At 38.7% G+C, this 144,179-nt stretch overlaps 2 protein-coding genes and 1 long non-coding RNA gene across 6 annotated transcripts; 1 reads left to right on the top strand and 2 right to left on the bottom strand.

Moving 5' to 3' along the window:
- Nucleotides 1–15,194: 15,194 nt before the first annotated feature.
- LOC116996188 lies at nt 15,195–25,883 on the bottom strand. The gene is made up of 3 exons (XR_004417900.1): nt 25,772–25,883; nt 24,832–24,869; nt 15,195–15,324 (listed from the first exon to the last, which is right to left on the bottom strand). It is a non-coding gene; the product is annotated as an uncharacterized LOC116996188 (long non-coding RNA).
- Nucleotides 25,884–49,767: 23,884 nt separating this feature from the next.
- On the top strand, nt 49,768–109,662 carry RBPJ (recombination signal binding protein for immunoglobulin kappa J region). 4 transcript variants are annotated; one of them, XM_033060641.2, is made up of 11 exons: nt 49,768–49,833; nt 82,029–82,067; nt 85,362–85,457; nt 92,639–92,804; nt 94,613–94,787; nt 96,271–96,408; nt 96,630–96,742; nt 98,748–98,888; nt 103,209–103,364; nt 104,092–104,195; nt 104,970–109,662. In XM_033060641.2, the coding sequence occupies exons 1-11, from the start codon at nt 49,814–49,816 to the stop codon at nt 105,283–105,285; spliced, it is 1,464 nt and encodes a 487-aa protein (XP_032916532.1). In that variant the 5' UTR covers nt 49,768–49,813; the 3' UTR covers nt 105,286–109,662. The 4 variants fall into 4 exon arrangements, with proteins under 4 accessions (XP_032916532.1, XP_032916530.1, XP_032916533.1 ...); XM_033060639.2 differs by lacking the exon at nt 49,768–49,833 and adding an exon at nt 58,878–58,898; XM_033060642.2 differs by lacking the exon at nt 49,768–49,833 and adding an exon at nt 64,318–64,503.
- A 13,857-nt stretch (nt 109,663–123,519) lies between these two features.
- On the bottom strand, nt 123,520–130,643 carry CCKAR (cholecystokinin A receptor). The gene is made up of 5 exons (XM_033060519.1): nt 130,236–130,643; nt 129,250–129,501; nt 126,974–127,235; nt 125,257–125,384; nt 123,520–124,644 (listed from the first exon to the last, which is right to left on the bottom strand). The coding sequence occupies exons 1-5, from the start codon at nt 130,357–130,359 to the stop codon at nt 124,118–124,120; spliced, it is 1,293 nt and encodes a 430-aa protein (XP_032916410.1). The 5' UTR covers nt 130,360–130,643; the 3' UTR covers nt 123,520–124,117.
- Nucleotides 130,644–144,179: the final 13,536 nt, after the last annotated feature.

The raw sequence follows: 144,179 nt of genomic DNA, 5'->3' as shown, positions 1-144,179 counted from the left end.
ATGCAGATGTTTGAAGATTGGTCCAAGACAACACAGCAGGGATGAGTGTGAGAATACAGATGTAACTGCCACAGGGTTTGGGTTCTAACCAGAGGATCATAGGGAGATGCTGTAACCCCTTTAGACTGTGATATTAATTTATTTCTATATCAGAAAGGTTACTATCATAATACACACTGGGACTGCTGCAATAGTACTGTAGTGGTAACTGTTATATTACAGTCAATTAATAAAAAAGACAGCATTCTAGAGATATGAATGGCAGCCTTCGTTGTCACACAGTTTGGGTGACAGTGGTTGAGAATTGGCAGTGTCAGACCTAGAAAGTTTTCAAAGCTGAATGCCTGAACTGGCAGTAAGTGCACATAACAAGAAGAAGAAACAAGAAGAAATCTTTTTGCAATGAGAGAATGTAATTATTCCCGTGAGATCTTTTAAAAAAATTCTCACTGTAAGCACATTCAAAGGAAATAACTGGTAGCAACATTCAGCATAAAGTCATTCACTATTTATTAACAACAATTCTGACTAATCTAAACGCAGATCAATCTAAATAAAAAATTATATGCAATCAGTCTTTGAAGTATTCTGGAGCATATGGTAGACTCTCCCTTCTGAAATATTCATACCTGATTATGAGGCTAGAAAACCATGTTTTCTATAATGACAGATCAATAAGCATAGAAACTTACAATATGACATGAGAAGACTGAGAAGTAGTATGAAATATTTCCTTCCTGAACCCTGATGTGTAATCAATAAATCAAGGAAAATGTAAAAGACGTGCAAGAGGGATGAAATGGTGTCTTTATGGTGATTCTTTATATAAGGAGTGTAAGCTCAAGCAACCTCAGTGAGGTGGGGTTAGTGGGCTGGGATTCTGTGAACCCAGGGGCATGATGCTACTCATTGGGAAGTCAGAAGTAACTAGAAGAACTAGTGCTGGAAGTGGTTTCATTCACGTTCAACTGGCCTATTTATGTGCAATAAGGAAGATGTATCAGGAGTATTTCAACCTAAGAACTGATTCCCAGTGGAGAAAGGAAGCTCTTACCTAGGTATTGTAGAAAAGGCTGGGTAGAAAAAACTTGGATCTCAAACTGCCCAGCACTGATGCAGGATCAGGTATCCATCCACATTCCTGGCAGGTAATTTTTAACTTGTCATTATAGACCTCGTATGAAGGAGACTTACATTTTTTCAAGGATCTTTCGGGAGTCTTTCACATCTTCAGCTGAAAGCCATGTTAACATCTTCAACTCAACTGCATTCAAATGCAGAACTACTTTGGGGATCCAAAGTGGTAATTGTCCAGACCTGGCCCCACTAGCTCAACTCTTCCCTGGACCACACTGCATTGTTCCCTGTATTGTAGTCATATGGCCCAGGACAGGCAGAGGAAGAGGCTGGATCTGACCTGCTAGCCTTTCCCCAGAGGCTAAATGGAGCAGATATCTGACAGCAGAGCAGATCTCAAACAGCTGCACACTTACGGTGCCTGTGAACCCTGTGCAGTGAGCCGCAGTTCTGCAGGGGTTTGTGCAGCCAGTGGAAAGGGCAGGATGGGAAGGTGCCTCTCCACATGTGCCTGGCACGGTGCTGTAGGCACACATCCCAACCCTGCAGAGCAGAGCAAAACCGGGACCTACCCCTGCTACTGCACAGAATACCAGTGCCTCAGGTGAAAGCAAGGTAAATCCGCCAAATCGGCCAAGTTTTCCAAAATATTTGAAAGTTCAAAAAAGCTCATTTGATTACAATGAAGTTCATTCAGCTTGGAAATTATCTCAGTGTGGTAATTTAAAAAACCCAGTGGAAAATTAAAGACCCCACTTAACAATGGTCTCTTCCCCCCACCCTCTCCTGGTGAGAGGGACACTAAAAGCAGAGATTCTGAATTGAGATAAGAACCATTTGCTTGAAAAAACTGGGCCCTGCAGTACTTGGGAAGCTGCTTAGTCTGGACAGGAGTCGTGCTGCTGGGAAAAGGTGACTTTACTGGCTGCAGTGGTATTCCTCGTGCAGGGGCTTCCCTTCCCCCGGACAGCAGCAGCACAGTCACCCCTCCATGGCTTCAGCAGCAGTTACAGCTTGTGTGTGTTCAAGGGACCAGTCTGTCTTTCCCCACCACCAAGGTAAGACTGACTCCACTCCCTGCTTCCAGCAGCTCAGCATTTTCTGCTGAAACTGCACTCCCCCACCATGACATGGGTGGTATGGAATTTAACAGTGCTAGCAAACTCCATCCCTCTTTTTCTTCTGTACCCGGGACACTCAGTTTTCCTCTGCAAATGATCCCAGAATGCACAAATATGGAGGGTAGGAGACTGAGAGAGTACCATATCTTATGTGAACAAAATTGTGACTCTTTCTTAGACAATGTTGATGTTGGCCAATGCATCTTTCTCAGAAAGCATGAAATATGTACAGTTCTTCCTCAGCTTGACCAATTATGAGGAAATTTATTGTAAAACTGCTACTGGAGAGAGTCCAGTGAAGGACTATGGTTTTGATGTAGGGACTGGAGCATGTATCCTATGAGGAAAAGCTGAGAGAGCTGGGACTGTTCAGCCTGAAGACAAGGCATTTGGGGTTCTCATCAGTGTATATAAATATATGATGGGAGGGTGCTGAGAATATGACACCAGGCTCTTTTCAATGCTGCTTACTGACAGGACTAGAGACAGCTGGCCCAAACCCTCTGAATTTTGGGAAATGCTGTGTCACTGGCATAGTTTGCCTTGAGGTTGTGGAGTCTCAATCCTTGGAGATATTCAAATGCCATCTGGACACAGTCCTGGACAACTGGCCCAGACAGGTTGGACCAGATGACCTCTGGAGAATCCTTCCAACCTCAAATATTGTGTGACCTTAACAAATACATAAAGTCTGTATTCCATACGGGTGGATCTACAGCACTGAGATGAAGCATAACAATGTTTTTTGTTGTTTGATGTGCTGTCTTGTACCTGTTTATTCAGGATTCCATTTGTCTTGGTATCTAGTAAAAAAACTGTACTGAGTCCTACAATGAAAACCTCAAATCCCAGTGTTGTGCCAGGGTATAACCCTTGGTATCACATCTCAGTTTAAATCAAAATTAAAAAAAAAAAAAAAAAAAGAGGAAAAAAAAAAAGAAAAAAAAAAAAGAAGCTGCTACATTAAGTAGAAAACAAGTTTCTTGCATGGCTACTCAGAACTGACTCAGCATCCTACATGTGGGACTGCCACCCTCTGGAAAGAACCTTCTGAACCATTTTGAAATAGGGGCTGGCCTGAAGTGACATAAAGGCCTTTAGACTTAATTTGAGATGGATCACCCTGGGAATCTCTTTTATTTTCATGCTGTCATTTTACTATCTCCTGAAGCATTTTATCAAATGTAGCTGTGATACATTGTAGTTGTATCATATTGTATCTGTGATTGTGATAGGTCCATGTCAACTTCCTCTCTCTATAAGTAACTGGTTAGAAAGGGACCTTTAGTAAACTTACTGCCTTTAGCTACATGGCTTTCTTTGTTATTTCTTTATCATAGAAAAATCTCTTGCCCTGCCTAAATGAAATATTTTCTTAAGTGGAAACTTATTGTGCCAGAATATAATATTACTCCTGACTGTGACCTATTTATACTCGTGATGCATAAACCCACACATATCTTTTTATTGTAAATAATGATTTTCCCTGTTCTCTGGTCTTTCATTTTCTGTGGAATTAACAATAAATATTTTCTCTCACTGTGTATCACTACAGAGGATACTTCAACTAGACAATAACTACATGGAGTCTTGCCTTTGGGAACTCCTCCTTACCTAGAACTGAGAGGAGTGTGGAAATTAAAAGCATGATTTATGCCACTGATGGCTCCTAGTCTTCCTTGTGTGAGCATGCTTGTTTTAAAGGACTCGTGTAGAAAGTTTACTGCACTCAAAAACAACAAAGATGGGCCAGAGTGTATTTTTCCAATGCTATTTTAAACATGTGGTTACGGCTCTGAGAGACAGGGTTTCACCAGCCACACCCTTCTCCATTTCCCAGCTTCCTCAAATGGTTCCTCAGTGCTAGGGCAGATTTACTCCACGTGGAACAATTGTGCAATCTTACATCATTCCTCACTCTTCGCCTCTCCATTTCCCTTATCTGTCATGAAAAGTGTTGCTTCAATACACTCAAGACTTAATCAGAGCATTTTTAATGAAAGGTCCTAAAGTAGGCATTTGCTGTAATCCATTTACAGGTTTCCTACCTATTAAGTGACTGATAGTTTCATCTGTAACATATCTAAATTTCACATTGGACAAATCAAATGTTCAGCAATACATTCATCACTGGCAAAGATTGCTGAAGGATAGAAAGTTTTGTGGGTTTATTTCCTTATATGATACTTCATTTCTTATATAAATAGTGCTTGATGATCCTGTACTTTGATTTATTTTTTAATTTTTTAGCCACAACATGTTGAAAGAAATAGTAAAAATATTATTCTGATAAAAGACTATCTAGACAAATACAGTGGTTTTTGCAACGTTGTCTTGAGAATTAAGCAGAAAATGAAAAAGTTTACCTGTGGGGTATTAGCATAGGTCTGCAGAAAATGTGGAGGGGCCTGAAGTTAGGAATAAATTACAAATATGAATGCAGAGAGCTTTCACTGTGACATTTTCCTAATGGCCATTTTGCAGTTTTTATTGCCACTGTACCTACTCATTAATACATGTGTTTTAATAGACATTCCTGTGCAACAAGGAAATAATTCTCTTTCATGGATGAGGAGTTAAGAAACAGAGATTAAACAATTTATAAGAAGTCACACAGGAAGCATATGGCTATCCCTACATCTCTTGACTGGCAGTCTGTTGGTGCAACTACAGCAGCAGCTCTCAACTCACAAAAAACAAATTCAGTATGAGTTGTGTTACAGCCCTACATTTGATATTGTATAAGATCAAGATGATTATTAACTTTTAATATATTAATAATTATTCAACGCATAGCTATTTATCTAGTATCTATGAAGCCTGATTTATCTATGAATAGTGATCCTCCTTCTACTATTTATTACAAAAATTGCTGCTGCTCCAAACACAGGATTTTATAAGAAGGTCTATGAACACTGACACATCATTATGGAAAGAAGTGAATGGATGATACTTGTTCTACCGTGTGATTAAAATTATTTCCTTCCTACCATTGTAAAATGCAATCCTGTAGAAAATTGCTTAACTCTAACTTACCTCCAGTCCCCAACTGTGGGTACTGTGTGTTTGTAAACACCCACTGGTCCACAGACTCCAGATTACCTCTACCCACAATACCTCATATTTCTCTAACACCCTTGAATGTGTCGCAGAAACATGCTGATAGAACAGAAAATGATTGCTATTAAAAGATTATTTTCAATGGCTTTAGACAGATTGTGTTGCTAAATTCAATTCAGAAACTACAGTTGCCCATGCAGCTTTTTTAGATTGAGCATGTATCTTTGATATTATATGAAAATGCTTCTATAATGACACAGGTTACTTTGAAATTTGTGTGGGTCCTTTCTGTGGTAGCTGGAAGACCACAATGTTTAAGGAAATTGAGTTCTCCAGGTGGCAGTCCCTCTTAAAGCTCCTTCAAAACATCTTAATCAGGTTTTGGGTTCAGTTTTCTCCTTGTCTTTTTATTTACATGCTTCAACCCAAGATCAATCAAGGTTTAGGATACATTGCCATTGGTTTCCTCTGCTGTTTCAGTTGCTCTGTCACTGCCTCAGGAGCGGATACCTCATGGGGATAGTGTGCACCTGAGAAAACCTACACCTTCAATCTAAGTGGAAAAAGCAGAACAGCAAAGACAGAATTGAAAGTTAATTTTTCTTTTTATCTTTTTGCTAAATTCTTAAAATTTATTGATGGAAGAATCCAAAGACTAGGGTCTTGTTGACTAAGAAGAAAGAGACCAAAGTCTAGTCCCAGATTAAAATCCTTTGGATGTTGGAGTAATTTGAATTTTTCATTACCTGTGACTGGGCTGAGATAAACCAGTTGAGGCTTAATCTGGCATAAAGGGGCAGGAGTGGTAAACTGATGGGCCTTGATTTGTTCATTTGTTTAATAAAATGCTAAATAGGCATTGCAAAGATACATCAGATCCAGGACTTACTGATTCTTATTTTCCACTGGAGAGTCCTTACTTTGGAGGTGATTCTTATGGAGCTGCCAGCTCAGAATGATCCTGCATCTAATGGAGGAGGAATGAGAAGAGCCAAAATGGATAGCTAAAGCAAAGACATGTAGAAATGAGTTTGGTACAGTAGACTAAGTATTAATATTTTTTGTCCAGAAGAAGAATACATTTTAAATTGTGAGAGTTCCATGAAGTCCTCTGGAAAATTGATGAAAAAGTTACGAGGCTAATCATACGTGTTGTGAGAAGAAAATTCTGCAGTTTATCAAAACCTCAGGAGACTCTGGCAAATTTACTTGTTTCTTGCTCCTACAAGACCAAATAAATCTACAGTATGATGTCAAGTCCTTGAAATCTATCCTTTCCACTGAAAATGGAAATAATTAGCCCTGAGTGAAAGCCTAGTGATTGGTCAAGGACTTAAAATATGTCTTCTCAGATTGGCTGGATCAAGCAGGTTCTCTATTTCATCACAGGGGAAGGGCACAGTTAAAAAACGGTTGCCCTTGAAGTACTGCAAGCAAGCCTGAATAACAGTAGTTAATGAACATACAGCATGATAAGGGGTACTATTTACATTTTCCACTCTAAAATATGGAGGAAAAAAAAGAAGGGTGGTGGCTGGAGAAAGCAATTCAGTGCTTGTAAAATTCATCCATGTGATTAAAATATGTAGCTAGTACTCTAGTTGCTGCTATAATAATTGATGACTTTAAGTGGTGCTATATTATTATATAGCTAATTTCTAAATTAACTAGCTTATTCAGACAAATCTTTTCAAAATATATCAATTAGATTAGCTCAGCACATCAATCAGCAGCATTCAAAATTGTGCTGACTTCAGTTTTTGTGGTGTCTTCTTCACAGTATTGTTGCCCTTATAAAACTTGTGTCTGTGGTCCTTTCAGATTTCCAAAGTTGGCTGCCTCTAAATTCTTTTAGCAGTGGACATTTTGGGTAGTGATGGATAACTATTTCCAAAACCACATTTAATTTATTTATTACCTCATCCCAGAACTTATTTTACCCTAGGGCACAACCAAAACATATGTAACCAATTATCCTGAGAATGTCCACAGCTCCAGTAAGTATGATTTTTTATTTTTTTTTAATCTTGCTATTTTTCATTTTTCCTGATGTCCGTAAAATCCTACCAAGACATTTCTGCTGGATAAATTCAGCTTTGAGTTCATGTGCAAATTTGTTTATATTTCAGAATATGTTTCATCTTCTGCTGTTCAAATAATAATCTAAATCTTGGCCCACAAACCTTTAAATCTCTGTCAAACGCTTTGGGGATATCAAAAAAGAAAGTCACAAAATGAAAGCACAAGGGCCCAGATTTATTTGGTTAAATTCAACTAACATCCCCATGGCTGGTGATCCCTCTTGGCTACACGCAGCTGAAGATGCAGGGCTAGCCAGAAGGAAACATCAGGCAAGAGAAATAAATTGGAATTTAGCCAATACAAATCAGATTTTGTGTATCAGATTTTGATTTAAAAAAAAACCAAAAACAACAAACCATAAAAAATCCAAAATCTTCAGGATAGAAAGATGTCTTATGAGCCTGAAGCTCATTTAAATGCAGATTTTTTCACTGTCTTCCTTCCAAAAGAGGGAAAGAATAAATAGTTATTGAACTGCAGTGGACTAGTAGGAGGAATAAATTCAGGCCATTCTGATTAGGACTCTGATACAAAGTGTTTAAAAGATAAAAAACAAACCCAAAAGTCTATAGCAGAGTTTGGAAAAACTTTCAGGCAGATGGCTGCTAAATCCCTCTCAGGTATACAGATTTTCTTCATTGCCACAGAACAGACTCTTCCAGCTTGCTCATGGGAGTCAGGAGAGTTGCACATTAAAGAGTATGCTGGCCCCAGTTCAATGCAGTGTGAAAAACCAAACCTGTTCAGTCTAAATATTAGAAGCAGCTTAATTCTCACAGAGAGGAATTCCACCTATGCTAATTCATCTCACCAGGAAGCCTGGTAAATTAGCCTGAAGCAGCCATCACACACTGCCTAAAAATTGACTGTGCATAATAATATAGAGGAGGTACTTTGGGGTATCGTTTTCTTTGCTGAAGATGTGGGAGCTCAACACATTTAATATTCAGGCTCTTGACTAAAGGTAAAATTCCTGCCTCAGTGAAGGTAATGGCACAACTTCCCTGAGTTCAGTGAGGCAAGATCAGCCTAATTGGGCTAATAAAGGACAGGTACTTCTTTAACACAGGAACTGTTTGACTTCAGCTCTTGGTGTACCTGACAACAGAAAATGACTCTACAGCTGAAACACAGCTGGTAGCCTTGCCATGGGGGAGTGATTTCTCATTGGAACTGTTTGGTTTTAATCCTGAAATCAAGGGGATTTAATATCTGCTGCTCTACATTTATAAACTCCCTCATAGGTTTGTTGGTTTTTTCAATTACTATTACAAGAAATAATGTAGATGCCTGCTTTTTTTTATTAGCCAAATCATAACAGTATGCCTGGTTCCATAGTAGACTTACATGTCAGTGTGCCCTTTGAAATATTAATCTTTCTGACAAACATAGCGAAAGCAGGTTTAATGGAAGACATAGAAAAATAAGAACTGTTCCACATTTCTTAACTGATTTTGATGCTGAGCTTTTATTTATTCTGTTTACTGGACTTTTGAGGGACAATTTTCTTTGGAATGTGAACTACAGTTGAGAGTTTTATACAGAATCATGTCCTGCATGGTCTCACTCTGCCTGTGCATGTGTAACGTGTTTTTCTTGTTGCCCATTGAAGCTAATGAGCCTATCCACAAGAGTAAACATAAGATGATAAAAATTTCCCCATTCAGACCCTAACTCACATCTCAAGATGTGTGACCAAATGTCGGACATTCCACTCAGAAGTCCAGATGAGCTCATCTCAGATAACTCACTGTGTTTCCATCTGGTTCAAATTTGAAGAAAACTATTTAGTTGGAAGAAGAAAAATACATTTTGTATCATTTTAATGCTGAACAGATTTAGTGACATACTTGCTTATTTAATCTACGGCTTTGGAGAGTCTAATGAACTGAGTAAGATACATATCTTGGCTCCAGTTCTGTTCTAGGATACACCAGAGAAGCCCCAATTGACTTAAATGGAATAATATCTTTGTTAATGAGTGCAAAATATATTCCAGTAAAAAAAGTCTGCAAGCATGCTATGAATATAAGTATTTCAAACTATTGCAAATTAGTTAACAGTTCATCTGCATTTTTGTCTTTATTTATGTCTTGTATGGTTTTTTAGTGGAACAATATGTTTAGTCAATAAAAGTCTATTTTTTTATCTGAGGAATTTAAGCATGTAAATCCCACTCCCAATAGCTGAAGAAATAATAGGTATATGTATTGCCTGAATTCTGATGGGAGAGTGAAATCCAGTGTTGTGCTGCACATCCCATTCTGCAGTGTGTGTGCCAGAGGTTACCTTTGATAAATATAGCCCAGCCTGGGGGGTGCCAAGCATCTATTAAAGAGTTCAGGGCCATCTGCTCCATTTCAGGAAGATAAGTGTTCTCAGGATGGTTCAAAAATTCTTCCTTTTTGTTGTAGTGAAAATACAGAGAGGCAATTGGCATGAAAACCAGATCTCCCCATAACCCAAATTTTATAGGGAAATGCATGGCTCCTGGTGACCTTACCTGGAGAAACTACCAGGTAGCAGTAAATGTTGTAATTCTGCTTAAAATGACATCACCATTGCAATAAAAGATACTGTTCTGTCCATCTCCAGCTGCTTACTCATTCCCAGTTCTGATCCATCCATTTTTCCTATCACACGTAATGAGACAGATGAAGGGAGAAGAACAGCTAAAGCTACCCTGTTCTTCGTGTGGGAAGGTGTCATATAGAAAAGAGAAGGTGGGAAGGATACAGTGCATCGAGTGTGAGATCCATGTTTTCAGTGGCAGTTCCATTTTATGCTGATTAAAGCATGACACAGTACACTTGAAGGCACATTTTCTGCTCTCAGAGGTGGACAGACCATATTGCCAGTTCAACAACAGTAAGATCTCATTTTACTGTCTCTGCACTGAGCATGACTTACAGCTCAGTTGTTTACATTTTTTTCCATGCTAAATTATGTATATGAAACCCAAGTGTTCTGCAAGTATCACTGCAGAAAAATAAATAAAAAAGGTCAGAAAAAAAGTAAGTCTAAGTTTTAATTTTGTTTATAAGTTAGGCTTGTTGTAGAGTTCAGTTTTCTTAAATGCTGACAATTTGTTTTTCTACATTTGTATTGTCATCAAAGTTGTCACATAAAGGACTTGGTTCTTAAGATTCAAGACAGGAGTGCTGTTTTCAGTGCAACTGATGAGAGAAAAGTTTAGAGGGCTGCCTCTTTTCTGAAAAGATTATACAGTAATGAATTGTAGAGAGAACATTTTTGGGCACCCAGCTATAAAACATTAAGAGTCTTTTGACAGTTCTTTTTTTTTGTCCAAAAATGTCATTTTGTTGCGGCAGTCAAACATTGAAATGTCAGTTCACCAAAATTTGGCAAAATATCTTCTCCAGATGATATACAGAGGGAAGGAGAGACAGGCTAAGAGAAAGGCCTTGGCTTTCTCCCAGCTATGGAAAACCAAGTTTCCAACCCCAGTCTGGTTAGTGAAAGCTCTCTAGAGGAGTCTCATCCTTTCCTGGGGAGTGCAGCCACTGTGAAACTTCTGGGGGCTTTGTCACAGAGTACTGCTTTGTTTTCAGTGGAAAGGTCACAGATTGCATTCACATGAATACAGAAACAAATTTTGAAACTAGAAGCAGTTTAATGAAACAGAATTCCAATTTTCCAGTCAGCCTTCCTTGCTTTGTTTTGTCATCAGCAGAACTCGATGAAAAAGTAAGTAAAATGAAGTGTTTGCTAAAAGGAAACAGACTCAAGGGAACATATTTGAAACAGGTATAAATGCCAAATTTCCATAGCCATAAAATGCCACTCAGTGGTTGAGAAGTTCTGTCCCCTTCATCATGGACAATCTGAGGGTGAGAAATTTTCTTGTGGAGATGCCAGAGCATTTAACTGCCCTTTAAAATATAATATTGAGGCAGAAGTATGCATTCTGCCATGTGCAGAATGGTTGCATCAATAACAGCCAGTCAATTAAGGAGGCAGAAGCAGAGGAGGAACGTTTGTTCTGAGTTCTTTTCAATGAAGTGCTTGGCACAGAGATTCACAGGTGTTAACATGATCTTCTCTTTTATGATGTGATGACAAACAGTACCCCTAATAATCACTCAGACATTTTTGCAGACCTGAGCAAAGAAGGAAATGGAGTTAACTCTCCTTCTTTTTTCCTTTCCATTTAGCTGCAGTAAGTTCTTGTGAACATTCCTTTACTCCCTTATCCTGAATTTTTATGGCGTTAACTGTGCCTTTGGTAGGACAGAGAAGAGATGATTTTTTGACTCTTACTTAAAACTGACTCCTAATTTCTTGAGGAAAACACAAGACAAAAAAAAATCCTATGAAGAGAGGGATAATAGGACAGCAAAACAGTAACAGGGTGCTTTTCTTATACTTCTTCCTCCAAGCTTGTTGCTAGACAAAGAAAAAATGTAGCAGAAAGCTTTATCAGCCACTCTGAGACCTGGCAAATTTACACTAGTTTTGCGCTGCCAAAGGCAGCTCTTGGTTATCTTGCTGGTTGCAGGATTGCAGCAGTTTTGCAAAAGAAACAGTTTAGGACAGACTAACTAAACAGATGGCAAGAATAGAGAAAGATTAACTGAATTAAAGAAGGAAAAGGAGATAGCAGGGAGAGCCTGGGAACAGTAACCCGAGCCCGACATGCTGGATATCACTCAGAAGTGAACAGAAACTAGAAGAAATGGGGTTATCTTTTAGATCCTTCCCATCAGCTCTGTCTGCCCACATCATCTCTTAGCATTAAGAGAATTAAGGTTCAACAATGCCATAAAGAACCCTCAAGTCCCCACATATAGTGGGCATTTTGTGCTACAAAGGTACATCTCATTCCTTTCAGCTTTTTTGGAATCAAATTATGGACACAGAAGTGCAATAAGCAAAATAAGATTATTCTTTGGTGTTTGTTAAATAAGCCAAATTTTCTGTTCATCAGTTTTGGAACATTTCTCTATTTTTTTAAAATGTAATCTTACTAGCATTTCACTCAGCAAGCATTTTTCTCTGAACTTTTGAAGTCCTTTTGTCTATAATCTTTCCTGACTTTAAAAGGTCTTACATTACAAGGAGTAGGAGACTTTTGTTATTTGGACATTGATATGTCCATGCAATATATCTTGTAAGTTTTGGATTAGTGGTTTTGTCCAATGACTTAGTTACTATTAGTTTCCCTGAAAAAGACATAGCCTATTATTTTACAAAGAGTTTTTCATTGTCTTCTAAAACATCTAACATTGTCCACTATCAGGATGGGCCACTGAATGCTGATATACCAGCAACCCTACAGCTTCTGGGATAGTGATCTGTCAGTTTTTAAAGGCCTATTCCTCTCAAAAATATGCCTTGCAAAATATCTTGAGGCCATCTGATGGAAGTGGTGTCACTGTGGAAATGTTCCTGTGTTATGTGCCTCTCTCAAAGATTTGTGATAAGCAGAAATAACTTAAGGATATATTCATACAGTAGTCTCAACAGAATCCATTTTACAACTCTACCTATGCCCTCAGCAATGTATCCAGTACTCACAAAAGTGAATATGTGGGCATCATCCTGGGCACTAGCAACTACCTGGAGCCCTGGCTAAAAATTGCAATTGTGTCCTCAGCCTCCAGGATGCTCTTCTCTCTGCAAAAAAGCAAGCATGGCCACACCAAGTTTTTTTGCAACCAGTTTTTTCTGCCATCATGTAAAAAAAAGGAATAAGAAATGAGAACGTTATGCAAAGAACACTACAGGGAACACTAAGCAAAAATTGTTCTTCAGTTGGAAAAATGTCATCAGCAGATTTCCTCTTTTTGCTTCTGTAAATTGCAGCACTAGGAGAAGGAGGGGAGGGAGAAGGAGGGAAGCGGGCTTATGGCCAAAATTTTATTGGCCATTTAAATGGTAGTTCAAACATATACTAGGAAGTCTTCTGTTAAGAATCTGTTTTTTTCAGAGTTGTCTCAAGTTTATCAAAGTTTAATGCTGATTTTATTACACTGTTTACCTCAATAACAAAATTTTGAAATTAAAATAGCCACCATCTAGTGCATATTACCCCTTCATGGTGCAAAGGACAACCCTGATCCAAGAAAACATCTATTTGTCAGTATTAAGAAGAAAAAAAAAAAATCTCTTGTGACTTCAGTTTGGATTTGCAAGGTATCTAATGCTGAACTCTAGAGAGAATCTAGAAGTAAGAACCAGCATTTAAAAACAGAAAGCCTTGCCGCCAGGAGCAGTGACTTGAAATAGTATTTCTATTTAAAATCTTACAGAGGAGGAGAAAGGCTCTACGACTTCCTTACCTTATGCAATCAGAATACTGCATGAAATTATTAAAGAAAAGAGTGAGCCAATTCTCTAAACCCTAAGTAAGTAGACATAGTTACTTAGGAACAGAAACTTGAGAACTGTTAATGAAAATTGGGGACTGTTCAAGGACCTACTGCTGCTTTGTCTATGCACAGCATAAAGGAGAAGTAAAAGGAAACGAGACCAAGCTAAAATTCAACATATACAGGTGACAAATGCAAGTCAAAAGCATAAACAGCCTGTTTCAAGACAAGACTGTTCTGTATTTGCAATGGAGCAGGGACACATTCTTTTGGCTGTGCAGCAAATAGTGCCACACTGTAGAATCAGCTGCCTGTGCTCAGATACGTGAGTGCCTTCAGCACAGCGTGTCAGTCACAGGGACTGAGGCAGGAGTATGGCATGTGCTGAGTTTATGGGAGGAAATCTGAAAACTACATTTCAAATCAACAGGCCTGATTAACTTAAGTCATTTACAGCCCTGTCACTGCAAGATATCTACCTATGTAGCTAGCTAGCTAGATTACTCACCACCTTTCTACTCTCTTCTCTCCCACCAGTAAAGGTGAAATGGAAGGAAAGCAAGGGGAAAAAAACACAAACCAGAAAAAACTTGAGAATCCAAAAACTGTAGCAGAAAGATTATTTTGAAGTGTTTTCTATGAAAATATTAACACTTTTCCCTGGCTCTAGTGAGTGCATGAAACAGAACTGCTGTGTTCTGGTGCTTCCTACTCCATGCAGCTTGCAGCCAAGGACAAGTATAGGTAGCTTTTTCTACTTATGGATTTTTTGACAGGTTCCGTCTTCATCTTTTATTTCCATTAGAAATTCACACAGAGCAAACCTCAGAATTTCCAAGTGCCTCCTTAGTAACTGTCACTTAAAACACAAAAATTTCAATACTAAACTCATTACTTGCTCTCTGTCCTCCCAAACTCCCAATGATACAGAGGATTCTAAGAAAAGGAAGTGGAATGTGCTAGGTATAGTCCAAGAGAGGGATCAGCTCCATGAAGACCTAAATTTTGGAAAGAAGCTGAGGAATATCTAGCAGAGGAGTTGTCTCTCAGCTGCTGTTGCCATGCTGTTGTGAACGCCACTTTTTCTCTCATTGCAACAAAGCTCCAATAACAGTACTATCTAACTTCCACTTTTTGTGTTTTTATTGGAGAAAAGAAAATGCCAAAAGGAAATTCTTTTGCCTATGGCCAAGTAGTGTTACTCAAAAATCCTGAGTTAGAAGAGGGTTGCTAAAATCCTTTTGGAATCTCCCTTGTGCAGTGTTTCTGTACAAACACAGCACGGCATTATGTTAAATCACCACAGCTGAATGATCTCTGCAATCCATGACAGAAGGAAAACAGATTAATCATATGGGTTGAATCGCAATAGATAGGAAAGACTAATACAGAATATATCTTCTTTAATTAGGAAATCTTTCTGTCTCAGGTACTCAAAAAATCAAATTAATTCATGTAAATATTTTACATCTGGGCAGACTTTAAAATATATCAGTACAGAATATTTTAAAGTTACAGCTTCCTAGGGGGAAATTCAATAATTTTTAAAGGCCAAAACACTGAAGCCAGTAGGATTTTCCACTGTAGAATCAGGATCAAACAAAAGAGCCCCCCAGCGCTCTCCTTGACTATTGATGACAGGCACCAGGGCTCTGCAAAGGAAAATAGAAAAAGAGCACTAATGAATTTTGAAGTGAACTTGCCAAGTTGCAATACTGTCTTCATTTAAGTCTCTTCTAAGAATTTTTCCAAGGTATTAACAGGAAATAAATAGCTTATGAAAACAGTAGTATAATTTCAGTGGAGCCATTGACATACCCAGGAGCCCAAGTCAAAGCTTTTTCATGTGAGTGAGAGTCTCCATAGCCACTGGCAGAAGAGCAGACATTTCATTGCTTTAGGGGTTAGTTTGGCAAACACAAGTGGCTACAGTTGCTTTCTCTGCCCTGGCTTCCTCTGAAAGTCTTCACTACTTTTTTGGATGATCCTTTCAGTTCCTCTGGGTACCTTTCCATGCAGCGATGACCAAGCCAGCTCTAAACCTTTTCATACCAAGACAACTTCTAAAGCCAAATTTCAGATATTGAAAGAGAGTCCCTTAATGAGAAATCCTGGTTTCTGGAAGCAGGATAATCTCATTAGCAAAGCATAGGTTGCTTTCCAGCAGGGCTGACTAGCTAAGCAAGCATGGCTGTTCTTTTCCCAGTGTCTATTTTGCTGCTACATGACTGAACTGGGTTGATTTGTGTGTCCCTGCACTGGGCTGCTTAGTTATAAGTGCTGAGTCTCAGTTCTTTATGTGTAAAACGAAAGCAGTAATAGCTTCCTCCTGCCATGCATGCACGTAAAGGAGAAAATGTTAGAAGATGGAAGAGCATGTGGGTGTTTCTTGTAAAGGTTATTAGACCTGTCTAGTATCTCAGATCCCTCTCTCTGACAACTTCGTGATTTTTGAACCTGATCAGTGCCAAATGGCCATGTGATTTCATAATTTTATCCCCAGTCCTGCTTTTATCCTGTTTCCCTCCTATTAGTCACATCCTTGCTTGGAAAGCACAACAGCTCTGAGGGATGATGAGAAATGAGAGACACAGGTTATCACAGAGCTGATGCTGGGGCTCTGTGAGTTACAGAATGCCTCAAATACAGTGGAAAGCTGACTGGGTCAGAAGCTTTCCACCCACTTCCTTTTTCTGCTGCTAACACAGCAGGGTGTGAGGTGGGATATGTTAAGATCTATCCTGAAACTAAAATGAGCTCGACTATTTCATATATTTCTACTGTTAGATTGTACTGTCAGTGTCACTCAAAGTAGTGACACTTGACTGGAGGACGTAATTGAGTTGCTTGCTAAGTTAGGAGGTGGGATACACATAATGACTGGTTCTGTATATGAACAAAGAAATTACAGTCCTGAAAAGCAAGGGGGGAAAAAGCTTTTGAAAATTGTTACAAGTGCAGGCAAAACTCTTCTCTGTATCCCCTCTCCCCTTGCTTGGGTAAGATGTCTCATACATAATATGCGTTCCACATGCTACTGACTCATTTTCCTTCTCTTAATAAGATCACTTTTAAAGCAAAATTTCAGTCTTTGAAAGCAAGTCCCTGCCCTTTTATATTTAGCAAAAGTAAAGTACTTCTCTAAAATATGTCTGAATTTCTCTGCAGTGGGTTTGTGGAGGTTATATGACAGCCCTGACAGTCATAGTGAAAGAGGAATATGACCTGCTCCATACATGAACGAGGAAGTCTCCTCTTTAGGTAGCTGGTGAATTTCAGATGAAAGAGCTGAATAAGTTCCTTTTTCCAATTCAAGCTAAAAAACCCCAAAGTTCAGACCAAAAGCTAAGGAGTACAGAGGAATGAGGATTAAGTAGGAGACTATCAGTTCTGTGGCTCAGGAGGTCAAAGCCCTGCAAACTGATACTGTAAATCAGATCCAACAGAAGTCTTGCAAGTGCTTATCATACAATTTAAACATAATCTTTAACAGTTTTGTACTTACTGTGCTTCAGACCCATTTTGTAATAGCTATTTCAGCAATACATTTTCTAAAGAAGAGGTTTTTATATAAGAATTGTTAATTTAACAACCCCAGTCTGGTGCTATAAAAAAGCAGAACTATGTAATTTTACATTTTCCCTGCCCTTCATGCCTAGTTTTGAGAAATCTCATATCAGAAGGTGAAAACACTATGTATGTACTTTCTATTTCTAGCTTTTTTTGCTCTGTGGACATATGGCTTCTAAAGAGAGTCTGAATGTTTCTGTGGTTATGTTTACATGGTACAGGAGGTACATGCTGCATGTACATGTACATGGTACATGTGAAGCACCTCAAGGCAGCTGTTTTCTAGTTCTTCACTCCAAGTGTGTGGCTGAAGCATGTGTTGGCTCCCACCTGCCCATGAGTCTCTTCAAGGAGCTGGGTGGGGAGACAGTGAGCATCAGAATCTCTCTGAACTGTGACCTGGCATGTATGTGTGCTGGCTAACGTGTCTTCAGGATGGCTGGGGAAACAATGTCTCATATTTGTGGGCCTTTGATGAAGATCTTATGGTTGAACGATAATCTCATTGATTATTCTGGCCTTTTAGCAGGGGGATGGAGGTAAGTGGTGGAATTCAGTATGTCAAACACCAAACTGAGAAGACAAGTAATTGAGTTGGTTAGGAGTTTTTGCAGCTGGCATTGCTTCAACAGCTTCTACAACAGGGCAGTTCTTGTTTTCACCTTTCAAGACTGATCAAAAAAATTGGAGGGAACTCAAAGAGGACCCAAAACAATGGTTGAAGACCTGGAGGATGTACAAAGACTCAAAGGAGCTCAACCTATGTATTAGGCATGTAATAAATTTAGGAGAGAGTCTGCAAGTTGTGCTCATTGAAGAAGAAAGAATTTGGTGATAAAGCACTTCCTGACCCAATAGACACAAGTGCAAGACCTAGATGTGATCTGAGGCCTCCCCTGAAAGTCCAACAGAAAAGAAAGATTTTCCCACCATTTGGTGCAACTGAGGTTGTAGAGGGAGCTGTTGCTTCTGCTGAATGCAGTTCAGGCAATGCCTCCAGCAAGACGGGCTCTGGACAAAGCCCTGTTCTAGCCTCGGTGACAATGACACTGTTGCATCAAATGCACTGTGCATTAGAGAAGAAGCCAGACAAGACACTACATAGCTGACAAGTCTACCTGTGAATTCCTGGGGTATTCTTAAGAAGTCTGGATTGATTTTAGCATCATGAACTAGGCCTGATAAATAATTTTTTTAAACATGCATTAGGATTGAGTAAACAGGGCCTAAAGAAGCAAGGTCTGAAAAGGAAAACATTTAATTTTTGCCCTTGGAGAAAGAATTTCTTTTTTGTTTCCATTTCTGGGTGCTCTGAGAGTTGAATTTGGCAACCTAGAATCAGAGACCCAGAAATCCCATGGAACAGCTTGTTCCTAGAGGTGTCTGGCAAATTCTAGAGAAACGAGGAGATTATTTCTGTTCTCATCATAATTTAGAAGCACCATTTCAGGTAAAAACGGTGAGAGAATTTTATGTCTTTGGCCAAACTTAGAATTAAATGCTAAAGAATCTTCTGTCACATTCCACTTCAAACTGATAACAGATCCATCAAAACAAGCATTGATCAAACTTCAGACTGCACTCTGAATGACTTCAGCAACAGCTGAACTTATAGAAGTCTGAAATGACTGAAGAATGAAATTTTTCTTGCAAAGTGAAAAAAACAGCCACTTACTTGTAGAATATTTTCTTGCCTTCTCTTGAAATTATTAGATCTGGCAATGCATAAGATACATTTAACTGAGTGTACACTATAGAGGATTTCTGGCATAATGAAGGAACTTACAGGAAAATGTTATCACAAAATCCTTAAAGGAACTCAGTAACAGAAGCTCTAGTGATGCATCATTTTACTCTCCTTATCCTAATGTATGTCAATGCCGAGTTAAGTTTTGTCTCTTTTATTACCTCAAGAAATAACTCATTTGGATGTTAAAAATAAGAAAATATCTTTGGTTCTGTGGAGGCGGGAGTAAGGGATGATTCTCAGACAAGACAGATAAATTAATTATAATTTTTAATACCTATAAAATCAAGGGCCAAAAGTAATGACCAGAGAAAACTACAGACAATGTATTTAGTCATTATTAGATGAAAATGAGAAATAAGGAAATAATTAAGAAAATCTAGAAATGTTCAGTTAGTGGTTTTGTTCTTTTCTAGGGGATGGGGAATGCAACACTATATTCACATAATCTGTTGATGAAATACTACGCAGTATAGCAGTGCTCAGGGCATTTGTATTCAACACATAGAAGTAGGAGCTTTCTACTGCTCATTTATCCCACCTGTTTTGGGCTCCTCTCAGAACAGACTAAATCATTTTCTGAAAGTCCCTGAAGATAGAGGAGATGAACTCCATCCTCTGGGTCAAAGAACATAAATTTCTGTTGTAAAGTGGCATTCCTCATGAGGGCACAATAAAAAAACCCACAAATGAAAAGGTTAATCAGCCACAGGATGCAGTCAGAGGAACAAGGCAACCTGAATGCAAAAAGGGATAAGTAATCTCAGGAGGAATCAGGTGAGGAAAGTTTTTTCTTAAAATTGGGAATATATTAGTGCTATTTGCCAAGAATATTGGTAAGATACTATCTGGAAAATCTGTTCACTCATGTTTGAGAATTTAAACTTGTGCATGAGTAAAGCAGGCACCTGGATGAAATGGAGAAAATTGCTCTGGTGGAGCAGGCATGAAGGAGCTTGTCTTATTTATCATAGCAAAAAAAAAGCCTGGGATGTGATATGATTGCTTTTTGGAAATACATCAGAGGGCTAAGCACCACGAGAGGAGAAAGATATGTGAACTAACAGCATCTACAGGAAATGGAAGATCGGTAAGTAGATGGATAGATATATAAATAGATAGTCACTTTCAACGTGACTCTTTCCTGTAGCACTCATATCAGAGACTCAAAGAGTTGGAAGCTGAAACTAGAAAAACTGAATTCAGAACCAGATGAAAGTTTTAGCTGAGACGATAATTGTAGCAATTTATCAGTTTGCAGTGGATTCTGTCTCAGTGGAAGCTCTGAAATGAAAATGGCACAATTTCTCTAACAGATACCTTTCTTTTCATTCCTGGTGCTGCCCTTGAATAAGAACTGATTCATGTGCATCCTATAGCTCTTATTTTGCTGTGTGTCAACTAGGTAATTCTCAGAGTACCTAAAATCTTGTTGCTATTACTCTACGTTTTTAATTTAGAGCTCCTTTTAAATTGCAAGAATAATGTAGATCAGATTAATTGGAAATAAAAACGGGGTTCTATGCTTTAACACTTCCCGGAAACAGATTTTTTTTTTCCTGTATTTAAGCTGCCTTCTTGAATGGTTTTATTTCATACATGCTGATAGCTCAGCAGAAGGCTGTTGTTAGCTCACAATAATAGATAGCCTCTAGGTTAACTTCTGGAAGTAACTTTGGAAACTATTTTTCAGGCAAGGCTCCAAGAAAAAGAGGCACATGTTGAGGAACTGACATAACTTTTTAACACCACAACCAGCATATTTCTTCATGCAAACCCAGCCAAAACAAGTTGCCAAAATCAATATTGATCTAGTCCTTCATCCAATCAACAAATGCCATTGTTTATAAGATATAACTTTTCTTGGTTAAAGTTTAAAGCAAAATGCCAAGGATTTGAAAAACTATTAAAATGAGAGGATTTAGGTTTCCAGAAACTCTGGCTCGCTTTCAATGTCAGTGGGTATTCTGAGCCATCAGAAACTATCCAAAGAACGTCTGCAGTTTTTATATAGAACTGAATGGTGAAATGACAGCAAAGAGAACGTGAGTGCATGCACATGTGCATATGTGTGTGATATACACACCCAAAATGTACTTTACAAATATTATACTAAAAAATTGTACTTTGAATTTTTCTGCATCACTGAAATTTAGTTTGAGACTAAGGAAAAGTAATTATGCAGTATGATTAAAAGAAATTTGGAGGTTCTCCTGTTTGTTGGTAAAATGTCTGGTCTTCCAATCCATCAAAATAAAAATTGCGTTGGGTTCAGAATTCCATAAATGTGGGTTTTATAATTATAAATGCATTGAAATATTGCATAGGCATGGGATTTATTTAACCTTTTCCTTAAGATGTTTCTTTAACAGAACCTGTCAAATACTCCTAAATTTTCCATGGTAATAATATGTCCAGAACTACACAAACCCAGAGCAGGAAATGCAAATTTTTATTTCTCTTAAGAAAATATTTTAACAATTCCAGTATCTAGACTTCATTTTGTGAGATGCCCTATAAGATATTTAGATAATAGACAGGTAGACCACAGGGCAAAAAGCCAAGTTTTCAACTAAACTTCAGTCACCTCAGCAAATGAGGCCTTCATATTTCAAAGTTTTCAGTAATAATCTATGTTCTAATATCACTGTCAAGTTGCTATTTAAATATTACTGCATGCTGCTATCTGGCTTTGGCTGGCCATTTGGTAATGGTGAAGCCTCTTACTATATTGAATAGTAAAATTTGTTGATTTTCATAGTCTTTAAATGCTTGGAGACATAGTGTAGTCTGATTTTTAACAGTGTAGGCTGATTTTATTTATTTAATATTCTGAGTCTGCTGCTTTGCTTTTTCCTTTAGGATTTTTGGTTTCCTAGCTTGAGGGTGAAGTGGTTGGAACCAATTATGATTTCCAGTGTTAATTCCTGAAAAACACCACATGTGCCTATTTGCTAAGAATTCCCGTTGTTCATTGCACTGAGTGGAGCTAGTGCTGCCATGTCCCCACGTTTTACCACTTCAGTGGCCCAAGACAGTCTCTAAAGCACTCTAGCAGTTCCTCTTTGTGCCTCCACATGCTTTATCTTGTGGCACAACAGAGGGCAGTGGCTAAAATCCCCTTTTGTGCCATTTTCTTGTGGTCTTCTTGAAATTTAAAACCCCTTGTTCTGTAAACAGGCATGGCTCTGATCATGACAAAACTGATGCAAATTGCGTAAGTTTCATTTATGTTTATTTTGAAGTAGTCTCAAGGATGTAATCCAGTATCTAGCAATCAGGTTGTGAGAGTAAAGACTCAGTTCATTTGAGAGTGGGAATTTAGTACAAAAATACAAAAAAGTTACTGTCTTTTTTAGGTATTCTGAGAGTCCTTCAGGTCTTCTATGCAGAAAAAATATGAATTCATACTATTTACTGATGAACACTCAGAGAAAGATAGGTCTAGCTCTTTGAGACATTGTGCCTTCTTGCGGTCACAGTTTTGAGTTTCATCACAATTCCAGCATAGACTCTGTGGCAGGATATACATTTTAGGCAGCTAGTGTCACGATTTACAAAATACCGCAGACATTTTCTCAAAGAGGTACCCTTGTCAACCTAACTATTTTTGTGTATCTCCAAAATGAGCATTCCACTCAGACCCTGGTAAGCAGAAAAATACCTACTTATTCCTAGTCTTTACCTGCAGGCCAATCATTTTTTCCTTACTAGAAGTAATTTGGTTTGGGTTTAGAGCAAGCAAAGGTAAGTTCCCTTCCTCCATCCTGCCAGCAGAGCCAGACCTCTGTCATACGAGCTTTCTATCAACCCCAGCCCAGAACTCTGCCTGATCCTACAAATAAGGAGTGTAGTACCTTGAAGAGCCCCCAGCAGCACCTTGGATACAGCAGCACCACCAAGCTTTCAGAGGGGAAGGGACAGAGTGGAGCACAGGCTCTCCCTCTGGACTGGTCAGAAAGGGAGTGTGGCAGCAGGAGGGGCTCCTGCAGCCAGATGGGCTGGTAGGGGGCAGTCAGCCTTCTGCTGGGGCTGCTCGAGCTGTCTTGCAGACTGAGTGGTTTGCACTGTGGGGGCCTCATCTCAAAGATGAGCTGCTGCTGTCATTTTCCAGCCCTTACAGGAACAAGGTGCTATAAGCCACTAGGAGCTGTGGGACCTGGGAAGCAATGTTGGATTGGGTACACGCCAGAGCATTGCTACACTCACAGGGGAGGAATTTCATGTTTATCTGCAAATAGCCTGTTATGAGTTTGTCTACCTGTTCATGATTCACTTTTTAAATAAAATTATTTCACTGTGCTGATTGTCACTGTGACTTACAAGACTGCATTGGGTTCATTTTTTTCAGCATTTTAGGTTCAACTATGTCCATACAGCAAAACCAGAAAACCCCACTCTCCTCAATCATTGTTTATATTTCTGTATCTTGCTTAAAAGTAGGTGTTATTGTTCACACTTTTTCTTCTCTCAGATACAGAAGACCATTTTGGAGTGGACATCCAATAATATATTTTGTTTTCAGGGAGATGTTTAAAAATATTTGAAATTAATTGCCAGTAAATATTCATACTATTCCCTGCAGAAAAACTTGTTCCCAAAAGTTGCCATAGGTGACATGGAAGTTCAGGAATGATAAATGTTTCTTTTTGCTGATGATTTCACATTTTCTTCTTGCTGCTGACATTTAGACAAAGTTTTCTGCTGACATTAGAAAAAAATTATTTTCCCTTTCCAGACATTCCTGGCCAAAACATTACTTTTGTGCTTGCTTTAACATTCTTAGGTTCCCAGTTGTCCTAAACAAATTCCTTTTTATTGATCTAATGCTTACTAGGTTCAAATTCTCCCTGATTATTCTTTCACTTTATGCCTTATATCTGTAGCTGTAATAGGAAAGTTGAATTGCTTCATTTTAATACTTTTAGTAATCTTCCTTTCTGTCTGCCTAGATGCACAATAACTTTCACTTGACTTTAGGCAAGTGGCTGCACAAATTCATATGGGTTTTTTTCCAGCCCTTGTGCAAGCCAAATGAGCAATACTTTCTTCGTATGATTCTCAAAAGTAGACCAACCCCATTCGTTTGGTGCCTTTGTTTATGTGTTGTCTTACAGCAATATGGTTACAGTTTTCTCACATCTCTTACATTATCAGGCATCTTTATTTCCCTCATCACATCTAGTATTGTCCATTCTTTTGAGTTCTGGGCTTGGTTTCTCTTAACATCATTCATAATTTCTTCAGTTCTGTACAAAGTCAATTCAGGCCAAAATCAAGGCTGCAATGGCCACAAATGAATGTATTTTGACATGGTCTTAACTTCTAGAATGAACATTCAGTACAAGCCTTATGAGTTCCAGATTTGCACAGATTTTTAAACATTGCTAATTCAAAACTTTTGAATTTACTTTTATAACACCCAGACAATTAAAAGCAGGCTGGACATCAATGAACAAATCTGGGACTTGTTATGACACCATTGTTGTTAAAACAGTTCTGGCTGTTTGTATTTTGAAGCGAGAAAATTGAAAGTTATTCTGAACAAAACCAATGCCTGTGAATGCTAAACTTTTAAACTCAATTTCACTGCCTTTGGTTTTTCTACCATGGAAAAAACATTCCTAAAAAAACATGACAAAAAAGTCTTACTGAGTGTCATTATCTGGCTGCCAATCAGTAAGTAAGCAAGAAGGGAACACTCTGCAATAACACAGGAAAAGGAAAACAAAACATGCGGGCCAAATCCTAGCAGATCTGAAAAATTAAACCACTTTTAACTCAAAAGCCAAAACAGTTGGGAAGGGGCAACAGAAACGTTCAGCAGAAAAGCCTACTGCACCTTGGTAAGTTGGAAAGATTTGTTCCATCAATTGCTGCCTAGGAAGAGAAGAAAGGACACAGTTTAGCAGGAAACATACTTGTGCAAGACTTTTGACTTGTGCAAGACTCTTCTTCTTGTTTATCCCTTAAATTGATAAGAACTTTTACACAGCTGTTCCCCATGAGCAAATCTTTTATGATGGTAATACAGACCAAGAAAAATACCTTGGTTTGTGTTCATACCTTTATTCTCCAAATAAAAGCCACAGCACTGATACCTGCTAGTTGCTGTTTTCTGGAGTTCTGGATTTCTTGGATCTGCACCAGTAAAATAACAGTTTGACTTTGGAGCCAGATTTCCCATTCCCACGCTTGTACCTTTACACATTCAGATGCAGTTGGTACCACGAAAAATTGTTTGCAGCAATAGAACCTACACTAAACTTTTTCTCATGCTACTCCAAACACTCTTTAATAGCCTTTATCCTACTAACAATACAGGGATGGACACATTAGCCAAGAAAACTAAAATATTAAAGAATAACACAGTCTCCTAATTTTCGGCCCCATTGTCTCACAGTGCCAAATACCATTCTGCCATACCACATTGAGCTTTTCTACCTTAACAATCAAAAGCAATAACACAGTAATGCTCTACCATATCTTGTTTAAAGCCTTGAAGTTTCAAATAGCTGCAGGTTAAAGGCCTTATTCCTGAGTGCTTGGCTGGAGGCAAAATAGACAGCTGAAAACATGTGCAGTGTGATGAAGGTACATTACATAAGAGACTCTCCCACTTCTTCCACTCCAAAATTCATTTTAATACAAGAACAAGAATTTGTAGCAGAAGACAGTCATCCAAAAACTTCCTCATTTTGCTTTTCTGTTCATGCCACTCTTATTACCCATGAGAACGAAGCAATGGAAATAATTTAAATGCATTTCATATAACACCTTACCTTAGGGGACAGAGAGGACTATATAAATAACAGGAAGTTTCCTGGTAAAGCAGGAAGCTATTTTTAATTCTTTTCAGAAGCCCTGCAGAGAGATATGGTAGCAGTGATGCTGTGCTCTATTTTTCCTACTCATACGACCCAGCACAGTGGCTGCAGGGGCTTCCTTGTTTGGTAACCATAGCACCGCAGAATCATCTAAACCAATACACTGCTAAATGCAGAAGGTAGATAAACCAGCACTGAAACCAAGGCAATGCTAGATGCTCAGACAAACGGCAGCTTTGGAACCTTCTAAAACTAGATTGAGGTGTATCTTTAAATGGTGGTGTAATCCTTAAAATTCTGGGGACTGGGAGCCTGGAAACCCTGGCACTCACAGCCCAGGTCAACCTGAATTAGCAGTGCAGCCCCCTCTTTGGTTGGATATCTGGCAGGCAGGCAAATTTTGGCATGAGCTGGGGTTCTAGCTGACTGCTATAATGATGGAGGCCAAAATAAATTTAAAAGTCAGAGCTTTCAAAGCTTCCTTGCTCTTGGCTGGAGTAGGATCCCAAATACCCCCTGGCCCCAGGGACAGTGTGGACAGTGGGTTGTTTTGAAACTGTGGGCTCTAGGACTACAGGCTCCTAGACAGAAACCTCACAGCAATTTCTCTGCAGCCTACCAAGACCAGGACTGACAGATGTCACAGAATCACAGAAAGGTTTGAGCTGGAAGGGACCTTAATGATCATCAAGTTCTAGCCCCTTTGCCATCAGCATGGACACTTTCCCCTACACTGGGGTTGCTCCAAGCTCGATCCAACCCAGCCTTGAACATTTCCAGGGATGGGACATCCACGTCCACAACCTGGTTCCAAGACCAGCCTGTTCTCTGGGCAACCTAGTCCAGTGCTCACTCCCTACTCTCATAGTATCCAATCTAAACCTACCTCTTTCAGTAGGCATTACCCCTTGACCTACCACTACATGCCCTTGCAGAGAGTCCCTCTTCAGATTTCTCATAAGCTCTCTTCAGTTACTGGAAGGTGTTATGAGGTGTCTCCAGAGTCTTCTCTTCTCCAGGCTGAACAACCCCAGCTCTCTTGTCTGTCTTCCTAGGAGAAGTGCTCCAGACCTCTGATCATCTTCATGGCCTCCTCTGAGGCTCCAACAGGACCATGTCCTTCTGTTAGGGCCCCAGAGCTGGATGCAGTACTCCAGACTCTGTTTCATAAAAGCAGAGTAGAAAAAATTCTAGACAAGTTTTCTTTCTTTTTAAAAAAAACAAAACAAAACAAAACAAAACAAAACAGAACAAAACAAATAAAACAAAACCTAACTAGCTGACCTCTGAATGAATCTTTTCATCCTGACCAGATGGATGCATTACGCAAGAGGAAAATATAAATTCTTCAGACTATATAATAATTTCATTGGGTTAGTAAATGTGTCCCTAAAATTCCAGGAAAGTAATTTGCTGTGATGCCATCAATCTTGACTTTTAATGCTACAAAATAAGATAAAAACTCTTCCTACTCATCTAAATGATCTTGCTATGGACAAGACAGAGATTTTCTTTCTAATCACACATTAACAACTATTTATATATCATGTGTCAGCTAGAAGTGAACTAATAGAAGGACAACAGTGTAAGAACTTGCCTGAACCAGAAACCTCAATGGGCCATTTTGCCTTTGACTTTACTACAATAATATTTAGTTCTTTTTCCATGTCACTGTTCAAAGGACCCAAGTAAAACAGTCCATCGTGGGAACTGAATACAAACTGAGAATGCTTGTACTCCTGAATCTAAACTGCAAAGTGAGTTGAAACACAAAATGTCTAGTTTTTAAAGATGATACAGTTGTATCCATACACTGACACAATAAAGTATGTGTATTAAAAACATTACGAAACATCACACGGAAACACAGTGATTCAATTTAAGACACAGATTGGTGGAAAAAGAGGGCAGATGTTGAAACTGCATTCTTGTAGGTATTGCTTGAAGACCAAGGCAATACCCTTATCTCTGAAAGAAGCCAGTGTAAGTTTCTCTGAAGGTATAATACTCCACTGGTTCTAATTTCCTACCTCTGTAAATTCTGTCTTCACCAAGCTAGCAATCAGCCTATGAAGAAGGACTGATGCTTCTAAAGTCTCTCCCCTCTGCATCAGTAGAAGCAGATGCAAAACATTACAGAACATAGCATCCATCGGTTCAGTGACTCATCTTCATTCCTTTGATGCAAAAATGAAAAGCTATGCAAGCAGCATTGCCCTAACAAATAGGACAAATAATCAATAGACGGGAGGAAAACTGAAGTTCAGCCATAGCCCCTTCTTTTCTCTTTCCACAAGATACTTTTTTAAAAACATGGAACAAGCTCATCATTCACATGCATCATGAACCCCACACTCTTCCCCTTCCTCCATCTGCCTATAAAGCATGAAAGTGGTGGGAAAATACTGTAACTGCTTCTTACTTATTACAGTACATTTTTGTGATAAAATGGTTTGGGGGACCATCAGGATGAACTCCAGCTAACTGCCTTCAGTCCAGCAATATTCCATATAGTCAGGAACTGACTCTTGAAGCATTTCCTTCTTTCCTTAAGCTCTGCAGTGAGAAACACTGCCTAGTTATCTGTACATCTTGAGTTCTTCTCTGTATTTCTCTAAAGCAAGACAAAGAGGCATTCAAGAGGAATTTGCCTTTATTGTACAGCTTCTACTTCTGTTTCCGCCATTACTGTGTATCAGCTCTGTTTTTGTTCCCCAGCCAATTCTTTTCATATTCTCCAGACCATTCAAGTGCCTGTGCCCAGCGCCACAACGCAGCTTAATGAGTAAGTCAGTATTACTTCTTAAGCAAGCAATTAGTTTTGATTCATCACTTTTCAGATCTGTAAGGGAAACGGTCAATTAAAGAAACCAGTGGAAAGAAGTTGCTGTCACTGCCATGTGCTGGCTCTGAGCCACAGGCTATCTGACATTTGCAGGAGTCATGAGTGTGAAATCAAGGTGGATGAAGGTTTTTCTGTAAAAACAATGTTGGCCCACTTTCACTCTCCTGGAAAGAAGTCAGACAGTTCTTTCAGAAGAGCTAAACTCAAAAATATTCCAAGTCAGACTACCTTGGGGAACCAGGGTAACCTCAACCAAAATTAACTCATCCAACCTTTCACCCTACTCCGAAATCTGTAAAAAGGGGTATGTCTGGGAGTCTGGCACCAATGACTGCTGCTGTCTGAAGTAGCTCAGATTAGGATTAGGTCTTTTGGATAGAGATTTGGACATGAAAGTCCATTTATTTCAAAGTGGTTTTCTTTTCCACTTCTGTTGGTCTGAAGTACAAAAGTACAATGCCCTACCATTGCCAGCCTTTAGGAGAAAACATCTTCGTCCCTCTCAGAAGAAAAGCACAGCAGAAGATGATAGCTTCCACTAAGTTCTGACTGCATAGCATCTTTTTTTCCTTTTCAGCTGTGGTTTTCCTTTGATATCTCAGCTGACAAGTATTACTCTGTTTTTCCTTGTATCATTGACAACTTCCTATGCCTTGCATTTTTGTATTGGAGTATGTGACCTAAAAACCAGAACCTCTGACATGATACTATGACATATGACTTCCAAGTGTTGGGCAGAGGGAAGGAGTGCACGCTGTAACCTGCAGGCTACTTCAGCATCTGATAGTTGATATTTGGTCTTCCCTTCTCTAGGGAAGGGAAAGTAAAACCTAGTAAAATTAGGGTGCTAACTTTAGTCCTCAGTGTGTGTCATTTAGATGTCAAAAGCAGATAGCGTTTGTCACTTTTCTACATGCGTACAGAAAATAATCCTTCTGTTTTGGTTTCACACCTGGAATCTGATGCTGGATGTGAAGTGATTTTATCCTGCCCTTCTTCCTCTGGAGCATTCATTGCCATCTTTGTACTTCTGATGACTAAAATGCCAGAAGAAATGCTGATGCCAATAACACTTCATCTTCTCACATGGACTGTGTACTAGAGGTCTTTTTATCTGTGACTGCTTGTATTCGAACTTCCTTTTTTTTCCTCACTGGATGATGCTAATATGAATGTCTAATACTTACGTTGATATAAAAGTTTACATTTTATTTTTGTTCATGTTGTATGTCTTCAGGCAGATACAATATTAAGACCGAGAAAATATTTTCCAAAACTGCAGTTTTCAGTCCACAAATGCTTAATGCTATGAGAACAGTTTTTGTATCAATATGACAGGACTTTCAAGGCTTGGACCTGGACTAGCTGGGATTGTAGTACTTGAGATGCTCATGTAAGTTTGCAACTTCCATTTTAGCCTAAAAAAGTTTCCAGTATCGCACGTATATATGAATGGGTGCAGAACAGTTGAAAGAAGACAGATTTATACACACTTAGTTAGACATTGATTAAACTTGCTTTGGTATCCACTCCCTCTAGTATTTTGTTTCAGAGAAGCAGTAAGCTCTCCTGGCTTAGCGGGCTAAGGAATCATTCTCTCCGCTACAGGCAATTCTTAGACACAGGCAGCTGGAGTGCCAGTCCTCCAGTGCTCATATTTTTTAGTCCCATTATGAAGCTTGACCTGAAGATGAGAAATATGCCCAGGTTCCAAAATTTTTCTTCTTTGGCATCGATTCTATTTGCATCACAAGTCCCTGACTTCAGTATCATTAAAAGACCTTTGTCATACAGAACCATAATCACAGCTCCAAGCAGTGTTGCGTATTTTGAACTTGTATAAAGCACATTCTCTTACCACATCTTCCACCTTCTCTCTGGAAACATCTTCTGATGTTGCCTGCTTTGGTTGTAAGGACAGGAGCCATTGAAGGTGTTCCTCTGAACTGACTGCAGCAGAGTAAAAAGAACAGCGCAGCAACTTTCTAGGAAGGGTTTTTTTAAAAATGAAAACAAAGCCTATTGACTGGAAATGATCTAAATGTGATTATAGCCACTGCCAGGTCTCTTGGCAGTGCAAGCTGCCAGCTTTCCTTTCCTGTTTTTTTTTTCTCCTCTGATAACATATGTAAACAATTGGTAGTACACATCAGAAGGTTTGTCTTAGGCTTACGTAGGACCTGCATACACACAATACGGGATGGCGAAATCTCCATCAGGCATAGGACTCATTCTGTCATAGGGCAAATTTGCATTTGCAGGACATAAAACAGCGTGATGGTAATGGAACTATTTGCAATTCGGGGAAACAGATGCTGAGGACAGGGTCAGATGACTGGAAGCTTCTGCCCAAGGCACAGCGTGACATTAAAATCGCGTGGTCCTGGCTTCTCACACCCATCTCATGGTTCATTCCTATTTGCCCCTCAGAGGCTGACAGAGGCAAAGAGATCATTACTACAAAAGCCAAGGTTTTGGAGGCTTTAATAAGATCTTCATGTTTTTCTCATCCTGATACATGGGGTCATTTGATAAAGCTGTCAGGAAGCCCTGAAGCTACTGAACACTGTTGAACTTCAAGATGCACATCAGCATTGCTCACAGGTATTGTTTCACATTGCTCATGTAGGCACCAGTAGGGGCATCAGTATCTCTTCAGAGGGAGTTATTTTTAAATGAAAACTGAGATTTTGATATAGTCAAATGAATCTCGGGGTAGAGGGGGGTGTGGATCTGAAATAATAAAAAAAATTATATGCATGTTTCCAGGTAAGCCTTTCCTACTTTCTTAAGTCTTCCATCAGTTCTACACATATTTTTAACTTGGTTGAAGCCCTTTAAATGCCTTTGTGCTCACCAAATTACCAATTTGGAGCAGGGACAGAACATGATATAAAAAGACAGAAGAGACCAGAAATTACTGGTGAAAAACAAACAAACAAAAAAACAAACAAAAAGTTAAACATATGGGCAAAAGTGCACCTTGAAATGAAATGTTTGGAATAGGGGGACAATGAAACTTGAGCTGGGTAACTTTTCTGCCTTGTAAACTGAGAGCTGGGATGCTCCAGGGTAGTTTTGAAACTTAGGAGGTTTGATCACTGAAAGACTTCAGAGGCACTGGAGTGTGTGACCTAAAAATATGTCACGTTGCCTTTTTTTGTTTTCTTCACCAATGTAAACAGCACAGAATCATGTGGGTCAAAGTATCCTTAGAGACACCAACCTTGTGAATACCCGTGATTTTAAAGGAAATGTGAATGATGATGATAAATGAACCCCTGGCTCAAACAGCTGAGCCTTTGTTATCCTGAGCTTTATTTAAGCAGAAGTGAACAATACTATTTATGTATAGTGGAAAGCTTATTAATATTCCAGATAATTCTGACTGAACTATTAAGAAGGAAAATATGTTTCATTATTAAATGTAATTTGCCAGAATATTTGAAACTGTGATGTTGGACAGAGAGCAAGGTGAGTACATGGCAAAATGATATGCCAGAGTGGTAAGCCACAGACAAAATGGGCTGTCCCTATACCAAGGCAGTAGTTATAAGCCATCCATTGCTTCCTCCTCACAGCACCTCTGTATTGCAGACTAGAAAGGAGAGGTATGAAAAAGAGGCTTGAGCACCCAAAAGGACATGTAACATGTGTTCTCCTCACTATAGAGAGCTTTGAAAATATTTCACCCATAGCTGTAGAGCACACAGACTTTGTTGTTGACTGTAAGCTGTAGGAGATGGGATATCCACAATGCCATGCTGCCCCATACTCAAGTCCACTTTTCTTGGTCACTGTATCTTGTCACAAACCAGAAAGCCAAGTTATCCACAGGTGCGTCTTCACTCTTATTTTAAAACCTGTCAGGCAGTCAGATTTCTGCTGCCTGTACTTGATGGCCTGCTCTGCTCCAGAAGGTAAGGATAAGAAAAAGTCACTAAAAGCTGGGCTGTTCTTACTTCATTTCTTGAGACTGACTCATACTCTCCAATTCTTTGTCCTTAGGGAAGATACAAGGAAATTACATAATTCTTTTTTTGGTTTATTTTCATGCTTTTTCTTTTGGTATAATTTGTACTGGGCCTGTTTTTTAATTAATCTGTATGGATTGTGCCAAAGTAAAAGCCTGAGCTGTCTATCTCTCTATTCTCACTTGTAATAGGGATGTAATGGTTAATGGTTGAAGGTATGAAGTATTGAGGTCCATGATACACCAGGTGACCCATTAACAGTTATTAGGGAGTTCTGCAAGCTTTCTTTAGAGATCAAATTTTTAAAGGATGACCAAACTGAAAATTTAAAAGTCTGCTAAAATTTGAAAAAAACTTCTGTTTGAGACATGTTGTTGTGATAATTCCTACAGATCTTACCATAAACCTGGGGTGGAAGGGAAGATACTATACATTTTTGTGTTTCATTAAAAGAAGAAAATCAGACACATCTTGAAGATGAAACTCCTGGTGTTTCAACACAAAACTGAACTGAGACTTTATCTCTAAACATTCTTGTGGACCTCCTCCAGTTCAGGTTAAAAACTAGATCTGAAGCTATCTGTAGACTATCAGGAAACTTTGATTTTGCAAAACTGAAGTGGAAAACTTTACAAAAGTATCTCCTTATGAGAAGACGATTACACTTGTGTTGTTCTAAGACAAAGACTACAAAGGGAGATAAGGTGCCCTGAGGCAGAAGATATCCAGAAGGTGAATATAGGTTTGCGTTCTCTCAGACTCAGAAAGGAGCTGAGCACGGCTTGTCTGAAAGTTTCCTAAATAGAATGATATTTCAAGGCATGAGTGAAAAAGACATTCTAGAAGCTGGTTTTAATTAGAGTGTGACATACCAGGAGTTTGGAGTCACAGCTGACTGACAGCTCCCTGGGAAGCAGCATCTTCCAGCTCTCTGGGCAGACTTAGCCTCTCATCTGTGGATAGGGAAAGTACAGTTTGGAACACTAGCCTCAAAATATAATTGGCAAGAATATGGATCAAACTGCATATTGCACAAAAGTGGATGGCAGCCTTTTACAAGAAGAAATCTCTCCTGCTGGTGTGCTCACACCAAACAAAGCCCTTTGGAAAGTCCCAGCATTTTTGCATCAGAGTTGGTCTGTCTGTCAGTAACTGCCAATTGACAGACATACCTCTGCATATGTGCAAATGCACAATCACAGGTGGCAAAAGAGCCCCCAGGCCAGAATAAGAAGGCTCTCAGTGAGCTCAGGCATATTGGTGGCAGTAGAGCACGTTTGCTTGAATTTCCTGCAGTGCCTGTCATTTCAGGGGCCACCATTCCCTTGGGCAGGAAGCACAGCAGCCTGAACGGCAGATTGTGGGTATAATCTGTGGTGTGAACATGGGTGTACTCCATTAAGCTTAAACAGAAGCTGCAATGCAGTTCTAATAGCACATACTTTAGAACATAACTGCTATTTTAAGCAACCAAATCCCTTTATGGATCAGACTCCAGTGAAAGAAATTCAAGAGCATTAGCACAAAGCCACTGGAGCACACTGCTATAGGAATTCTCTTTTTTCACAATCAAATGCTTTTCACCACTCACTGTACGTTCCTTTCCATGTTTGCCTTCTGGAAATATGCATTCACTCAAAATGTGTCAGATCACTTGTTGAGAACAAATGCACAAAACTTATATGCAAGAATTAACTGAAATCAGATTTTGTACTTATACCAGCAGCTGAAGAAGAACCTAGTCTGAGCTCTAGCAATCCAGCCAAGAAACTGAAACTACACAAATGAATGTGAGTAATCAAAATTAAAACATTAGTGCAAAAAGTTAGCCAGCAAGTAGTAAATGAAATTCAGAAGCCTTTTAAGAGCAAAATAATGATTCACTCAAATAAATAAACTGGAAATCAGAAGGTAAAGTGTTAAGTATTGAACTCCATCTTCTGCATTAATATTCCTTTGCCCAGGTGGGAAACTGCCCAGTTATGACTTGATAAAAGCTGAATTCACTGGCAAAGTCAAAATTAGCATCCTGAAGTTCTGACTTCTGATCTCATGATCAATATCTCTATGATACCTATATGATATCAAGCACATTGCTTTAAATGAAGCCTACATGATTCTGGACATTTTTTTCTTCATTCTATGCATTCTCAAGAAACCCTATAAAACACAGGGTCTTCTTTGATCACAGAAAATTAGTCTGTTTTCCTGATTTGGAAAACTTCTTCACTTACTCTTTTTGGGAGAATTGAAGCTAGGAAACCAGGTTTTGATAATTTTTACGTGAAAGCCACAATTTTTATCACTTGGTGAAATAAAATCCACTATTCTGAGTTACATGTAAAGCACACATGTAAAGATTTCTCTGCTTACCTAATGATTCAGTGCAGCTTGCTTTCTCTTTGCATCACCAAACACACAGAACTTATTTGCTGGCCAGAAAAATATACAAATACACATTTGAGTTTTATCATGCAAAACTGCTCGGTTTGCACACTAGAGAAAAATATGCAATGACTTCCCAAATCCACAAAAAGCTATATGGTTGCCTACATACTTACCATTTTGTTTCAGAGCAGCAATGCAGTTTTGCAAGAAATCCCACCCCCTGACTGCTCCCATTTACTGCACACTGGCTCAGCTCCTGGAGCAGTTTTGGTGCATAGAAGCACTGAATTCCCTTTGCAGGGAACTAACCCAGAAGCTCTGCTCAGTGCACATAAATGCACTCCAGTGAGGATGTTAGGAGTCCAAACCAACCAATGGGCCTTTGGGCAGCTTTTGGGCAGCTTGTACAGTGAGAAGTGCCAATCCAAGGGATCAAGTTAAAGGTGGCCTGAAGTTCAAATCCTTGTAATGTTTATAACAAACATACTTCTCAGCACTAACTACTTCAATATGGTGATATGTTTCTGTTATGATGAATTACTCATTAATGTAATCAGAGCCAGTCCATGAGACAAAATAAAAGGGATAAAAATTTCAAAAAGTATTAAATAAATTTTTGCCCAGTATTTTGAGAGGGATCTCTATATGTTTATTTATCATGCTGGTAGTTCCTCTACAGCCCTTGCTATCATCTCCTCCTGTGACATAAAAAATACAGCTAAGATTTCAGAGATGAAACAAGATACCTTTGCTTTAAATTAACTGAGATGAAAAAGATCTGAAATAGTAAATTTGAAAATATGGTACCTATGGATCTACTATACATGAACTGAACAGATGAAATAAAAAAAGAAAACATTCTTAACCTACTACACAATGGGGTATTCATCACCAGACAGACACGATGATAGTGTCATTTTACAGCTACTAAAGCATCTGTAGATTCTTTCAAAATTACAACACCCAGGAACTCATTAATAAAAATATCACCAAAAAATCAGTTCTACACTGCCTACTATTCCTATAAAGAAAGACAAATTGATCACTGATATAAATACTGGGGATTGTGTGGAGGCCATGGGTCATGCTTAAACTAAGTTTGCTTTGGAGAAACAGATTTTTTTTAACCTAAGCCATAACTAGTTTACAGGAATAATTACTCATAATTGAAAATAAATGTCAAGCTAGGAGAGAGAAAATGGAAGCATTTTATTTTAAACCTGGATGATGAATAAGAATTTTTAAGAATGGTTTATTAATGTCAAAAACTCCTGTCACCAGGACAGAAGCCTTCCTCTGTTTAAAAAGATAAGCTCATTTAAGATGATAACAGCACAGTGCTCAAAGGTAAATGCACATAAATTGAGTTTACCCATTTTCAACTTGAGCAATACAAAATTTACCCACTTCTTGGTTCCTGACTGATATTGCCTCTTGAAACTAACAGCAACAGTTCTATTCTACTGTCTCAGTTTTCATGGTGCACTTCTCTGATCTTTCAGAAAGTAGGAGGAATTCCCAGCAAATCTGTAGATGTCAGAGCTCTTTATCTCTTCCAAGTACTATTCATTTTTGCATGTTATCATACCATGTTATTCCAAGTAAGAGCAGCTATCTGGAGTGAAAAAGTTGGTGCTAAAGACGCTGTGTTCACCCAGCATATGTTTCAGGGGATTTTAATTTGAAGGAGCTTGAGTTGGACCCATGAACTAAAAACTCCATGTGAGGATATTTGGAAAGCCCCTTCCAGTTCAGTTGCTTTGTAACTAACTTAGGTTCTGGCATCCCCAGATCTCCCTTCATCTTGAACAAGCAGCGTAAGTGGGAACAGCTGGGAGATTAATGTACCACAGATACACCCCCGGAGCTAACGGTACCAACCTTATGACTAGGCAGACAGAGGTAAAAGAAATAATACCTAGCCATGCTGCTTTTGGTGATACTCTAGTTTCCACTCTGCTACACATTCTCATAGTCAATGCAACAAAGCACAAGGGAAAGGAGAAAAGGAACCAGCTGCCTGGCTTTGGTCTGGGCAGCATTTGTTTTCTCTCCAGGTTGTTCTGAGCACGAGTAAGGCACCCTTCTCCTGACTTACAGGGCTCTTTAAATCTTTCTGCTTCTCTCAGAAACAGAGGATGAGGGTAGGAGCTGTCCCATTCACAGTGCCACGTGGTCCCCTGTATGGTATCTGGCATCTTCCAGTATTCTGTACTTCACAACAGCATTATGAAAGTAGGGAACTAAATTAGGTGTATCTCAGAGAGGCAATGGAAGCAAACATTAGTAAAGTTTACCTCTTTTTCTCTAGTCTTCCTATCACAACTATACTCTTTGATAAAGCAGTGCAGAGGTGTCAAATATGACAAGGATGATTTATTTTTATTGCCCTTTTTGCAGTGATTAGCATATTTTTCTTTTGATTTTTGTCCTCCTCTCTTCAGTTGCTCCCTCATTCCCATTTAATTCTCGCCCCTTTCTTCCTTTCTCCCCCTTCCTTGTTTTGTCTCCCTCAGGTTCTTTCATTGTCACATTGTGCTCCTTCAAATGCCGCACACATTTTGTCAATGGAGCCTCTGTAGTGGCTGGAAACTGAGAAGACCCTGTACTGCTGCTTGCCAGGCAGCGGGGGACCGGGGATTTCTCAGTTTCCAGCTGCTTTTGAAGCAGCACTGATTGGTTTCTCTTGCTGCTGCAGAAAAGGCTGGCACACGGGAGCAACAAATTCAGCATGTCCTTCTGGCCCGTTTTCAATAGATCTGCAAGTGCCAGAACAGAGATGGGGAGCAATTTGATGCTGTCTGCTCAGCTACCCCTTTCTCTATTTACCAAAGCAACAGTCTCTCCCTTTGCTTTTCTACCAATTTTTCCTTAATTTCTGTGATTTCTTTCTCTGCCACATCTATTTCCAGTCCACTACTGCAGCTTAGCCAGAGTTTCTATAGAACCTTAAAGACATTTTTCTCTTGTGCTACTTTTGCAGCAGTATTTAAGCTGAGCGAATGCAGTTCGATTGCTCAGTGAAGTGCTACTCAGTCACTAACACAGTGCAATAGCTTAAAACATGCAAGTAAAAACAGAGTAATAACAGCTGCATTTGTAATCAACGTAAGGGACAAGACAAAAGTTTTCTAAGTTTATTAAGGCAAGACAACTCTTTTGAATATGCCTTTTAGAAGACTTCTATAACAAAAAAAAAAAAAAAAACAAAAACCAACACCACAAACAATGCAAACAATGCAAACATATTTGAATATTAAAAGCTTTTTCTCCCTCATGAAATTTTAAGTATCTCAAATATGTTTGAGGAACCTCCTATATCATGTTTAGGAAATACCACTACAAAGACTTCTTCAATCAGGCAAATTCAAGGGGCTAAAATACAATTTGTAAGTGGGCAGAGTAAGCAGTGAGAAGGGATGCAGTACAAAAGCAACAGAAGTCCATGATAACCATATATATGCCCTAGGCCAGCTGTAAATCACTAAAACATTGCTTTCAAAAAGATACATAATTGTATTTAATTAATCCATTATTTCCTAATGATCGTTTATCTGGCCATTAGGCATTAGAAACTGGCAGACATTACTGCAGACAGAATTCAGAGAACAAGTAGGAAGAAAACAGGTTAGTAGATTTGAAAATGAGTTCAAGGAAGATATGTTAAGAAACAGCACAAAGTGGTCTGGGGGTAAAAATCAGGCCAAGGCTTCACCAGGCAGTAAATCCAAAGTTACAACAGTTAATCCCAGATCAAAAACTATCTCTTGATGTAATGTATTCTATTGGCACAGCTGAAGGTGAAAGATTAAACTTGTTCAAAAGGGCCAAACCTTCCCTCTGTGCAATTTGAGTTTGATCAAACATCACTTTTTCTCCCATAGCTGTCATTGATGCAGCATAAAGAATAAAGCAGGCATGAACACCCATGATGTGTATATATTCTGTGTGCTGTGTGACTCAACATGCTGTGCCTGATCTGGGCTGAATTTATGTTGCCCTGAGATGTGGTAACTCCCAGAACCACTCTTTATAAAAACAAATCTACAACCTCAGAGATAAAGGGCAATAAAATAAAACTCTTATTCTGGGCTAAATTTTCCCAATATCTCATCTCCCACATAAGTACCCAAACATAAAAGCTTCCAGTCAGGCCCTGGATGCTGCAAGGTTTCAACATTAGACTCCTAAGGTGTATGTATAACTGGATACCCACTGGGCTGGACATGGTATATATTCATTTCATCTAGGCAATTAAAAAAAATAAACTGAACTCTTTTTTTCCCACAATGATACACTTACATCATAGAAATTAAGACTATGGTTTATCCAGGGCAGCATTTAAGTATGCCCCATATGACTGAGGAGGAAGGAATATTCCACCAACAAAAGCACAGCTCAGAGGTAATGTCACAGAACAAGAGTACCAACACAGTTGTTTGATTGCTCATTCAGTAAAAGCTTTATTTTTATCAGAAAACTTACTTTATTAGTCAGAACGTATCTATTCTTGTGGTTGACATTTGCTAGTGACCACAAGACATACAAAGTTTCTCCTGAATCCTGAAGTCCCTTATTTATCTGCAGAATACATTAAATCAGTTTTAAATTTCCCTGGCATTATGTGAAGAATATCACAGTATACTAGAATGGTTTGGGTTAGAAGGGACCTTAAAGACCATCTAGTTGCAATGGGCAGGGACACCTTCTACTACAAAACGTTCCTCAATATCTGAACTGTGCCCAGAAGGATGACTGGGAAACCCAGCCTATTCCCTACACTAACCTAGAATAAAGGTGGTAGAATAAAGCCTCCAGCACGGGTGCAAGCAGGCACTGAAACGAGATGATTTCCACAATGTAGCACCTCTCCATGGTGGACTAGACACACAGAACAATCACTTCTACTGGACTACTAGTGGAAATCACTTTCAGTCCCCACACATTTGGCGCAGATGTACATCAATAACCTACAGGCTGAAGGCTTTCTGTCCTTTCATTGTATTACTAATATCCTCACACAGACACTCTGCCACCTTCCCATCCCCTTCCTTTTCCTCCCCAAAATTAGAGATACAAAATTATTTACACTTTGCATACATTTTATTATGTAAATGCACCTGAGCTATACATTGACTACTCTTCTGTAACTTGAAACGCAATTCCACAGGACCACATGGTAAAAAAATTATTTCTTTTAGCTCTGACCTCACTGCTGAAAGCCTGCCTAACTGCAGTACAAACCCTTGGAGTTCAGCTCTGTGTGGACTGGCTCAGGGAAAGTGTCCTCCAAGTACAGATATGTAACTGAGCTGGTGAGGTTCTCCAAGGAAACAAGCAAAGGCTGCTCTGCATGTCCTCGCAGGCTCCAGAACCAGCTCTGCGACTCTGGCAGCTGGGGTATCCTGGTGCCAGTGAGGCCAGGAAGGTGGAGTCTGGAAGACATGTGAGTGCAGCTACCTGGAGGTCTCCTCTTCCATATCATGTTTCAAGCAAATCATCCAAGAAGGCTCTCAAACATTACACAGACTGGAGAGGTTTTATGCACAAATGACGAGTGATGCTTAGTAAAAAGCAATTGAGGATAGGACCTAACAAGAGTGTGTTTACTTGTGCCAAAACCACTAATTATCAGATGAAATGTCAAAGATTATGTATGTGGTAGTGCTGTGACAGACACTGTAGCTATGTGAGGCAGGGACTACAGCAGTCCCTGCTGTGTTTTTGCTAACACAGCATAGTTTCTAGTTATTTGGCAATGAGCCTCACTTGAAAAATGTACTGGGTGCAGCTCCACCTGCCCTTCTCATAGATTTCCAGAACTGCTGCCTGTTTCTCTCACCCCATGCTGGCACTGTTGCCTGTTTTAACAGTGCAGATGCTGAGACCAAACTAATAAACTCAGCTGAATGCAGACGCCTCTGCAGTGAGCTCCATTACTCCCATGCTTCCATTTTGATGCAGCAGGGGAGTAAAACACTGGACATAGCTCTGCAGCAAGCCAGCCCAAACCTGAAAGAAGGGTTGTACCTTTTACCTCTACATACCTTAATGCACAGCCAGCAAAGCCACCTCGAGCTCTAGGCCCCAAGGGTGTCACGCCAGTATGTGTATGTTCAGCCAAGGGTGCAGGACAGCGCTAAGTGAAAGGTTTGCAGCACCCATCAGTAACGCCTGATGTGTCACCCAGTGCTGGTGAAGCAGCCGTTTTCAGCAAAAGAAATGAATTACTCACTAGCTGCTGTTAGGCCAAAGAGATGCGAAAACTGCTCATTTGGTTTCAACATCACAGTGACACAGTTGTACTCATCCAGTTTCCAGGAACTGTTCAGCTTACGTCAGTCAGGGCTCTCCACATCTTGCTCCAGCACATGGCATAAGCCCCAGAAAAAGAGATGTGCATGGACAAGCTGGGTTAAGCAGCAGAGATCATCTTGCTGCTGCTACAGAATAACATATCCAAGTTTTCAATATTTATTATCAAAACTTTACCCATTTAACTATTTTCTACAGAAGACTTGGACAATAGGAAAAGGGGAAACACAGAGACTCAGGCAACCTTTCAGCAATGCTGCGTCAATTACAAATACAATGATCACTAGGTCTGGGCTTATTGGTGACAGTTTTTCTTCCCTTCAATTTGTGTTACGGCCTGAAATCACAAAGCTGTGATCCCCAAGAACCTCCTTTGTAATGCATATCAACTTTTGTTGTGCCCCTTTGTTCCCAATGTGATGGAGCATTGTGATGCCTGTGTCCAGGGAGCAGGTTTGCTTTATTGTTCTTGTAAATATGTACTGCTGGGTGCAGCTCGGTGGAAGGCATTGAGTTTGTGCATGACTGACGCCGACCCGGACAACTGCTCTGACCCCCAGCAGATGGTGGTGCAGGGACTGCAATGATCTGGAAGTAATAGCATGTGCCATTTCTTTTTGTTTGGAACAGACAGCCAGACCCTGCGTTTCCCTCCCCTGCGCAGCAACAGCTGTATATACAGTAGGGACCGGCGCACCCCTAACTGTCACTCCAGTCCTCCTCCTCTGCCAGCAATCAGAAAACCTTGGGCTCTGAGACTTCATGGAGATTAAACACTATATGAACACCACATGGCTCTTTACAATGTTAATAAAACTGAGTTCTGGGGCATAGATCCATTGTTTTCCTAGAGAAAAGTGAGTAATAGTTAAATATATCTACTACCCCTGATATTAGACTTTGCAGTGATGGACTTGCTGGTTTTTAACCTGTGCACAGAAAAAGACTGGGTACAGGAATCAATATTAACTAAGAATTTTAACTTTTACACTACAAATAGCCTTTCTGTAGCTTAAATAAATTTTACGTGTCATTTTTATTTATCAGAGACCAAAATAAGTGGTTTTTTGAAAGGAAGGTATAAAATGGGTGAAAGTCCACATGTGATGTTTTCTCCAAGGCCACGGGAGATTTACTGCTTCAAAATCGTAGCAGAGCAGTTTGCATTTGATCCTGCAAGAGGCCAGATTTTTTAATAACTCACTGTATATGAGGCAACTCATCAGAGGTCAGAAAAGACAAATTATAGTGTGATGGAGTTAATAATGACGCACTTTATGTCTGGCCTGTGTTATGGCCTGTGTTACCAGTCTCCATAAAATTGTCCTGACAGTCCAGAAAGGAAGCTCCTCGGGATGGATGGAACAACTACTCCATGCTCCTCCCCTCTCAGCCCTAGCTGAGACGGCTGCCAAAGAATGGGGCTGAAAACCAGGTACACTCTAAACATTGTATTTCTGGCTGCTATAATGCTTCTGGGAGGCTTTCAGCTGGCAGGTCAAAAAACAGCAGACTTGCAGCACTCTAAATGAGGAACAAAAGTAGGGTAGGAGTAATAGCAAGGAAATCCTTTCCCTGCTTTATACTGGCATAAACACCTCTTGAGGATTTTATACACGAGACCCCCAAGCCATAAGCCCATGTTCTAATTGTGAGACCATTCCTCTGTGAGAGGAAATGTTGCTTAATTCAGTGCAATCTCCCTATTTCTGTGCAGAAAGAGAAAACCTCTTCTGAGTTTGCCTCTCTCAATCTCCCCATATCCATGAAATATTCCTGGGGAGACCCCAAGTCTCCCAGGACACAGCATCACAACACTGCTATCAGGTTACACTCAACCTCTGCTGCTGGGTGATGGCTGAGATGTCTCATTATCTCTATTTTAGAAATTTCATCCTAGACTTGAGAAATTACCTTGTAAAGTTTGTTGAGACCAGCTTAATTCTTGACAAACCCCCATCTTTTGGAAAAAAAAAAGCAATGTTGGGACATCCCTGCTTACCTCCCGTGTAAAACCATCTTGAGTTCATCATGCATCAGGGTAGGGTTAAGAGAAAAATCTTTGAATTTCTCTTTGTATGACATTTGACGAAAATTATTGTTCAGTCTCACTTTCCTCATCTTGATTCTAGCAGCACCTCAAACAACAACCATTTAAATAGAAGTAGCTTTACTTTCTTGACTAATCCCATTAGCTTTAATGAGTCTAATCACGCTAGTAAAATTATGCATGTGCTTAGCTCTTGGCAAGGTCAGTGCCAGTAATGAGGAGAAAAAACAAACTGATAATGAAACCATGAGTAATAAGAATGTCTGGATATCTGCATTTCTAGAAAAAGATACGACTGTCTAGAACATTAAAAATGAAACACCACTTAAGATAAGGCGGTGTTAAGATTAAAGGAGAGTGAATCCTGAACCAAGAATGACAGTAAATAAAATTATAGAGAATTTTTTTAACTAATTATCATCCATGACATGTCTTCAGTAACCTCCACAACAGCTATAAGCTCATTACCTTAGTTATAACTTACCTGTTCATCCATTCATTTATACAAAGATCATCAATATGATATCAAGGCACTAACGAACTTTAGCATTAAAAGGTCGCGTGTAACTCCCTAAAAGGCAAAAATTCAAAAGGTGTCAGCCACTCTGGATCTAGCAGTATTCTCAGGCAATTTGTATGGAATTTATTTTCAATAATTCTGGCTAGAAATAGTCCATCTATCTTCAGGAGGAGGATTATGGAAAATGGTCTATGAAACAGCAAAATGATAGTAGTATGAAAGCTAGACTAAGTCCACAGCAACTAGAACTTTCGTAACCCAAACAGATATCAACATGGCAGTATTACAAGTTAACTATTTTTTAGGATTACATGTTCTTTGGCAACGCCTTTGGACTATCTTCTGTTTCAAGACTGTATAACTTCCTCAATGATTTAAATCAACAGCCCCACACCAAGTATTATCTTTATAGCCCACAGCCACTGACAGTCTGTAAGCTACTAAAAACTAAAAATTAGTTTAATTTCTCTATACAGGATCTGAATAAGGCTTATCTGTCACTAAATTTTCCAAACAGCATTTATATGCTATCCAGCTTTACACTCGCGAATCAATTTCATAACTCCTCTCTAGCCATAGTCAAAATTCCTGTGTGCACATATTTGTATGTAGAATTATTGGTTAAGGATTTCTGTCAACATTTCCTCCTATTTGACATAGTCTGTAGTCTTCACTGGGACAAAAACTTTCCTAATACATAGCAAAAAGGGATGGTTTACAATGGCAAATGGGCTTTTCATTATAGTTTTATCAAGAGGTCGTGTGAAGTTCGTGGTTTTCTTTTACAGCAGGTTGATGAATTCTTTTTTCGTACCTTGTTATAGTCGGTTTGAAATTTCTTTAAGCATTGTTCTGTTACATATTCCCTGTAAGTAAGAAAAATGTGTACAATTAAGAGTGTAATTCTCTTGTGCTTTGTAGAATCAAATGAGTCTTCATTCTTTGTTTTCAAAAAATACAATACATTTTAATTAAAGGTAGAGGTGAAGTCTGTCAGCATATATTTTCTTAAAGAGCCTAATGAATGAATGAGAGACCAGGCTAGGTGAAAAAATCAGCTCTAACTCAGTTGCTAAATTACAGGCTTGGATGTGAGTGTAGATGGTGAATTAATACACATCAGGAAAACAACAGAACTGCAACAGCACCTCTGGTTAAAATGTTTTCTTGCAGAAAGATATCTGTATTCACACCAATTCAGAACTGTACCATTGCAAAATCAATTTGCATTTGTATATTAAGAAAATCAATAAAACATATGGAATTGTATCATCTTTAAAAATCTTCCTTTTGCTTTGTTAATTATTTGTGATAATTCACAGTCTAATCAACTGAAAAGAAGCTTCACGTATCTTCTTGTGTACGTTTTGGAAACATGGAGATTTTTAGTTTATCCTGCTGCACTCCTTGTAATGAATGACTCTGTAATCCTGCACCCTGTGGTTTAATCTTAGAACTGGTTTGGTGCGTGCACACATTAGCCATGGCAGAAGGTCAGGGCAGCAGAGCAGCCACGCTGCTGGCAGCACCAAGGCAGGGCCTGGGGAACCCCCACTCTGCACTGCCTGTGAATGCTGGGGTGCAGTGGCTGGCACTACCTGGTGTGTGACGGGCAGGCTCTGCCAGCACCCAGGGCATTTTTGCCCCTGCATGATTCACTGAAGTCTGGTGGTACCTGCAGGGGCACCCCGAGGATGAGAGGGCTGATGGCATCAGTCATCACTGCAGAGGGCTGTGCATGGAGAGCAGGGCTAAGGGAATAACCTGGTGCCACACTTCACTGGTGGACAGGCAGCATGTGCACGAGTGAAAGGAGGAATGTAAGAGAGGTTCAGAGGTGCACTCTTTGAAGAGCCCAGTAAAACTAAGGAGGGACATAGGGTAGTTTACTTGCAAACTGACAAAAAATTTCACCCAGTGGAAAATAAGTGAAGATGCTATTCTGGGTTAGGGTGAGGAGCAAAACTTAATACAATGCAAAGTGTCTTAGCAGGCTTTTCTAGAAAATTATTTAAAAATATGAGGTTATAGAAGTCAGTCATCAAGCTGTTCACACTGTTAACCTACACAACCACATGATGTTATTACTGTTAACCTCACCTTCCCTCCCCCTCTTCCTTCCTAGTGTTTCCTATACTCCCTGCTTCTTGTCTTTACTAAAAGAACACTCCGGGAAGGGACTGTACTTGCTTTCAAGGCAATACCATAATGAGGCCCAAGCTCGACTACAGCCTCTGGGGACTCCCAACCAAGGTATACTTACACCTGAGCCCACATTAAGACACAGATTCAGATTTTTTTTTTCCCTCTACCATCCTCTTTGAGACTGACACACAAGCAAAAACTACTTAACAACGCTCCTGCTGCAGACTGCAAACTAGCCTATTCTTTCTCCTTGTCATCCTTAAGACAATGTTGCAAATTCTCTGAGCCGTGTTGAACATCAGCATCCATTTCAAAGAGCAGACACTTTTGACATTGAGCTGGCTGGCTAACAGCTTGAGTGATAACTTTTGTTGGCACATGCACCCAGTTCAGATCTAAGAGATGTTCTGTGGGCAACTGCCTGTTTATTTGCTTTCCTAGACACGCGGTTCAACCACAGTGCACATCCTGTGCTCTTGAAATTCCAGCAGGGTTGTACCACAGTGCCTACCACTAGAATGTGTGATTTACACCTCCTACAAACTGCAACATCTCAAGATAAACCTGCTCCTGATAATGAAGATCCAGATAACTGCAGTTCTCGCTACCTAGAATGTTTTTTAAGGTCACTGGGTTTTAAAATAGCCGGGATTTTACAGGACACTGTGAAATATTTTTTTGTAAGACAGGCTGATTTGAGACAGAGTCTCTTGTCCCTTTATCTCTCACATGCTTGTGCTAAGCACATAAGAAACTTGGGATTGCTTCTACACAAAAGTGTGCAGGTCTTTTGTTTCCTCATCTTTCTCCAAACCAGCAAGGTGGGAAGCAGTTGCCAAAGGAGAAGCATATTAATTAGCTAGTGCTGTGCCCAAAGGAATGAGCTTAGGGGAAACCCAGAGCCAAGGCTGAGCTGGAAAAATTTGGTCTGGACTGGTCAAACAAGCTGTTGAAATCTTTGGCCTGGTTATCACAGCTTGCATCCCATACTCCCTGTTCCTGCCTGCCCTTCTCCTCCAAAGCTGAGCTGCTTGAGCACTGCTGGCCAGTAGCATCTGAAGTACCTTTGGTGGGACAACACTCCAGGCCAAAAGACCTCCTTCCCACTTAAGCAGAGGGCCTGATCCCTAACAATTCCATGGGCTCATGCTAGGCTCCTTGTCCTTCATCCTCTTTTCACACAAAGCAAGACCGACAGGACAGGGGAACTGTGTGGATACCCCAGGTGAAGCTGCTGGGATTCACTGAGCACTGGCCAAGTGCTTACACACGTCTTGGTGAATCCAAGTTCAAGGTGGTCCTGTCCCCCAGTTGGCAAATGAGAGTAAACTGGATTTTCTACTTTAACAGCCTTCCATTTTAAAACGTGGCTAATGATTCTGAGCACCCAGCTGGAGTAACTTGGCAGAGCATCTGCTTGGAACACGGGTAAGGCCCAACACTTGTGGAAATCACATCCTTCAAAGGCTGTGCTTCTCCAAATTTTTTCTGAAGTGACAGGCCTGATTCAGAGCCCTTTTGCCAATCTCAGCTGAGCTTAAATCAAAAAGTCAAACTACTGATTTACATAGCAAACACAAAAATTTAAATGGTGCAAACCCAGTATTTAAATTTTTCTACCTCAGCTCTGGAAGTGCTCATATTCATTACAGGCCAGAAAGTGAGATCTAGTTCCTTGAGGTAGTGGATGCTTTCAGTTTCCAGTAAAGTCAACAGGAATTGTTCATACTCTATGTGAAATACAAACTTTTAGCAGCAAGAAGAAAATTCAATGCATAAACAATATTAAAAAACCTTTTCTTCCACCAGCTACTCACACGAAGTTCAAGCTATTGTTTTTGATTAGAATAGTATTCCTGGCCTTTTGAACTGAAGATCATTTATAATTTAAAAAAAACAACCAAAAAACAATGGCTGTTTTATAATGTACTGCTGTCAGTGATGGAAAAGGACTACAATGGTTTCTATGATTATTAATTCTTCGAAATAAGAAGAATCCAATTAATCTGGTTATTAATCAAAGCGCCTTCAGTGTAAACTATTAAAAGAGGCTAGACACTAGAGACTATTGTGTACTATATTTTTAGTTTTTCCAGTTTGATTCAAAACACACTAAAAGAGGGGCCCCATAAAATAACCATCTAGAGACAGTCCATGGCAAACATCCAGAAACTATTCTTAATGGAAGGGAGTTAGCATGAGCTGAGATCATTCTTTAGCCTCGGGAGGAAAAAAAAAAAAAAAAAAAAAATAGAGAGATGTTTTTAGGAAGAGATTTCCAAAGGGATTATGAGTTACTCTTTGCAAACAATGCAGAGGATTTCCAGAATGCATTGTGCCTTTGCCGAGAACTGTGCGTACAAGGGAGACAATCAAAGTCCTCTTGTATCTAATGAGGAGGGGGAAATCACGATGGGGAAAGTCCCTTAATGACAGGAGACAATAGCTGTTTGTACAGTGAGATGTACAGAAAACTTTGCCACCAAGGAATCTCTTAAAACGCAATTTTACTTATCTGAGACATTATTCATTGAATCAGCATTAGCAGTGAAGCACGTATGTGGGCGAGAAATCTTAAATCTTATTCATGGGATTACTGAAATGTTATATTTTTCCGTAATTTGGAAGACAGCAGAGATACAGACCTAAAGTAATAAAAAAGATGTGGGCTTTGGACTCTCAGCAATCTTTAAATCAATGTAGCATTTGTCCCGAAGTTTGACTGTCATGTTATACTGAACACACAGAAGAAGACAGAAGTTTTGATGTAAAAGGATTAGTTTTCAAATTTGGTCTCCTAACGGACAATCAGACCCGCACCCCGAAGGGGTGATGTTGTTTAGTGAATCCAAAATAGTGGTCTTCTTTTATTTTCGCATGAAAACGCCGGAGCAGAGCCCGGCGCTCCGTGTGGCAGGTACCTCCTGTCCGCGTGCCCACTCCGTCTGCCGCCACAGGGCTCGCCCAGCTGGCTGGGGCTCTGCCAGACTACACTGCTTCTGTTTGCTAAACAAACGCATCTTACGCACTTCAGCTGCAAAGGAAAACAAAATTATGAAACCGGGCGCTTAATATAAAACCGACTTCTAAAAAAAATTATGTTAACAATTCCATGTAAGGAACCTAAGAGGTTATGCCTCCAAATCCCAGCCTCCTGCTCCTGATAGTCACCGTTTGACAAAGAGTTCTTCCCGCCTGTCCCAGCCCCGCGCCACCGGCCCCCTCAGCCCCGGCCCCGCTGCGGTGCCTCCGGGCCGCGCACGTGCCGAGCCCGCGGGCAGCACGAGGTGCGCGGCCCCACGCGCGCTCCCCGCGGGGGCGGCGGGAGGAGGCGGCGGCGGCCGTGGGCTGATCCCCGCGCGCTAGCGGCCGCTCCGCCCCGTCCCGCCCCCCCCGTCCGCTCCCCCCGTCCGCTCCCCGAATGGTTCCTCCCTCCCCCTCCGCCCCTCCTCGCGCCGGCGGGCGAGATGCGCGAGCGGGCAGAGGGAATCCCTCGGTTTCCCCTGAGTGCGCTCCGCTCTCGCGAGACTTGCGCCTCTCTCCGCATGCCGGCAGGCGCCAGGCTCTCGCGAGAGTGGCGCGGTTCCCACGCCCGGGCTGTTGTGTCTGAGGGGAGAAGCCCGGTCGCTGAGTGGGCGGTGCGCATCGCTCCCCCCCTCCCGCCCCGCGCGTGTCTCGCGGGCCCGCGCACGCGCGCTCTGGGCCGCGGGGAGGGGGGCGCTCTCGCGAGAGTAGGAGTTTTGGCGAGAGTTTGTGGAAGATGGCGCCTGTTGTGACAGGGTGAGTGCGGGGCGTTCGCGGCGCCCGCCGGAGCCGCCGCCGCCCGGGGCTGCCTGGGTGAAGCCGCGCCGCGCCTGCCCGCCCGCTCCTCGGCTGCCGCTCGGGGACACGGGGGGGCTGTCCTCCGGACGGCCCGCGGGCGGGCCCTGCGGCGCAAACCTCGCGGGGCTGGGGTCCCGCCGGGTGGGCGCACAGAGGAGGCGCCCCGGGTGCCGGCCCCGCAGCGGCCGCACTCTCCGGCCGCCCCGCGGCACGGGGTCCCGCCGGGGCCGGGCGCTTCCTTTGCTTTCCTTCTCTCCGGCACGGACACGCCGGTCGGGACTCCGTGCAGGGTCAGTGCGCATCCTGGCTGCTTCGGAGTGGGTCCCGCTCCGAGGGTTCCCAAGAGAGCGGCGGAGCCCAGCTGGGAGGGGACTTGGGGCTGGCACGGGCTGTTCGCTCTTCTCGGTCGTCCCGGCTCATCCCGCCGTCGGCGCGGGTCCTCCAGGCTCCCCCGGCCACGGACCGGGAGCGCTCGGACAAAGGGTTTTGCTGCTGAGGTTGGAAGTTGAGCGCGGTGCCCCAGCGCCCCTCGCACGGCGGGGCCGGCCGGGGCCCGGCCCGGCGCTGTCACTTGGCGGCGGAGCGCTCCCGGTCGCGCCGGGCGCGGGCGGGCTCTCCGCCCCTGCTAGCAGGACACCCGTTCCGTCAGGCTGGGCGGCAGAGGCTCCCTTTCTCCCCTCTCTGCACACCATTCCCAGGGCTTTGTTGAGTTTTAGCTGCCTTCCTTGAAATGCTGCGATGCAGGGGAGGGTAGCAGCCTCCCTACGCCACTAAGCCACGCTGGATCATAATGAATGATAGTCTCCATCCCTTTCAGCCACACTGGGTAATACTTAATCATGGCTAGCCAGCTGCAGCATGTGTCACTGTAATAAGTGACACCCTCTTAGCCACCTACAGCTGATGAATAATAACAGATCCAGATACTGCTGGTATACAGTACGCAATCACACCTGCAGTGTAACATTGCACGTTGCCATCCTGCCACATCTTGGTTGCTGCTGCTTATTTTGAGTGCCGTATCCTTAATTTTGGACTACGCTGAGCACGTGTGACTTCCCTCTATGTGTCGAGGGAAGAGACAGGAGAAGAGCAGGCTGTTTCTATACTCCACCTGTTTGTTCCAAATGAAATTTTGTCTCTTCTAGGTCTTTCTAAAACGTGGACCTTATTTTAAGATTTCACAGTGTGTCTGTGATCTTCTGTCTTCCCTGTGGGATTACATTGTCCACAGCATTGGCTCTGTGGTTAGAGAGCAACAGCCTGCTTGGGGGTGGGGTGGAGTTAGTTGATGCTTTTGTTCTCGTGGAGAAGGTAGCATTATGGTATTTTGTTGTTTTGTTTGGCTACAGTAGTGTTTCCAATTCCTCACTCTTGTTTGTCAAAAAATAAATCGAAGCTTTTGCTGTATTTCTCTCCTGTTGAAGGCATGTTGTGGCTGATACACAATTTCCCAATTAAATGTTCTTTAGAGAAGCTAATCTTGTTTGTTGTGATTCCTGGAGTGTACTATTTTAGAGGTTGGACTTGAAAGAAGGGAACAAATGCTTTTAAATGCTTTTGCTATAACTATTAGCCTGTGCTCTAGTTAGCAATTAAGTTTTTCCACGTTTCTGTTAGTTTACTCATCCGACTATTTGGACTCCATTTCCTTTTGTTTATTGATTATTACAGGATTGCCAGAAGTGTTGTCATGTTTGTGACATTAGTTTTATCCTTTTCAGATGTTTGTTAAAATGTTGACAAAACAACTGTGGATTGTTTTAAAAACAGTGATCAGATAATCAGAACAGTAGAAGAAAAAATATCGTTTTAATGAGAGTGAAAAAATTGTATGTAGTTTAGGATTATAATGCTATATTCATTGTTTAAATGTGTGTGCTGGTTTTGCATTAATTGGCATTTAGAAAAAGTCAAATAGTTCTCTGGAAAAATAATTTGATTTTCCTACTGTTAAATACTTCCAGTGTAGGTAAAATGAAAAATGCTAACTTTTGTTAATGTTGCAGTTAATATTGCGTGAAAGAGCCTGATTTTTGTTTTATTTTTTTTTAATTAAATGACGTATTTTTAGAGTGTTGCTCTGTTTCTGAATTGTCTGTGTGTATGAGGATTAAAAATTGATGATTCTCCAATTTACTGATTTTTTTTTTTTTTTTCAAAAAAAGGAGTTTTCTTTCTGGATTGTTCTGTAAAAACTTACTTGGACAGGGGAAAAAAAGTGTTTGTAATTAAAAAGCATTAACTGGAGAACCTAATATGCAAATCTTGCATTGAGTTTGAATGGGCATCACATGGGCACTCAAACTTTGAGGTAAAGCTTAAGCTGTTTTGCAGTCAGTGTTGCCTGAATGAAAAAGCTTTTTATTTTCCTGTGGAAACTATATGGCTGACCTTAAGTTATGGAACATAGGTTTATGCAGTTGGAATGGAATAGCAGAGATTGACTGCAACAGTTTTGGGGGACAGTCAGAGTACCTTACTGCATGTGCCACACTCGTGCTGCTGCCTCACAAGGAGTGTTTTGATTAAGTTTGCTCATATGTACAGTGTGACAAGCCAAACTGCTCAGTGTCAGACAAGTAACTTAAAATGAATTACTCTTCACAACTGTTATTTAAAAGAAGTGGATAATTTATGGCTGGAATTATAGGATAGTATTTTTGGGGTTTTGTGGCGTATTTTTGGTTTTGGTTCTGAACAATTTAAGGAAATATCATTTTAAGATGACAAAAATAATGAAAATGCTTCTTAAATTACAGTTTGAGTGCAAACCACTTGTTTTTAAATAATTGCTAATACTGCAAAAATACCTGTCAGCATCCATTGGCTTGAAAATTCCTCTGCTAGGTCTAATAAAGCCATATGACAGGGAAAATCTCTAGTGCCATGAACTTAATTTTGTGATTTTACAGTGACATAAACTATGGAATGGTGTCTTAGTAGCCTGGGACAACCTGATCTTTAAAATACTAGAAACCAACTTGGAAGTAACAGATTGAACGATAAATAATAGGCATTGGCTTGAGTACTCGATTACTAGTTAAAACCTCTGTAATGGCAGTGTACAATATAGCATTTGGATTATTTTTCAAACAGGTTGTGAAACCTTGAAAAAGACAAAAATACTTTGAGTAGGCTTTTTGCTGGTATGATGCTGGTTTTTCCATAGGCACTGTACAAGAGAAAATTGTTTTAGTCACATTTCTAAGTAACAAGCTATTTAAGTTCGGTGTCTGGATTAGTCATCCTGGAGTTCAGTGGTTATGAGGGCTTTCCTGACCCAGAATGCTCAATGATTTAAGGGTAAGGGAAGACTCATGAGATCTGTGATGGCACAGGAGAATGTTTGGCATCAGTGACGTGAATTTTAGTGTAGTAGTGTAATGTGACAGTCATCTGGTCATTTTGTTTCTTTGTTTTTAATGAGAAATGTGAAAAAAAACTTGTAGGAGGTTTTTGAAAGAGGGTGTTGTTCCATGAAGCTCTCCCAATTACAAGAGCAAGGGAAAAGAAGTTCAAAGGTGAAAATATAACAGTTTATCAGAACTTCAACCTCGTCTACATCCTGATTAGTAATTTTAGAATGAGGACCTTGACCAGTGAAGGTCTTGAAGCAGAGAGTGAAGTGAATGCTGCTCAAGAAGTGAGATGGGGAAGGACTTGTGTGATCTGGCCATAGGCTAAAAAAAGCTGTTGAGAGAGGAGTGTTCATAAGGATCAGTTCTAGATCTTGAAAAGAAGACTGCTTCACAATTTCAGGTGTGAACTTTTGTGTTCACATAATAAAATTTCAGCTACTAGAGGGATATCTTAGTGATGTGATAGCAGTGTTGCTGTGATCTCAACAACAGGTTATTTCTAGGACCTACAGAGAACCTAGATTTGAGGGCTAATGCTTAGTTAAGGTCAGGATTTGCAGTAGTGGAAAGGAGACTGTAGCAGTGGTGGCATGAATAAGACCTGTGTGTTGTCTGTGCTGAGACTGAACTTACAGTGAGACATCAGGGAGAGACTCAATCTGGGGTGTTGACTTGGACAAGCACAGGAGATAGGGAGTAGAAAGAATATTTCTGATTGGTGGCAGGGAGTTCATAGTTGAATTTGAATCCTGGCCCTGGATAAAGTGAAGACAAATGAAAAGAGATGCAAGGCAAAAGCCTATGAAGTGATTCATAAAATAATACAGGTGAATGAAGAGGCTCCTTCAGAAGGATACACTGAAAGAACAGAGTGATAAGGGATGAGTCATGAGAGCAACAATACCAAGGGGAGGAGTGATATTTATTTCTGGAAAAGAAGCATTGCTGGTAGTCTTGGGTAATTGACAGGTCTAGGAGGATAGCAGTTACATATTGAGTCTGAGCCTCATCATAGGTTAGGCTGCAAGAGATGTTAGAATGGTTTCAGTGAAGCTTAAGGAGTGGAAACGGCGTGATGTAGACTATAGGACAAGAAGTCATGTTTGGGTTCTTCAGGCTACAGTTTTTACTGTCACTGAAGGTTTAAACAGTGCTTATTAAGATTTAAATAACAGCATAACTGCAGCTATTGTATTGTGTATATGCACCTGATGAGTGTTAAAGATTGGGAAAAACTAGTTTACAATCAAATGAGTAGATGGTTTTGTGTGACTAACATTTAAATTGTTATCAAGGAGCATGAGGTGTCTTAAGTCAGACTATTGGGAAGTCCTTGTGAGCACTGTATTCTTGAAGGAGTCTTCTTAAATGCTGGCAAATAGTCTTTTAACCTTCTGTACTTTCATTAGAAGCGATTTTATGGAGTTAAGGTCTTAATTTGGATTTTATTTGCTTTCGCTGTTTATTCATTGTATTAAGTAGGTCTTTGTTGTTTGACTTATTCTGGTTGATACAGAGCACAAAGAAGGTTTGAAAATAATCTTTCTGTAGCTTGATTTCTCCAGAAATAATCTGTAGACTATTGTATTTGGTATAGGATGTGTGCACTTGTTATAGCCAATTAAAAGGCAATATCATTTGCTATATCTCTTTGCAAAAAAGAGTTCTCTTAAGCATGGTTCTGTACTATGAATTGCATAATGATCATGGGTTTGTGAATGAGAGTGAGTTTCCTTCCTCTGACTTGCTAATTTCTATTGTGCAGTAATAATTTATTTTAGGACTATTTTTTATTATTTTGAACTCCAAATTCTATGTTTAAAAATTCTGTCAAAAGAAGAGCAAGTAGCCTGTAGATGTGCATAAAGTCTTCCTAAAAGACTTGTGGTGCCTCCACAGATAAAGATTTTGAAGAAAAGTTTTAGAGTTACAAATTCATTGTTGGTGAAGATCACAGTTAATGTCTGTGCTATGTTTGGCTTTTGATAAATTTAAAAAGATAGGTTGTAATTTGAATTTGTAAAATACATATTTAATACAAACAAGTATTCTGTCTTATGCAATTCATTGGAATCTCTCTTGGGATGAAGAATGAAGTTTATGCGCAGTAGCAGTTTGACATTTGGAGAGCAAATCGTGTTGGCAGAATTCTGAAGTTTCAGGACATCAATTTTCTGTGTTCATAATACTTGCAACCCCAAATTCTTCTGGTGTTAATTGCAAGCACATTATTAACTGCACTATATGGCACTAATGTGCTGAAATACTGCCTCCCAAGAGCATTTCACAGGGGAGGTGTGTTTTAAGTGTTGTTTTTTTAAATGTGTTATTTCAATGTTTCTAAAATTTGAGCAAATGTGTATGCTGGCTTTTATAGAATTACTTATTTTCTTCTTTTGTGTTAAGGTGAAAAAGAGAAAAAGATAAGTGTCTCTAAGCTGTATTGTCAAATGAAATTTTCTGTTGACAAAAGTGGATATGCCTTCTAAGTCTATAGTATTTCAAGGCAATTTTATAATTACAAGTGAACTTGCATTATTTTTATGTGGAAATGCTTATAGCATTATAATGCTATGCATTTCATCCTTACCTTGAACATAATTGCATTAATCAACAATTAAGATGATACAAGGTAAGGAAATAATACAGAATTATGGTTATCTTTTGTAATGTAAGCATTCAGAAAACAGCCGATACACTTCTTTTAAAGAGGAAATTATTAATAGAAGCGGTTTCCATATCCTTATTCTTACTGATTCTTGGAACAGTAAGGGCTAAACTTAGAGTTTCTCATTTCCTCAGGTTCTACTTTTGTGGTGTTCTTTACTCATAATTTGTGTATGTATTTTGTGGTTGCTACCTTTTACAAAAAACATTGAGTAACCTTTACAACCTGAAGAAACTTTTTTGTCACCTTTGCCGTGTCGCATCACAGCCATTTGTCAGAGCCTATTTATATTGTTTAAAATGATTTAATTTTCTGAAGAATACTTTATGCTTTTCAACTGCACTTGAGTTATCCAGATGGTGATGTATGACCATGTATCTTCTTGCTTTTATGGTTGTAAATGCATAAACTACATATTTGTGGTGGTAAATTGTTATACTATGAAAGAAGAGAACGTAAGGGTTTCAGTATGTACAGTGTGGGAAGTCTCTGGATTAAGCTTGCAGATTCAGATCCTTGCAACAGACAGAGACTATTATTATATATATATAATATAATATTGTATATATATAAAAATTATATGTAAAATTTAAAATAAAGAGAGATGTGAAGATAAACATTGAGGTTTTTTAGTATTTTTATTTTTTAAAAAAGTTTGATCTGTAAAATTTTGCTATAAGATATAATTATCATGTTTTACTGTTTGATTAATACAGTTGTTTTAATGAATGACGTGCTACTGAGACATGATTTTTCTCTCTAAAGCAGCCTGAACACTTCAGTCAACACAGCACATATCTTCAGGAAGCTTGTGAGGCTCTTTTTTGAACGTGTCTTTTTATGTCATAAGTCTTGAAACATTTGTGTTGAATTGAACTACATATTTCTGTAGTTATTTAAACTAAGAGAGGCCTTGCAGGGTGATCTCGGTTAGTTAGAGGGCTGGACAGTCAGCAGATGTGAAATTTAACAAGGGTGAATGCCAGGGATGGGGTAGCTGTGGATGTGCATGGGCTAGGGAATGGGGGGCTGCAGAAAGGGACTTGGGGTCCTGGTCGATGTAAAGTTGAACATGAGTCAGCAGTGCCCTGGCAGGAGAGCCAACCCTGTCCTGGGGGGCATCAGGGACAGCATGGCCAGCCGAGCAAGGGAGGGGATTGTTCTGCTCTGCTCTGTGCTGGGGCTGTCTCACCTTGAGTGCTGTGTGTTGTTTTGTAAGAAAGATGTAAAACTCTTAGAGAGTACCCAGAGGAGCACCATGAAAATGATGAAGGGTCTAGAAAGGAAGTCATATGAGGAATAACTGAGATCATTTGTCTTATTCAGTCTGGAGGAGACCTCATCATAGCCTAGAACTTCCTCTCAGGAGGAAGCAGAGGGGCAGGCACGGACCTCTTCTCTGATGACCAGTGGCAGGGTGCAAAGAAATGGCTTGAATTTATGTCAGGAGAGGTTTAGGTTGGATATTAGGAAAACATTCCCCCGAGAAGTGGTCCCAGCACCAAGCCTGACAGAGTTCAAGAAGCATCTGGACAATGGTTTTGAGGCACATGGTGTGAATCCCTGCAGGAATTCCTGCCAGGAATTGGGCTTGATGATCCTGGTGGATCCCTTCCAACTCTGGATGTTCTATGAGTCTATGATTCTGAAGTTGTTTACATGCTTACTTTGAAAACATGACCTTACAGTGGTTGTGGTTATGGTATAACTTCACTTTTGTTTCTATTCAGGAACAGGGGTTTATCTCCATTTTGTTGTACTGCATGACTAGTTTGTAGGCAATGGTATTTCATGGACAACACTTTCTCGAATCCACAACAAGCTGTATTGGCAGCTAATAATTTTTAACTGCTCTGTGTGAGATCACACCTTAATTTAATCTTAATTTAATTTTTCTACTTCTTGTAGGTTAGATTAACGGGTGTATACTGCAATGGATCCTAGTTGATGTTTCAGTTATTAATTTAGTTTCTTATAGTTATTTGAGTAGAGGAATGAATACCTAATTTTTTTCCTTTATGAGTACAGACAAATGTAGACATTTTTCTCAATGTGTCAGAAAAAATGTCCTTCTGCTTTTGTTCTTGGTAACATTGCTTGGTTTGTAGGACATTTCATCTGCGCTTTGTTTTTTTCAAAGCCATACTTGTGGCATATTTTTAGTGTCTGGTGTTTTGGGAGATTACCAGAAAAAGTTGGTACCGAAATGAAACTTGATCAGGCTGCTGTGAAACTCGGAATTTTCCAAGCCTGAAAGAGGGAATTGAATTGTGCAAAGTACTGGTCCCTAATTTTTTGCTGAACTGTAGAAACTACATGGAATAAAAGATACTCTTCAGAAAATATCCTGTTTTCCTTTTCCTGGCAGCTCTTATTTTTGCTCTGTAATTTAATTTTGTCTGGGAGCAGTGGCAAAGGATCTTGCAGGCAGTGTTTGCAAGTTACAAATTGTGGATTAGGAGCTACCAGTGGAGAAAATAAGGTTAAAGTTGTTTGCTTAGCAGAAGAATTTGTGAAACTAAGCTTTTATCAGTTACTGATTGCTGGGGAGGTTGTCTTGGTAAGGGGTGTTACTGCTTTCACTGGTGATCTGACAAAAAGGCAGCGTCAAAATTAGGGTCTAGAGTTTTGGAGTTGCTTGTGCACACTCTGAGTTTATGCCATTGTGGAAGAGTTCTAAGGCCAGGCAGAATAAATAATAATTAGCCTTACTCAGTTATTGTTGTTGTTCCAGCCGTCTGCGTAAAAGCTCTTCGTGTCCTGAACATGAAAAAACAAGCACAAAACCCTAGTGACTTGCCAAGGTCAAACAGAGCCTGTAGAGAGGTGGAAATGGAATTGCTTCTCCTGCCTCTGTTCTTGTACTTGGTGTAGTTATGGGCTGTTTGCTGGGTTTTGACAGGTGACATCATGTTGTCTCTCCCAGCTGCGGCCGTGAAAGCTGGTCAGGAGAGATCAGACTTCCTTAGATTTTTCATCTGCATAACAGAAAGGTATGGTAAAGACTTGAGTGACTGTATTCATCATTAATGTGTTTTGGTTATAGTAAGTGATTTTCAAGTGGACACTAGAGAGATGCTGCTCTTACATAACTGAGACAGATGCGATGGTTAGGGCATGACCAGTAGATAAATGTACCATGTAATAAAATGAAGTGATGCTGCAGTGTGCTGTTGCCATGTCTTTATACTGTGGGAGAAATTACTCTTTATAGGTACTTATTTTAAAATTGAAAATATTTCACTGCTTTCCAAATCTGCCACCCAGCTCTGGTTTCAGTGGTGAGTGTCAGAATTCAGAAAAGGCTTTGATGAAAGACTGCTGTTATTCTGCATGTGTGTGCTTCTTTTCATGCTTAGCTTTCTAGTAGATATACAGACTAATAAAATCCTCAATAATGTAATATCTTCCAGAAGTTATGGGGATATATCAAAACTATTTTGGACATGTCTTTTTGTCCAAGTATTTTTGTGGCCAAATTTTCTTCTTCTGCTCTTCAGTGCTTCCTTTTTAGCATTGAGTCCTGGGGTAGTGTTGGTTTAATGTAGTTTGTTGGGGGTTTGGTTTTTGGTTGGTTGGTTGGGATTTTGTTTGTGTTTTTCTGTTTCTATGTGGGGTTTTTGTTTTTTTTTAATTTTCCTTTGCATTTCGGATTTTTTTTCATTTACTATTGCATGATTGATGTTGCTTTTCGTATGTTTTGTTTATGCGTGCATTACAAATTTCTCACTAGTAAGTGACAGAGAGCAGCTAATCAAAATAAGTATTTGGGATTAGGCTTCCTCTTTCAAAGAGGCTTGTAGCACGCTTGATGTATTGTGGCAAACTGTTTTAGTCAGCACAGATACTGAGATGGAATTCTGATCACAATATAAAAGTTCAAGGGATCTTTGTCTATACTAAATTCACAGGAGTGCCCTCCTCTGTTAATTGTTTTGCTGTTCATTGTGGAGGTAACATGTCTCTTAGTTTGTCTCTAAGAGTGATAGAAGAATGTGTTAAGTAGAGAGAAAAAAACAGGCAGTTCTCTAGAGCTAAAGCAAATTTTTTGTTATAAGAGTCACCTGAAGCAGGAAAGGCATGAAAACCTATTCTGATAATCTATTTTAATTAATAATTTAGATGTTGGCCAGGCTCATGTTCAGTTTTGATAATACAGTAAATAAGATTAGTGTTCCCAGTGCTTACGTTTAGATAGCAGCACTCTCAAAATACCAAGAACTGTGTTAAAACAAACGTGAGAACTATGCCAAAACAAACATCAGAACTTTTTGCTTTTTTTTTGCAATGGGCAAAATACCTGTATTTCACAACAGTTAGCAGGCAAAACAAAGGAGTCGTTATGAAACAATGTTTAAAAAAGGTTTTACTGAGTTTTACTCCCAATCAGCTTGTTGAAGTGATAAATCATACTTCACATGGTAGCAAAGGAAAAGTAGACCAGGCCTTTACCGTCATTTGTGTTTGTTCAAAGCTACTAGAAAGTACGGGGCAACTCTTGTTGCTGGATCCCTTGTGCTTTAAGTGTAATAATCATTACTTTTGACTGGCTGCATCTGCATGGAGCTTTTGAGACTGCAGTAAACAAAAAGTGACCGTAGAAGATACCCTGAAGAAACCTCTCAAGACAGAGTTTGAAGCCAGTCCTTATATATGGGTGTTCCTTGAACATAGCCTGAATTTCCATATGGAAATAAAATATGAAGGAAAGCTCAGGGCATATCAGTTTTTTTTTCCAGTGATTCTGGGTTCCATGGTTTTTCTGGAAAAATTCTTAACTTTTTTTTTGATTGATAAATGCTTAGTAAATAATTAGAAAAACTGAACTGACTTTACGCCTTAATGTCTTGTCATATTGCAGGATGGCACTTAGAGTTAGCAGTAGACTGGTTAGACTTGTCAGTTTGCATAGTCATGGAAGTTAAATTTTTAAGTTTATCTGAAAAAAACTGAAAAGTTTTACTAGTTAGTTTTCTAAAAAAAACCAAACCAAAAGCAACAAACCTATGTTAGCCAGAAGGTATTAGGCAGTGATAAGTATTTTATCTGTAGAAATAAGAGACTTCTTCATTCACTGAAAGTTTTCTTCTGTCCTTAGGATTCAAATTGTGGATATTGTTGTTGGAAGTACTCAGCAGATTGTACTAGTGGTGCTTCTGATATTTTCTTTTTTGTGTTCAGTATTCTCCTACCTAATGACCCTGATTGTAGAAGAGTTTTTTCAGTAATGATACTACATTTTTAAAGATAAAAATACTTTTCTGCCATTGTACAAATTACATTCCTAACTAATATTTTCTCTTTTTATTGTTTTGTTTTGGCATGAGTGGAAAAACACGTATAGCCACTGCTTGACATTCCTCTGATTCTGGTTTATATCTGGTCAATTCTGCTGCTTCTTGTTACATACAGAGCATACTGAAATAACGTAGGGTATTGTGTTTTGCTTAGTCATTTTCAATTGTGTTTTCTCCTGAATTTTGTGAGTAGCTCTCAACTAGTTTTGCTTCTGGATCTCCTTTTTTTTCCCCTCTTTAATTATTTTTAATGGAGTAGCACACCAGAGTACTTTCCCTGTTTTATTTTTCTGTGAAGCTTCTGTGTAAGCCCCCATTCTCTTAGTTCCATGTTCACTTATGTTTGTCCAGAGCAGTACTTTCAGACTACTTCCCAACAGTGTTGTTTCTTTTTCCCTCTAAATTTTGCTGTGACTAGCCCTAAGGTTTGTGGTGTACTTGGAGCATCACCAGAGCCATTATCTACAGAGCGAGGAAGTCACTGTTGTTACTCAGCTAGTGTGGTAATCTAACAACTGTATGTTTTAAATCAAGTCCAAACCCTATTCCTTACTTTGGGGAACTTGAAACTTCACTTTGTCAATGTCTTGGATCATGAGAGGGGATGTCTAATAAGCACTTGTATGCGACTTGTCTCTCCCCTTAAGAACTGATGAGGATTGGAGAGAAAAGAAAATCTAAAGTATTTAAGAACCTGAGATATCTCATGTAACGGAAGACTAAACATTGATACAGAAAGATAACTGTAAAACTTTTATTGATAAAGGCAGAGAAAAATCTGGTGTTACTATTGTGAAAGCAGGAAATGTATTTTGGAGGGGGAAGAAGACATAGTGAAGGATCACGTTTTTTTGGAGGAGTTTTGTTTTTTGCTTTTACCACCTTTCTTTATTTTAAAATGTTTCAATCCTCTTCATGTATGGGAAGCTACTACTATTTTTTTATCCTTTTGCTGCTCCAAAGAGAATGGATGAAATACAACTTCAAATGAATACAGACTGCATTCTGTTGCTAGTGGCTTTGTAGGGTGTATATTGAAAGCTGTGAAGAAGCAGGACACTTTGTTCTTACTAACATGGTGTATTTCTAAAGCAACAAAACAGGGAGAAAGGATTGTTTTTGAAGTGATGAAAACCAACAAAGTAAAGCTGAGACCAGGTTAAATTCTGTAAATAAGCATTGCCCAAAAAGTGGGGGGGGGTGGGGGGGGGGGGGTGTGTCTGTGTATATAGATACACTTAAAAATGATTGTTACACATCTTTAATATACAGCTTGGATTTATATTTGCTAAACATGCAGTTCCTTCTAACATGAGTTAAAAGAGTGTGGTGTTCTACATGAAATTATAACTTTTATTTTTACCTAGTTCAGTGGTTGAATGCAAGCATTTGATTTGCTTTTCTTTTCAGAATCCTAGAGAAAAGGTATCATACTGGGGTGTCTTAATAGAGGTTAAAAATTAACAGTTTGATTGAGATAGTTCTCTTACACTTTTTGTTCTTGTTACAGAAGGTATCTTTATTAGTGATACACGTCCTGATCATGTCTGGTCTTGCTTCAAAAAAGAAATGTATTTGAAAGCTTACTATACAGATACTCTGTAAGTAGATGTGTAACAATGGTGCACTTTTTATTCCAACAGTAAGCCTCAGTTTACTTTTGCTGGTTAAATAACTCATGTGGGTCTTTGTCTAAAACATTTTTCCCACTTCATTTTGGAACAAAATTTAGAAAGTCAAACGGCATATCTTTTGAATATCAGAATTGAGTAGTTGTTCCAGCCAGTGAGGCTAATGTGTACAACCTTGCTCCTTTGGTTAAAGGTTTTTTCCTTTAGTGAAAGGAATCTTCAAACTGTCTGTCTTGCAGCACTGGTCCGTAGTTGGAGAAACAGGAAGCAAACACTTAAGGATTGTCCCAAATCACCATTGCTCTTTCAGTCTGTGGCGTTTTCCTTTTTTTCAGCTGCTTTCTTAATTTCTTTCTTGGAAGCCAAATGTAGCTTCATACAGTTTTCCTAAGAGTTGAGTCATTTATCAGCTTCTCCTTTGCCAAATAATCTATAATGGAATCCACTACATTTTCTCTGCCTGAGGCTGTTTATTGCATTGTCCACTTGCTTTTGACTTGCTGTCTCAGTCCTTTTGATTGCTTATTCTATCTGTTTTCTGCAGTGTTGTAGTTAATTGTAGCTGTTAGAAACATCTTGAGGACTCTTAAGTTCAAAGTGCCCTAGGTCTTGGCGCAGTGTCCTTCCTGTAAGTAACCTGTCACTCAAGCTGCTTGCAAGCTGTTGGTTGGCATGCAGGTCCGGGGAGTCCTTTTAACAGGGCTGTAGTATACCTTAAAGGGTGGACTCTGGTTTTCATTATAAAACCAGCAGGATAACTGGAGTTCTCTATACTCCTTGTGTTTTGGGAAGAACGGTGTGCTGAATGTTGAGTATACTTCAGGTTTGTCCCAAGGTGTGGTGGTGTGACCAACCAGATCTTGTAAGTAGCAAAAGGATCATAGTTGAAAGGCTGTTGGGTGCCTGTCATGGCATTGTTTGTGCAGTTAATGAAGATTTATTTCTTCCAGGGCATCGTGCTTTGTAGTTGCCAGTCTCTTGGGGAAAATGGTTTCCTTTTTAAAAAAAACACAGAAAACTAACTTGATGCTGAAAACTTCAAAGGACCAGTCCTTTGCTACCCTCCCCTCCCCCCAAAAATTGCTAGTAGAGATTTATTATGCTTTCCCTTAAAGTTTGTGGTTAATTTTATTACGAAGCATTTGTATTATCATGCCACATTTGACAGCTGGTTTCAGCTTCAGACAGAAGTGGCATTCTGTCACACCACTTTGTTTGGTGGTGAGCATCTGTGACTGCTGAGTTGTGATTTGCAGGCTTTTCCAGTGATCTGTTAAAATTAAATTTTAATGTTGGGGTGGAACAACTCTTTGAGGCTGATCATATTAATGATGTAAAGTTGCCTTGGGTTTTCCTTGCACTGAACTGAAAATAGTCACAGATGGGAGAATGTTCAGAGGAGGTACCATTTTGGCTTGTGTGGTTCTTACTCTCCTTCAGCTGTCCATTAATCCTGCTGCTGGAAATGGAGAAGTGGATTGCTAGAGCCTTGGCCTGAATAACCCATGCATCCACTAGCAGTGGGAGCAGAAGGCCCTGCACATCTTGGTGGATTTTCTTAACTCCGTCCTTCTTCCTCATCTTTGGCTCACTTCGTAATAGCAAAAGGGAATGGAAAAGAAAGGATGGGTGCTGGTCTGGAGCTGGGGAACAGAATGAACTCTCTGAAGGTAGATAATGATGTATGTATATGTGTGTGGAGTCAATTGTCTCTTGAATTTTCTACTGCTGCACAGACATTGAAGAAATTGTGGTGGTGGGAAAAGTAGATTTTGTTATCTCATTGTTAAAGTTTTTTGTCTGATTCTTTGTGTTTTTGTTTATTGTGGTAAGGAAACATTGAGTGGCTTGTCAGTTTTACACATATTCTTTTATTCAACTGTAGAGAAGTTGTTATTTCTCTCCCCCCAAGGGAGTTTCCCCTGTGTATGGAAAAATAAAAAACAGAAGTGAAAAATACCTCAGGCTTCCAAACCTGTCGCTCACGTTTCACTTCTCCCACTACCTTTCTTGTCATACAAGTAGTCCGGCAGTCCTCCCCCTGCCCCATAGCAATACCATCTATCTGAAAAGCTAGACGCTGTCATAGCAAATATGGTAGCTAACTTAGCACACCAAATTATTACAACAACCTGTGAACCACTGGGTAAATAAAATTTAAAAAAATTACACATTACACATTGCTACACTTTTCTGGTGTTTATCTTTAACTCGCCAGAATGTTTTACCTGACTTTTTTTCAGGCTAGTAAATATAGCAACTTGATACCTGTTCCAAGATGTTTATAGTTATAAGTAAATCCAGTATGCAACTCATAGGCTTTTTTTGTTTAAAAATCCACTTAAGGCAGGGGCCCTAAAATTGTGTGTAACTCAGCAGTTAAGTTGCATTTCATGATATGTTATTGTCACTAGAAATTCAGAACACTCTCTGTTTACAATTTGATCATAGAGTAAATGGTTTCTCTGTTTCTTACAACCAGGTGAGCAGTATATAGGTGACATACTGTATTCAATATGAATGCTGTCTTCACAGTATTTAATCTTTCCCACAACCATGTAAGAGAATTTAAGCAGTTTAAAACTCATACTCTGAATTTTCTTCGTTTGTTTAAACTGCATTTTGTGTATGTTCTCTTGTCATGTAACAGGTTTGTGGGGTTTTAGCCTCGTAAGTTGTTCTATAAATGATAGGACTAAAGAACTTCTGTATCCTGTACACTTGTACCTTGTATGGTGATGAAACTTTACTGGACAATACCATGAACTCCTTCATCCCTAGTGGGCAAAGTGTGGTGGTAATAGATCTAAGGCATAAACCTACTGTCCAACCAAATGGCATATGCAAAGTGATCAGCTGTGAAACAGTAATTTCTAAATTCTGCTTAGTCTTTTTTGATGACATTGGAAATGTCTATCCAGCTTCCAGTTCTCATAAAGCTCATAGCAACTTAATTTTCTTTAAATGTTCTTTTCTTCTTTTTAAACTTAGTTAAAACTAATTTATGGGCTTCTAAGTTATTGTAAGGATGGCTAATCAATTTATTAATTGTACTAATACAGTACTAAACCTGCTCTGTTTCTGATATAGGTTATCCCTTGATTTTCTTTCGAAGGAGACTTTTGTCTTCCTTTATCTTGGCTGCCTGGCCGTCTGCATATTTTCATTCCATAGTTCAGGTTATCTGTCTGATGGTTGAACTTTAATGATTGCGTTTATCAATTTTTTCTTCTGTTTTGGAGAGTTCAGTCTGCCCTGTTTGAGGCAGCAGTGGGCAGAAATTTCAGGAAGGACATCTCTCTATAGACTGGCATGTTTCACATAGTACATACATGTTAGTCCTGTGTTGGTAATCATTTTTAGCTGGTCAAGGTACTCTCGACAGGGTTGGTAGCTGCTGACTGAAATGACAAATTTGATTGCTTAGTGCTTTTGACAATTTACATTCCCTTCTGGCATGAATGTACTTGGAAGGATGAGACAGTGTTTTGAAAAGAGGTTGGGTTCAGAGCTCAGCAGTTGGGAGCCTTCACAACACTGCTTAGGCACGCTTTTCATGGTGTAAAATCCTTGCAAAAAGTTGTGCCAGCACAGGCATTATTCTGGGAAACTATGTTTGTAGCAGTCACAGGTTCAAGATCATGCAGAAGTTAAGTGCTGTTGGGTAATTATTTTTTTTTTTTTAAATACTGGTTCCTTAAATACTTAGAATACCTCTGTTAAGTAAAGTTTGTCTCAAAAAAACCATTCTTGTTTTCAAATTGGCTTCATGGTTTATAGTGTACCTCATTAAGATGCAGGGAGAAGTTTTACCAGTAATTTGCATCTGTGTGGGGTTTAAACTTGACAAACCTGAAAAGCAAGCCTCCTTGAATTAAATATGATTCACACAATTTCCATTTTAAAAAATGGACAGTATTAACTGCTTTGCATTTTTGCTCTTCAGGATTTTTTTACTTATAAAAATGCCACTACAGAAAAAACCCACCCAAAACAACAACAACCAAAAAACAGTAAAAAAAAAACAGTAAAAGCTGTTAGGGCACAATAGGAGCATGTGTGACTATGCAAGAGAACTATAATACCAGAAAAAAGGATGATAAGGTGTTAGCTTACTGACATTCCAGCCATGTAATCTAATCTTTTCATATGGTTATTGTAAATGTACTGTGATAAGGAGGAGTAAATGTTTATTATTGGAGTGTCTGTTTAATTATCTTGTACAGGGATCATTGACCCAGTTACCATAACAGTAGTTAAAAGTATTATCATCCTTGATGGTAGGCATTGTGGAGATTGTATTTCTCTAGCAATTTTTTCCTAAATATTTTAGTTTTACAATTATAACTAGCAGTAATCAGGAGGAGTTTCTAGCTTAAAAAATTTTAACAGAAAGTAGTTTTAACAGAAAATTTAACAGCAATAGTTTTTGTTGTACTTATTCTATTTTTGTCTTTCTCCTTCAAGTCAAGTATTTTTTAAAATGGGAATATGAATTTCTGGCTTTCCTATGTTGGAATGCTCTATTGTTTATATATGCTTCTGTAGCTGCAGTAAAATTTAATATCTTAGAAACTTAGAATGTATCTGTAAATTAATTCAACAACAGTGACAAAAAGTCCAAGACTTCCAAATCTTTTAAAACAACTATTTATCTTAAAATCCAGGTTTGTAAACTGTAGATGGAATATTACCTAATTTTGCTGTCTGTGCAAGTTATATGACTTTAAAGATTTAAGAATAATTTGCTTATATTAAATGCTTCCCAATTAGAGACCTTCAGCACAATCATAGGGAAAAAGCCTAACGGTGAAGAATGGTCTCCAACTGACATAGTTGTCCTAGAAAGTTGAAAAAGAGCCTTCTAATTCTCATTCTTTTCTGGGATGTGTTTATTGCTGCTGTTTTTATATTCATGGGATGATGTATTCATAAGCTTAATTACGAAACAATACACTTGAGATTGATTAATTCTAGGATACTGACAGCTCATTTTGCAACTGCGCCCAGTTAATGTTGGTGTAACCACGTAATTCCTGGGTGATGCAAGAAAACATCTGATATCTAGGAAACCCTATAATTTTTTAACACAGGTTGGTGCCAAATACAGCTTTGTTGAAAGGTGTGTGTATGCACAGGTTTTGTGTCATCATTTTAATCTACTGAGGAGATAAATTTTATTTACCAATTTGGAAATTACTGTTTGCATGGCAACCTGCTTAAGTGCTGATAACCTATTCGCTGCTTGCATACTGATCCAATTTTTGAATTGTTTTACAACTCTAGGATCAGTGGGTGAGACATAGTTCAGAGCAATAAGCTTATAGAACTCTAGCAATTTACTTTTATTGAAAATTAGGAGCTGCTTCCATATTGCATTTTGGAGGCTCACAGTATAGAAGTTGGAGGAAGAAAGGGAATAAAAGGAGAGGGTACATACTGTAATAATACTGTGTTTAAAAAAATCATATATTGTATAAAAAAGTTGACTGAAAGTGACTGAGGAGGGAGATGATAAGGAATTGTCCCCATTTCTTAGAGGTGTTTTGTAGAAGTGTGAAATTACAGGTAAGATACTTTAAAATGTCTCTTTGAAACTTGTTTTAGAGAGCTAGGCACTGCTGTCACAGCTTACAGTTCCTAAAACAAGACCAGTTAAGGGAGTGTATGAACTGGGATTTGTTGGCTTTTTGCTATTATTGTTATTATTATTAACATTATTTGCAATACTGTTAAGTGGGTTTAAATTGAAAATAGGAGTGCACCACATTTCAAACTGCCCTGCTACTGAAGTAGGTGGTCACATTCTCCTGAGTGTGCCTGTTGATCACAGTGGGATGGTGCTGGCATTCACTGAGTTTGTGACTGAATCAATGAAATCCCCTTTCCCCTTTCCCCTTTCCCCTTTCCCCTTTCCCCTTTCCCCTTTCCCCTTTCCCCTTTCCCCTTTCCCCTTTCCCCTTTCCCCTTTCCCCTTTCCCCTTTCCCCTTTCCCCTTTCCCCTTTCCCCTTTCCCCTTTCCCCTTTCCCCTTTCCCCTTTCCCCTTTCCCCTTTCCCCTTTCCCCTTTCCCCTTTCCCCTTTCCCCTTTCCCCTTTCCCCTTTCCCCTTTCCCCTGGCTTCCCCAAAAGGATGTTTTTTTTTTTCTGGGTTACTGATTTGAATTTATCTGTGGAAGGGTCTGACAAGTGCTGGAATTTGGTGTTTGAGGTTAGGTTAGTGCAGCTGGGGGTAACTGGCAAGCAAGACCTGTTTGGCAGTGACAAATCAGCTCAGCTGCCTCTGAAGCCACAGTCCAACTGTGAACTGGAGCAGCTGTGATACAGGCACGTTTGCTTGTCCTGACCTAGCAGAGAGGTGGGAAAGGCATTTGAGACAGTGGTGACTTAAACTGTCACAGCAAGACTTGTCAGAGTTGGTCTGCTTAAACCTTGGAGATGTCAGTTTACTTAGCTGTCACTTTGTATTAAGTTCTGACTGCAGTTGGGGTGAGAGTCTTACAGGTATCCTAAGCTAAACTTTGACTGAGGATGTTAGTCTCTTGGTAAGATCTTTTAATTTTACTTAAGACTTGCATTTTGCAAGTCATTTTCTGTACTGAATTCCTCTGTGTGTTTTCTTGAATTATAGTTCATTCCCTTGAGAGTTACAGGCTTCCTTAGCTGCTCTTAATAATCATTTTTGGCTTCTGTTGAAGTTGAGCTTGCTGAGGTGACCAAACAGCTTTCTGCAATCAACATGACTGGTTTCCCTGTCTCCTGCTTTCCCGTGTATTGGTGGTGTGCCAGATTGATGGACTGACTTAGCTCCTTTTGAAGGTCTGAGCACTGCAGGTGGTGCATAGGAAGCGAGTTGAGGAGCTTGGAGCAGGGACAGTAAGCCCCTTAGAGACAGATTAGGCCATTCTCCTTGTTTTTCTGCTCATAGGAAGCAGTTGCTGCAGCAATAAAGCTCCTTTGTTTATGAGGGTATAGGGTAAGGAAAAGGACATGGAAGAGTGATTATTCTATTACTTTATTAGAGTGGTGGTTAGAGATTTTGAAGCTGACCAAGGACTGTCCCCATCAAGAACCCGTTATCTCTTTAAGGAGTGTTCCAAAGAAATACCTATTTGCCTTTATGGTTAGTGAGGTTAGTCTGGCTTTTTGAGAATCTTCTGCCTTTGCAAATTCAGTATGGTTCTTTACCACTTCCTTATAAAATCATTCACTTCTGTTATATATTTTTGGTATTACAGTGAATGGTGGTGGTTCAAAGAAAACCATGAACCTTAACTTTTTGTCCTTCTTTTTATTCACTTTTGTTAAAGTTATCTTCTGCACAGAATATCAGTGCTTATCTTCCAGTTAAGGATGGAAATTATATTTAGAGAGCAGAAACTGTTCTTTGAATGCTGCAGAGATTCAGCCACTGAAATGAAGGTTGAACAAATTTTTAGGTACTATACTGTAGCGCTGGGTTCCTGTATTGGCAGGAAAGTGGTTGAAAAAGGTCTCCTCTTATACCTAACTTGTGACTTTTTTTAAGTAATCAGGCAACAGATAATAATCAGGACACTTAGTGGTTTTACCCTCATGCTTCTAAAAAAAATTTCTTCTGACTAAATCTTATGTGCAGTTATGAGCCAGTAGTAACTCTAAAAATCACTGGTTTGGTACTCCATAGCTCTGTTCTTGCCATATTTAGAAATTTAATTTTTTGCAAGGTAATCACTGCTTGTTTTTTAAAGACTTGCTGATACTTAAATTATGGTTTAATAGGGGGTATATAATCAGTTTCTTAGGAAATAAAAGTCAAGTTTGCTTGTGAAGTATGTATTCAAAGGTGATGTGCAAGGTGAGATCCTGAGGAAAATTTGCTGTGTCAGATGGACAAGAAGAGCTCTAATAATCAGAAGCTGAGCAAAGTCATTGTCAATGAAATCTGTGACTGAGTTGTTTTGTGTAGAATCATGCTCCAGACTCATTTTATGTGTCACCATTATTTTCGTAGTCAGGTTTTTCCAGGTATCCACTCTCTTTTGGTTTGAATGGATGAAGATGAAACCAGTAAGTTCATTCCCAATGTAGTTACAATAGTACTGTTTTAGGGATGGGATTCTGTTGGCATGCTGGTTTTCAAGCTAATAACGTGTTCAGTTGCTAAGGTACATGTGTCCCAGTCTGCAGTTTCCACTAAATGTTTGAGCCAATGTTATAAGGCAATTAATGAAAAAGAAATAATAGCATGTGAATATAAAGGAATCATAATAAAATGGGTAATGTTTTACTATGTTTCTTGCATTCTATACCCCTCCAACATTTTAATGTCTTTATCCTTTATGTTGATAGTATCTGAGTTCTTTAGTGTACCTGAGAACTTTGGATTACTAGCTTCTTGCTGCAGATACCTACAGCTAAAAGTAAAAGCGGGGAAAACTCATCTCCGGATGTATGTTTAGGCACTTCCTCATTAAACAAGCTATCATTACTGACTTCCTTGCCTCACTTAGTGTGGCAGAGTTGTGTGATTGCTGTCTTGATTAAAATTATGTCCTGTTTGGACAAGACCTTTGACTTTTAGAGTCATATGCAAGTATAGTGATTATTGCATGGAGTTTTTTCCAAATCTAGGTAGACTGCTATAAAAAATTAAATTTGTTTGCTTTCTATAAATTGTTTAAAAGTGAGTCTGCTTACTGATACAGTGCAAGCTTTATTTAAATTGCAGCTGTGGTTCTGTGATTTTATGGGGATTGGAAAAGAGAGGACAATAATGAAAGGAGTGTGGGAGGATGAAAGCAGGTCAGAAAAGGGAGAGGGAGTTTCTAATTGAACCAGTGACTTGCAGTGAGAGGGCGTGACTAAGTGAAGCAGAGCTTTTTCTATTGTATTTTTGTCAGTATTATTTGATATAGTGCCAAAAGTGTGTACGGTGCTGTAGAGTGGAAGACTTGTTTCAAGCACATAACATGCTCCCTGTGTTGGAGAACTTAAATTCTTTAAGTATAGTCAGGGGCAGTACAGAATCATGCAGTACAAAGATGTGATAGTGAATGGTTGGTGGCATTCACCCTGGAGCAGGTGGGTCTTTTTTTTGTTGTTGTTGTTGAAGAGAGGGAATGTTTTGTGTATTGATCAAAAACTTTCTGGTTTTGTAATTTCAGGGGCTGCTGTGCCCCTTGCTTCCAAAGAGTCACAGTGCAGTTGGACCACCCATCATTCACTCTTTACAGAGGAGAAAGGGACTTGGGGAGTAGCAGAAATCTATTGTTCATGTCAGTTAGACATTCTTGATTGGTGTGGTTTTAATTAATTTTATCTCCTTTTGTAGGATGGATGAGAAAAAGGGTACCTTGTGTCAATAGTGTTTCAAAGCAAGTTGGCTGAGATTGGTTCTTTGTATGTGAATATGAAAACTGTACTTATTTTTAAAAATTTTTAATTCAACTCTAACCTTCAGGACAAAGTCCCTATAGCAGTATTTGTTACAGTGTATTTGTTACAGTAGACACCCTAATGAGAAGCAGGGCTGATGTGCTGCTGGCAGGCAAAAGTGAGAGTGAGTTGTTGACTACATGTGACTGTTAGTGCTTTGTGTTGATCCTGAAGGATGAACCCGCCTGTGATGGGTGAACTGGAAGCTGACAGTCAATTTGTTGATTTTATCAGCCTCAGGAGGATCATGCTTGTGGAAATAGCTGTGTCTGCAAGGAGCAACAGGGGAAGATAGGTGCCATTTCTTCACCAGTTTCTGTACTTCAGCTCTGTGATATTATAGAAGAGCAAGACAACAGTATTTAGGGTGTGAGTGGTCTGAAGATTTAAAGACTCCTTACTCTATGATCCTATGCAGATAGTTAGGAGCACAGGGTATGCTGGGTCACTTTAGATTGTATGGCATTAAGTTACAATAACCTACAAAAATCAGTGGAGGGCAAAAATCTTTGGGATGTGGAGGGGGAGCTGCCTGAGAAATGCTGATCTGCTCAGAACTTTATGAAGAGTGAAGGTTGTGTTGGAATTGTAGGCTGTGGAGTATAGAGTGGGTAAGAATTACTTAATCATCTGTCCTTTCTTTTGACAATATTAGCTTGTTTATTTTAGTTCTTTAGTTTGTGTTTCCAGTGTGGAAGTTGTTTAGTGCTGGATGTTACTGGTAATACAAGTGTTTCTGTTTCCTATAATCAGACTTGTGTATATTGAACCCATTTTTGTTTTGGAGAAGATAGAATTTTCCTTCTGAAGGCTTTTTTAGTCATTGGTATGGTTCATTTATTCAGTATCTTCATCCATGTAAAAGATCAATGTGAAATGTTCTGTTTGAGCATAGGTAGTTGCTTGTGTTTACTCCAATTTCAAGGAATTCTTGTATACAATTGTATGTCTTTTACATTAGTCTCTTAGAAATTGTGTCCTTAAGGTGTTTTGACTTTTTAATCATGTTTAAAATCTGTAGATCATCACTCTTTTGAGCTCTGTATTTTTAGCATTGACATATCATAACAGTGTGCTATTTTCAGATTTATTTAAAAATAAAGGATGTCAGTGTGGAAAAAGATGCACTTGTAGAAATCAAATCCAGCAGTTACCTCCAACAGGAAACATATTTAAAGTGATGTGGATCCAACCACCGTATGAAATGAAATGTGGTGGTCTTTATATGCCAGCTCATGCTGGCTCATAAATGGCCCTTTTTTTTTAATATGTAGGACTTCTCTTCAGGTCTGTGAAACCACCAGATGGGAAAATGTTTTCTAGTTACAGATGATCATTTCTCTTGGGAGCTGTGTTCTAAAATGTTTGTAATAGACTATGGTTGTATAGGTGAATGCACAGAAATATTTTCAGTATTTAAATCTTGTCTTCACCAAAATCTGTGCGCAGAAAAGTATACATACCTACATTAACAGAATAGCCTGTGTTTTAAAATGTACACCTGCTTTTGCAGTTGATGTGACATGTTATCCTAAATGTAGAAATCTGCAAAACCAAAGCAAGTCTGCTGTGGAGTGGCTGAGTCTTACCATGTAGGTTGTTGTATGCTGTTCGGTCCCAAGGAAGTGTTTCTAGCAAATAGCCAAATTAAGGGATCACTTCTGAGAATTAATTAGTGTGCTCTGTATGTGAGCACTGTTGCATATGTTGGCTTTGCTAATTTTAAGCATGTTAAAAGTCCATAAATACGAGCTGTTTTCATCAGTGCTTTTTCAGTTCTTCACTAATTTTTCCGTGGTAAGCAAAATGAAGCTGGAAATGGTCAGAGGATAGACAAAAGAAAAAGTCCCAGCATGCTGCTTAAATCTATCTCTTTCAGCTTTTCTCAGATGATGTCTCTGTTAGAGGCTGAAAAAGAATACTTTTGTATTGATCCTCAAACTTTGAATGGAAACCTGATTATTTCACTTTACTGGACCTTAGGTAACCTCAGTAGGCCAAGTAAACCCTTGAGATCCCATACTGGTAAGCTTGTAGTATAGTGAGTTTGTGGTAACAGATCACAAAGTAACTTGAAATTAATTTTTTGAGAAGTATTTTCATTTCTCATGGTAGAAAGTAATAGAACCGGATACACAAGGGTCTGGTTATCTGGTGCTAAGAGCTGAACAAACGCTTGACATAGCAGTTATTTTAAAGCTGAGGGAGAATGATAAAAAAATACCTGTAAATTACTTACCTTATTTTAATTTCTTTCTTTAAAAGGCTTTTGTCTGACTGTTGAGTAACAAACTCTTCTTGTTCATTCACAAGTTAGATGACTTTGTAAGAGGTCTAGGAAAAGATTGCACCCTGACAGCTGACACTGTTTTTAGAACTAGAGTTAAGTGAAGCACAGGAATTTCTTTTGCTGCACTCCTGACTGAAATACACTTAAAGAGCAGCTGAAATGGCAGTATTTCTTCTTCCCCAATCCTATCACACATAATGGTTTGTGGGATACCAGCCATTTGATAGGCATTAGAAATGTTGGGACTTAACTTGAGCCTCACACCAAACTTCATTGTCACTTCATGCTGTTGGAGAGCAGAGGCGGAATTTTCTTGAGTTATTTCTTTCTGAATTGCATAATGTAGTCAGAGACATTGCCAAAGACTATATAAAAATCTGGAGGTTTTTTATTAGACTCCTCCTGTTTCAAGCATTGTTTCCCTTGGATCTCCTCTAAGGAAGTTAAAACTTTCCTTAATCACTCTATTGCATATTTAATTTCTGTGTTTAATACTCTGGGTTTTATACTGCTGTAAATTAGTGATTTCCATATCTTATTTATTATAATGTTGAGACATTTGTGCTCTGGGATGGAACTGAAACCATTGAACTGAACAGTGTGAGGTTAAGTTCCTTCTAGGCCAGTTTCTTTGTGACACTTGTCTGGGGATTTTTTCCAAAATCCATATTGAGGTATTATAGTCATCTTTTGTAGCTTATTGAAGAGTTCTTCTAACATGTTCTGCAGCAAATACTGTGATATGTACTGTGATATAACAGGACTAATAAAGAATTGAGTTTGCTGTTCAGGAATTATGTTAGGCTTTGCTAAATCAGTCAAAAGCACCAGCAAGTGGGTAGGTTCCAGTTGGAAATTATTTAGGGGTGAAACTTTTTCAATGAACAGGCACTCTTTGCCTTTTTAAAATCTGACATTTGTTTCCCATGGAGGAATCAGCCATTTTTCTTATTGTACTGGCTAGGACAGAATTAGTTTTCTTCATAGCAGCTGTTATGGTGCCCTGTTCTTTGTGACCAGAACAGTGTTGATAACACACTGATATGTTAGCTCTTTCTGAATGGTGTTTGTACAACATCAAGGCCTTCTCTCTTTCTCGCTGTGCCCAATGTCTGTCCCCCCACAATGACTGAGGAGGGTGCAAACACTGGGAGGGATATAACCAGGCAGGTGACCCAAACAAAAGATACTGAACCAAACTGAAGATACTGCATGCCATATAGCGTTACGCTCAGCAGTAAACTGGAACGGGGTGTGCTTTAGAGAGGTTGCCCAGCTCTTGCTTAGGAAGTGGCTTGGTATTGATCATGGGTAGTGGTGAGTGGCTGGTTTCACTTTGTTTTTCTCTACTTCCACTTCTGCTTTTTATGTTAAATATCTCAGCATACAGGTTTTCTTGCTCTTTATTCATGTTTTTCTCTTCACCCATCAGACAGTGAGGGGGAATTATGCAGCTGGGTGTTTTAATTACCTATGGGGCAGCAAAGCACCATGTGATCTCTTCATACTTGTGTAAGGCAGAAAGGCAGTAGAGATCCCAACACATGGATACTTATTTTGAAAAGAACCTCTAAAGGTCATGGAGTCTAAATACCCTGCAATGAGCAGGGATGTCTTCAGTCAGATCAGGTTGCTCAAAACCCTGTCCAGTGAATGTTCCCAAGGATGGGGCATCTACCGCCCTTCTGAGTAGCCTGGTTTTGGATACTGTGCTGTTGGATTCTTCAGGGTAAGCAAAGTATTTACTTTTATTTTCAGTGTTGAAATTTTTAAGACACCAGGGAAACTTCTGTCACAAAAAAATGGACACAGAAAACAGTAACTGTAATGTATTTTACTACACTTTGTATATTGTGGAGTTAAATCTGAATGTTTTGTCTTGCCACAGGTTTTTCTGGTGCCCCATTTAATCCCATAGTGGTCTCAGGTCCATGTTTTTAATTTAGCAAGTCGTAGTTTGCAAAAGCTCATGTCTTCCCATTCCTAGTCCACACTGTTTTCTGCTGCTCCCCCATGTTGGCCTCTCCAACCCGATTGCTTTCTGCTCAGCTGTTGTTACTGCTGTAGTCAAATTTGACAACTCCCTTTTGCATTTTGCTTCTCTGGAGACCATTTACAGTAAGATCATGCTATTTTGACTAGATGCCAAAAATTGTGTCAGTCCGTAGGCCAAGTGAAGATACAATACCTAATTGCTGAAGTTTAACTCTGTTTGTATGTTGTGGAAATATTTTTTGTAAAGCTTCTGTGATCAGTACATAAAGGTGAATGGTCTTTCTCAGGGACTGTTAAAAGGATGTTCTTGGCTGAAGACCAGTACCGGAAAAATGTGAAGTTCATATTCCAGGGAGGATGCTAGAGGAGTTCAGTGACCATAGATCTTCAGTCAGACTTGAAGATAGGATAGCATGTGATCTTTGTAGAGATTTTCTTTTTTCATAATTCTTTTACTTGCAAATGGCAGAACTGTTTTGGTTAATTTTCATTTATTTATTTTCCCAGCTAAAGTTGACTTGACATATAGAACCATTGAATAAAAAAACTGAACCAAATCATTTATGTCCAGAAAATAAGACTATATATATATATATATATATTAAAAAGAAAAAATGGCATGTAAAGGCATACAACTACTCCTAGATGCTGAAAACATTGAAAATTTGTATTGCTGCAACTACAGAAAATTACAGTACAGACTGTATCTGAGTAAGGAATTCCAAATAGGATTTCACACTCTGCATTGTCTGAAAACATTTGAAACTTACCCTGTATATTGTGCCATGTGTTTACCTAACCTGAGAATATTAAAAGTTTGAGTAAAAACTATCTACTGTACTGATAAGATTAGTATTATTTCAATTGTTAACTTCCACACTCACTTGAAGGACAGTAAAGAGAGAAAAGGGGAGAGAGTGTTTCCTTACATTTCTGTGAATGGGGACAAGAATTTTAAATGGCAAACTGGGACTTGCTTAATGATAAGTATGGACTTGAGAAGAATTATTTGGGACATGATGTTGAAGAAAGAGTTATGCCTATGGTGCAAAGTGTGGAAGTGAAATAATTTATGCAAAGCATCAGAAGACAAAACACAGGAAATAATAGAATACTAACTGGTGGTTGGAAAAAAAATAAACAGGACTGGGAAAAGAATTGTTAGGACAAGTATAACTTGCTCCAATAGCAAGTGATTATGGTGTGATTAATGCTCTCACTCATGTTTCCAGTACAGTGTGTTAGGATGTACTATTAGAATAGAACTTGAACTGGTGTGAATGAAACAGCAACTTGACTATTTGTCTAGAATCCCAATATAAGACAGCTGAAAAAGCACTTAGTCTTGGATAGTAAAATTTTTAAAACCCAAGAAATTAAAGCAACTTGGTGAACATTCAGATACATTACTTGTAATTAGGACTTCAAAGTACATATATTTATCTAATAACCACTGCAGGAATAGAACTATGATACATTTGTAGTTTCCTCTCCTGTCCATTTTTGTTATTCATCGTTCTGCATATTTTCAAGATGAAAGAAAGGAGAAATAGAAATACTGAATACATAAAGAAATTCCAGAACAGGGAAATCCAGTTAAAACCTACACAAGAGAAGTGGTGCAGTCTCTGTCATATCTGACAGGTAACCTTGTAATATCTGAACTGGCTCATTTTTCAACATGCCAGACAAATATGAAAGTTTGAAATAGCAACAGTCACAACTTGTACAGTGGATGTCATGTAGTACAAAACCATAGATATGTGTTTCTTGCATTTTCATGTCTTAACATCAGAAAACTTTAAAATAGTCTTCTTTTCTGTGTAGTAGTTGCTGATAATTTCTGTCCTTTGGGTTATATTGTGAGTACACAACTCTGCATCAGTTTGCTAACATATGGAAAAACTAAACCAGATGAGCCTTTAAATGAAATACATATTATGCTTCTAAAAACATTTTGTCTTATTTGTATATTTGAGTTTTGTAGTGTGATGTGAAAATCTGGCATCCTTGATGCAGTTGCTGCTTTGAAATATATCTGGTTCATAGGAGTATACATATTGGTCCATGCCTGCTGGTTATCAGTAATGGATGAGTAAGGAAAGGATGTAAAAGACAGGATAAATGCAGACTAGTTTGGGGATTTTTTAACTTGTGCTGTTTTCTTTGCTGCTGGTAGAACATAGTTTAGGTTTTCCTGAGAACAAGGTTGTAAAAGGTCATTATACTTAATAGAATCTGAGTTCTATATCAGGCTTCTGTTTAATCTTTTGAGCCTACTTCTGCTTTCAGCCTCCATATTCTCTAGCAATATGTTTCACAACTTAGTTTTGTGTTTGTAGAGCAAGGAAAAAACATTCAAAAATTAAATTTTGGTATTAGATACATTTCCCAATTCCTTTGTGAGGCAGGAGAGAATAGCTATCTCCTTTCCACATTTTGCATATCTTTTATCAGTCTCTTAGGTCTTTGCATCTGTTTGTCACTTCTCTCTCATGCTCTCACCGAAGGTTGGAATTTTTCTCCAATTGCGTACAAAAATTATTGATTATTCATACTGACTTTCATGCTAACTTTTATTACTCTGAGATAACTTTTTTCCACTGCTGCAAGTTGTCAGAATTGTGAGGGTGTGGCAGAATAATGCCATGACATGGTGATGTTTCTGTTTCCTATTTAATTCTTAATAATTTTTGAATTCTAGCGTCTTTAACTATTGCTGTTGAGCTAGGGAGGTGAATATTTATGGGATATTTGAAATTATTTTTTAATGATGCAGGAAAAGGCTATTCCTTGACACCATGGCTACAGTACATAACCATCAGTCAGCTGTCAAGGCAACATTATTGAGGAAAAGTAGCTGAATTTCATTTAGAAACAGTTAAAATGGGACTTTAAAAATAAATATCAAGATGCAATTTCCTCCTATTCTACCTCTCTCTGTATATTGAAAAATAATAAAAGGTTTACCCAATGTACATTATCTCTCTGAAAGATTCATGTTGCTCAGGGTAGCATTTATTTGTGTTCACAAGTTGATTGCAGTGACATAAATAACTTCGTCTTGTATGGAGGAGGCTGAGGAAAGCTGGTGTATGAGTTTGAGAGGTATTGCACTGAGCATCAGGTCAGAATTTCCTGTACATCTCCAGAGTGATTCAGTGCTTTACCTCTGGTTCTGAAGAATGGGAATTTTGGTACTTTTCTCCTGTGTTGTATGTTCAGGATTTGACTAAAGGAAAAGATGAACTTTATTTCTCTCAGTAATTGCAACTGTGTAGTGTAGATTTCTTGTTAATAAAACTCTTTTTAGTAATTAAGTATATGTGCAAGGGGTATCTGCTGCACTCAAGAGTTCTCCAAGGGTATGTGTTTCCTTAGGGCAATATGAGGTTTTGTCTGTAAAGAGGTTTTTTTTGTGTTAATGCAGTTTCTGGTGTACTAAGGTCCTCACCTTGGATTGGCTCTGCTGACCACAATGCAAGTAGTAAGTGTTGTGTGCATCATGCCTTCTGTGCTCCAAGATAAACACCTCTTTTTTTTTTTTTTTTTTTTTTTTTTTTTTTTGTGGTGAATTGCAATGTGCAGAGAGATTAAAGCAGGGAGCTAATCTATAGGAATGTTGTTTGTAGAGTATTGCTTAAAGGTAATCTGTTGTCTAGTCAGAGAGTTACTGACCCTCTGTCAAATAGGATGATCCTGTGTTGTCAGGGGAGAACAGCGACTACACAGATAGTATGGGAGAGTTGGAATACACACCTACTCACTGTTATCCAGGGAAAATTAGAGGCACAGGGTGTACCCAGGAGGTAGCTAGTCCAACTGCAAAGCTATTTGGGTTTTCTGGTTACCTTTTCTGCATTACAGATATGTCAGTGCAGTGATGCATACCACAGAGAAAAATAGAAATTAAGCGTGCATCCAGTAGACCTCAAAATTTCAAATATATAAAAACAAATCTCGCAGCAAGAATTCTGGTTTCATTGTTTCATTTGAAATTAAAATAAAGCCAGAGAAATGAACTGTATACTAACAACAACAAAGTAAAACATGAAGGGAATTTATCTGGTTGGAAAAACAAATTTTTATTTCATTGTTTAGGCTGAAAAGATAATTTGGCTTCATATCATTTATTCAGTTCCTCTCCCTGGACTGTGCCAGCATTTTAGACTTATTTTTCAAGTCTTGAAAAATAACTTTAAAATTGGCTGAATGTTGTCACTGCCCTGTCAGGAGAGTACTGTTTTGCTCAACTTTATAAATGATAATAATTACATATTTGTACATTTCTAGGATTACAGAAATTAAATTGGAATGTATGAAATCATTCCACCACCAGTTGCTGTCGAGTTCAGGACAGATCCATGGCACAAACAGGGGAATTTCTTGTCACATCACTTAATGATCCAATTCTTGTCCTAGGGAGCCTCCAACACTCTTGTAGGACAATAGTAGGAAAGGGTTCTTTTCCCTATCCAGGAAGCATAAAGGGAAAGCTATGCCCACCTATAAAATGAACTTGGCAAGTCATAGAGATATTTATGAACACTGGCAGCAAAAGCACAGTCTCTTACATCTCTATTTTTAGGCAAAAAGGTGTTAAGCTAAGCCTGTCTTTTTGTTATGTTTTGTTTTTGCGTTGTGGGTTTCTTGGGGGTTTTTTCCCCTGTCTTTGTCATCATTTTAGCTTAGTGGTTATACTTCCTCACCAGGATTAGCAGATGTACATTGCTGGCTGCAGCCTTCCTTTTTTCAGATCTCACCATTTTGGTTTAATCTGAGGATGTTTTTGGTAACGAAAATGTATCTGCCATGTGTTAATTTAGTGTCTTATGTAAATAAAAACTTTTGTGGAAAGTCTTAACCTACTGTAAAGAATATTCTTTCTCTCAAGAACAGTGTTGAAGCACTGAAAGAAGTACAGCTGTCTCAAAACACTTTATGGTGAAAAAACTGTTGAGTGTATTGCAGGCTATTTATGGCTTGAGCTTGGCTGCATTCCATAGGAGAGATTTTTCCTGTAATTTTGTACTGGCATGTATGAAAATGTTGTCATCCTTTTTGTAAGAAGTCATGAAGGAAAAACAGATTTTTGAGAAATTGTCCTGGTGGAAGGCATTCGCTGATTTGTCAACACATATGTCTGTTAATTTCTGTATGTTTACAGTAGCTGCTGGTCAATTCTATGGCAAAGATCTTCTGCTTCTTTACATCCTTGTGATGTCTGAACTTTTCAGAAATGATGCTGAGAGCAAATGTGATTTCAACAAAGAAAGTTAACCTAGAGTTCATATTTTAAAAAGCCTCTGCTGCTTTGGGAAATACTGTTGTAAGGAGGCAGTTAATACTTTAATAGCGATCTTATCTAGGAAAATACAGAGAAAAGACATGAAATTCTAATACAATTTCAAAAATCATGAAATTGGGGTATTATCTTACTGTAAAATTATGACTAAACACTTCTGTTTTAAATTACCAACTACTTCTTTTTTCAGGAAATTTGGAGAGCGACCTCAACCGAAACGGCTCACAAGGTAAGCATTAAAGAAACTTGGTATTTAACAATTTTCTGAAGTTACCATTTTTATTCTCAGAAAAAATTAATTTAAAAATTGTGGGTTGTTATTCCTAGAATTTTAAATATAAAAACTTTCCAATTATATCTGCAATCAGCAGTCAGAAATACTATTTCTAACAAAGTGGCTTAGTTTTAATATGAAACTCAAAATGCATTTTTAGAAATGGTGTTTGGTTCATGTATCACTTATTGTAGATTATTCAGTTGGATGTGGATCTACTTATTTTTAAATCCTCAGGAATGAGCTGATTTGTTTCTTGAGTTAAAAGTTAGGTCATGTAACATTTTTTGCTGCCAGAACTGAACACGGTGCTGTCACAGAGTGATCTTAACCAATTTTTGGTGAACAATCAGAGAGTATCAATAGAACTGTTAAGCCAATCCATTCTGTAAAGTGTTTAGAGTGACTGGAGTACAGTGCTTGATTTGCTCCTGGTTTTCCTGGGATGTGTTTACACCAGAAACTGTTAAGTAGTCACCTTCTTTTTTTAACCTGCTTCAACGCAGTCTATGCAAATATTTATTATTCTGTGCCACAAGCTGTGCCGATTATAATTAGCCTCCTGGCTTTAAAATACGCTGTTTGCTTGAAAGCAAAAAAGGATGTGCCATTTGTTTTATAGTTTTGTGTGGTGATAGAGGAAGGCCCTTGTCACCCTGACAGCCTGTTTTGAATGAAATGATACCGTATGTTAGCACATGATGAGGGGAAACATTTACATTTTGTGATGTGAATATCTGTCTCTCTGCATTTCTGGATAAGTTTAGCTTAGCTTGTCATCCTTAAACTTCATTTCAATGCAAAATTGATCTGTACTGACTTACAAGTATTTGAGCAAACATGGCGGTTTCTTGTTGGCCTGCCAGCCCTCAGGGATACTTGAAGATACTGTGTTTTAAGTAATGATGCTTTCCATCTTGAGTAATAACATCTATACCATAACCCTGAAGTTACTCATAGAATTTACCTTCCTTCATTAAAAAAAAAAAAGAAAAATGAACCTAAATAGTATGTATCCTCTGTTTTAAAAAGAGCAACAAAAAAAAGAAGAAATTACTACACAGTGAGAGCTTTTAACTAAGTTTTCTATTTACTATAGTTACTTTAAATTTCATATGTAGGATTTTAGCTACTAGGTGGATATCTGAGAAGTGCCAGCCATCCTTCAAAGAAACAGTTTGAAAACCTTTCCTGTGATGGTAGAGGTTGGAAACAAACAACCTAACTTTCCTCTGAAGAGTAAACTGCTGAAATGGAACAACTGTCGCCCAGATTTTTAAGACTGATTTGTTTATGTTGAAAATGTATCTGTAAACCCTTAAAAGCGTTTAGTTCAATTATTGGAAAATTACTGTGGGTTTTTTGTTTGCAAGGCTGTCTGTTTTGACGAATAATCTGTTCATAATCATGCAAGCTGCAGCAGAACAACACTACTCTGTTCACGAACTATGCTAGTTGGTTTTAGATGTAAATTATAATAATGCTACCTTCATGAAGAGTTTTAGGATTGAATAATGAAAAATGTCACATAAGATATCAGTGGGAAGGATTGGAGGGGCAGCATCACTTGTTCTTGCAGGAGCTTGGATTCTACAAATCCACTGTAGAAACAGACTAGAGGAAAACAGCACATTTTCTTCCTCATACAATGCTAAATAAAGATTAGATAACACTGTGCATTTTACTGTGTGGGTTGCTGTGTTTGAGTAGTTTTTTAATAGTAGTCAAGTCAAAAGTTTTTAATATGACAGATGTTCTTAATTTAGCATGATAGTGCTCTTAATAGAATATTTTAAATTGTCAGATTAAAGTTTTTAAACAACTTAAATGCAGCTAATATGTATCATAATGAAATGTATAATAATGATTTCACAGTGAATTATGTTTTGGGATATAAAATATATTCTTAAAAAATGGTTATAAATTAGTAAGTCTGTGGGTTTTGAAACAGTTCTTGCAGCTGTACTTTCATGGATAAACATCAGTTATACCAATGTAAAATTTAAATAGGTCAAGTTAGTCCAAATTTAAACCAGCAAGTCTATTCTGTGTTCTTATATCCTGCTATTTACACAGAAAATCGGCTCACTAATCACTAGACATTAACTATGTCTTATGCAGACATGACAAACCCAAGAATTTGCAAAACATCATTAGCAAAACTGAGTTATCGTTGTCCAACCCAAGTCTGACTCAATCAACTTGCTTTTCTCTATGAAACTGTGTGGGGATTTCTTTTGGAAAAGGTCTAGTCAGTAAAATACTGTTTTCTATCTTCCATCATTTTTTCTCTGGAAATGTTTGGTTTTCTAGATCTGTCCTAAGGGAATTCAATAGTTGGTGCAGTTCACAGAAAAAAAGGCAAAAATCCAAACAACCAAAAATCTTTCTTATGTAAGGTTTTCTCTTTTCATATAAATTCCTGATAAATTTATAATTTAATTCTCCGGTAGATGACTTTGAAGATGAGTGCATTGGTGGGCATTCAACCCACAAAAGCTCCTTCAGGAAGTGATGTTCCTGCCAGCACTCCTGTTAGCTGATCTCTAGGGTGTTGAATTTGGCATGCTGCTTAATGAACAGTTAGATTATTATACAGAAGAGTGACTGGCTGTTATTGTTCTCTCGCTTCTCTCAAGAATTGTTGTTGGTGTGTTTGAGGTGATTACAGCATTTATATAACATCTGTAATTACAGTGATGATGAACAATAAAACATTTTTTAAATTTTTTTTTTTTTAGCTGACTGTATGTAGGAAGTAGATCTTTTCTCTAGAAAACTAGGTGAAACTATATTTTTTCTTAGTATCTTCAAAACCAAATGAAAACTTGTATATAAACATTGCATGATTTGGTTAAAAGCTTAAGCAATTTGTTATTATGATGAGATACTAAAGTGGTCATGAAGAAAAAATATAAAAACTGTTCTAATTTGTGGCATGGTGCTTAATGAAATAGGATTTTAAACATGGTGTAATTATTAGCATTGATATGATTTTACATCACAAAAATTTTTTTTGTAGAAAGTATAGTAATTGTAAATGATCACAGACCCCATCTTGCTAGTTTTGTGCAGGGTCATTATTTCTTTTTCCTGTGTAATTTTCTTATACAGTGAGCAAATGCATCTTGACCCTGTTAATGATGGCCTTTTTGGAATTTCAGGTCCTGGGATTTTTTTCCAAAGCTGTCTTTGTTTTGTTGTAAAAAAAACGAACTTGCAAAGTTTATATTGTGTTTTAATTTTTAGGGAAGCAATGCGAAATTACCTGAAGGAGCGAGGTGACCAAACAGTGCTAATACTCCACGCGAAGGTTGCACAGAAATCATATGGAAATGAAAAAAGGTAACTTTTTATGCTGTACTGATGTCTACAGCTGGGAGCTAAGGAAACTCTAGTGTGCAGTTGGGTGCACAGCACTTTGAAGAATTCCTCAGATTGCACTGTAGTCTGAAGAAACATGAAATGCTTCCTCCTAAATAATTTAATTACAGTAATTTCACGAATACAAACCGCACCATTTTGACTAAGATTTTGCTCCAAAACTGGAAATGCGGCTAATACTCAGGAGCGGCTAATATGTGAATAATTTTCTGACATTTACAACCTCAGAAGTGCCAGCCAGAGTGCCGAGCTGAGCAGCTGCAAAGCCGGCATTTCACGATTGTTACAAATTGTTACTTTGTTGCGCTGCGGGTGGAGCCTGGCTGCCTGCAGGCAGCACGGGGGGCGGGGAGAGAGGAGGGAGAGCTCCCGCCTTCCCTCCTCTACCACAACCCGGGCCACCTGGCCCCGTCAGCAACCCTGAGCGGGCCGAGCCTACACAGCCCGAGCCGAGCCAGTAAACCCCTCCCTGCCGCGGTTCTGTTAGTATTTGGCAACTTTGTTGCACGCAGGTCCTCGCTGCAAATGACAGAGCGGCTTATATTCAGGTGCGGCTTATTTATGGACAAAAAACGAAATATTTGCCAACACCCAGAGATGCGGCTTATACTCAGTGTGGCTTGTATCCGTGAAATTACTGTATGTAAGAAGTGCTGCAAATCTGTAGCATTCAATGGAGTGATGCCTGTTTCTACCAAGAGATTTCCCTATCTATGGTCAAAGTTTTTCTTCCATTGCCTAAAATTGAGCTCATTTTAAAACCTTCCATTTTAATGTTGGAGTAAATGAAGTGGTCAACAGTGAATACTTGTAGAGGAATTTTTTCCTGAATAATTTCACGTTAATATGAAAGGGAAATTGCTGGCCTCAGTAAGATAGGTTTCTAAATCATGTCTTTAATAAGTTGAAAAAGAATGATAGGTCAATCATGACTCCATTTATGATAAACATTGCCTTGCAAAAATCAATGCGGTACATGTTACACTTATAGATACTTTTCTAAGGGACAGACTCTGCAAGAAGAGGTGAGAATGAAAGCTTTTTTGGGCAAAGGTGCTTTTCCTGCAGTCTTCTCTGAGTGATGGTTTTTTTGCATGACTAGTAGAGGTAAATAGGATACTCCTTCATATGTGGATTTCTACACTCTTAGGATGTAACACAGCATTCTTCAATTGTAAGCAATGCTCTTCTACCTGGCATTTCACTAGAATAGTCCAGTGTTTATTTTTTGTATTATTTGTTTGCCGCAGGAAGACCATGTATTCAGCACATTAATGTCTTTGAATTTTAACCTGTATTTTACCACTGTTTTGTAAGTCCTGTTGCATCACTATGTTTTTATAGCTTTGAGATTAGGGATTTGATTTATATAAGACTGTTAGAAAACCCAAATGTTATAATTAAACCTGCAGATCTCGCAGTTTGTTGTTACCGGTCTCAATCACACTTTCTGATGTATGTGAATCAGAGATAAAGACTGTATTTTGAACTGTTTTTCAACATTCTGTGCCCGAGTACTTGTCTTTCTCAGGTCCTTTCTTTTGGCAGTGTCCAGGTTCTGCACATCCATGGAATTGTTTTATCAAAGTGCTTTTTAGATATTTCTGAAATTCTTTATGTGAATCAAGTGGGAAGTTAGTGAAGGAGGAAGGGCACAAAAGCAGACAAATGTATTTGCTGTGTAACTGTGCAGCCCTCTTACTCTCTACCATGTTTAAATGCAAAACAGTTGCAATACCAGGCTGTTCTAGCAGTAAAGGGTAGCTGTAACCGTTTGCAGCAAACTCAACAGCCAAAAAATTTATCATGACACTGTAGAAACCTCTAATTGTTACCTTGTCAGATTGTATTGTCGTTTAAGAGTTGCATAGTTAACTCATCACTGCAGATGAGTAAAATATGTATTACTCCCCAGAAGTGAGGGGTGTGCCTGCAGATAAGAAAATGGCTTTCTAAACAATGTATCTGCAACTTTGTCCTCCTGAAGCCAGAGCCGTTCATAAAGAACGTTTTGCTAAGCTTTCCAGTGCATCATTATTCTGGAGGACAAATTGCATCAAGAGAAAGGAGAATATAAAAAGTAGTCATTTTGATTATTAAAATTTCCATTACTGTTTGGAAAACTTGCAGAAGTGTTCTCAGGAATCCAGGGCAAAGCTTCAAATTGTTGTTTGGTAATGGCTTCTGAAAACTTCTGTGTGTGCATTTCATAGTATTGCCCTAAAATCCTGTTGACTTAAATATATGTGTATACTTAAATATATGTGTATGGTGCTTTCCTGTGGCATATACCTTGCCTAAGCAGTGGTAACTGGAATTAGGCATTCTTCTCCCACACTTTTTGAGGTGCAGTTCATGTCTTAGGACAGCTGCATTTGATCATGCAGGTTATCTCAGATTCATCGATTTAAGAATGGAAGCATGACAAATGAGTGTAGAAAACTTCAGATCTTTATAAAAGAAGATCAGGAATGAAAATAGTTGGTTGCTGACTATCAAATGGTATGGTGCTGTTGTGGTATGGGTGTGAAATGAAAGTGTGGAATCAGTCACCAAATCAATCAGGTTGGAAGGGACCATGGGGGAACATGGGGTCCAACCTAGAGCACATGGCACAGCACTGCATCCAGGTGGCTCTTGAATGTCCCCAGTGAGGGAGACTCCACAACCTCTGTGGTCGACCTGTTCCATCTATGGTCACCTGCACAGTAAAAAAGTTCTTCCTTGTGTTCAAGTGGAACTTCTGTGCATCAGTTTCTGCCTGTTCCCTCTTGTCCTATACATACTAAGGTTTCATTTTTTCAGTTTAAGTATTTTAGTTTTTCTGAAGCTTTAGCATACCATATAGACTGTCTCTGTTGCTGTTCTGCTAGTTCCCAGACTGTTGGCATCAGTAATGATGTCCTGTTGTTACCAGCATAAAGGAAAAGGCCAGTTATTAAATCCTTGGATCCATGTGTGCCCTAAGGTACTTAGTAAACCTGAATGATAAATTATTATACTCCTTTTTCTTTCTTTTTCTTGAGTTTTTAAATTATTTCTCTTTGTTTATAGCAAACTGTGGCCTTTTTTTCTTCGTATTTCTGGAGTAAGCAAAATTAGTAGAGTTTTAATGCCATTTTATGCGACTGGACAGTCAAGTTCTCATCATTTTTACATTTTTACTACCATTTCTGAAGTGAGTTGGTTTGCATATGTCTTTATAGAAAGAAATGTATTTCATACCCGTTTTTATAGACAAATTTCCTGTTTCTCATGGGATTTCATTATGGCACAGATCTCATCTGGTTAATTTTTTAGCCTTAAAGAATAACTTAATTTTCATTACTTTTATAATGAGAAATTCAAGTTACAAAAGGAATTATTTCTCTAATTTACTACCTCTTTCAAGTAAATACAGAACTTAAAAAAACCTAGACAAACTTTCACCTCTTGTTCCAGTATTTATGTAAGTCTTTCCTGTTGCAAGATCATGAAAAATACTTGCCATTAGCAAACTTTGCACATCATAATTAAAAGGGTAGCACAATAACTACCTTTCCGTAGTATGACCCTTGGTGAGGGTTACTAGATGGTGAAATACTCTGTTAAAAACTTGCTGTAGATGGTGCAGATCTCACATAGTGTGGCCTGGTTTAAACAGGCATCACAATAACACTATTTCAGATATATGCATGCAGACTTTCTAGATTAATTTGAGAGTTTTTGATACTTTTAAGTTAACAGGAATGGAAGGAGTTTACTTTTTTGAGTTGACCCTTCACATGAGCCTTGTATTTCACAAAGTTAATGGTTTTAGCTTAACAAAGAAGCCAGGAGGTAAAAAGCTCAGGTTGGGCTTTAGTTGAATTTAAGACTTTGTGCCTGATGTTTCCTGTTGGATGACTGTCGCCTTTCAAAGGCATTCAGCTGACAGAGACTCGGGTGCTGTTCAGTCCCGATGAGTGTGGATTTTTGGCTTACACTTGTATTGTTTTCCATATTTACTATTCACTAAGACGTCTCTCTTCAAAGTTTGAAAAGTGAACCTTTAGCAGTTTAAAGGACTGAAGTGTTTTGGATTCCAAGGCATAGTTCATCTAAAGACTGGAAGCCCTATTGGTGTTTTGATTGTGCTGTTCAGAGTTAAACATGATCACTGCTGATTAGCATGAGAATGCTGTAGCTACATCTTGTTTTACAGCTGTTAGTGAAGGAGCTTCTATAATTTCTGATCAAGTACTTCCTTCTGCTGAATTGAGTGTGCCTGTCCTCTGGATAAAATTCTTATTTGAGAGCATAGTTTTTTCCAGGGCTTACCCCGTGGCTCCACTGCTTTGTCCTTAGCACTGTAGTACTTAATGATTTTTCATTTGTTTGTTGTCACATTGAGTTCTTTAGTTGTTAGATGTTGTTAGTTCTTTGATTTCTGATGAAGAAAGATTCCTGAGCAGTTTCGTTCTCAGAATAATGTAGGTAATTGACAGAAACTTGGAATTGACCAGGAGATACAAAGGAGAAACTTCCCTTCTAAAGTCACTCTGGATATAAAATAACTAACTAGTGGAAGCATCTGAATTCTGAAGGCAGACTTCTGTAAGATGAACACAGGGATGTCTTGGATGATTTGAAAAGGCAAACCTTTGTGACAGAAGCCTGTGGTTTGAGGAGAGCACTGAATGCATCAGAACTGGGTAGAAAGGACATGAGCGGATCTTGTTTCCCTTTAAGCCCTTGCTTCCTGGGAAATTCGGTTAGAGTAACTTCTCTAATTGAAGTTCCACATTTTCTCTGTATTGGTTAGCTTGAATTGTCTGAAGGAATATTGTTCTCTCCTTTGATGTTTATCTTATTTAATATAGTGTTTCCAAAGTTCAAATCTGGTTCACTTTTTCTGTATTCGTTGGAATATTCATAGCTAAATTCTTCTATACGCAAGCTCATACAACTGTAAATATGAAGTTAAAAAGACCCAAGACTGTAGCTGTTTATGCCTGCAGGCTAAGAGAGAGGTAGATACATAAGAAGGAAAATACATTCAAATTGTGAGTGTCCAGACTCTTTCTTCATGCTTGTAGTTTTAACCAAACTTAAAGTTTTATCAGCTTTAAAAGTTTTTTTCTTTGTTCAGTAAGTTTTCAAAGGTTTTTCTCTGCATTCAGATTTTAAGAGTGCTTTGTTACGGTTTGTTTTCTCTCCATCAGTGGGTTATACCTTGTTTCTTACAGGTCTTCATTGCCATCTAGTGGCTGTAGTTATTCAAAGGACTTGGTTTAGAATAAAGCTGAAATGAGAAAAGGTATGAAAAAAGTAGGGATTTTTTTTTTTCTTGTGTTCTAACCAGTAAGATAAATACCAAAGAATACATGAAGAAAGAAGGTAAGTGTGTCATGCTTTATGGTGTAATATTATTTTGGCATAGAAGGGATTTGTTGGATTTTTGTTCAGGTTTTGTTTGGTCGGGGGTTTTTTTTTAGCAAAGCGTTGCTCTATTAAACAAAGGTTGACACTAATTTTTAATCTGTGTACAACTTCTTCATCAGGAATAGCTTTTAACTGATGACCACGATACTTTTGAAAGAGGTTCATAGATATTCCAGCTGTATACATATTGGTTTAACACCTGCTTTGCTGTGTTGTAAATAGAATGAATGTAAGTAAAAAATTTGGACTGCAGGTATATAGCCAAGAAAGAAAGTTTGAGGAGTTTTTTTGCCTGCAGGCAGTAAATTTTTGTTCATATTCATAACCACTAAGACAGTTTAAATAGCAGTAGGACTTAAAATTTGGTGATATGTTTCTGTGACAGAGAATATACATTACTTGCGTCCATCAACAGAAAATACTACAAATACTTACATTTATTGATATGTATTCCTAATATATATTTAATTAATTATGGTATTATTAACAGCACTTGGGTTTCATCTAGTAAGAATTCTGTAACTTTGAAAAACAATTTATATCTGTTAAATAAATGTGATCATGCTGAAAAATAGTAATGCTGGATAGATGAGATAAATGGGAGTTTTTCACTGGATTTTCATATTAAAGCTACCATTAATGGTGTTTAATAGAAGTAAGAATCATTTAGGATGAAAAAGATCTTTCAGATCATCAAGTCCAGCTGTTCATCTGGCACTGACCTCTTCTGCCCGGGATTCCTACAGGCACTTCAGAAACTGAATAATTTCGTCCTCTGATCCTTTTCCATGACTCGGAGCCCATGGTTTAGTTCACCCCTTTGCCCACCACTTCGGCAGCCTGCAGGCAGCATGACTGGCTTCTGCCCCAGTGTGGAGCCTGCTCCCCCTGCCCAGAGTTCAATTGTCCCAAGCCCAGTTAAAAAGAAAGATTTAAAAAAAACTGAGCCAGAAAACCCTCACCTGTAAGGTAGGAGTCATTGTTGGGTTGCAGAAGTACCAAGTTACAACACTGCTCTCCAAATTGAAGTAAATAAAAGAATTAAAAACTTTTTCATTATCCCCTCCCTTACATGCCTCTTTAGCTGCTTCACAATTGGATGTCCTCATTCCACTTTATTTGATCATAGTGAAATGATGATAAAAACACAGCAGCTTGTTTGCTAATTAAAACCAAACCTTTTCAGGATTTGGGCTTTAACAATTTGCAGAAACTTCAAGACCAATGCGTTGTGTTATGATGATGAATTTAATTTTGAACATATTGCTATAAGTAGTAATAATCTAGAGTCTATAATCTAGACTGATTACAGTCAGTGCTGCTGAAAACCAGGCCTTATTTTTTACACATACTGATGAAGATTTAAAAACTGGGGAGAGATTTATGTGTGGACAGAATCTACTGCCTCCTTGCTTATGCTAAACATTTAGGAATTGTAGTCAGGAGTTGTCCATTAAATCAGTGTGTGGAACTGTTCTGTGTGTATTAATTGTTCCGTCATGTTAATCACTTGCAAAAGGCTATAATAACTTTTTTAGTCTTTTTTCCTTTCTTTTAGAATATCTTTGTAAGGTAATTTTTTATTTTGCATTTTAGAAAGCCTTCAAGACAAGTGAAGGGCATGCCTTCATTTGAGTATAAACTCAAGTGCAAAGTGTAATTGTGAAAGAATTGGGTACACATCAGTTTGTTTATCTGGAAAACTGTGTGTAATTCCATAATGTGTTCTTCATTTTCAGGTTCTTTTGTCCTCCTCCATGCGTGTATCTCATGGGCAGTGGATGGAAGAAAAAAAAAGAGCAAATGGAGCGGGATGGTTGCACTGAGCAGGAGTCACAACCTTGCGCCTTTATTGGGATAGGAAACAGTGACCAAGAAATGCAGCAGCTGAACTTGGAAGGAAAGGTAGAAAAACTGTAATAAACCAGTAAGATAAGTAACTGCAAAGGATAGTATAGCCACATGGTGCACATTTCAAGGAATGCCCTTTCTTATTTTTGGATCATTTTCTTACACTCTAGGTATTACATAATGGTTTGAAAAAAAATCCCTCAAAATATTTAAGACAATTGAGTAGTTGGTTTTGGCTCATAGGGTCATATAAAGGTACTAACCTTTAATTTGTAAGTTGTTATGCAGACTCAGTAAGCTGTAGGTTATTTGGTAGGCATCAGTGACTAACTAAAATATGGTTTCTGGCCCAAGCTCTCTGTCCTGCTCCTTGGCTTGCATGAGTGGATAATCTTATCAAGAAAATATGAAAACATCTGCTTCTAGTAGTAGTCTTAAAGTCTTTGCCTAAATATACAATTGAAGTAGCATCTTAAAAATTTAGTAGGTTATTTTTACAGTGGTGTAAATTGCTTACAAGATTTTTCTAAAAGGTATTTGTGATGACTTAATACTGCAGCAAAAGTATTCATTTTACCTCATTGTTTTATTAAGAAGTACAGTAATTTCACGACTATAAGGCGCACCCTTTTGACTAAAATTTTGGTCCGAACCTGGAACTGCGCATTGTAGTCCAGTGCACCTTACATAATGTACAACGTTGCAAAATTTGCCAACCCGGAAGTGTGAGCTGAGCCACGAGGCGGGGCAGGACTGGGCAGCCCTGGCCAGCAGGAGCCGCACGGGGTGGGCGGGACCGGGCAGCCCCGGCCAGCAGAAACCGCACGGGGAGGGAGGGAACGGGCGGCCCTGCGCCACCCCCAGCCGAGGGCGGCCCCGAGCCGAGGGTGACCCCACCCCGAGCCGAGGGCAGCCCCGCCCCACACTGCCCCCAAGCTGAGGGCAGCGGGGCCATGGCCGGCACGGGCAGGTGGGGCCGCGGTGCCGTGGCCAGCGGGGCCACAGCCGATAGGGGCAGGTGCGGCTGTGGTGCCACAGCTGGCAGGTGCAGGCGGGTCCACGGCTCCTGGGCAGGCAGGACTGCAGCCAATAAGGACGGGCTGGGCTGCAACTGGCAGCGGAGGTGGGACCGCGCTGTCAACTGTGTAGGGGGAGCCAGCGGTGGATCCTCACTGCAAAAAAAAAGTGCGCCTTATAGTCCGGTGCGCCTTATATAATATACAAAGTTGCGAAATTTGCCGACTCCCGGAGGTGCGCCTTATAGTTCGGTGCGCCTTATGGTCGTGAAATTACTGTATTTTATAGCTACCTGGTGTAGCAGAGTCTAACAGAAATGCTTCATGTATTCTAAGTAGGCAAAGAATAACTGAAGTTCTTTATGAGATTTTTTTTTTTTAATTTCTGTTGTCACCTAGCATGAAAACTTAGCCAAAAGGAAGTTCCTTGTGTTTCAAAACCAGTCGTTTCCCATCCTTTCAAGAAAAGTTTAGCTTAACACGTTTTCTGCACAGAGAGTCCCTTGTGCATGCCTAGTGTAGGGCAATGCACAGTACTTACCAAATGTAGATTTTGGCTCTTGACCCCTCACAGGTTGCTTTGACACAGTTACAGTCTCCAGTCATGTCTTCTTGTCCTGCTAAGGGTCTTTAGAATGATCACAGTGTAATGAGGTTGGGTGCAACATTTGACAAAGCTTAACAGTGATCATGGAGGAAATGCATATGGAAGAGATGGAAAAAACAGGTTCTCATCTGTTCCAGAAACTATTGTATGTTTTCCTATTTTAGTCATAATTCAGTATGCATAGTTTCTTGAACTGGATTGACTTCAAAGAATAAACCACAGTATGTTTTCACCTACAGAATTATTGCACTGCCAAAACGTTATACATATCAGACTCAGACAAGAGAAAGCACTTCATGTTATCGGTAAAAATGTTCTATGGCAATAGTGATGACATTGGTGTGTTCCTCAGTAAACGGATCAAAGTCATTTCCAAACCTTCTAAAAAGAAGCAGTCACTGAAAAATGCAGACTGTAAGTATTTCACTGTTTTTTCTTTATTTAGCAATTAATTTTGCTTCATACTAATTTTTTGTCGTGTATTCTAAGGTCTGACTACAAGGGAAATACAACAAAATTTTCACCTTCTGTGTTTTGCTGGATTTCAGAACTGTACACATCTCAGTGCATTTTAAAATATTCAAATATGGATAGTTGACCCTGTTGAGTTTTATGCAGTCATGGTTAATTATTTAGTAAATATAAAAGGCCCACCCAAACCCTCACATATTCTGAAGAATTAATTCATGTAGACAAGTGCATAAAGAATGTTCGACCTCAGCTGTCTAAGCTTTTGGATCTCTTTATCTACCATGATCTGGTGCTTAGAATGTTTTGATCAATATTGAAGAGATTGCTTTCAGATTGTGATAAATGAGTAACATCATGTTTTCCAGACTGCACTTTGTCACGTCACAGCCACCTTCTTACTGTCTCATGCCATTTTCATGTTGTTTTTATTTTTGTTTTGCCTGGTTCCTTTTAAGTAGACGTTTAAGAAATCTGTATGGTGATGTTTCACCCAGATTTATTTGCTTACCGTGTTTTTTCCCTAATGATATCTCTGGTGCTAATGTGTAATTGGGAACGTTTTTGCTTTTCCTCCAACTTTTTTTGCCTGCATAGCACTGGAGCACCTCAAGAGATACCCTTTTTTTTGTTTGTTTGTTTTTCTCTCTCTTCACTAGTGCTTTAAAAGGCTCTTCCATCTGTGTTGGGCTGGAACCCATTCACCTATGGAATGTGGATCTCGGGGCCGCTAGCTTGGCACATGACTAAAGGCATTCTGTTGCTGTGCAGTTCACGCCCGTGGGCTCAGAGTATGCACTGTTGAATTTGTATTCAGACACATAGTTCTGATGGACAGTGAATATGAACTAAGCATTCTTTAATAGTAAATATAAACCAAGTAGAACAACATGCCCATTCTGCTGGGTTTTTTTAGGGGAGCAAACTTAACATTTCTCTCTTTTGAATGATAAGTTCAGATCCAAGAACATTACAAGTTGCATGGTTATAATTTGACATAGTTACATCTGTCTTCCTTTCAGTTGCTTGTGATTTGTAAGATGCTTTGTCTTTATATTTCAAATATTCTTCAAATAATTGCTGAAAGTTAAGTACTTCACAAGGGCAAGCTAAAGCTTCTGCTTAAATAATCAGTTGCTGGAGAACTATGAAGGAGAAGGAGTTTTCAGCTGGCAAGCACTGGCCCATTTGGCTAAGTGGCAAAATTCTGTGAGCTAGCATGCCTTTGGAGAACAGCCACTATGTATGTTATTGCACTCATAATTTTATGACTATTTTTGGTCTGTTTTTCTAAATTAACCAATATTTGATAATTATGTGTTGATTTCAAGCATTCTTCAGCTTATTTTATGTTATTTATTACTTTTTGGTACTTTGCTCTGTAATTGTGAAATAATTTTATAATCTCAAGTCTATGTGTTCCTTGCAGTATGTATTGCATCAGGGACAAAAGTGGCACTATTTAATAGACTTCGATCACAAACAGTTAGCACCAGATATTTGCACGTAGAAGGTGGTAATTTCCATGCCAGTTCACAACAGTGGGGAGCATTTTACATTCACCTCTGTAAGTAAATGCAAATCTGTGTGTTCTTTTTTCACTTTCTTTCCTTCATCCTCACAGAAAAAGTCCTGCATTTTTTCCTCCACATTAATTGCCATATGCAGACTTGTTTTGTTACTGAGTGTAACAGTATATTTGATGTAATAGTGTGATGTTAAATGTTTCTCGTATCAAGAAAAACAGTGATTAAAACAAGTAATTCTGAAAATTCTTGTTTCATGCAGTGGATGATGATGAATCAGAAGGAGAAGAATTCACAGTGAGAGATGGCTACATTCATTATGGGCAGACTGTCAAACTTGTATGCTCAGTTACTGGCATGGCACTCCCGAGACTGGTACAGTTTCATTTCTCCAATGCTGTAATTAATTTATAGATGGCAACTTAATGTAATTCTGCAGTTGGGTTTGACATTGTGTTGCCTTTGGGTAATACATGTTTTATCTGGAAAATGGCATTTATCTTAATTAAAGCATATTTTTGTATCTGCAGATTATTTCTGTAAACAAAGGACAACTTGTAAAATAAGATAGGGAATTTTTCAGAATTTAAGCCTCACAAAATAGGTTAATCTGTCTACTTTAAAAACAGTATGGTAGATTTCTCTGTTCCAAAATGCTTCATATATTGATACTGAATAGATGAGTAAAATATTTTCAACCAGGGGGACTCTTCCATGTATTGAGTTCAAACACAGCTTTAAAAATGTTTAATTGATTTGAATCTAGAAGCACTTCTGTGTACTCCTGAGGATGTATTCTACCAGTAGCAGCTTGCAAAAAGCATTTTTTTCATATTTATTTATACTATCTGTTTTAAATCTGAAACATGAGGCTTGCCTTTGGAATAGCCAGTCAAGGTTTGTGAACCAAAAAAGTAAGAATTACTTCTGGATGCACAGTACTGGGTTTTGTAAATAAAGTTAAGTATAATTATAGATTTTCCCCATTTTACGCACTTAATGCTGGTGGAATTTTATGTGATTAATTATCAGTAGTGCTTCATATGGGATCTTCTGTGAAATTGTGGTTTATCAGCTGATTATGAGTTTCATACAAGGCTCTGCTAACTCCAGTATAGGTAGAAGAAATCTTTAGAATGCAGTCAGGCTTTTGTTCCCCTTTCCAGACTAATTTTGCTAGGACTGTAACGCAAAATTCTCTCCCATTGCCAAACTTAGCTAAAAGAAACAGATAATAGCCTGCTCAGCGTAAATGGTACAAAATGAAAATTTTGTTTGATGTTAAAATCAGTTACACTGGTTACACTACAGATATGGTTCAAGCACAGGAAATTCAGTAAGAGGATGTCACTTTTTTTATGGCCTTCATGTTAATACTTTTTTATTGCTGAAAGGAGATGCCATCATTTCATTATTCCAGAAACAGATTAAAACAAATTAGGCTAAAGGTTCCTGGTTTTTTTGCCATGGGGAACATTTGTCATACTGCCTTACAGGACTGGTGGAAGGTGATGCAATTAAAAGGTAACTTGCAGATACTTTATAAGGAATGCAAAGAATTTAGAAGAAAAAAAGTTAACCTTTAAATTTACATTGCTAATAATACTCTTTATTATAATTGCATATTGCAGAGGATAGTTGGCTTTTTGACCGTCAATTTAGAAATATTCAGGCAGTTTGGCTGTTGCATCTAGTAGTGTTGCATAAAGCATTAAACTTATTTATAGGAGTAGAGTTAAAATTACAAGCTACAGATTTTCACTCTCTAAGAGAATAGCTTTTGATTTTTAGAAATAAATTGGTAAAGCAGATCTGAATTAAGTCAGATAAGTAGATATTTTTTCACTGCCAAATGTAAGGAACAATTGTTTTTTGCAGTTGTCAACTACTAATGAGTTGTTATGATTGTGGTTTCCAAAACTGGGCTTAAGGACATGTCAATACCTTTAGTAAATCCTTATTTTAATTATTTTCCTTCAGTAACCAGTTTGCCACAGAATGTTGTTGATCCTATCAGTGGTGAAAACTTCTGTAGAAGCATATTAATTACTAAGAATAGTAATTAATAATAATTGAAGATATCAGTTTTACACTAGCAAATGAAGCAAAAGTAGATTTTGCTGAAGCTTTAGTTTTTTTCCCCCACTCCTTCAGCAAAAATAGATAAAATATACATGCATGCAGCACATTGAAGTAGTACTAAGTATTGCTTCAATGTTGTGTTCTTGTTTCAAAAGCATTAAGAATTATGAGTCTAACATTGATATCAAAATGAGAAGCAAGGAAATGTTATTAAAAATGACTCTTCCTTTACTGACTGTATATATGTAATAAAGTAGAGAAATTGTTCTAAATATGTATGTACAATTTTCATTCACAGATAATTCGAAAAGTAGATAAACAAACAGCATTATTGGATGCAGATGATCCAGTATCACAGCTCCATAAGTGTGCATTTTACCTTAAAGACACTGAGAGAATGTATTTGTGCCTTTCCCAGGAGAGAATAATCCAGTTTCAAGTAAGTTGTTTAATATTATTTCAACAGATGAGAAGTGTAGTTGCGAAGTTTTCCAAAATATCGCCAAAGTATGTATGAATGCCATTTTTGCAGTAGCTTTTGAATGCAAGTGTAATATTTTGTTTTGAAAAGCGGGGATGGAAAGTAACAAATAGTTACCTGTGCCTTTCCAAATCGGTTTTTCTTTCCTCATAATCTTCTCCCATGTCTGTCTGGAAGATGAATTCTGGTTTCTCCAGTAAAGAAAAAGGAAACACATAGAAACTTTTACATTTGATCATGATACTGTGGCTTAACATGTTGACATACGCCAGTGGAGCTGCACCACTTATTTGTGCGTCCCTTTCTAGGTGACAACAAATAGGAAATTATGCAGTTGATAATAGTCTTGTGTCAGGATGAACTCAGCAGAGCTGCCATGTGTTGCTCTTGGCTAAGAGTGTAAACGTAGGCAGCTGTGGCAGTTGCCTACAGTAACTTGAAAAGCCGCAAAAATTTGTTTGTCTGTAAAGAATATAACTGTCTCAAATATTTTTTTCTCCAGCAGGTGGAGAAAAACATTGAGTTTTTGTCTCTTGTATGCTAGCATGCTTGTAGCACTTCCACATGCTAATTCTTACCAGACCAACAAGGACCCTGAGCTTGGGTCAGCTGGTCATAGCATGGTGCTGAAAACAACCAGGTAGTGGGTTCAATCCCTGAACATGCTGAGTCTTTACTTGAGTTGGACTTGATGACCCTTGTAGGTCACTTCCAACTCAAAATGTTCTGTGACTCCAAAGACTTTGACAAAGTTCAGGACTACCCAAGTATTGCAATTTTCTTTAAATATTTTGGAGGCAGTTCAAATAACAAAGGGTGTTGAGAGATAATGCTGTGCTACAGGAAGATCACCATGCTTGAGAAAGATTCAGGACTTGGAACAGCTGTACCTTCTTGGGTAAGAAAAGTAGAAGTAGGAAATTAGAAACTAAGGTTTAACATGTCCCTTAATTTAAGGGAAGGGACAGAAAGGCTTGGTAAAGAGTCAGTTCAATTCTGTCCTGAATTGGAACAGTTGAAAGAGACTATGAGAAACTTTGTTGCTATTTCAGTAAACATATGAATGACCTGTGGTTCAGAAGGGACTAGATCTATTGTTTCTACCCACAGCACACAGCAGAAATACGTATCTGTCAATGTATATTCTTAAAAAGGAGAATGGACTATCATTAAGAAGAGAAAGCTGTGAAAAGTGAACTACAATAACTCGGGATCAGCCTGCTATTTAATCATTCTTAGATTACTGTATGGAAAGTGCTGAATGAAGAAACAACTGCTGCTTCTCTGACAGCTGCCTTAGTTCAGCATCCTGGAATTGCCTGTGGGACCATCAGGATGTCCTACCACTGTTCAGTTTCAGCAGCACTCACGGAGCCCAGTCTGATAAGAGCTCTGAACTTTCTGCATGGGTAGAAGATAGATTCAGGACATTCCCTATCCTCATTTCTATTAGTGGAGTAACCTGCTGCTTATACTTTTTGAATAAAATCTGGTAACTTGCACATCAGATTATTACCATGCTTTGATAGGTGAAATGACAATGGAAGATAAATTCTTTCTGCCAGTATCAGGAGAGAAATCCTGTTTTATCTTGGTTTTTTATTTTGGAGCAGAAGACAAAGACCAGGGGAAACTGTGTGTATACTATTCCTGTAGTAGGAATCTAGACAAATTGTGGTCACTGTTGAAAGAAAAAAAAGAGCCCAAAAAATCCCCAAATAACCAAAACAACAATAGCAAAAATAACCCCCGAAATCCTGGAACTTTAGGATGACAAGTCTCTCTTGGGTGAATAGAAATAGCCCTATATAGAGACCATAGAGGCTTAAGGGAAAGAGACTGTAAAAAGTCTGCAGATGAGCATGAGCCTTGAAATTCGGTTGCTGAAGCACCAGACAGATGTCTGTTTCAAGACACGCATGTGTTCTGGGGCATGGAGAGAGGATATAAATCATGCCTTACTGGATCAGAGCATAGTCCATGTCTGTGTCTAGTCTACCAGAAGCAGTAGGAGTTGGTGCTTACAGGAAGCAGGTGGATCTGGTTGTGTTTCACAGTCCTGTGTGGTTGTACTCTGCCAGCATCCACACTTCCTGTACCAGGTGTTGTTAAATGCTGCATTCCTGACTCTTGTCTTTTAGTGTCCTTTTGTAGATGTGTACATTAGTTTACCTTAGAATGTGCAGATGTTCCTTTTCTTCAGTAAACTGTGGCAGAAAGTTCAAGGTTTCCTGTTCCCCATGTAGTAAATGTATGCTGTATTTGTTTTGAATAATGTAACAATTTGAGTAATTACTACTGCCAGTTTTGCAGTATTTAGCAGGCAACAGTTCTGCATTCACTTAGCCATCAATATCTTAATTTCTTCTCGCCTAATTGGAAAAGCACAGTCTTCTCCATTTCTTCTCATAAGTTCAGCACTCCTTGGTAATTTTAGTTGCCCTTTCTGTCCCTTCTCTTGTTTTTTCTCCATGACTTTTTTAGATAGGGAGACCATAACTGCACCCAGTATTACGGAATTAGGTGAAAAAAGGATTTACACTGACAAAACAGTACCAGATAGCTTGTTTTCAGCACTTTTTTCTGATGATGTCCGACATTGTGTCGTAACTCACTGCTACCACTGCACATCAAGGTGGTGGTTTCAGAAAACTGTCAGTGACAACCCTAAGATCCCAAGTTGTCACTTCTACCTCCAGTTGAAGCCAGACAGTACATGAGTGCTATCAGCATGATGTTAAGACATTTTTATCTTCCAGTGCCACCTGTTGAGAAAATTTAGTTAAAAAAGGAAAGTCTAGAAAGGGTGAGAAATGTCCATGGAGCCCTATTTGGAAGTGACAAGGAAGAATGCTTCTCTGGAAGAGGAATTAAAACCTTTTAAAGATTTCTTTAACAGACAGAGTAATGTGTTACTGAAGTGATTCTCAATGTAACATGATTTTGAGAACAAATTCTGTGGCATTTGCCTTCCACGTCATGGAATTGGGAAGTGTGAAAAAGTCAGTCAAGGATCTTTTACAGGGTTGTTAATTTTTTCATATCCATATTTTTGTTTGTCATGACTCAAAGTGGATCATTCCATGCCAACAAGAATTGCAATCAGCCTATAGGAAAGGTATCATGCTTCAAAATAGTGTACAACATTTCCTACAGAATAGCTCCTCTTTTGAAGTTGGGCTCGTAATTCAGAAGCTGCATATGTTTCTGGTGGAAGTTTCATTTGGACATCTTGTGTTTGGAAAGTATGTAGTTACTATCCATAACACACACTTCCCTTACCAGCTGTTTTCAGTGCTTTTCACATGATCATACCAGAATGAAGAGTCCACATGAAAATGCAGCTTTGTTTTTTAACATGTGATATGGACAGTTCATGCTAATTGAAGTTTATCTGCCATTTTGAAGAATGAAAGTTATATCCTTAAATGTATCCTTATATATCTTATATATAAATATTCAATATATCCTTAAAGCTTAATGGAGGGAAAGAGAATCTAGTTATTAGAATTTTTTGTCCCATTTTCTTCTGTGTTTAACCTATACACAATTTTCTTATGGATTGCTAGGTGGTGAAATTGCTGAGAGAGGCTTCTGTTGCCATAAAAAAAAGTCTATTTTCTTTGTATCTATCTATCTATGTATACTAATTTAGTAGTATTTAGAGGGAGACACTAGATGACCTTTGAGATCCCTTCCAATACAAGCCATTCTGTGATTCCAGTATTCTAATTTGTAAGGCTATCATTTCAGCTTCTCTCCTATGTCTTTGCATACTGAAATATAAGCTTGTGTTTTCCATCATTTTGTGGAAGGTGAAGAATTCTAAAAAGAAAAAAAATCTCCAGATAAAAATCATAACTAATGAAAAGTATTCCACTTCAGTCTGTAGCTATTGTAGACATTTTTGCCTTAAGAAAATATCTGTTTTAAAGCAGCTACTTCTAGTTGCTGTAGCTTTTTTGTTAATGCCTATTAAATAACATTAAAACTTTGAAAGTTGAACTAAAATAAAACTCAAACATAAGGTTGGAGAGGTGACACTGTTCTAGGTGAGAGTTATGGTGTTCTCAAAAATAATACTAGTTTTCTAGTAGTTTTTTGGAAATGTGAAGAAGGTTTCTCTAGGTAATTTTTTAATAGGAAAACATAAGGAAACATGTTTTTGATACTAAAGGCATTATTACTGGCTGAGTTGGTTTTTAGGTCTGTGACTTACAGACCTTCTTGACAGACATGTGCACAGAGCAGATTTTAAACTTTTCTTTCTCTCCTAAGGCCACTCCATGCCCAAAAGAACCAAATAAAGAAATGATTAACGATGGAGCTTCTTGGACAATCATTAGCACAGACAAAGCAGAATATACATTTTATGAGGGGATGGGTCCAGTCCATGCTCCAGTGACACCTGTGCCTGTTGTGGAAAGTCTTCAAGTAAGTTGGTAGTTTGTTTTGATAAACTGTTTTATGTGAGATTAACCTACTCGTTTAACCTTCATGGTACCCTTGTGAAATACTGTAGGAAAACAGTCTTAATAGCTTTATAAATAATAAAATTACTTTGTTGTAATAATTTTTCTTATTTACATTTCAGAATACATAAGCCTATCCAATATTGTTGTATACAATTAGAATTATTTTTTTTTCTGAAAGTACTATGGTAATGATATTCTTAGGACTTCTGTTTGATTGTTTAGAAATTGTTTTTGACTCTGGCCAATTATAGATCATAGGGACCTTACTTAAAAAAAAGAAACCCCAGCATTTGGCAGAGGAAGAACTTAAAGCTCCCCTAACACCTTCTCTGAAAGATTTTGTTCTCTGTTTTCAAAGACACGTTGACATCTATTTTAAGTGGCCACTATCAAAACTTGTAAATTCCTTCATAGTATCAAATTAATTGGCAGTATCTTCTAGATGTGTTACTTCTTTATACTTCAGTTGTGTAGATTGTGTTTTGGTTTTGTCCAACTGATAAAAACAACACTTTAAAAGTTCTTATCTGAGTGTGAAGGTTTTGTTTGTGACTTTTTTGGTTGGTGGAGTTTTTTGTTTGTTGGGGTTTCCCATTTGTTAGATTTTTTCTGAGAGGAAAGTGTTTATTCTTAATAATACATATTTGGGGGGGATTGTCTTCTTTTTCTATTTACTCTGTTTCCAGTTGAATGGTGGTGGGGATGTAGCAATGTTGGAACTTACAGGACAGAACTTCACTCCAAATTTACGTGTCTGGTTTGGGGATGTGGAAGCTGAAACTATGTACAGGTACTATATTTTCTATTACATTTGTGGTGTTTATGTTCTATGGATGCTTTGAAGACAGTATACTTGTGTACACTTTTCTGCGCTGCAGAAAGGGTCTGGGATTGCTGGTTGCCAGGGTGAGTTAGCCATGAGCCCTGGCAGCAGGGAGACCAGACTGCATCCAGCTGGTCAAAGGATGTGTCTACCCCACTGCAGTCAGCACTGGTGCAGCCTCACCACAAGCAGTGCGTGCTCTTCCGGGCTCTGCAGTTTAAGAAGGATGTTCAGGTACCTGAACATGGAGAGAGAAGGGCAGCAAAGGTGGTGAAGGGCTGGAAAGCACTAGGAGCTGCAACTGAGGACTTTGGGCTTGGTTTAGAGAAAAGGAGGCTGAGAGGTGACCTCATTGCTCTCTGCAGCTTCCTGAGTAGGGGAAGTAGAGAGGGAGGTTTTGGGCTCTGCATCCTACTGTCATGTGCCAGGACACATGGGAATGGTTCAAAGCTGTGCCAGGGAAGATTTAGACTGGACATTGGGCAACATTTCTTTACTGAGAAAGTGGTCTGATACTAGAACAGACTTCCTAGAAAGGTGGTTGATGCCCCAAGCCTCTCTGTGTTTAACCAAATAAAGGGCATTGCACTTCAATAATATGATTGCAGTTTTGGTCAGCCCTGAAGTGGTCGGTGTGTGCAGTAGTTGAATGTTCTAGGTCCCTTCCAACAGAACTGTTCTTTTCTATTGAATTCTTTCAGCTTAAGTGCATTGTATTCAGTTGACTCTCCTGTTTTTCAGATGTGCAGAGAGCATGCTTTGTGTGGTTCCAGACATTTCTGCATTTCGAGAGGGTTGGAGGTGGGTCCGACAGCCAGTCCAGGTTCCAGTAACTTTGGTCCGTAACGATGGCATAATTTACTCCACCAGCCTTACCTTCACATACACACCGGAACCAGGGCCACGGCCACACTGCAGTGCTGCTGGAGCAATCCTCAGAGCCAACTCAAGCCTCATGGCTTCCAATGAAACAAACACAAACAGTGAGGGAAGTTACACAAGCGTCAGCACAAACCCCACCAATGTCACATCATCTACGGCAACTGTAGTTTCCTAACTACTGTTGTTTGTTTGGACTTTAATTGACTTTTCGTGCTACATTCAAGAGAACTGAACAATTTTTGTGGTTTCATGGGAAAACACTTTTTCATTTTAGGTGATATGATTTGAACCTTGTTACCTGCAAGTGCTGATCTTAAAAACAGAAGCCACAATAAAAAAAGAAAAAACCAACATCCGAAACATAAGAACTTTATTGAAAATCTATTTTTCAGCTGTTTTTTTTAGTGGGCAAGAAACAAAAATGTGGCTGGGATACATGTTGAGCAAACTAGAAAACATGAACACAACATAGTTTTTATGGACCAAGGAACTTGTATAAGCTTTAGTATAAAAGGTACATTTTCACCATACCTTTTTTGTATCACAACATATAGTACACTTTTGTTACCAAATAGTTTATATTTTTTTTTTCCTCTGAGCTTTTGCTCTGAAGTATATTCAGGTTCCAAGCCTGACCATGCTTGTATAATCTAATTACCATACTCTTCCAGTTTTAAAAAAAAATATATATTTTTGGTCTGTGGCTGGAACTGTTCCTTTTTTTAAACTGAAGTCTTGTGACTTTTTATGAACTGAAATTGTTTTTATTTCAGCAAGTAGAACCTTGTAAAGGCCAGCATATTTTTTTTAAGATTATATGAAGTCTGTGCAAAAGCTTTAAAAAAATGCCTCTGCCTTGCCTGCAATACATGCAATGTATGTTAACTTTAGTGCTCTGTTTTCAGTCATTGTTAATAGTTATTTCTGTTTTTCTTTTTTAAATATGTATTTATAGTGATAATTCATGAGGTTCTAACATTACATGAGTTTTTTTTCCTAAAAGTGGCATCTCAAGCAGTCATATTAATGATTGTTCATGTCACAGGCATATGTTGGTGTTTTTGAAGGGTTGTTACTGGGTTACTCCCTCTCTTCCTTGCTCAGTCATATTACATCTGAAAATGTTTCAGGATCTGTTCAGGTTTTTCTAATCTTGTACATAATTTGTATTAAGTGTAAGTTAAATGTTTTATTTCAAAAGTGGAATGTTCCCAATAACTTCATTTGGCAGCATGTCTTCTGTCTTGTTGGCATGTAACTAAAGTACCATGAGAAGTATGTGCTACAAATGGGATTGGTAGGTGATGCCCTTCATCACTTAAGAATCACAACAAGCATGTTTTTCTTCATACTGTTCAGTAAATTAGGCCAGACTTTTGTGTAACACTTGTATTGAGAACGTGCTTTCATTGTGAAGTGATCATACAATAATAATTAGAAGTAAATCTTACTACTTAGAAATGGGCAAATAGAAAATCATAAAAGCACTATGAAGATGTCAACTCCTCCCATCCTTGTTTCCTGTGGGTTTCCCTTTCCCTGCCAACAGCTTGTGCAACATTCAAGTCTTCTCTCCAGCATAAATTCAAGGCTCATTTGCACTTTGACTTTGTTGGTTGTTGCATTTGTTTTTCATTTTGACTTTAACATGTTTTGTCCCTCCTTGTAGACCTGCCTGCTTCGTTTGTATTTGAAAGTATACCCCAGTAGTTCATTTGTAGTCACAGAGCTAGGCATAGACTTGTAGGACAAGTTCTGACAGTGTGATCTTCCTCTTTAAAAGCCAAAATTTCATGGTGTGTTCAGCCTTTCCTATACCCTGAAACAAAAATTACAACTGCTGTGTAAATGTGAACCTGTGGTTTCCTACAGTGCATTGCTTACAAGCTTACCTGTTGATCATTTTCATAGGGTTTTTATTTCTGACCACTTATTCCAGTTTCAACACCCACCACCATTTTGAGGCATCGACTCTGCACCATATTCGTGTACTCTGACGCTCCATTCTACTTGTTTGCTTTAGTGCTCCTTTGTATGTGTGAAAACAATGTGTTTAAAGGAAGAAATTGGTTATAAAGTATATTTAGCAAATAGTAAAATCAGTGCCACTATCCTCCTGAAATGTGCTTGTATTCTACCACAGGCCTTCATACTTGTTATTCTATACTACGAAACATGTTCCCGGTAGTCGCGATGCTGGTTCCTAGCACTAGTGAATGCTGCCTCACCTCATCTCCATTTCAGTGACCAAGGGCAGGATTCATTGTGGCCTTATCTCTGTTTTAAACTGTTTACTGGCATTTACTTGCAAATCTGTTTACCTTTGTATGTGCTGTAACATTTTGGGTTTTTGTGTTGTGGCAGGAATCGTTTCACAGTGTTTTTGTTAGAAGAACATAAATATCTTACAGTACAACTTAGTTCAAGAGCCACAGATTTTCATTACTAATTAGACTGAGAATTAAATAAACAAGATACATATATCAGATTGAGAGTATTCAAGAAACCATGATAGACACAGAGCAGGCAAACCATAACAAGCCTTTTAACCTTCAAAGACTATTTAAAATAGCTTTTCAGAACTTGACACGTGCTTTTATACTCATTATTTTAAATTTTTTACATATAAATGCAATACTTTTTATATTCAGTTTCTTTACATGTGGTAATTTTGCCCAATAAATATAATATCCCTTAACTTGTAAAGATTTAGCCTAATGTCTGCTGTTCTACACACTACAGCCAAGTGGGTGAAAAAAGAACCTATTCTGCTTACAAGACCATTTTAAACCACATTTTTTTCATTTGGCTTGTGGACCTCTTGTTGCCAGTAGTTATTCTATAGTACAGAAATGGTCTTCCAGGTCCTTACTGTTGTTAGTACGTCCAGTTGTTCAGATATATTATCTTCCTGAACTTCTTTTCTGTGGCTTGATATTGTTACATATATTGGCCTTGTGAGCTGTTAACAATTTTCATTATATTAACAATATCTCAAGATTTTGATAAAACTACTTATAGAGTGTTTCAGTATGAAACTCTTATAACTGTTCAAGTCTAGATGTTAAGTCTGCTGTTAATTCTGTATACATAGAAATTGAGTCTGTGTTCAGAATGTTGTTATAGTTCCAACTATAGGAAGAAGAAGCAAAGTGAGTGCTCTAATTTAGCTATGCCTTTTCTTGTTTTCTGTTGTTTGGAACAGCGTTTCAGAATTCAACACTAGCATAGTCTTTAATAATCTGCTGCTGATGTTTTTTCCTAATTATTTGCCCTGAGGGCATCCCACAACTGTGTTAGTAATGGTATTCTGTACTTGTTTTGATTGCACAGACTTACAAAATCAGAATGGTTACCTGAAAAGACATTAACTCAAGACATAAATTGATTAATTCCCCATATAGAAAATATTGATGCCTAGTGAATCAAGTTATCGATTGGAAGTAAGCTACCCACTTGTGGATTACATGACTTCATAGAGATGTCCATCTTCATAGAGATGTCCATCTTGAAACTAAGATGCTCTTCAATTATTAACCATTTTATTTACTTACTTTCAAAAGCAGCTGTGTTTAAGAGTACTGAACAAATGTGTATACTTTCCTGTGCCAGACTTTTGACTTTGATTTCAAGCACTGTACTGTGGGATTGAGTGGCAGCTTTGTTAGAAAAAGAAGTATATTAGGGTTTCTACTTAACCCTTTTAGGACTGAACAATTTCTTCCCTTCAGAAGCTGTAAAATAAATGAGCAGTTCTAACTTCATAAACATTCTGTCTGTGTTCAGCACTGCATTTGCCCCATCTGGAGGTGCTATGCTAATGTCATTTTTTAAAATCCTGTAGCATGTGTATACATTCAGTCTTAAAAGGGTTATTTTTACAAACTGTGCACCTGTAAAGTTTCTTAGCAATAAAGGTAGAAAAACGAGCAAGTTTTTACCATAATTTTGTAGAATTAATTGCTCAGTTCCATATTTCATCAAGAAAACCCCTGCAATATGGGCAGTTTTGAGGATTAAATAAAAGTGAAATGTAAACCACATTAAAGTGTTCTTGTCAAGTGTACTCTGTGTGTGTATGTGCATAAACTATCGGGTTTCATTTTTTTTCTACAAGGCTAAAGATAAAATGCCATGATACTGTTGCTGTGACAAACAAAATTGAGCATCTGTATGATGATACAAAAGTACTTATGGTTTGAACAGGTGTTGAAACTTGTCACATTTGTTGGTTTTTTCCCAATGTTGACCAAGGAATATGGGTTTGTTTTTTGTTTGTTTTGTTTGTTTTGGTTTTTTTCCCCCTAAATGAACAGTGAGGTCCACTATGGAACCAGAACACAAGAGAAGACCAACCCTGGGAGTGAAAAGTCATCAGTACTTGTGAGGCTGTGCGCACTGGACTCCACTTAAATGGGATATGGAAATATAAATCGGTTTCATTTTTGCTTGTATTATTGCTGAAGTTAGATAAGAAACTGTTTTTTAATAATGTGTAAAAAAAAGTTTCACTTTTTTATATAATTTATTAAATAAGAAAAAATGAACTGTGTTTAATTGTTTAACTTTAGCAGCTTCATTTTTGCAACTAGTGCACCTGACTCCTTTTAATCTTATTCTTAGTTGCAGAATGTCTGACATTTCATTCAGTTGGTTGATAACTAGAGCCAGAAATTCAGCAAATTAGCTTATTTCTTGTTTTGACGAACAGTAGGACTGTAAGGAACAGCTAGAAATCATACACTCTCAGTTTGCAAGCACAAGTGACACAGTCACTTCAAAAAAGTTTTTGAGATGGGAAGTGGAGTTGACAGGGAGAGAATATAGAATAGCAGAAGCCTGCTAGTACTAACTAGTGTTGTATTAAACTGAAGAATTACAAGTTTACCTGTGAGACTGTGAGGGGCTAAAAGTGGTTCTTAAGGAGGAGAGGCAAGAACAACAGAAACATCAACCAAAAAAATCACTGGCTTTAAAGAAGGATTGCAGGTGTTTTAATTGAAACATCTGCAAGGTATTTGCCACTAAAACACATAAAATAGTTGCAGAGCTTCTGTTATTTGAAACAGGGACAGTATGGACATTATGTTTTGAAATTATTTCCAAGACCCTTCAGTCATTTTCTGAAATGATAGGTTGATTCTTCTGGAACAGAGTAGAAATTAGATCTGAGGTTTTTGCAAAGAGAGTGATCACTTCCTAAACTTTAATGTTGGTGTCATTGGAAGAAACTTCATGGGATGGTGCTGAAGAACTACAGATTGAAAAGAATCTCTTCAGCTAAGGCTTGGCAATTAGCTATAATGGTAGTCTCAATTATAAATCCTAGTAGGATCCAGAGAAGATTAAAAGGACAGTGGTGGGAAATAACTGGGCTGGAGGAAAGGATTCATTCAGTGTTTACATATAATACATACAATTTCAGAACATTCAGAGTCAAGTAGTTGGCCTTTCACAGTGCCTTGTTTAGATTGGAGTTGCATGCTCCTGAGCAGGGTAGAAAGAACTGAGTGCTCAGTGTCTCTGTAAAGGATATTTATTTGTGATATACAGTAGCACAAGCTTAGTGTTAGACCAAAAGCATGAGGAGTTATAGCCGATATTACTTAAAGATGCTTCTGTATTGAAGGTAGACTTTAATGATGTATTCTAAAGTGAGAAAAGTTGAGAAAGTCTTTATTCTTTGTAGAAGCAAACTTGGAAGTTAAGTGCTTCTCTGAGAAAGATGTGATAAAATCTTTTGAATTTGACATCTTTCAGGTTGTGCATCTCCTTTGAGTATGGAAAGGGATGGTTAAAAGTTGAATGTTGTCTGTTCTGTGTGCTATTGCCTTTGTATTCTAGTCTCAGTTCCCTTATTTTTTGTGTGTATTCTCCCAGATCCTTAATCGTGTTTGTTTTTCTCAAAATGTGTACATTTTGCTGCATAATTTAGGAGCGGAGTTGGTTTTAAGTAAAGTAAACTCCAACTTTTGAGAATACACACTGCCATCTCTTGGTGAAGTTTCTACTGCTGCACTGTGGGGTGGGGACAAAGAAATGCTAGTTTATTGTATTTAAGGCTGGTTGTAGATACATGGAGTAGAAGGTTCTACAGAACTGGCCGTTAAGATCTACAGGTTTTTAGTTGAGGAGGGCACAATTTAGAATCATGTAAAGTTGTCAATCCTTTGAATTTAGAAACCCTTTGCTTTTTATTTATCTTTTAATTGTATTTTCTGTTGTGTTGCCCCCTCATCTATGTTCATTTAAAACTTCAGTCTCCTCCATTCTTCTATTTGCTGATTTGTTCACAAAAAAACCCCTCCCACTCTTGGGGGGAAAAACCCCAAAACACTCCCACTTTTGGGGAAAAGTTTTCCATCTCTGAATCCCTATGGGTGCATTCACAGGCTGGTTGGGGCCTTGTGCTGTTGGAGCTACTTCTGTGCCCTGCCTCCATCTCATATTTCTGCTTTAGCTTCTGAGTGACTTGACTTTTAAGCCTTTGGCATTTACAATTAGTAGCAACTGCATTCACCTGTTCATTGCTATACTAGTACATCACAACATTTAAATACATTGCCATCTATTGACCATCCTTTAGAGAAGGAAGGATTTTGGTACAGGAGCTGCAGCCTTGCAGACCATACTATCAGAATCCTTCCAAGAGCATAATAGTTGTGTTTGGAGAATAACTTCAACAATTATACAAAAGATAGAAGCACAGATCTATGCATACTATGTTTTCTGTCTTGAAATTGTCTGTTCTAATAGCCAGCTGCTGGTTACAAACATAAACTTAGTTCTTAAAATCTCCAGGTGAATTTAGGGGACTTTTTTTTGTTGTTAATAAGACAGTTTGTTCTAGTGTTTCTTCTTGATTTTGATAATTCTAATAAAATTATACATGATCTGTTTAAAATCCAGCCAAGGTATCTGCTGTGAAATGGGATGAGATCCATGGTGGTGGTGTCATTACACATGTAAAATATGACAGCAGTGCCTTCCAACTTCATGGGTCTCTGTCCAAGTAACTGCGTGATACTTCTGTATGTGCAGCGTAGCTGCAGAGTTTACTTCAGAGGTAACTATCAATACTACTTTATCTGCATAAGCATGTCTTGAGCAGCACCATGTGGATATACATACATGCATACAAAAAAAACCCTAGACACAAATGTTTGGTTTGTGTCTAGTTAGCCTTATTTTACTTCATTGCTGTTTGTTCTCTGTTAGGTGTGCTTCAAATTCCGTTTTAGTTCTTTCACTGCCAAGTTTTTCTTTGTGGAAATTAAGAAAGGCAGTGGAGGATTTACAGTGATTGAATTTGCTGCCTTAAAAATATAATTGGGAATTCTCCAAAAATGTGAGAGACTTCGATTTTAACATGGAAGAAATCATTAGGTTAGGAAGTAGCATATCTGATTTTTAGTCCGCATCTGAGTTATAAGGCAAAGTGTTTCTATGCTGTGCCTTTGAAAGAAAGAATTTTAAATTTCTCACTGTTTAGTGTAGTTCTGTGCAATTCTTTGTTTGCCAGATTGAGAAAGTAAGCACTTCAGTGTACAGAGTAACTGCAGAGTGTCAGCTTGATGTTAGTGCAGTTTCTAACGCAGCACCTGCTGCTTTTAGGAGAGGAAGTGAGTGGTCCCATTATCCTTTACCCTGCTCTGGTTTTTAGGAGCTGCAGCCCGGTCCTTTCCAGCACTGTGGTGAGGTGTACTTGCTAAGGTGACACAGGCTGGCAGTGTGCCAGAATGCAAACCAGGATGCTTTATGAAACCATAAAAAGAGAAGGTGTTAAGTCTTGTATTGACCAAATAGACAACTAACACAACATTCTCAACAAAGGAGGAGTTTTGTTCCACATGAAAATGTCTTGTGATTGTTTTGGAGATTACTAACCAGTTGCTACAAATTTCGGAAGAGAGATCCAAGGAAAGGAAGCTATTCTTGAAGGATCTGGCATGGATTAATCTTTGGGCTTGTGTATCTGCCTTGACAGTCCTGCTGCTGCTCCATATTGCTTTTTACAGCATTCCAGGGCTTGAGGAGCCATCTGGGTTTTGGACTGTGCTTGATGTGGTAACTGCATGCATGAGACTGTTACTATGTCATCTTCTCAGTTTCACACATCAGAAAGCTTTGGACTTCAATTATTTGGTAAACAGGTTTACCTTGGAGATTTAATAGACACGCAAATCAAACTGTGGTCTGAAAAAAAAATGGTTTTCTTTTTTCATTTAGTTTAGAAATAATGTTGATAGAGAAAATTCCTTTTTTTGGGAGGATAAATGTAATTGGTGAGTGTTTAGACTTTCAAATACAGTTCCACTTTTGACCAAGTGGTTCATTTTTCAGATTAATACTAATTTTGTGCTATTTATTCAAAGAAAAAAAAATCTAATCTGATTTTTACTGTTGTTCTGTATTTCTGCCTTCTTAGCTCTTGAGCTGTTATGAGCCATGTGTGTTTCATCCTAAAACGTATGATCTGGGTATCTTTATATGCTGGACATCTTCCAAATCTAGAGCTTGAAATAATAATTTTTTATAACATTCTATTTTTGCACAAATTCTACTGTCAGTTTACAGATAAACTTAGAAAATGGATATAAAATAGGTACTGGCTGCCAAGATAAATGTGTTAAATTAGAAAACAAGGAATTTCATCTCCTCTCACTGAATTTTAGGATGGTGAAACAATAAAATAGGCCTACTACCTACATGGGATTGTCTTCACGTCAAGAAGAAAGTTGAAATAAGTCATGCAGTTATAGCTTTAAAAAATGATATGAAGATCTCTGTTTTCAGCATGTTTTTTTTCAGCCACCTTGAGGGATACAGGTATGAAATATGGTAGAGTTTTACCATTCATCTGCAGAAATCTGAAAAACCTCTATTAATCAGTTGCATATTATGCACGTTATATCACAGTCTAACTTCTCTCACCTGTACTTGGATTTGCTTGTTTTAACAAATTCTATGCAGCTGATCCTATTAGAGTGGACGCTAACAATGCTGGTATTTACCTTGTTTTTCAATTTATTCAGTATACATGACTGAAAACTTTCCAATTGTATAGACCTATAGAGAGAGATTGAGCAAGAGGATGGGCTGTTAAAAAAAACACACGTGAAACCCCTCTGCTTAGTACCAGATGTAGCCTTGATGGCCAGAACTTACGAATCATTTTGTTCTAAAACCTGGTGATGTAAAATGGGAAAAATTAAATAACAGATTAATGATAATTGCAATTCAATATACTGCTGGGCTGTACCAGAACAGAGTTAAAAATTATTATTCCATAGTGATTCGTTGTCCTTGGTTAACTGTCAAGGACCCAGATATAAAACGTCATATACAAAATATCTACTAAAAAAACTCAAGCATGTGCCCCATCTAAGTTGAAATCATCACGAATTTACCTAATCTTAACCAATTTGATGTGTTTTGCCAGAGTCAGAGGGAGCAAGTCAGAAATAAAATTTTAAAAAGGGGGGAAATGGAAAAGAAAAAAGTCTGGTCAAGATACTTACTTTGGATGCAAAGTTTGGATGTATCTCACTGAAATAATATTTCTCTAGAGATTTATGCTTTCCCTGTTTCAATAAAGAATAGTTAATCGGTGTTGATAGAGCATCAGACTGGAGAGAGTGTAAAGTCTGTCTTCCATCTTAACCATTTAGTGAGTCCATCTTGCTTGGACAGGAGCAAACTGAGATTTAAATCCCTTTTCTGAGGCAGAACTAAAATCTGATTCTCTCTCACCTTCAATCAGAATTTCTCTCTTGGGTAATAAGAGCTTTCTTCCTGCCGAAAAAAGTACTGATTGGCTTATCTCCATCAAAAAAATTTCTATTGGGTAGATTAATAGGACACCTCCTGAAGAACTTGCACTTTGTCTAATTTCCCAGCTGGAGTTGAACTGTAAAGTTCTTCAAAGAGATTTCTCCTGAGATAGAGAAATATTAATTACTTGATGTGTACAAATGCAAAGTCATGAAATGAAAATGTTAACAGAGGATGCTGAAGAACCGTTGCCTTTAGCACTTTCAGGTCCTCAGTAAGGATCTGGATGTGGCAGACCTTAAGCAAAAATGCAAGGGATAAGAGAGTATTTATGTATAAGGGAAAATGGGGATTACTGAACTTCAAGCTGTAGCTGCTACCTGGAAATCTCCTGCTCTGACAATTATTGGATGAGGAGTATGCCAGTGCTGTGCTGGGTTTCTACTTGGCAAGGCACCTAAGTCAGTCTGGTCATCAGCTGAGCTTTTGAAGGGCGAGATGCAGGAATCTCAGCTTGGAGGCAGAACTAAAAGTTCATTAGGAAAGTGAAAGAACTGTTTTCTTGTAAATTATACAAATGTTCCACTGCCTTACTACAGCACTAAACCTATTCTGCCTGCTTGAAATTACATGAAAAATAGTAACAAACAAAGGCTGAACTTTGACTGGTCCGATGGAGACTCTCTGCTTCTGAGGCCTTCCAAGCCCTACCCTCACCACAGATGGGTGTTTGCGGTCAGAATTAAGTCCTGATGGACACACCCAGAGTGGATGTATTTGTGACTACTGTGGACAAACACTTGAAAACAAATATACAATTTCTTCTTGGATACTCAGAGAAAAGGGGAGTTGTGCTTTATGGATGTAGTAGTTTATACTTGTAATAGAATCTGAAGATGTAAGCCCAGGATTGATTGCAGAGCTGCTGTTTGGGAACAAACAGGGTTGCATGGCACTGGCTAGACTGAATTTAAAGTAGAACTAGCTAATAAATGTGTACAAGGTTTCCAGATCAATCAGGAACACCTCAGATACTGTGCACCTTTATTTTACACCATTTCTTGCAAGATAGAGCTATTCCTTTCTGAACATTTCTGCTGCAGGTGTAAACTACTTCAACTACTCACCCATGCTAAAAGACTTAAAATGTCTGCATTTTAGGGTAAATTCCTCTCCAACACAGATGCAATTAATGTACTCACTGGCCTCCTGCTTCACGAGGTGCTAAAAATTTTTCATCTCCTCTTGCCTTGCTGTCCAGACCTTCACCCTCCTTAACGATTCAATATGTATGTGCTGTCACTCCTTCCTTGCAATGTATTGCAGAGAGTGAAATCTAGAAAATGTATCTGTTACTATATACCCTTCTTTTCAGTGTCTCCCGTGGGCTGTTCCCTAGCAGGTCACATCTCACTTCACCCACAGAAAGAGCTGAAGGGCCCAAATATAAGAAGCAGGAATGTGCAAGATGGTCCAACAATTCGTGAACGGTAATTTGTCAGGGCAGACATGGAAATCCTGAAATATTAATAAAATTAACCTTTTAAATTTGATGAAGCTGAACATAATGCATCAGGAGAAGCAATCAAAATTACTTTAGTTTTCCTGGATACGAAAAAAAACAGTAGTTGGTGACCTGTGTGTGAGATACTCCCCAAGGAAAAGGGGAATTGCTGGAATTAGAGATCAGTCAGGAGGTGAAAGAGGAAGATTCGTGTTAAAACTATGAAATGAAGTAGAGGGACCTTAAGTCAGATGTGAAATTTTGCAGTATAAAAAAATGAAAAAAAAGTGGGTGTAAATTTACTTGATCATGTAACTGAAAAGCGGGTGTTCCCAAGTGTCCCTCCTTCAAAGCCTGATAGCTATGATAACCGATCACACAGGTGCAGAGACTCTCACAGACACAGCAAAGTGTTCAAAAGCACTTGCACAAATAATGTTCCTCCAGAGAGGACCAAGGACAAATGTAAGTAAATAACAATTCTTGGCACACAAGTAGAACCTGAAGTTGCACAGATGGCTATGTTTGAACCCACAGGCACATGGAAATAATATCAAAGTTCTTCAGTTTGTTTTATGTGTTAGTAGATTAGAAAACATTATTCAAACTACATTTGGAGGAAGCACAGACACAACATGAATCAGTTATAAAATTGCATTTTGGTAAGTTTATATTAATTTAGAAATGTTACTTTTGGTAGAGTAAGGAGAATAATTGGATCCTCAAGGCACTGTAGCCTAAGCAGACACATAGGTTTGGAAATTATTATCTAGTGAAGCCAGATGGTAGCACTGAGATGCACCATAGACTACTGCTGTCAGTCCCCAAAATAAGGACAGAGGAGCTCTGTGGTGAAAAAGAGCTTTAGAAAAGTGAGCTGGGGGTGAGGCAGGAGAGCAGTACCTGTTTCTTTCTAGCAGACAGTACTTTTAAATTTCATGTACAGGATGATAGTGAAGGGTAGCCTGTTTCAGTTATTGGTAACTATTAAATGCAAACACTGCAGTTTGGGGAGGGGGTTTGGTTGTGGGGTTTTTTTGGTTTCTCTTTAAAATAATCCCTTGCTTCATTAGGTAGTTGTTTTTCTACTTACCTGACTGCAAGTGGTTTTTATGGTTTGTGAAGCCTTTGTCACTCCTCCTCTGTGTGATGGGGTGTCATGTCCCTGGAGGCTGCCTCCCACCATGGTAGTGGTGGCAGAGGTGAGCTCTGTGTTGGCTGGTGCACAAGAAGTGGAGGAGCAGCTCTCAGCAGGTCCCGGGGACGTGCAGGGTGCTGGGCGCTGGGCTTTGGGACAGAGGAGCAGAGGTTGTGTTCTCTCAGCCTGTCAGGTCAGTGTAGTGACACCTTGGCAGTGCAGTTTGAACTCCTCAGGTGAGAGATGCCCAGCTTGTGTCTGTGTGCTGCAGCTTCTCTGGCCAGGAGCTCTTCTCCCTCTGGCTCCTGTGCTCAGGGCACAAGGCTGAGACCCTCAGCTCTGCCTGCCTGGTCCTGCTGACAGAATCCCTCAACTGCAAAACCCTGTACAAGGCCTGTAGAAAAGAAATTAATTCCAGTGTAGTTGTTATCTCATCAAATCTTCACTTTTCACCTTGCCTACAATGAGTGCTTCTCTACCAGGAATGAAGTTTGATTTTCCTTCCATCTTGCTGCCTGGAGAAACCTTTCACTGCCCCTTCACCCACTGTGTACCTCCTTCCCATACAGGGAACATTTCTTTTACTTTCAGAAGCAGAATCCCAAATTAAAAAGTGTTTGCAATGATTTTCTCTCTCCACAGACCATGTTCTTTAATCCTCACTATGATTTTTTGTCCCCCCACCAAAAAGGCCAAAATCTTTCCCATTCAGCTTCAGTTCCATTCCTGCCCCAGCCCTGTGTTTGGGCCCTGCAGAGCCACGTTTCAAGGGCATCAGATTCAGCTTTGATTTCAATCACTGTCTTCCTAAACACTCTTCTGCTATTCTTATTAATCTCTTACAGACCTCACAAAAGCAGTATCAGACAAAGCTGTGCACCTGCAGCTTGCATGCTCTTCCGTTCCATCTCTACCCAGCCTCTGTCATTGAAGGGATCTTAGTCTTGACCTCAGTGTGTAGCAGAGGGAGTCTATCCTGGTTTTAATAAATATTTGACAAATCAGTGCAGTAGCGGCATCATGCTGGATGTTAATTTTTGTGGAAAACCCTGCCTTTTAGTAAAATTCTTTGAATTTCCATCAGCTTTTGCTTTTCCCTGCTTAAACACATACACACACCCCAAAAAAATATATAATAATTTTTTAAAAAAGCTAGAAAAATACAGGGAATACAGAGCTATGCCTGACAAGCTTTCCTGGACTGTACCATTTTGCCTCAGTCAGCTGGCAGTATTTAAACAGCTTTCCTATATAATAAACACAAGGGCCCTGAGATACATTTTCTGGATGCTTCCCCTAATTCTGCAATCTCAGTGAAGTAAAGGCTTTTATATTAGCAGAACTTCCTTCTTGTTAAAAATGCACTGTGAGAACCTGTCTGATAGCTTTAGTCCTATTTGCTGTGGTCACTACTGATTTTTTTTGCGACTTGTAGCATGAACACCGACCACATCGGACAGCAAATAAAAGGTTTCTTTGTTTTAAAGACACAACCTCTTCCTAATCCTGTGATAACCTCTATAAGACCCCACAGGGTGGTCAGAGGTACATTAAATCAGTTGTAGCGCCCTGGAAAGCTAGAACAGACATGGTGTTGGTTCTCCAAACAGAACCAGCTGTCCCCTTGCTGATACAGTGAATTGATTTCAGTGCCATACCTGTGGTGTTCTTTTTCCTACTGGCATGTGGCAGGGCCAGCTTTTGGGATGCCAACAAAGCAACAAAAAGCAACTCCAAAGACAAGAGTGTCTTGGATGACATTGCTATCCTCATACTCCTTCGCAATAACTGCAAGGTAGTCACAGCAACACTGCCAAATATCCTCACAGGGATATGGGCTGAGATTTTAGCCAGTTGCAGATCAAGAAGCATCTCTGGTTTCTCCACACCTGCCTTCAGTTTTGCTGTGAAATCCTGATGATCTCAGGTATTAGAAGGACCATAGCAAGTTTGTAGGAGTCAATGCAAAGTTCCCAGCTGGTTGGAAAGTTCTCTGTTGGGCATTGTTTAGCACAGTTGCCTCTGTGGTTTCACCTCTGTGTGTCATTCTTCACTTGGTCAGAAATGAGGCCTCTTAGCAGTTGCTAAATATTCTCAGAACAAGGCCCTGAGCCAATGTCCATTCAATAATAGTAATAAAAAAATTGTCTCTGACAGCAAGCAAAGTGCTTGAGTAGCCCCTTTCCTGTGAATTTAGGTTCGGTTCGTTTTCTTCGTGCCTGTTTTGTTACTCTGGTGTTAGCATCACTTTCACAGGACCTATGCAGTGAATTTTGTCTACTCTTTTAAATCAGACTTTGTATATAAGTTGCATTTCTTCATTCTATCAGGAAATATTTTTAAAAATTTTAATAACTGTCAAAATAGCAGGACATCAATTAACTGGTGTTTACCCCATAGGGGATGATTCCTGCTTGATGTTTACTACCAGCTGATGCTAATGAATATGTTTAGTTCTTGTCTCACCATACAGTGGAACAACTGACATCTCCCTAGCTCAAAATTAGCTTTTTGGACACAACTGGGAGTGGAAGCCAAGAAAACTCTTCATGAAATAGTTATCTGTGGAGATGCAGACAAATAGCTCCTAGCAGGGCTGAATTGCCATTAGGCAAGCAGAACAGGAGCTTTACAATTCATGAATATTTCTTTTGCATTTTTTTCTTTAGGAGGTACCCAAGGCAGCCTAACCAGCCTTGCAGAAGGAGAAAATAAAAATAGGTAATTCTAGAAGTTGAGGTTTTTATACACATTGAGAAAGAAATTCTGGCATGTTAAAGGCATGTATTACTATGCTGTATGTAACCCCTAAGAAAAGAGTTGCTGGGTGCATGCTGGATCCATTTCAGTATTGACTGATCCTGAAGTCCTCTGTTCCAGGCCAGAAGAGCATTGTGATGAACCATGGTGGGTGTCCTGGGCTTGCACCATCCCTGGGCTTGGAGGCAGGAGGAACAGGAGGGGATGCAGGAGCAGGTGGGATCATAGACAGGCTCCCCATGTTGCCAAGAAGGGCTTGGTGGTATTGGAAAAGAAGCCATGACTTGTGTAAGGGGTTGTAAACCTTTAGTGGCTGGAGCTCCAAATCCACACACAGCTTTCCATTATAAGAGCATTAAGGTATTTTGTGTTGGCAATAGTGAAATACCTTTGACCCCTCACCATGTCCTGCATTTAGTAGTGTTGTAAGGCATCAGTATTAAAACATGTCCTAATAATAGAGGTTGCAAGTAGTAGTGGCAGAAGTATCAAAGGAGGAGCTGGGCATTATTTAATGCTCCACTTTTGTTTTCTGAAGTAGTGGATCCTTCTTGTTGAAGAGCCAGTGTTCGAGAGCCACTGTGTGAGCTCAGATGTGGCATTGCAGGGAGGGATTGCAGAACTGCTGTGCTGAGGGCAGGATATATTGCTTGGAGAAATGTGCTGCAGGAGTCTGTCAGCCGGAGATGATGGGGGAAATGAAGATGAGAGTGCTTTCTGGGGAAGTAAATCTGGGAAGGAAAATAAACCTGTCAAAGAGAAAAAGATCATCTAGCAAGTGGTGGTGGTGACAAAGTAACATAGAGATTGCGAAGCATGCAGGACAAAAATCAGATGGTGTCATGCAGCTGAAAGAGATAAGAGAAGGACAGAGGGAGGGGGAAGAATCCCTGGGAGTTGGGAGAAAGGCAAAGAAGATAAAAACTTCTGAGATTTATGGACATTAAGCACCTGGAATTCATTGGTTTGCCATTTGTCTGCTACATCTGGAAAACAGTTTGCTTTTAGGGACTGCTTGTATTGGGATAGGATTTTTCTCCGAAATCCCTGTAAACTACTGCTAAAATGAGAAGATTTCATAGGTTGCTTTTATTTTGGTATGTTTATTCCACCCATAATTATTGCTGAAGATAACTTTTCAGTGACATCAGCATCTCAATTAAAGTTACTGGGAGGATGCCATGATTCTTTAACAATGAAAGGTGAACATTTGGACCCAGGAATGACTTCTGCAATGCACAGATCACGAAAAATGGCATTAAGATACAGAAAAGCTGAAATTTCCTGTGCTAGGAGACCAGGGCAGAAGAATACAAAATGACTGGATTGCAATATTGCATTTTATAAGCTGAATTCCTACCTCTTGCTGGAATTTGGCATAAGGCTTATGGCTTAGGGAGATTGATCAAAACAAATATTTTGTTGGTATAACAAGAAAATAGGTGCAGAGGGGGCAGTGGAGGGCACGAGTGACGCACACACAGGTGGGCCTTGGAGAAATGGCACATTTCAACCCTTCCCTGATTGTCTCCCAGCCACCACTCCATCAGGATCTTCTCCTGCCTTCCTCATTTCATCACCTCCAAATTGTGCTCCCTGACAGTTAGGAGAAGGGAATCAATCAGAAACTCGCTTCTTTTAGCCGCAGCTGCTGGAGGCCACGGGGGGCTGAGATCTGATTAAGGCATTGTTGAAAATAGCTTTTGGTTTTCCTCTGAAACCAGTATCCTCAGACTGCATCTGAACTGTGCATGTCCTGTTATGTCACTCTACAGGTACTGGAGAAGCTACATTTATGAAAAGGAATTTGCTTTTGAAAGAGCACACAGAGCTGTGGCATGGACTGTCCTGCAATACAGCACATAGCCAGCAATAGTCACACCTGGTATATTATTAAAACGTGGAGGGTTTTCTTACTTAAACAACAATTTTTAATCTATTATCTATAATTGATCCAGGCTTTCAATTGGTATAAAATACTTCACAAACATATTTCCTGCTGTCACTGTTCCCCATTAATTCCAAAGCAGCTAAGTTTGTTCCTAAGTTTCAACACACAGGACAGAGGGTCTCAACATGTATCTGTAAGTGAAGTAAAATTTTAATTTTATTGCTATGAACTAAGTCCCATAATATAATTTGTTGGGTATTTGCAAAAGGTCAGATCGATGTCAGTAGTCTCAGCACTGCTCCAGGAGCAGGGCTACTTTATTAACTAGGCAGGCAAAACATTGTTTCTATGGATTGTGCATAAATAGTGTTTAGAATTTTTTTTTTTTAATTTCCTGTCTGTGGACAAGCTGGATGAAAAAAAATAATAGCCAAAGTTGTGTCCTAAGTTGTTAGGGTAAACCATTTCAGGCAATAACTGAGTGCAGAACATGGATCTGGGTGCTGGAACTCACAGTATATTTCTAATTTAAAATCATTCTCTAAAGAGATCAGATTTTCCTGATTAAAAACCTTGAGAGGGCTTGTATTTAATATCCACATCTACATTCCACGCTGTGCTCAAATTTAATCTCTGTCTAATAACAAAGGTTTGTAATCATATTGATTCAGCTAGAAGATAGAAACATCTCCAGCAGGATATTTTCACAAACCAAAATAAGTGATGTAACTTCTTCATCTGAGTCCCACAGGGCAAATGACAAGACCTGAGCACCCACACTCACCTGTGTGCTGCACAGGAAAGAGACTGGGTTCCTTGCTCAACAAAGCACCAATAATTACATCATTCAAAGCTGTTTTACTCTGTATTGAATCTGTTTACAAGTACGTGTAGCTGTAGAAAATAGCTGCTCCAAAGTTTAGAAAACCTGTTTTCTCACAAAGCCTTTCAGCCTTTGCTCGTTGTATCTGCCCCCTCTGCCATTCTGCACACAGTGCCTTTATTTCCATGTTGGCAGTGCCTGAAGTGGCTGTGAAGGTATTCGTGGAATGTGACTGCCATGGGCACCAACCTGTGTCTTCAGACCTGCATCTTCTGTGAAATACCTCTTTGCTTTATCCCAAGCATTTATCCCTGTGCTTCCCAGCGTGGAAATTTCCACACGAGCCTTTGTGGCTCATTTTAGACGCTGCCACTTGCACGTGTGGGTGCTTTCAGCTGCACAGAAGAAAGCCATTTCTTTGTCCTTGTTCTATGGGGTTTATATAAGCAAAAAATACATTAAATTATGTTAATTTATGCTATTGCCTGAGTGAAGAAAGCATTCCACCCACAAAGCCCATGATTTATTTTAATTTTATTTTTAAAAAAGAAATTATTTTACTTAAAAGCACTCATTTCACATGGACAAGCCCATTCTTGCCACCCCAGAATTCCCATGAGAGAGACACCAAAATTATCTCAACATGTATTAGCTCAGATAAAATAATGTGAAAAGACAGTACAAATATAACAGAAAGATTTTTGCTTATGCAGCATAGCTAGTGAAGTGAAAACTGCATTACATACATTTATGTTTGAGGAAAATCGATTTGCATCTTGGAAATTTTAAGAGATACTCAGAGCTGCATCTGAAAACTGAGCAAAGCTGTTGATGTAAAGGACACCAATTTTTGCAGTGGAATTTATTACAAATAGAGCAACTTCTAAGGCTTTTCATAAAGTCCTTTATCTTCAGAGCTCTCTTCCTCCTTTGTACTTTTGAAGGGAAAGTGATGTAACACTGGGACAGTGATAGCATCAATTTCCCATAAAATTCTCGCTGTGTTTTCTGTCAGCTGAAGTGTTTCATTAACTCAGAACTAAATGGCGTTCAGCTGATGCCACAGTCACTTTCCAAGACCAGACAATTCACCACTCGTTGCCTCCCCTGGTGCAGCTCAGGGGGGTGCAGACGCAGACATGTGTGTGTAAGAACATTTGGAGAGGGAAGCCCTTGTAGTCTTCCCCTCCTCGTCATCAGCAGCCTCTCCCCGTATTGCTGGGGGCTTTTGCTTGGCGCAGCAGGTGAAGGTGGCCAGGAAGGCCATGCGGAAACGCTTGTTCATGAAGCAGTAAATGATGGGGTTCACGCAGGCAGACGTGTAGGACAACAGGTGGATGAAGGAGATGGGAGCCCCCGAGAGACGCTGGTCTGCAGAAGCTGTGTCGAAGGCTCGCCAGGCATTGACACTGAAGATGGGAGTCCAGCAAATGAAAAACAAAACCACTATCACCATCAGCATACGGATGACAAGTTTCTTGGCCATTAAGTTGGCAGAAGAGCTGTTGCTTCTCACTCTCTCTATTTTGTTGTGGCTCATAGCAGAGAGCTGTTGCAATGGCATTTTCCTTTTTCTTTTGGTTTTGTTGAGGTAACATCCATCTCCATCCTCGTATTTGGCACTGCAAGTACTTCCTCTTCTTTCTGTACATATAAAGTGTGGTTTAAATAGTTGGCAAAATATCTCTGAACAGTGAGGCAAATATAAAATGAAGAATGCAGTCTAAGCCTAAATAAACAGCATAATTCATAGCTGAGCAACTGTTGCAGAGAAAGCACTGGCCTGCTTCTGAGTCATTCAGCTGCTCTGAATCCGTTGTCTCCTGATAGTCTCACATCTTACCTCTATACAAACTGATGCAAAAAGTGTAAGAATGTTGCTTTGTCCAGTATGAACAGAAGATAATTTCCCAGGTTATATGCTTCTATTTTAATTTGACAATTTTAATTGTGACGTTTATTGACAAAAATGGTCTTTATCCATGGCCAGAAAAAAGCTGTGGTATTTCTATAATAGGCAAATTAGAAATTTAATGTATTCTGCCCTGAATCTTTGCAAACAAGCCATAGATGAGGTTTACTTGCTGGCAGCAGAGTAACTGTAATCAAGAAATGTAACTGGCAAGTTCATGATATAAGTGACCATAACGATCACTTTTGAAAGTAGAAAGCTTTCCTTTTCTAGCCTCAAAATGACTGCTCATATCTTCAACTGTAATTGTAAAAAACCCACCCCAAACCAAAGTGTATTGTTACCTCGTGAAGATTTTCTTTGGCTGGCATCAAATTTTATTCCTCTGTAGAGTTCCAAAGAAATTAGGCCATACGCAATCATCATTATAATCCCAGGAATAAGAAACAGTGTAAGTAGCAGGAAAGTGTACCTAAGGAATCAAAAGACACACTGAGAATATGGAATGGCACAAAACCAGAAAAAAACTCCTTTTTATACAACTGAGAACTGGGAAAGAAAGGATTTCAATATTTTAAAATGTTTTTTCATGCCAATCCAAAGTATCATTTTGGCATCTCAGAAGTGTGAAGCTTCCTACTTCTGCTTCCCCCAGAAAGGTACAGCAGGAACAAGACTATAATGGCTAAAAACCATCTCTCACCTCACCTATGCAGCCCAGAGGAGATGGGCACTCCCACAGTGGTCAAAAGGGGCAGAAACTCTCTCTGCCCATGAGTGGGGCTCCCTGCTGTAACCAGATGAGCATTGGATGCCCTGTAGCTTTGGACAATGTAAAAGCTGCCTTGCAGAAGCTAAATGAGCACCTGCTGATTATCAAAGGGGTCCTTGGAACATTAAAAATATTTTAATGGTTGGACTCAATAATCTTAGAGTAAATTAAATGTAAATTATTGCAGTATTCTGCCTCAGAGAGATCTACTTCCTGAGGGCCATGGTACATGTGGGCAAAGACAGAGCAGCTGCAACCTGGGTTTTCATCCCTGGAGCCATGCAGAGCTCCTGAGGAGGGATCCCAGGACTGGCAATCTCTTCGGTAAAGGAAGCAGCTTTTATTTGGTTTCACATCTGCTACTCTCCTAGTCAGCTTCTCTGATGTGATGACAAGTTGGGGAAATAATGAAGTTTAAACGCATCCATGAGCCTGTGTCTCTCCTGCTCCCTATGACTTTGGTGCAAACTCAGTAACACACCTGGGATTCTGTAGGGAGACCACAGACAAGAGCATTTTGTCCTGTACCCTTCCTCCTCATGCCCCCAAATACCTGATACCACTGCTGAAAGCATTAACACAAAGTTACTCTCTTTGTAGATGTGCAGTACCAAAAAAGACTTTAGTCTTTTTCCCAGTTCCAACTGACCTTCAGTATCAAAAATCTCACATTCTTGGTGCCAGTCAGTGTTTAGCCAACGTGCAAGGACATTGTGTCTAAGTACTCTTGCAGTTTGATAGTGCTGCTGTTTACCCTGCCTGGATGTGTAGCACTGGGACCATGTCTCTCCCCACTTCTCTCTGCTCCTGTTCTCCATAAGCAATTAAAAGGATTCTCAACTAAGACATTTGCAGCCTCATATTCTACTTCTCTGCAACAGAGAACCTTCAAACAAATCAACAGCCAAGGCAGCACTCAGAGGGGTGTTTGTAAGTGCCTGTAAGTGCAACATTCTCTGAGAATGTTGAAGTTTATGTGTGAGTGAAAGCAGTATTCCTACCACAAGTGACAAATGCTTTCTTTACAGTGACAGTTGGGGCTTAGCAGACCACGGTGTGAGAATCATTGCCATCTTGGGGAATCTTTCCTATGACAAGGGAAAAGTCATGCAAAAGTCAGAATGCAAGCAGCTTAAAAATGTTGGGTTTTTTAACATCTTAAATAAGCATGATAGAGTGTAAACATTTGCTGAAGGTTAATACTTGATTTTCCATAGGCTTATTGCTACCATGAAATCCTGTTTTCCAGCAGATAACTACACATTTGCTAACAGCCAGTTATGCCTTACCAAGACTGCTGAATGACATCACTTGGCCAAAGGAGTCGGCACATATTTGCTGTGGTGTTGTTGTACTTGGTGAAAGGTACCAGTTTGCTGTAGATTGGGTATGGTGACATGATAGTGAAGGAGACACACCAGGTCGCAGCAATCACTCTCAGGGCATGAGATTTTGTCTGCCAGACCCTGGACTGCAGTGGTTTGCAAATGGCACTGTACCTCTCCAAAGATATGGCAACCAGGTTGAATGTAGAGACGCTTACGGAAACACCTATGGATTTAAGATAAAGAAAAAGGTTATTCTCTTGTTTTAAAGGTTATGTTATGTTCAATGGTCTTGTTAGCTTGCTGTATGCATACAAAAATTTAGAACTAGAGCAAGCTATTTATAAGAAAAAGTATTTATAAACACCACACTGATTAAATCAGTGAAATACTTGTGGGCAATGGGTGTGGGTCTCCAGACTGATATTCCTGCTCTGCGCTTCTCTTACTCCAAAAGTTCAAGAAAAAATACACACTCTGTCAAACCATAAAATTCTGGTAACAGGGAAAGAAGACAATTTTACTCCTAATTATTCTCTTTGCTACTGTAGTTTATTTCATTTCACTAATTGCACTGAAATTCAAACAAAGCATTTGAAATCAGTTAATTACTTTCTTAACACAGATATTCACAGTCCCTTTTCTATTGTTTTAATTTTTTGAGTGTCCTGCTTGACTTGTGATCTGTTTTTCTCATTTAAGAGAGTTAAATCTATTACAACTTTTAAATTAGATGCTAATGGAGTTACAAACAAGGAGAAATGAAGTCATGAAGCAGAATCCTTGTCCTTGGAGTACCCTTAATTTCTTCTGTTCATATTTTATAAAATACAGTGCAGTTGTCTGTGTTTCTGTCACTAAGGTGCCCAAGTTCACCACTGTAAAATTATAAATATTTCTTCTTAACTTTGCCACAAATTTTTCTTTCAGTGAATGAGCTTTTATTTGTCTTTGTGAATGTGGGTCAGACTATGAAATGCCAATATTGTTACAGTTTGCTTTACAGAAATAATTTATAATTGAAAATTTGTCATTCTATATATTAAAATGAAAAATTGAGCATAGTTGATGCAATGATTGTCAGTGTCTGTCAGCTGATGCCTCTGTTACCTGAACCTTTAGTGCAAAATCTTCACATTCTGACTCTTAAAATAAAACAGCTTCATAATGAGAAACTTTATGTTAGTCTATTTCACTGGATTTTTTAATAAAGTAATTTACACAGTGTGCACTAAGAGGAAGATGACAATGCTTCAGTAATGTTTTATGGTATTTTTGCCAGCAATTCATTATAATTGTTTAAACATGGCCTTTAGTTTTATTGGTTTTATCTACAAAAATATGTTGATTTCCCATTCACACACTTTAGGTGTGTACTTTCACATTACATCAAAGCTCTCAAGGGCATGGTTGAAAGGGAACCTGAAGTTTCTATAATCAACTAAGGGTCTCCCAGAGCGGCAAAAGCTTTACATAATGTTATCTTTTTCTTTATTTTTTCTTTAGTTTGCATGGTTTTGTTTTGTTTTGTTTTGTTTGTTTGGGTTTTTTTGGTTTAGAAACAAGCAAATACAGAGGAAATACTGAAGGGAGACAAAAATCACTTACACACACATCCATAACCAGGCATTTTGAAACTCCTAGCTCCTAGCTCCACAACCAAAAGGATTATGGCAAGGTATACAAAAGTGATGCTTTTTAAAGTAATCCTCTAAAATCTTTATGTGTGTTTTATGGTCTTCTGGTGAGCTCTGGTCACACCTGGTCCGTTCGCAAAGAGTACTTGCTCCAGCTTCCAGCTCTGCAAAATACACCTACTTTGGCCTATTTCTCTTTTTTATGTATCACTGCTGCCAAAAATCTGTGGGTAAAATCTGCCCTTACTGAGGGTGTACAAGCTCATCATTTCTGGTGGGTGATCTGAGCACTGGTAAGAATCTTGTCAGTGATAGGTAAACAAGTGCATGTGCTGGTTACTCATGAAAGTTTGATCATGGAACATCTTCACATCCAGCAAAACACTTCTGTATGTCATTAAAGTTAAGTGTGTGCCTCCATGTTTTGCTGGATCAGACCAAGGGCACCAGAACAATGAACATTTGCGCTACTAAGTTGTTTCTTCATAATACTGGTAATTTCAATGGTGGATGGAAACAATCAGCCTTGTACAGATCTTTAAATACCTTCTCACCTGTCTCATTAGTCAGTCTTCAAAATAGGCATAAACTTCCCAGACTTACCCATGAAATAAGTGGCAGTTTTGCAAACAGCACTTCCAAAAATAAAATCTTTTAGCAGGTTGGGAATGAGGGTGAAAGGCATGCAGAAAAGGCAGAGCATCAGGTCACTGACTGCCAATGACAGCAGAAATATGTTGGTGACTGTTCTCATCCTCTTGTTTCTTATCAGCACCGTAATCACCAGAATGTTCCCCAAAATGCTGAGCAGAAATATCAAGCAATACAGTAGAATCCGTATTATCTGATGTAAATCTGAAAATTGTCACAAGAAAAGATCAGTTACGCAGTATTTAACCCAGATTAAAATTACATATTTCAACCTGTTATCAAAAGCCTTTCTGTTGTATGAAGGTTTATGTCTTTACACCAATGCAAAATCAGTGAAAGTGCTGAAATTCTTAAATGTATTCTGAGCTACTGAAATTGCATAGCATTCAATTACAAGGTAAGCAATACAATGTACATTTGGAGAGTCAAATGCAACTTCTTAAAGCATGTGCTTCTCATGCTACTTAATGTGCACCACTTAACCATGGAAGATCCTATTTTATGCAAAAGTAAGAAAAGACCAAGCAATCAATCAAAAGACATTTTAATATGTGGATTTTTTTTCAGCTTCAGAGTGCTAAAATTTCATATTAAATCACTCTCATGCATGGTATCAGATCTGATCACTCCATTGTTATTGAACTGAGTAAAAATCATGTCTCTCCAAGTCCTTAGCAGAGATGTTTGCATTTCGTGCTCCAAAGTGTTACTGTTTTAATTTTCAATTATATCCAAATTTTGTCCTGGTTCAATTTTTTACTTAGAAAACCAGCATATACTAATTTTTTGCTGCCTGTTTCTCATACTAACTTAAAAGCAAGCAGTTGATTTTGCACTCTGTCAGAGAAAATGCTTTGCATAGCTCTTTCTGTCTATAGTATCTCTACACCCAACTAGGACTAAACCTGCCTGGAAAAAAATCAATTTTCTATACATACCTTTAGAAGGATAAGGTACGTCATCCACACAGAAAAAAGTATCATTTTCCAAGATGATATCACAGAGGAAATCAGTAATGTTGGTACCATTCCCAAGGAAGCTACTAGCATCAACTATTTCCATTCTTCAGTACCCACAGGTTAGCTTTGATGAAGAAGAAGGTGGGTTTGTAACTACCTGCCCATGCTTTCAGTAAACAAATACGTTTCTGGATGAAGTCTCTAGAAGAAATACAGGAGAGGCAGCTGTGCAAGGAAGCTGTTCTGACTCTCTGGCAGGAGCACCCAGCACACAGAGTCCTGTTCTGTCTGAACAAGATTTATTCCGGGGGCACACACAGCAGTTCAGAAAAGCAAAGCGTGTGTGCACATCCACACTCACACGTATGCACACACACACATCCCCTCCGGTACTTTTTAGATCCACCCTCTTCTGTTACTGCACTACTGTTGGGATTATAAACAGGCTAGGAAAAGATTACAGCATTAACCCCTTGCGAGAATGCTTCTACTCATGTCTCTGCAATATTCCTCAGAGTCAGCCTGGTATGTCACAGCCTATAAATGAGACCCAGTGAGTGAGGAGAGTGATAAATCTGCCTCTCAACTAATATTTAAAATGGTAAAAGTCGTTTAATGAAAGGGCAGAGAAAAGGAAAAAATAGTGAAGATTTTGCATTCCTTACTTGGAAATTATTCTTGTCTTCATATTTTTCAGAGTAAACTGAAGATAGGGTAGACTCAGAAAAATAAAAGCAGCTACATTTATCTCATTTGGTGAAGTGCTTAGTTTCATATGAAAGTGCTGTACGTGCCTGATCCAAACTCCAGCAAGGCAATAGAAGAACTCACTAATTTCACTTAGTGGATCAAATCTTATGGAAGTATATTAGAATTGCCAGATAATAAATATAAACAGAATATAATGTAAACAGAATATAAACAGAAGTTTATACATTTCCTCTGTGCAAGAGCTTGATATGATTTGACAAACTTGATAAAACTAATAAATCGTGGCACATTAGTAACACACCAGTGGAAAAGACAAAAATCTTGCTGGTTTAGAAGTTCTGCTTTTTTAATACATAAGGATCATCCTCACTGGTGTTTTCACAAAGGCATGGGCTGTTATTTTCCAGTATATAGCTTGTTAATGGCCAGAAATGCAAATTAATATTAGAAATTAATCTCTACTATCACTGAATGAAAAATTATTTTCATATTTAAAAATCTCTTTTACTTAAAGGCAGAGAAGTAACAGGTTCTTTATAACAAATCCTGACCCCTCAAAGCTGATATACACAGACTGGAAAACTCGGCTTTCTTTTCCAGTCTTGCCAACTTTGCTTTATACTATGAATAATGGGAATAGGTATGTAGGAAAGTAGATTGAAAAGTTACATTGAAAGTTCCAATTTCTCAATTGTCCTTTGTACCTCCGGGAGTCCTGGGTGCAGCTGGCCATCTGTGGTCCACACCACTGCACAGTGCCACCGAGCACCTTGCTCTCAGGGTGTGAGAGGCTGGCCAGGGCTGCAGGACAGGACTAACACTGCCAAGCCAGTGCAGGTCTCTCCTATCAGGCTCAAACATATGTGGGACAGGGTGAAGGACCAGCTTCCCCAGGACAGCAGGAGCCCCTCACTGAGCCCAAACCCGAGGGATGGGCCACCTCAGTGTCAAGACATGCTTGCTAAGCACATGCATGATGGGTGAAGCCAACGAGACCAGCAGCCACGGCTGGAGGCTTCACAGAGTCGGCAGAAAGGCAAATAGAACCCAGCTGCACTGGCCACAGCTGGCTTTTTGTGCTGTGCAGACACAGTGGTAGGAGACAGCACGTGCAGCACAGGCTTGAAGAGTTCAGGCATAAGTACTGAGCCATGACAAACTCCAACAGACACCAATTTCAACCAAAATCAAGAGCAGGATGTTGAAGGGAATGATATTCTGTGCAATTCACAGCAACTGTGGAGCTACCGTTTAAAACAAACTGGATCACCTTGTTCTCGTGCTCAGGACTCTGAACATGGAAGGTACAGCTTTCCCTTACAAACTTGTCCAGAGATTTTTATGTGTTATTACAGTCCTCATCAGTTTTCCTTCTCTGAATGCCAGGCTTACAGACTGGCTCAAAATTCCTAGGGTTTAGTTCCCCTGGAGTCCTTTTTAAACACTAGCATCACATTTACACATTTTTTTTTTCCCTGGCAACAACATAACTCTAAACAATAGATTGCACATCAGAGTTAATAATTTTACTATTTCCTTTAGAAGTCCTGGATGAATACCATCTGGTACTGGGGCTGAGCTCGATTCAGCATCTGCTAGTTAAATTGCCAGAGTAAATGAGGAAGAATTTGCTGTGAACTCTTGACTCCTCTTTTGGAGTGGATTTCTGCATGAAACATATAGAGATCAAAGAGTTTTGTTTTTCTAGGCTTTCAACTATACAGCCAACAGTCCTCATGTTTGGACAGTTTTGAGTTGCCTTTACAGTATCATTTCTCTCCACTACATTTAGCTACTTAGCTACTAACAACTGCTTGATAGATCAGTCTCCATGAAGATCAGTATCATCTCATTGTCTCCCTGCAAGTTTCAGGAGGCAAAAAAAAAGAGGTTTTAATGAAATGCTTGCTCATTGCAGATGCAATTTTATCATTTAGGAGAAACAAAAAACTGAGTGTTTGTCCACTTGTACTTAATCATGCATTATTTGGAATGTTGAAAGTTTTAGGCAAGAACTTTTCTGGAGCTTGCTGTTTTATTAGCAACACTGATTTTTTAATAAAATTGTTTTTCAATTAAGAAATAATTTAGGTATCTTTATATGACCTCTTTGATAGTTTGGACAAAAGTATACAAAAATATTTTTCCCTATATTTGAAGGAGGCTTGCTAATCGTATACTGAACACACTGCCCTTGCAGCCACAGTTGCTGCTGTCATTTCCTGCTATGTGTATGTATCTTTTCTCCTCCAAAACTAAACCACATCAATTTACAGTAACCGCATTCTTTTTTTTTTTCCTGAAGAATACTCTGTCCTGTTCTTTCATTAATTTGACGAAGATCTTTACTTAATTTAAATAGAAAGTCCACTTGTAAAATGATGAATTTGGAAAAGCATATCTTTATCTGGTGTCAAATTTACAAATAGGTTTATGCTGGTATTAGGCTTCTGATTCAGTGGAGCTACTCTCACAGGCACAAACTACACGGAGATCAGAACTAGGCCACACTTTTGGCGATCGCACAAAATTCTCATGAACACATTCATTCTTCTGAAGTGCCAATTCATAGTGCCTGAACTTCCTGGGTATTTGCAGTACCATCTGCCTGACCTGCCTCTGAGATGGAACACAGCTAGTCCTGATACCTTCATGGGCATCCAGGCAGCCTGTCCTACCACCTTCTTCAGAAGAGAGGAAATGAGACCTCCCAGGTGATGGCTGTGACCTCTGTACAGTGTTCAAGGCTGATGAATGGGATGAATAAAGCATATTGTCTCTGTAAATCCTCAGGTCCAATTTCACAATCATGGTAAAGTTTCTACATGCTTCCAGGGTGCAAAAGGGATTTCTCCTCCAGAGATTTCTATGCAAGTTCTGTATACAATTTAGGGAAACTGCTTCAAAGAAATGAGTAAATCATTTGTCCAGTGTAACATAAGTTCTCATAACAATCCTTCTGACGCCCTGTGCTATTACTGAAGTCTGCAATGAGTCATTATCCACTCATTCCACCCAAATGGTTTACTGTGGATGTTGCTACTCATGTTGACACTTCTCAGACTGTCACTGAGCTCAGCTGCATCTCCTCTCCCCACACATCTGGCCCTCTAACTATTAAAAATTGAAGGCAGAAGTTACAATGCTCTCTGAATAGCTGAAGTTGATCCTTTTCCTTTTTGTGTCTTATCATAATGGATACATAAGTTCTATGAGGAATGAGTACATACTCATGAAAGAGGAACATAGGTATTTTATGGGTGCTCATTTCTTTTTGTAGGCTATACATGCTGTTGTATGTCCCTTTTTTTTTGTCCCTTCACCCTGTGAACATTAATTTGCTAGGAAAAAAAAAAAAAACAGTTCAGGATTTAAGCTAGAGATGCAAGTAAATAGCCCTGCATATCCTTATGCTGTGGGTATATTAAGTGCTAGAATCCTATACCAAGTAACCTGAATCAACACATGGCCCAGGAGATCACTTTTTTTTTATTATATTAACACCATCAAGTATTGGTACTGTTAATGTTTTCCTTTGAGCATATCTTTGCATACTAGACCAACATCGTTCAAAGTCAAAATCCATCACATGTTCTAAGGTACAGTTGTCTGAGACTTTTCTGAGGTACAGACATGGCATGGTTTGTAAAAAACAGATAAAAGATCACCAGAAACAACCCCAATAGGTTATAATGTCAACAACACAATGGTACAACTCTTCTTGACAGTATTCAACTCCTTAACAAAGCTCAAAATAGCAACAGGTTGCTAAATAAACCCTCACCTGTAACAACTGAGAACCATAGTCTTTTAAGATTCCAGTTAGGCACATAACAAAGAGTCACAACTATTTTACCACAAGAGATTTTCATTAGCATATCTCACAGAGGTATATTAATGAAATTAGTTATGTTAACTGCAGCTGGTATGATTTTCAATTTAAAGATGAAAAACAAAAGTATTTGGCACAGGCCACTCATTGGGAGATTGGAAGAGTTGGGAAAAGCAAGGAAGTCTTTTCAGACTGCTGCTGTCTCATACTCTGCTCTCAAAAGAAGCCACGCTATCCTCATGACGTTAAGATCAAATGGATTTCTACATTTGCACAGAATTAGATGAAGAGATGTTAGTTTCACAACACCAACTAAGTAATTTAGAGACTGGCTGTGCAATTAGCAGGGAGGAAATTGAGAAGGTCAGCTGATGTATTATTGGGTGAATTGGTACCAGCATGTCTGAAGCCAGGGCTTTAATTTAAGATTCCAAAGTGTGTGTGTCTTACTATGTACAGAGAGAAATTACTTTGTGTTCCATAACATCAACATTTTTAGAGGAGTATCAGTGTCTGTTGAGGATAAATTCCCTTAAGGTAATACTACTGAACTTTGTTTACTGACATCTGAGTTCCCAAGAGTTGTCTAATCCTTGTTTCAAAGGAACCCAAGATACGGGAATCAAGAGAGGCATTGTGTCTAATAGATAAATACTGAAAATTACACTTACATAAAATGAATAAATTTAATTGGCAATAGTAGTTCTTTAAAGTTTCCATTTTTTATAGGAAACATAAACTTCCTATGAGCAGTCATCTGACTTGACATAAATTTCACAAGTCTGCACAAGAAATAGAACATACATTTTATTTTATTTTTTGATGAATTCTCTGTTATTCAGAACCAAAGAGGGACACATTGCCTCAGATTTTAAAGGGTAACTAACTGACTAAACCTCTTCTTAACAACTGTCATCTGAGTATGAATTTTAGTCATTTGAAACAATTTACAACATGAAGTGAGGGTAAAGAACAAAAATTTTAGAAGATATTGCAAAATGTCTCTCCATTAGAAGACCTATCTATCATTACTACTGGTATAACATGGACAGCTACTGTACTTTATAAACCCCTGCCAGCAAAGCTCACAAGGAAACAACACTCCTTGAAAGTACGTAACCAAAGTAGGATTTTGATCTAATAATAGAAAAGCAAAAGACTATGGGATGTCTAGAGCTTTGCTGATTTCCCATTGTCATGGTTTTGCACAGAAGGGTACTCAGACAGCAAGACGACAGGTTGTCCCCTTCAAATTGTGGAGTTATATAATGAAAGCAAGATTTTAAATTAGGCTCATGGCCTGCGTTTTGTTGTACACAATTAAGTATTTTATTGCTTGACTCTTGTTCTCTTCCTGTGACAATCTCCAGGCCAGTTTTTCCAGTTAAATGGAACTCTGCTAGCTGGCACCTTGGACTAGTTATTGAATACAGTAAGAGGAGGTGCAGGCAGACCCTCGGGAGCAAAGACAATTTACCCCAGCTGAAGTTCTCTTCCAGGTATTAATTGCTGGGATGTTTAGCTTTATTTGTAAATTAGCTAAATGCTCTTTGCATTTTGGACTTCTTCAATAGGTATAATACTGTCCAATAACTGTATGAAGAAAGTTGTCAATTATAATTTTCTGAGAAACTGGAGGAGGCAGTCAAGTACACAGTGACAAAAAATACTCTAATTTCTTTCAATTATTGTTCTAAGCTGTCCTGGAAGTATTCCATAGTGATTTCAAAACATTATTAAAATACTAAAACACTGAAAATAATACTTTCTAGAGTTTCAGCACAGATGGGCTGTTAAATAATGGTGTTGTTTGCCTTACTTGCCATGCCTTTGTCTATATAACCCTTAAGAAAACATATTCAGAGGAACAATTGCCGTAGTTAGGTTGGACTATTTGCTCATGTTTATACTGTATTACATAGTGCAGGGAGTTAATTTGACTGAAAGTATGTAAGTTTTAAATTAATTTTCATTGTTTAGTCTTTGCTTACATTACAAAACTGTTTTAAATCTGCCAAGAAGTCTCACCTCTCACAAGAAGGGAGAAACAAACCTCCAAGGACAAACTCTGCTCTTAATTCTCTACACTCACTTTTTGACAGAGTCAGATTCAGCAAGGCTGCTGTGGTGTGTCCAAATATCCAGGGTTTATAAATTAAACACATCAGAAGTTGGATCTCTTTGATGTAATCCCTGTATACAGAAAAATTACATGCCACACTCTTGATTTTGCTTTAACAGACATTTGAAAATTTTCAATATATTAACTGCAATTAACCGGGTGACTTTTTTCTAATATTTTTGTGTGTGTGCCTGAAGTCGTTATCTCATATTTGCAATTTCATGCCATTCTGGTTTGACCCTTTCTGGAACCAAGTGCACTGGTGCTAAGTGTGCTTTGTACAGAAAAAGCAGTGCAAAACAGTCACAGACCATACACACATTCTGGCTACTGTATCTCTTGGATACTTTACCTCTTCACAATGTTCTCCTTTTATTTTAATGCATTCATTTTGCAATCCTGCAGTGTGGGGAAAATGAATAAATTAAAGTAAGAAATGTATTTCTGATGAGATAATGACAGAAGATCAGTCTCACTTAGTGTTTTGTTTTTACAAGATTTGCTTACTGAAGTTCCTGGAGCAAGTAAAGGGTTTTTTAAATATTCAAAACAATGTGCTAGCGAAATACTCCCAGATTATACAGTCCCCCACTCTGGTTTTAAACCCAGTGGTACTTAAAGTATAATCCTGCTCAAATCGTAATCTAAAAGTGATCTTATCTCTTTAATTTCAATTTACATTTCTTTAGAAAGTCAGAATTGTCAGCTGTGATTTTATACTTTGTAGACACAAACCTCCCCAAATCTTCACTTAATCCTCAATGACTGTTCATGAAAATTATTAGGCGTCAAATGGGAATGCTCTGGTAAAAAAAATAAATCAGTATTTCATTAGCTGTTAAACTGAGCCATTTCATACCAGAATATCTTTTTCACAAGACCTTATAAAGAGAAGGTTGGAAATTTAAAATTTGATTCTGTGAGAAATATTCAAATAAATTCTCAAAAATCAGATCATGATATAAATTGGTAAATAAGTTATCATCTTCTGTTTCTAGAGGAGTGGATGATAGGTCATATATAATATTATCCAACCTAAAATAATAGGAAACTTTTATTCCTGTAGTCTGATGTGTTACTAAATAGCCAAGGCCTTACAGATTTAACACTGAGAAGAAACTGGTAGTACAAAATGATAGTTTCTGATGAAATCTAGCTTACTTATCAAGAAGACAGTAAACTTCATTTCCCTTAATAGCACTGGGGAATGAGAAAAAACCCAGGATTTTTCCTTGCTTACACTTTTCCCGTCACCCTGACATGATGGCTAATTTAGTCAGTGATATGATAAAAACTTCTGTTCCTTCTTCAGGGCATCCTCATGAGTGCTTCTTTACCTATTGCTCATCCTATTTGTGCATTTTTTATTTTTTTTTGCAATAAATACAATTTATTTCAACCCCTCCTGAGCCCTTTAGCACATTCACTTTTGTGAATTTTTTCTAATTTTCCTTCCTGATCTTTCTGGAAACACGCCGCAATATAGGTTGTAAGATTCAAGCCTGTATCCTGTAATTAACAAAATAATACAATTTTTTAGGTACTACCTCTGTCCTTTTTTTGATTTAGCAAATTTGTTGTGCATTTGAAAGACTACTTTACAGACCTCTGAACAGTGATGCAAAACAGAAAACCTAAATGCATTTTATATTTAAAATTTTTGGTTTCAATGTGCAGAGCTTCATCTGAAATCAAATCATTTGCGTTTGTTTGTGCTCCCTAGAGCTGTGTGTAATATTTTGGTGTCATTTTTCCTTTAGGCAGATCCGTATATTAATTTGTATGTTTTGGGTTAGTGAAAGCAGGGTAGTCTGCTATTCAATGTCTCTGAATCCAGCCTTCAGAGCTGTGCTTCACATATGTGTGCTCTTCCATCCCACTATTCCACTCTTTTTTGGGTGATTTTTTGAGCATGTTGTTATAATGAACTTATTTCCACAGTAAAAGTTTGATTGTCTAGTTGTGCTTCTTATATGCACAATTCTTGTAACGGCAGTATCAGTAATCAGTGTTCTAGATAATTTTCTGCAATAATGTATTTCTGTATTTAAACAGAGAAAGAGTAGACATTAAGAAATTAGGGCTCAGTTTCACATTTTGACTTAATCTCTTTTGACCTAATGCAGGATAATTGCAAGTATGTCAGCATAGGATTCTTTAGGCCTCCACTGTGGCCCAAGATGTGTCACAGAAGATTCTGTTCCATTGTTGGTGATGACAGTTAATCCGTGCCTGGTGCTCCCTTTCGATGATGCACAGCCTTTGTCCATACACGGAAAGGAAAGCGCCATCACTGGACACAAAACCATGAGAAACTTAGGAAGGTTCTCTTGCTGTCTTCTGCTCACTCAACATTTCCTTTTAGTTGCACTTCTATCTGTCTTTCCAACAGAGCAGACATCAAGTTAAGAAAGTGGAAATCAAGGTAAAGGATATGTGAAAAATATTTGTAACGGAAGTAAAAATCTCCATGATGGAAACTAGATTGTTTCTTTGAACAGTTACAGTAGCTGATGAACCACAACCATTGCAAAAACCCCTCAAGAGTTTCTAGTTACTTTTGGTTTATTCTTCACTTTTGAATTTTCTGTTTGAAAATTTATCAAACAAGAAAATCAAACAATGTAATAATGTCACATGAGAAAAAAAAAAGAAGAGAAAGGATAAATCAACTTTGTCATCAAATCTTAATCAGAAGAATAAAATGTACTCAAGAAGAGATCCTTGTTCTGCCACTGAAGTTTATAGTTCAACCTCTTAATGATTAAAAAAAAGGCAACTATGATCTAGACACTAAATAATGTATCCAAGGTGGTCTGCTGATTGTTGAAGACTTGCAACGTGCCCTGATATGACTGTGTAGTAAATTGTATATATTCCAGGCACTGAACAAAAGTATAACAGGCTACCTTAAAACATTTATTACATTTTCCACAGAAGACAAAATTCCCCTACTGCAATAAGTAGGATAGAGCATCAAGAAGCTATTTCAGTGGAGTGATGCTCAATATTGTGTAACAAATAAACAGAGAATGAGAGGGTTTAACGTTTTTCAAAAGTAGATAGAAAACATCACCACACATATGCTTTTAGATATTTTCATAGCCTCATAGAAAGTCTTGGGCTAGAAGGAACCTTAAAGATCATCTAGTTCCAATTCCTCCCCTCCAAGGGCAGGGATACCACCCACTAGATCAGCGTGTTCCTATTTTTAAAAAGAGCATACCTCTTGTGATAGACAGGACCCAAGTCCTGCTTGTATTTAGGTCACATAGACTCACTGGAGTCAACAGGTTTGGAAAGAACACAGAATCTCACCCTAGCGCACCCACACACTAGCAAACTCTGACATGGAGATGTTAACTAAGAATTCACTGCAATAGTTCTTTTTACAGCATTTCTTCCTTACAGACCAATTGGTTAAATTTTGTAAAAATCTGAAAAGAAATAGCTAAAGTAAGCTGCTATGTGTGAACTGAGAAAATGCTTGTTCATGAATGCTGAATCCTGTCTTTTAAAAGGTTTGGCTAAGTACAAGGGTTGTGTAAATTTCCCAACAGACTTGCTCTCAGGTGAATATACAATTTAAAGAAACAAAATACATAAGCCATATGTGAAGTGCACAAACTACTCAGTGTATCAACTGTATTTGTGATTCAGCATGTGTTTCTCTTCAGTGTGTATCTAGATCAAAAGACTATTTCTGCTTTAAGTCTGAGAAATCCTACATTGGAATAATTTTATCTTCATGCACGGCAAGTGCACACATGAGATTTTATCAACCAGAAGATACAGAATATTATTGTTAGAAACCGTATCAATTGACTAATAAAACATGAAAATGTTTTAGTCACATGAAAAAGGGACTAAATCTGATAACACTAGAAAAACTAGGGACTTTGTGCATGTTAATTTTGTTACATATCTGATAACTACTCACAGTTCCTGCTGTGACTCAGAAATGCTACAAAAAAGTACCATTAACACCTGAAATACATGATCCTCTCTAGGGAGATTTACACTATCTAATACCAAGGTTTGGTAGGAAATTACCTAAAACCAAGAACTGAAGCAATGTGAAACTCCTAAAACAAGACTGATAATCCTTGACATCACTGGTAGTCAAAGTCTACCTCTCAAGTTCAGTCACATATTAGAGCAAATATATTACTTCTCATGAACACCATTCTGCAATAAGAGATGTCCTCTGCTCTGATAAGTGAAGATACATCATCTAAACTTCCTACATTCTTCAGATTGCATCAGTGGTATTGGGGCAAAAAAAATCTCATTACTCCACAGGAACGGATTGTTTTGAAGAAAGTATTGAAACTTGTCAAAATACACACTGTCACTTTTTGGTAATTTGAATAAAGTTTGAAAGGAGGTAAGTCACTGACAGCTCTTTCTTCTTTTCTCATACATCTGTTATCAGCTCTAAACAATATATCATGATTCAGACTGCACAAGGAAACCAGTGGATATTATAAAGAGGAGCTTGCAGGATTGGCTCATAACAGAGATTAAGGTTTAATATACATTTGTCTAATATAGAGTGAGCACACTAAATAAAAGACTGAATATGATGTTCTCTGAAAGTACCTGCTTGGATGAGAAATCTATTGGAACCTGACACTTTAGTTCATAGGTGACGTTCTGATAATGGTTTGAAATGGACGACTGGGATTATAGATTTTAAACCCTCACAAATTAAAACAGTTCCAAGTGGAGAAAGAATTATTGAAGTTCTGGACAGGAATAGCTCTTCAGATGAAAAAACACTAACCAATTACACAGAAAATCCAGTTTGTCTGAGCAGGGATAAAAGTATCCTGTCTGAAGAAAGGCAGATTTGGAAGTTTGGAGGCATAAGGGAGGATGTGTGTGGCTTTTGTTTGAATTTGTTGGGGTTTTTTCCCTCTAATGTTTTATCCTTTTGTTTTGGCAGAAAACAGAAAGTTGTTGGGTTGTTGTTGTTTTTTGGTTTTGGGTTTTTGTTTTGTTTTCTTATTTTTTTCCTAAACCTGAGTTTCTGTAGCAATTAGCTGATTTGGGAAATAGCCTTCCTTACACCTGACCCAGACTGCCACTGGGGTTTGCCCATGCTGCCATCCTCCTGGTAATGTCTCCTGCAGCACAAAAAAAACAAACAAACAAACAAAAAAAAGGTATAACTCAGGCTGAATGTAATATGTAGCTCTCCCTGGATATCATTAACCCCCTTGGCACTCAGGGTGCAAAGGAAAGAGAAGCAGCTCACCTACAGTAGCAAGTCCCAGTGATTGCGTGCTTAGTTAGTCCTGCTCTGAACTTGTTTCCTTTTACTGCCAGCACTGAGTGCATGAAGGCACCCACCTCAGCACAGGTAAAGGGGCAATGTTCCCACTCCAACCCTTCTGCACCCCTGTTCCCCCAGCAGAGACAGTCACCCTAAGAGGAGACTTCATGACTTGGCATTTCTCACAGCAACAGAATGAAAGGTGAAGCTGGGATCAGGGCAGCGTGGGTGTTGCGAAGTGCTCAGGCAGAGTGTCTTATGAGCAGCTGACTGGAAGTGCTAGGATTTTGACTGCTGGGATTTTGTGATTGGGACTATTGGGATTTTATTGACTTTGATGGGATTTTGTTGTCTTCTCTCACTCATTACCTGTCATACAATACCACTGCCTCCTTTGGTGATACCAGCAGACATCCTAGCTGGATATTAGGTCAACTACCATATTACATGGGAAAAGTCAAACTGATTGATTATCTAATTTTTACTTTCCATTTCCAGATTTTCCTTTCCAGACCTGTTCTGGCAGATTAATAACAGACACTTGGGATACCACTACAGTTAAGCGACGTAACGTGACACAAAACACAGTAAACTAAGGTATAACACTGTAGAGCATTGCAGATGCAAATGGAGGAGGAATACAAAGGGAAGAGGTGTTCAAGGGTGTAAGACTGAGACACTGAGAAGGAAAGACCAACAACTTGAAACAGAAAAACTATGACATCTACACCAGAACTCCTGATAAAACCAACAAGCTACTTCTGGTATGTGGTACTGGGCATCATAAAACCACTCTTTGCTGACTAAACTGCAGTTGCTCACTTGCAGTTTAAAAGTAAATAATGATGGAAAAGTGGTAATTGTTGAAAACTTATCACATGAACCAAGTTAAACCAGTCATGTAATACCAAGGGAATAGGCTAAAGCATTAGTTGGGATTTCTGCCAATGCCTGTTATTTAAGTGATATTTTCTAATAATGACCCTGTATTTCTCAAGCTGCTATGCAGTACACTCCTTGTAAGGAAACAAAAAAGAAGCACCCACTTAAGTATGACATTTCTTAACTAGGTATGGTAGGGATACACAAAAAGCTGTTAACAGCCCTTGGTAAGATCCTGTAGATTATCTCTCTATAAAATCACTCTACTTTTAAGCCTGGATTGGCATTTACAAGAAAGAAATAAGTTTTCCTACCCATACTGGAGATGTAACTGATCAAAGGGAAACCCAGTAGAAAGAAACCAGACTGGAAACAGCCTAAAAAAACAGGGAATGAAGACTGACAGATGTGCATATGCAGAGGGTTATAAAGGCAACCTTGGAGCAGAGGTAATCATCTGCAGGAAGTTACTCATATGCAGCTGACATTAGGGGTTTTTGTCCTGTTTTCTTGACCTATAATGATCTGGATGGTTTTTGCAGAACTGCAAAGTCTTATGCATTGCACATGAAACTCACCTGATGTATGATTTCCCCATATTCCCCAGTAGCAGGGGAACATACACTTCTAATCAGCAAGGTGTTGTGGCTTTTGTCCCACTCTCTGACCTGCCATGTGGCCAAATGTGGTGCCTGCAGATCACATGGAAAGCAGCCAGAGATTGTGTTGTGCTACCAGTAGGAATGTACCCAGCCTCTGAGACCTCACAAATCAAGCAGCCCTGACAAATAACACACTCACCAAACACAATGTAAGACTTCCATCCCTGTGGTAGTCCACAGGTTTGCTCACAAACTGAAAAGGAAAACGCTGCTGAGGACTGTGCCAGGTGAGGAGGGAGGGCTTTCTCTCACACTTCCAGCTGAAATGTAAAACTCTGGACTTCAGTTGTTGATATGCAGAGCTTTTATGGTCAGTCTCCAGTTTTCTGCATGTGCTTTCCTTAGCAGGTGAAGTTCCTGCACAAATGGATGATCCTCATCAATTAAAAAACAAAATAAAACAAAACAAACAAACCAAAATGAGGTGAGGTCCTCT

The sequence above is a fragment of the Catharus ustulatus genome, chromosome 5 (genome assembly GCF_009819885.2).
Source record: "Catharus ustulatus isolate bCatUst1 chromosome 5, bCatUst1.pri.v2, whole genome shotgun sequence".
Classification (NCBI taxonomy): Eukaryota; Metazoa; Chordata; class Aves; order Passeriformes; family Turdidae; genus Catharus; species Catharus ustulatus.
This window is presented reverse-complemented; position numbering and strand designations above follow the sequence as displayed.

Bases quoted from the DNA above. Each gene is read 5' to 3' on its own strand.
- RBPJ (XM_033060638.2), top strand. From the start codon at position 76,149: ATGTCTTCAGTCAGATCAGGTTGCTCAAAACCCTGTCCAGTGAATGTT. The intron at 82,068-85,361 runs GTAAGCATTAAA...TTTAATTTTTAG, and splicing joins CAACCGAAACGGCTCACAAG to GGAAGCAATGCGAAATTACC. The intron at 96,409-96,629 runs GTAAGTAAATGC...TGTTTCATGCAG, and splicing joins AGCATTTTACATTCACCTCT to TGGATGATGATGAATCAGAA.
- CCKAR (XM_033060519.1), bottom strand. From the start codon at position 130,359: ATGGAAATAGTTGATGCTAGTAGCTTCCTTGGGAATGGTACCAACATT. The intron at 127,236-129,249 runs GTAAGTCTGGGA...TTAAATCCATAG, and splicing joins AACTGCCACTTATTTCATGG to GTGTTTCCGTAAGCGTCTCT. The intron at 124,645-125,256 runs GTAACAATACAC...TTATATGTACAG, and splicing joins CCAAAGAAAATCTTCACGAG to AAAGAAGAGGAAGTACTTGC.